At 39.7% G+C, this 144,179-nt stretch overlaps 1 protein-coding gene across 1 annotated transcript; it reads left to right on the top strand.

Annotated features, from left to right (window-relative positions):
- Positions 1 to 31,058: 31,058 nt before the first annotated feature.
- LOC309799133 (uncharacterized protein C1orf87) lies at positions 31,059 to 119,923 on the top strand (the record flags this gene model as incomplete). The annotated part of the gene is given in 15 exon segments (XM_082612139.1): positions 31,059 to 31,165; positions 58,370 to 58,557; positions 58,560 to 58,603; positions 72,387 to 72,518; positions 72,522 to 72,527; positions 73,110 to 73,146; positions 73,149 to 73,223; positions 73,226 to 73,359; positions 75,083 to 75,129; positions 79,108 to 79,297; positions 87,163 to 87,260; positions 107,595 to 107,638; positions 108,297 to 108,361; positions 111,607 to 111,814; positions 119,763 to 119,923. Coding segments are annotated over 15 exon segments (1,536 nt in total).
- Between the last annotated feature and the right edge of the window lie 24,256 nt (positions 119,924 to 144,179).

Below are 144,179 nucleotides of genomic sequence, written 5' to 3'. Positions count from 1 at the left end.
ATAGGTGATTAACACCATCCCCACAACATTCTCATCCTGATTGACCATTTATGACATTTCTGCTAAGATCTGGAAAGGCAGGGTGAAGAAAATGGTGATATCTACCTCAATTTGTATGTGTGAACATCTTATAGCGGCGGTTATAAAAAAATAAGGAAACTTCTATCCTTGTCAGAAGACTGCAAGGCATTAAAAAGAACACAGAGGGGCTTCCCTGGGGGCACACATTGGCTTCCCTGTCCAATGCAGGGGACACGGGTTCAAACCCTGGTCTGGGAAGATCCCACATGCCACAGAGCAATTAAGTCCATGCACCACAACTACTGAGCCTGTGCTCCAGAGGCTGCAAGCCACAACTACTGAGCCCATGTGTCACAACAACTGAAGCCCGTGTGCCTAGAGCCCATGCTCTGCAACAAGAGAAGTCACCGCAATAAGAAGCCTGTGCACCATAACGAAGAGTAGCCCCCGCTCACTGCAACTAGAGAAAGCCTGTGTGCAGCAAAGACCCAATGCAGCCAAAAATAAATAAATTAATTAATTTATTTTTTAAAAAAAGGAACACAGAATCTGGAATCAGATGATATTTATTTTAATAGAGACTCTGACACCAAATAACTGACCTTGTGCTAGGTATTCAAACTCTGCAAATCACAGAATTTTCATAATTAAAACTGGATCATATATACGGAATTAAAAAAAAAAAAATGTCATGAAAAACCTAGGGGTAAAACGGGAATAAAGACACAGACCTACTTGAGAATGGACTTGAGGATATGGGGAGGGGGAAGGGTAAGCTGTGACAAAGCGAAAGAGAGGCATGGACATATATACACTACCAAACGTAAGGTAGATAGATAGTGGGAAGCAGCCACAGAGCACAGGGAGATCAGCTCGGTGCTTTGTGACCGCCTGGAGGGGTGGGATGGGGAGGGTGGGAGGGAGGGAGATGCATGAGGGAAGGGATGTGGGAACAGATGTATATGTATGACTGATTCACTTTGTTATAAAGCAGAAACTAAAAAAAAAAAAAAAAAAAAAAAACTGGATCAACAACAATAATATGCTTCTCATAGGATTGCTGTATGAGACCCAGCTATCTCTCCAAGTGACAGATACATATTATTTCCTTCTTCTTTGTTAATCAGGTCCCAGTTTTGCTTACATGTTCACACTCCCCTTGGCTATATACTCAGAGAAAGGACCCCTCCCCAGGCCTAAGTGGTTAATCTTGACTAGTCTAAGTCAAACATGGCCCTTCCATTGCCCCTGACAAAATCTGGTTTAGGCATAGGCATGTGACAAAATTCTTGCCAAAGAGACATGAAGGGAAGACTCTGGGGAAAGGAGGCCTCCAGAAGATGGATTATTCACTCTTACACAGAGCCCCATAAAGACAACTTCACTTTCCTACCTCAAGATAGTGTTAGCTACATATGAGACCCATAACTGCAGCAACCATAAAACCATGAGAACAAAGCCAAGAGAATTTTAAAGAACCCAAGCTAGATCCAGGATGCATGTACGAATTAGCAGCCAAAGAACCAGCCTATCTCTGGATTTCTTGTTATGTAAGATGATAAATTTATTCTGTTTAAGCTACTTTCTGTTTTACTTGCAGCATCCCAGGGAATCCTACTTGATATAAGAATCAAATAAATAATGTTTATGGGGGTCTACCGTACAGATATGGGATGGACCAGATGCAAATGGAACCTTACCAAAGTTGCAACCCAGCTTCAATGCATCTCAGTCTCAGACTGTATTTGTGTGACCTGCCCTCTATTGACGATCTTGAGCATATGGCAAACTCACTCTAGAGGCAAATGACATCACCAAGAGCTTCCACAAATTCCCATAAATTATGTCTGTCATTCAATTAAACATAACAGACATATCAACAAACAAGAATAACAGGAAGAACACAGACAATGGAAAAAGAACAGGAGATGACCTGGTTTGGGAACCCATCAGACATGAACTTTAAAATAACTGTCAGTAGAGGCTTCCCTGGTGGCACAGTGGTTGAGGATCCACCTGCTAATGCAGGGGACACAGGTTCGAGCCCTGGTCTGGGAAGATTTCACATGCCAAGGAGCAACTAAGCCTGTGTGCCACAGCTGCTGAGCCTGTGCTCTAGAGCCCACGAGCCACAACTACTGAGCCCACGTGCCACAACTACTGGGACCCACACGCCTAGAGCCCATGCTCTGCAATGGGAGAGGCCACCACACTGAGACGCCCGCGCACCACAAGAGTGGTCCCCACTTGCTGCAACCAGAGAAAGCCTGCATGCAGCAACGAAGACCCAACACAGCCAAAAATTTTAAAAAATAATAAAATTAAATAAATTAAATAAATAAATTTTTTAAAAAGCCTTTGTCCAACTTAATAAAAATAAATAAATGTCAGTAAAATATGGAGATGACAAGATGGAGAATGTAATCAGAGAACTGGCACTTACAAAAATCAAATTAAAAATTTAGAACTAAAAAATATAATAATCAAAATTAAGAATTCTATATGGACATAACAGCAAACCAGGAGTTAGGTCAATAGAAACTATTCAAGCTAACACTGGGAGAGCAAGAAAAGATAAAAATTTTAGAAAGTACCAAGAAAGACACATGAGAGAGGATATAAAGCTTTATCATGTATATAATGGAATTGCGTAAAGGAAGAAGAAAAAGAAAGGATCAAAGGCAATATTTGAAAGTTGACAGTTGAAAATTATCAAAAATTGACAAAAGATATTAAGTCACAGATTAAAGCAGGATATATAAAAAGAAAACCACACCTAGGAATATCATAATAAGACTACTAAAAACCAAAAACAAAATCATTTTAAAAGCAGCCAGAGGAAAAAGCACACTTATCCTCAAAGGAACAATAGTAAAACTTAATGCCTGACTTTTCAATAGAAATTTTAGAGGCTATAAAACTATAAAAATGTTTTTTAAAGTTCTTAAAGGAAATAACTATTATCTCCCAAAACTAAAACCAATGAAAAATGGTACATACCCAACAGAAATAAGTATTTATCTCCTACCAAAAGGAAGCCTGTACAATAATATTCATCACAGCTTTATTATTAATAGCCCAAAATGAAAAACAACCCAAGTGTCCATCAATAATAGAGTGGATAAATAAATTGTAATATAGTCAGTGGGATACTACATGGCAATAAAAAACAAACCCAATATTACACATAAAAGATGATTCCACAGACCTAATGTTGAGTCAAAGAAGCCAGAAACAAAAGTACATGTTGTATGGTACCACTTGTATGAAGTTCAAGAACAGGCAAAACTAACGTATTGTTGGAGAACACAGAATTGCAGTTACTTCTATAGCAAAAGTGTTGTCTGTAGGGAAGGATGGGAAAACTTCTTGGAGCGCTCTACATGCTCAAAACCTTGATTTGGATGGTATACATAAAACTTCATCAAGCTGAATGCTGAGATTTTGTGCTTTGAATGTATGTAAGTTGTTCCTAAATAAAAATAATGTCACATATAAAGAAGAAAAAAGCAAAGAGTAAATAAAAATGTTTCTATACAAGCAAACAAAAAACCCGGAGAAAATTCATTGTCAACAGAATCCCACTAAAGTAGTTAGCTCTTCAGACAGTAGGAAAATGATTCTAAGCAATAAAATCAAAATGCAGGAAAGAATTAAGGACAATTGGTAGAGGTACATCAAGTATATAAACCTAAATGAATATTATCTATACAAACAATGATAATAATGTCTTGCAAACTCTAAAATGTATGTGTTACTTTGCTTGACATTAATAACCAAAAATCTGGAAAAGAATAAAAGGAGTATAAATGTTCTCAATCAGCAATATCTGGGAAGTGGTAAAAGATCTAATTTATATTAGACTGTAATTAGTTACATGTGCTTGTAATTTCTAGGATACTCACTAAAAGTATGGTAAAAGAATATATAACTAACAGGTTAATAGAGGAGAAATGAAGCTAGACATGAGAGAAAACACACATTAAGTGTAAGTGGATTAATATTTTGATTAAAAACAAAAACTAACAGACTGAATAAAACAAAACACAACAATATGCTCCATCTTTAAATATAAAGATATTAGACAAACTGTAAGTAAAAGATAGCTTCCTAGGCTGGATTTCTTCAGAAGCAGACCCTGACACAAGTATTTGAGTGCAAATAGTTTACTATTAAGTGATGACAGGATCATATGTAAGGGAATAGGAAAATAAGACAGGGAAAGGAAGGATACTGGATGCATTAATGAACAGTTTAATTCTTGGGGCAATTATAACTGAATTCTGCTATGGACTGATGCGGGATGGTATAAAATATATATCACAGTTGTCTCAACTGAGGGGTTAGAAAACTGAGATACTTATCCCTAAACTCCCACACCTTATTGGCAGAGGGCTCTGCCTGGAGAACTACTAACTCCCCCTACTTCCTGCCTGCCACAGGAGTCAATTAAAAATGTCAGGCAGAGAGTTGAAGGTGCTTATGGGACTCAGGAGGATGATTTAGCACTTCCTGAAAGACTGAGTGCTGAGGAGATACCAGCAGGGCATCCATAGCTTCAGCCACAAATGAAAATATATATACCATGCAAACACTAATTTTAAAAAAAGAAAAACAACTATATCAGACAATGTAGGTAAGACACATTTAAAAAAAAATTTTGGGCGGCACTGCACAGCATGTGTTATCTTACTTCCCTGACCAGGGATTGAACCCGTGCCCCCTGCATTGGAAGAGCAGAGTCCTAACCACTGGACCACCAGGGGAGTCCCAAGACATATTTTTAGAAATTAAAAAAAATTTTTCATAGGAGAAAAGGATGATTTAACACTTATTATTATGAACTCAATTGCATAGATTCACAATACATGAAATATAAACTGACATAAGAAAAAAGAAAGAATAAATATATAATCATAGAAATATTAGCATGCCTCTCTCAATAAACAGTATATACACTGACAAAAATATCAGTAAAAACAAACAAGAAAAGATCTGAATAGCACAAATAATACACCGGAACTAATTGATAGCTATAGAGCACTGCAACTGAGAGCAACAGTAGCAGTACACACAGTATTTTCAAGTGTACATAGAACATTTATCAAAATTGACACCTGACTATAAAGCAAGTCTCAACGATAATTTAAGTCACACATAACATGTCCTCTGAACATGGTGGTTTAGAGCTAGAAAACAATAACAAAAATCTAAACAGAAAATCCCTAAAACTAATGATTATGCAAAATAATTCCAAATGAACCTTGGGTTAAAGAATAAACCACAATGAAAATTAGAAAATATTTTGTACTAAATTATTAAAAAACATATCAAAACTTGCAGATGCTGCTGAAATACAGACTTAAAGGAAAATGTGTAGCATTAAAAGCATATGTTAGAAAAGAAATTTTAAAAGGCCCAAAGCCAATGTTTTAAGTGATTAATTGAAATAGTAGAAGGAGGGAAATCAAAAAGAGCAGAAATAATAAAATGGAAAAAAATACAGTAGAGGAAATAAACAAAGAAAAGTGCCTATTAGAATAACAAAAAGAATAAATGCTTAGCAAGATTGATCAAGAAGAGAGGGACAGAGACAGAGAAAGGAGGACAGGGGAGTGGGGAGAGAGATTTGATAACCAGGTATGAAAAAGAACATATCACAACATATCCTACAAACACTTTTTTCAAAAAAAGGAAGAATAAGGAGAGGATATTATAAATAATTTTATGCCAGTAAATTTTAAGAGTTAAGTGAAATTGCCAAATTCCTAAAAGAAGGAAATTTGCCTAAACTGACACAAGAATAGAAAACTTGATCTATAGCTATTTAAAAAGTTAAATTTCCAATTAAAACATTCCACCGAATGGAGAAGTCTCTAGGCTCAGACAGCCTCATTAGTTAATTCTTCCAGATATTTAAGGAGAAAATATCATCAATCTTGCACAAGTTTTTCCAGATAATAAAAAAGAATAGCTAACTTTATGAGATCAACATAACCTTGATGCAACAACCTGACAAGGATATTGAAAAAAAGGAAAATGTCAGAGAAATTTCTCTCAAGAACATGTAAAAATCCTAAATAAGACATCAACAAGTCCAATCCAGCAGTATACAAAAATGATAGTACCCAAGGCCAACTAGGGTTTACTCCAGAAATAAAAATTCCTGGTTGGTTTAGCACTCAAAGTGCAATCCATGTAATTTAGCACATTAATGGGATAAAGAATAAAACAATATGATAATCTAAATACATAAAAGCATTTGATAAAATCCAATACCCTTCTTCTAAAAATTCCTAGCAAACTTGGAATGGAATGAACTTTCTTAATTGGATAAATACTATTCTTTAAAACCTTATATCAAATATCATACTTAATAGTGAAATATTGAAAACTTTTTCCCTGAAATGGAGAATGTGACAAGAATGCTTGATACTACCATTTCTCTTCAACATTGTACTGAGGACTGGGCTAGCACAATAAGGGAAGAAAAAATAAATAAAACCATAGAACTGGTATGGAAGAAATTAAAAGGTCCTTACAGATGACATGATTGCATGCAATAGACAATCTGAAAGAATACACAATTAGAACTAATAAGTGAAAATAGCAAGGTTGATATTTAAAAAGTATTTTTATATAGCACTAACAAATAGAAAATATTTTAAATCACACCATTTACAGTAGCATCATAGACATGAAATACTTCAAAAAATTTAACAAAAGATGTGCAAGATTTCTGAACTCACAACTATGAGACATTACTGAGAGAAATTAACACCAATATAAATGGAGGGATATACCATCCTTATTTACTGGAAAACTCATACTGTTGATTCAATACTATTCAATACTATCCCATTCCACATCTGTAGCAGGACTAGTTATTATTGTAAAAAGTGACCAGCTGATTCTAAATTTTATGTGGAAATGCAAAAAGCTAATAGCAAGACAATCTTGAAAAAGGCAATACTGCAAGATTTACCTACCAAATATCAAAACTTGTTTAAATGTACATTGATTAAGACATTGTAGTACTGGTACACAGATAGACAAATATATCAATAGGAGACAAGAGAGTGTTCAAAATTAAACCTATTCATATACGGTCACTTGGTTCGGACAAATATTCTCTGCAGTGCAGTCAGGAAATAATGGACTTTGCAATAAATGGAAAGTGAATTGGAAATTATTATGGGAAAAGTGAACCCTGATTCCTTCCTAACAACAAACAAAAACTAATTCCCGATTAAAAGTAGATCTAAATCTGGAAAGTAAAGCATTAAATCTTCTAGAAAAAAAAAGAAAAAGAAAATACCTTTATGGAAAATAAGTGAAAGTTTATTAAACAGGACACAAAAATCAACATTATAAATCAGACTATATAAAAATTAAGAAATTTTATATGCCAAAAGACAACACTTCAAGAGTGAAAAGTTAGAGGGGAGGGATAAATTAGGAGTTTGGGATTAAAGTATACACACTACTATATATAAAATAGATAATCAACAAGGGCCTACTATATAGCACAGGGAACTGTACAAAATATCTTGTAATAACCTATAATGAAAGAGGATGTAAAGTGTGTGTGTATGTATATATACATATATATATATATAAAACTGAGTCACTTTGCTGTAGACCTGAAACTAAGACAACATTGTAAATCAACTATATTTCAATAAAAACTAAAAATATAAATATATAAATACATATATAAACAGAGTGAAAAGGTAAACCACAAATTGGGAGAATATATTTGCCATATATATACAGCAAAGAACCCATATCCAGAATTTTAGAAAAGAAAAGAAAAGCCTACAAATCAAGAAGAAAAAAGACAGAAAACCTGAATAGGCACTTCCCAAAAGGAGATATTCAAATAGCCAATAAACATATGCAAAGGCAATCGACTTCATTAGGTGTTAGAGAAATGCAAATTGAAATAAAAATAATACCACTACACACCCAACAGAAAGGGTATAAATAAAAATTCTGACAATACCAATTGTTGGTAAGTATATGGAGCTACCAGAACTCTCATTCTCCGCTGGTGAGGGAATAAACTGAATTACTCTGAGTAACCTTTAAGCAGTACCTAATCAAGCTGAAGATTTACACTCTACAACCCAGCAATTTATCTCTTAGGTATACAACCAGCAGAAATGTGTTTCTGATTTACCTGTATATCAAAAGACAAACACAAGAATTCATAACAACCCAAATGTCCATTAATAGTAGAATGAATTTTAAAAAATACTATACAGCAGCAAGAAAGAATTATTGCTACAAGTAACAACATGGATGAATCTCACACACTAATTGAAAGGAATAAACCACACATAAGAGTATATAATTCCATTTACTAAAGTTCAAAAACAGGCAAAATTAATCTAAGTTGTTGGAAAGCAGAACAGTGGTTACCTTTGGTTAGGAAGAGGCACAGGGGAGATTTTGGGGGGGGGGGGTGTATAGGAAATCTTCACTTTTTTATCTCAGTACTGGTTACATAGGTACACGTACTTTGTAAAAATTACTTGACCACTTGTGATTCGTGCATTTTTCTGAATATATATTATAGGTAAATAAAATGTATTGAAATTAAACAACACACATTATATAAATGTACTTTGTAAAATGAAAAACATGTAAAAGCAAAATGAATGTCCACAAAAGTACTTTGTAAAGAAGTTTGATTGCTCCGTTGTAGGAACAAAGTAAACGATCAAGACATGTTTGACTTTAAAAATATGTGTATCACTGAGTCACTTCGCTGTATAGCAGAGATTGGCACAGCACTGCAAATCAACTATACTGCAAAAAAACTTCTTTTTAAAGAGATGTTTGACAAAGACAGGAAGAAAGAAATATACAAAGGACTGAAAAAAAACAGTAGAAAGGAAAGGAGAGAGGGAGGGAAAGTCCAACAATGGAGTACAGCCAGGGATGTTCCACCTTGAGCAAACTCTGTCCTGCTAGCTCTCGGATTCACTGATATAACTTGTACAAAAATCCAAGCAACTGCGACAGTCAGTTAACTGCTAAGTACCAAGCTCTGGGCTCTTCTTCAATCATTCCAAGGACGTACTTTATACCTATTTTATGGGTGAGTGTAATGAGGCTTGGAGAGGTTAGATACCTGTGCAAAGTCACAAAACCGGTAAAGACAAAAGCAAGGATGTGAATCCCTGTCGATGTGACTTCCAGACCATATTCTCAACAGCCACCCTCTCCTGCTAACACAGGAATCAATAGTTATCTATTTAGATATGTTTTGAAAGGTTAAGTAAATAGCAAGGTCTAAGGATCTCCTGCATCCCAAACTGCTTTCCTAATACTTACCTTCCTTTATCTTTTTTAAAAATGTTCCTTTATCTTTGATGAACAGAGATGATGTTCCTCAGGAAAGAAAAAAGTGATGACATAGCAACAGCTTGATGTCCCACAAAGCTGTCTGGAGTTGGTCGCTGGAAGTGTTTGTGGTTTGCACACGCAGGGGACGGCAATGGGGATCTAAAGCAATGGGACTCATGTACACTGACTTCATCACTTACTAAAGAAAAGAGTCCTTTGCTCTGAAAATAAATGTGTTCCTTCCATTGCTCAGAAAGACCTCTTTATTCATAACCTGATCTTGGCCTCAGGCTGATCTGGCACTTGCAGTATCAAAACCACACTGGAAACCCTCTGAGTGATACCTTCATTCCCCTGTGCACTTCCTCCATCCAGGCAGCACTGTCCCTCGCCTCATTTTAATACTTTGGCATTCAGTGTCCTACTCTTCTGGAACTCTCATTAAAACATGTTTGTGGTTCACCTACTGGGTGACTTCAGAGCCTTATCACAGTTTATCCTTATCACACATCTTTGGGGTAGCTCATTGGATTCCCATTTTGCATTGGAGGAGAGTGAAGGTCAGAGATGTTAAGGGGTGTGTTCAAGGACACACAAATATTGAAGGACAGAGCCAGGACCTTTCAGATACTAGAGACTGGTCATTCCTTTCTACACACACCTATATAACACCCACGGTTGTAGACCCATATGAACAGCAAAACATCCTGGAAAAGAGGGAGGAATGTGAAAAAAAAGCAGACAAAACCTTAGTGATCTGGGGCTAAATGAAGAACCAATCTTGCATATTTCAGTAGCCTCTTAAACATTTGTAATTGAATTGCATTAGAACTATTCAGCTTCATTTTACAATTATGCCTGTGGTGCATGCATTCATGACTCAGGCCTTTAGTTAACAGTAGATACCAGGACTGGGCTAAGAACTGGGTTGATGATGATGGCGATGATGATGATAGTGACAATGACAGCATACTGTCTACCCACGTGGACCTTACCATCTAATTGGAAAGTTAAACAATCACATTAACAACAAAGAGTGTTGTCTGTTATGACAGGGGAAATTATGACCCTGATCATCAAGTAAAAAGTACAATCATGATTACAGTTCTGTTGTCAAAAAGGCACCAAAGTGTCAAATGTATTTAAAACAAGATATTATTAAAAGAAGTCTGGGGCATTTACTTGCCTTAATAACTAGAAAAACGTTTGTTAACTTCTTGGGGATAATCAGAAAAAATAAGAGATTATTGGGCTTCCCTGGTGGCGCAGTGGTTAAGAATATGCCTGCCAATACAAGGGACACGAGTTCGAGCCCTGGTCCGGGAAGATCCCACATGCCGCGGAACAACTAAGACTGTGCGCCACAACTACTGAGCCTGAATTCTAGAGCCCGCAAGCCACAACTACTGAGCCCACGTGCCACAACTACTGAAGTCTGCGGGCGCCTAACGCCTGTGCTCCACAACAAGAGAAGCCACCGCAAAGAGAAGCCCGTGCACCGCAACGAAGAGTAGCCCCCGCTCACTGCAACTAGAGAAAGCCCACGTACAGCAACGAAGACCCAACACAGCCAAAAATAAATAAATTAATTAATTATTTTTAAAAAGAGACTGTTCTAATATGACAGATTATCTGCCTTTGTTTTACTAAAATCAAAGCTCATTAGCATGTCTGGTTCTACCTTCTGTGTCTAACAGGGCAGTATGGAAAGAGCAAGGTCTTTGGAGGCACAAACACTGAGTATAAATATCAAGTGTGTCATTAGTTTTTTTCTGATTCTTCTTATTTCTATTAGAAAAAGCCGCTCATAAGAATACAGGGAACAGAGCTGTTGGAAGAACCAAGGAAGACAATGTGTATAAACAAACGTTGTTACCTATTATATTACTCAGAAATTTTTTTGGTTGCAAATGCCAAAAATCTAATTCAATTAGTTTTAAAATTGTATTTGTTAAAACCTTTTGTCCACACAAAAACCTTCACACAGATGTTTATAGAAACTTTATTCATAATTGCCAAAACCTGGGAGCAACCAAGATGTTCTTCAGTAGGTGAATGGATCAATAAACTGTGGTACCTCCAGACAATGGAGTATTATTCAGCTTTAAAAAGAAATGAACTATCCAGCCATGAAAAGACATGGAAGAAACGTAAATGCATATTACTAGGTGAGAGAAGCCAATCTGGAAAAGTATGATTCAAACTATATGACATCTGAAAAAGGCAAAACTATGGAGACAGTGAAAGAGTCAGTGGTTGCCAGGGATGGAGGAGAGGGAGGTCAGGGTAAATAGGCAGAGCACAGAGGAGTTTTAGGGCTTCCCTGATGGCACAGTGGTTAAGAATCCGCCTGCCAATGCAGGCGACACGGGTTTGAGCCCTGCTCCGTGAGCACCTAAGCCCGTGCACCACAACTACTGAGCCTGCGTGCCACAACTACTGAGCCCGTGTGCCACAACTACTGAAGCCTGTGAGCCTAGAGCCTGTACTCCACAACAAGAGAAGCCACTGCAATGAGAAGCCTGCGCACCACAGTGAAGAGTAGCCCCCGCTCGCTGCAACTAGAGAAAGCCCACGAGCAGCACCAAAGACCCAACGCAGCCAAAATTAAATAAATAAAAAGAAATTTTATTTAGTATCATACAGAAACTACTCTGTATGATACTACAGTGGTGGAAACATGTCATCATAAATTTGTCTAAACCCATAGAATGTACAACGCCAAGAGTGAACCTTAATGTGAACTATGGACTTTGGGTGATTATGATGGGTCAGTGTAAGTTTGTCAATTGTCACAAATGTACAGCTCTGGTGGGTGACGATGGGGGAGCCTAAGCATGTGTGGAGGCAGGAGGATATGGGAAATCTCTGTACCTTCCTCTCAACCTTGCTGTGAACCTAAAACAGCTCTAAAAAATGTGTCTTTTTTTTTTTTTAATGGTATTTACTGACTCCCATGACTGAAAAGCGTGGGGTGGATCTCACCTCAAGCACTGCTGGGCCCAGGGGCTTAAAGGATGTAGCCAGAACGCTCTCCATCTCTTGCCTCAGTTATTCTGTTGGCTTCGTTCTTTCCTATTGTAAACAGTCTTCATGAGTCTTCTTACCTCATCCTGGCTGGCAATCCTACAGGAGAGACAGTCTCTCTCCCCACTTTTATATATATAAATCCTAGGGATCCTGGTTGGCCAGGCCTTCATCCTGTACCCAGCCCTTGAGTCAGTTAATGGGGCTAGAGTGAGAGTATTATTATGACCAGCTAGGCCTGGTCACACTATTACCCTGTGGTGACATGGACAGGCACGGAATACTATGGACTATGGCCTGGAGGAGGGGTGACTGCCCAAAGAAGAAGAGGGGATAGAGAAAAGCGTGTTGGAGTGTCAGATCTGCACAATCCACCACACACACTGACTAAGTTAAGATCTGTGGATTTCTACACACTTCACGATACTCCAGCTGTGCGATCTAGGCCTATATATTTCACTGCCCTATGCTTCATTTTCCTCATCTATAAAATAAGGCATTTCCTTTGTAAGCATTAAATGAAATAATAAACCCCAGATGCTTGGTACCTGGCACACAGAATTGCTCTGTAGAAGGCAGCCATTACTAATAAAATTAATCCCCATCTCACAGACCTGGGAAGAAAGGCTCAGAGAGGTTCTAATTTGCCCTGGGCCACATCCATGGAACACCCTATGGAGAGATCATAACAACAAGTATAAGAGCCTGGAGCCCTGCAGACATCCTTTGCACTTAGGGAATTATACAAATGATTTCTCATTGATGACATCTGGTCCTGAGGGAGATGAGGCTCACTTTTAGCTGTGCTTAAGGACAATCGTATAGTCATCATAATGTCTTGTGCTGCATGCTGCTTTTATTTTTCAAAGTGTTTCCCATCAATTACATCATTTTACTCTTAAATATCCCTATGAGTCAGGGAAGACATTATCACCATTAGTTGTTGTTCTTATTATTGATTTTTTTTAATGCTCTGCTTGTTATAGAGCAAATACAGCCATTCCCATTTTTAAACTGTTCCTAATATATTTTTTCATGAATTCTGGTGCTTAGTTTTCTCTGACTTGAATTATCCTCTCCAAATTGAAAATGGCAAATGTCCTTGACAAATGCACAGCAAGATGGCTTAGGACGAGACTAAGGAGTGGGAGAGCTGGAAAATTGATTTTTACATACAAGCAAATGAATGACAAAATCTTTATTTCCCAATCCTAAACTTCTGCAGAAGCTGGAGTCAGGAAGACCAGGGAATCTGTGAACTAGCTAACACCACAAGTTAGCAGCTGTTCACATGGGGCCCAGACAATTGCCAAATGAATGCATTTCTCAGTGTAAACAGAGCTGATGGAAAGTCTGGGCCTTGTGAAATCTTGTAAAGGTCGGGAGTCCCAGATTCTACTACTCAGCTCTGTCACTGACTAGCTGTCTGACAGTAGGAAAGGGACACCTGCTCTCTGAGCCCCATTCACTTCTGGAGAGTGGAATACCAGGAACTTCTGAGGAAGGTAGGTCTGGGTGTGAACCCAGCTTCCTTATATTCTGAGTGCGTGGCAAGCCATATAATTATCTGAGCTTTAATTTAGTCACTCAAACTGCTTATATTTGAAAATTAAATAGCATCAATATGTACAGGACCTAATACAGTGCCTGCTGCATAGCAAGGATCAATAATTATTAGTCTCTCTTTCCCTAGAGCAAAACAAACAAGTCTATATATATCTGATAGATAAATTGATATATATATATATATAGGAGCATAGTATAATTATATGTATATATAATTACTGTGATAAAATTAAAACTTTCAGTAATTTTAAATGATTACAATACATTTAATATGCAATATACATTAAACATTTCATACTCTGTATTATTTCAAATTCTCAAATAAATATTCCATCTTCAAAAAGAGTATCATTGTGTAAAAGCCAGGATTAGGATCACTCTATTCTCTCATAGAGTAATTATTCAAGGACCTCCTATGTGTCAAGCACTTCCATGCATATAATGACAAGCAAAACAGATAAGGTCTCCACCTTGCATCTAATGGAAGTTCAGGCAATGATGACAAAGAACTGTTCCTCCCTGGAGAAAGTACCTAGGAAGGATATCTGGGGAACACATCAAAGGGCCACCAAGTTCATTTTCAACAGAATTTATCCAGGTGAAAACAGAAGCAGAGGATTCTAGATAGAGCAAAGTGAACATAAGCATTAGCTCTGAGAAGGAAGCCAAAGAGATGTTCCCTAAGGCAGAATCTATCACAAATGATTGGCCAGAGACAAGATCCTTATCTAAGTATATAAAATAAGCAGTGACCATATGATGAAGGTCTACCTTTTCAAGGAATTTCACCATTTTCTCTAAAACAATCCATGTGCATATCTGCAAAAAACAGAAAGAAGCTTAGCTACTCAACTTGCTTTGGTATCCAAAAATTCTTGAACAGGTCTCTAAAGGTAATCAGTTTCACAGCCCTCCCATTGCCTTAAGGGAAATCTAGTTTCACAGTATGGTTAGATCACTCATCAGTCACATGTCACTTAACAGCTAGGCCTCAGTTTCCCCATTATCAAATGCTGATAGTCATAAACCAATTCACTTTTCTTTTCAACCACCCACAAGACCAACACTTTAATGAAAAAGGATATTTTGATGTCACCCCGTTCGCTATGATTCTATCAATTTATCTTAAAGCCTGACTTTATCATCAGCTGGTTACCATTTATTTAAAAAAAAGAGGAAACATCTCTGCATAATAAGACTCTAGTGGGAATGATAAGGGAATTGGACTCACTTATAAAAATCAAGTAGCAAAACGATTTAGCTGTTGGTTCACTCCAGCCTGGGCTGTGCTTTGCATGAAAAATGAGCTCATCTTTGAATGTAGCAAATTGTGCTTGTTTGGGTAGTGCTTCTAATCGAGGCATATATATTTTCCCTCAATCAGAGGAAAACAAATTGTCAGTGGCATATTGCTTTGATATTTCAACCATTTGCGGGATTCCCAGCCTCCAAAATGTCTTAAACAGAAGCATGAAGCATGAATAGGCCAAACTAGAGAAACCAGTATTTATGAGCCTATTCGAACCTTGTAAAGATTTGATCAGCAAATATGCCAATTGATACACCATAATGTTTTACAACTGCAGTTGTCTTGGTCTATAAAACTTATTATAATTCTGAAGGGATTTCTGCTTTCTTTGCAGACATTTCTGTTTTACTGCCACCTAGTGGTGAATATTAGAACTGGCAGTATTGCTGCTGGAATTTTAGGAGGCAGAAAGTGAAAGAAAAAAATAATAATAAAATAAAAAGACACAAACAAATGATCCTAAAAGGCATCTTTCTCTCTGTCTCACGCGTCTCACCTTCCCTATCCAAGTAATCCCCTCCGCTTACATACATAAACACAATATTCCAGGCAGATTCTATAAGGCTCTTGTATAGCTTATGGACTATGCGGTAGAAAAAGTCCCAAAACCACTTTTGACAAAGAGCCCCGATCTTCCTGATCTTTAATATCTACCAGACTATAAATAAAGCTGATGTTTTTACTCTCATTTGACTCCTCTTTCAAAAATCTCCACCAGTTGGAATGCAGTACTTAGAAGCTTCTAGACCTCTGACGACAGAGACCAAGACGGTGGTGGTGTTGAGGGGGCCAGGATTGGCTCCTCAGGATGATACTGGGATGGCCTTGGCAGATTCACTGCTCAGGAAAAGCACATGGGGATGTCAAGCGGAGCTCCTTTCTAGGACATTCCTAGGGCACCAACCAAAGGAAGCAGGAGAAAATCCCAGTCACCAATGTCCTGAGCATACAGAGAAAAAGGTCCCACTCTAGAGAAGCTCTATGGCTTCCCACAGAAATATTGGTTCTAAGCCTGCATAGCAGTCTTGGGTCCCATTAGATCAATGATTTTCAACCTGAGGGAGTAGCATCCCCACAATAAGCGTGGGGTGGTGGATATTTTGATTGCTACCATGAATGGAAAATGCTCTTGGAAACTAGTGCTAAATGTTCTTCCCAGTCCTGCACAATGAAGAATGTTCCATCCAGAATGCCACTACTGTCCCCACAGAGAAACACAGCATTCACTTGAGGATGGGGATGATTCTTCATTCCTTCTTTTATTCTTTGATAAAGCATTTTCTGAGTTCCTTTGTGTCAGACCTTGAGTTAGAATCTATGGATCGGCTATTAAAGACACAGCCTCCCTAAAATTTCAAAGGATCCCAGTGGGTATTCCATTCATTCTCAACAACATGGTACTTTTGTTGATTTTCTTTTTCTCCCTTGAGGATATGGTAACTGATCAGGAAGCCACTTGAGAATAGCGCAGCCTTGTCACAGTCACAGATGAGGATGCCCACCAGGTGGATATTGATTACCTCCCAAGGGTGCTGTGGTCCAGTGCACTCAAAGTATCACACTCTCAGGAGACTCTAGCAGAGCCACATTCTGATTCTTATGGTGTTCATGCCAAGGTGGAGGGAAATAGCCTTCCTTTCTCTTGTGTGTTACACTTTGTCACCTACTTACCAAACAAGTGCTGCTTCTGTCTCTGTGTCTCAGAGTCTCTCCACATCATCTCCTTTACCATCTACTTCTAGCTATGTACAGTCTTGGGTATGTGGTGGGATACCTAAATCTCAACAAACAGCATATGTCCATCCTATTTCAAGCTAATTCCTAGATACCCACATGAAACCACTTTATCATATTCCTTCAGTAGCTCCTCTCTATCCCTGGAAAAATCCCTCATGCAAACCCACTACCTGAGGCCTTATTCACCAGGTCAGTACATCAGATACATTAAATCCCAGTTTAGACTCAAGCTGGAACACTCCCTCCCATTGCATAAGAGCTGAATCAATGTCCTTACATATGTTAATGAGAAAGATAGAGAGAGATGGATAGAGGATAGATGATAGATATGATGTGATAAAACATCACATGTAAAAAGTTTGACACATACCAGGCTCTTAATTAAATTTAGCTGTTATTCTTAATACATTTTTGGAGAATTCTGTTGTTATCAATGCCATTTTAAAGATGAGAAACTGAGGCTCGAAGTCACAGAGCAATTAGTTCATAAAGTTAGGATTCTAGCTTATTGATCTCTGACTCCAAAGCTCAGACACTTTGGACTAGGCCATACTAGCTCTACATTCCATTCTCAAAATATCTTCCTTTTATGTAGATCGTGTAACATGTTCACACCACATACAGGCGACTGTGTGTATACACATTTCATCAGTGTTCTTCTTTCCTTAAGCATGGCTTTCTCTCTCATCACATTCTGATGAGGAGGCATCCTTTGGAAGATGTGGTCTATAATGGCTAGACTGCAGCTTGCAGCTGAAGCCAAGTAAGGTGTCAGCTGTGTGTCGGCAGAGCTTATGCCCCATACAACATACACCAATTTATGCTGCCCTAGAGATAATCACAGGCAGACTACAGAAATAAGTAGCTATCTTCTTCTCATTATGTGTTGTGGGTAGATAAACCGTAAACAATATTTCCTTCATTTGAAAGTTGTAAATGCAACAGATGGGGAAATTTCTGTTAATAGAGTATTAGAAACCTTACATATCTCTATTTTGTTTGTAAATACAATCTTGTTCTGAATCACAGTGATTTTCTGCAAGTCTGGGTGTGGTGGACATTACTAGGGCTCCTCAGTATCCATGTCCTCCCCATTTCCAGACACACAGAGACCATACTTCCCAGGCCCCACTTGCATTAGGAAGGGCCACGGTACTCGTCTGGCCAATGAGCTGTAAGCAGAAGCAGTGCGTGTGTGGCTTCTAGAACAAAGTAACTTAGTTCCAGATGGGTAACCTTTCAGAACTTTATTCTTGCAACAGCCACTGTGGAAGCCTGTGTTAACATGGAGGTGCCACAGGGTCCACAGAGACCAGACTGCGGAGCCAACCAACACACAGAGGATAATTGTCCTGGAGAATTGCCCAAATCCACGGCAGAATTTGCATAAATAAAAATAAACTTTTGAGTTTTGTTTTCTTAAGCCACTGAAATTTAAATGTCATCTCTTAACAACGTAAGAGACATAATTTGGACCCTCCTGACTAACGCTGTGGGTGAGGTCATTTCACTCATACCATAAAATAGCATACACATCCTTCCGTCCTAATCCAAGGTAATATATGCATTTTAATCTCATACTCAACGTCTTCTACAAACTGGCCCAAACCTACCTTCCGAAATTACCTTCTACCATCCTCCAAGTGAAACTAACCACCATTCTTTGACCACATCTCACAATTCTTTGCTCTTTTTTTAAATCTATGTTGTTCCCTTGCCTAGCATACTGTCTCTTCCCTTCACACATATCAAACTGCTATCTTTAAAAGGCCCAACTCATATGCTACCTCTTCCAATGAAACCTTCCCTAATCCCACTATTCTGAAGTAATTTCTCCTTCCTTCAGATTTTCATATTTCTTGCTGTTCCTTCTAACTGTATATTTTGTATTATGCTTATTTTACATGTAACATTATATTAGTTTCAGGTGCACAGCATAAAGATTTGAAATATGTATGTATAGTAAAATGATTACCCCAGGCTACTTAATTTCTATCACTGCACATAGTTACATTTTTTTCTTCTGATGAGAACTTTTAAGATCTACTCTCTTAGCAACTTTCAAACATACAACACAGTATTATTAACTATAGTCACCATTCTGTACATTATATCCTCATGACTTATTTTATAACTGGAAGTTTGTACTTTTTGACCCCCTTCACCCATTTCACCCACCCCCGCCCACCTCCCACCTCTGGCAACCACCAATCTGTTCTCTGTATCTATGAGTTCAGGGTTTGGTTTTTTTTTTAATTTTTTATTTCTATTTTTAGATTCCACAAATAAGTGAGATCCTATAGGACTTGTCTTTCTTTGTCTGATTTTTTTCACTGAACGTAATGCCGTCAAGGTCCAGCCATGTTGTAGCAAATGGCAAGATTCCCTTCTTTTTTATGATTGAGTAATACTCATACATATGTCAAATCCTTTGCCTGTTTTTTCCTTGAATTAATTATATTTTTATTGTTTAATTATATACTGTAAGGTTTTAATGTGTCTTGCCGGAACTCTTTTTCTATTACTAGAGTATGTTATTTTTACTATATGTTTTTAAATGGCATTTATGACACATACAATTTTGTAATTTGGTTTTAAAATTTAATATATTGTGATCATCTTTACATGTCTATGTCTAATTACGTCACTTCCAATGACTGCTCTGTGGTTCATTATATGAATGTTCCATAATCTAAAATCTAATGCTTTTTTTTAACATCTTTATTGGAGTATAAAATCTAATACTTTAAATTAGATTTAAAGTCCATGGGACTTTCCTGGTGGTCCAGTGGCTAAGATTCTGCACTCCCAATGCAGGGGGCCTGGATTCTATCCCTAGTCAGGGAACTAGATCCCACATGCCTCAACTAAGAGTTAGCATGCCACAACTAAAGTTCCCACATGCCACAACGAAGGTTGCACACATAGCAACGAAGATCCCACATGCCACAACTAAGACCCAGCGCAGCCAAATAAGTAAATAAATAAATATATTTTTAAAAAAGTTTAGGGCTTCCTTGGTGGCACAGTGGTTAAGAATCCGCCTGCCAATGCAGGGGACAGGAGTTCGAGCCCTAGTCTGGGGAGATTCCACATGCCGCAGAGCAACAAAGCCCATGTGCCACAACTACTGAGCCTGTGCTCTACAGCCCGCAAGCCACAACTACTGAGACTGCGAGCCACAACTACTGAGCCCATGCACCACAACTACTGAAGCCCACATGCCTAGAGCCCATGCTCTGCAACGAGAGAAGCCACCGCAATGAGAAGCCCACTCATTGCAATGAAGAGCAGCCCCGCTCACCGCAACTAGGGAAAGCCCGCACAGCAACACACCCAGCACAGCCAAAAAAAAGATTTAGATTTAAATACAGGATTTATTTTAAAGGAAAAGAAAAAAATGCCACACTGCATCTATATCTTTGAACACTTATACAATCATTTCTTTTTTTAATTGAGGTATAATTGACATATAACATATTAGTCTCAGGTGTACAACATAATGATTCCATGTTTGTATACATTGAGAAATGATCATCGGGAGTCTAGTTAACATCCATCACCACACAGAGTTACAAAATTTTTTTTCTTGGGATGAGAACTTTTAAGATCTACTTACTCAGTAACTGTCAAATCTACAGTATGGTATTATAAACTATAGTCACCATGTTGTATATTATATTCCCATGACTTGTTTATTTTATAACAGGAAGTTTGTACCTTTTGACCCCCTTAACCTGTTTCACCCACCCCACCCCGCCTCTGGTAGGCACCAATCTGTTCTCTGTACCTATGAGTTTGCTTTGCTTTGGTTTTTTGTTTGTTTGCTTATTTGTTGTTTATATTCCACATATAATACAGTATTTTTCTCTTTTTTCACTTAGCATAATATCCTCAAAGTACATCCATTTTGTTACAAATGACAAGATTTCCTTCTTTTATATGGCTGAATAATATTCCTATATCTATATAGAGAGATACAGCAATCACGTTTTCTTTTTCTATCCATCCATCAGTGGATACAGGTTGTTTCCCTGTCTTGGCTATTGCAACTAATGCTGCAGTGAACATGGAGTGCATACATCTTTTTAAATTAGGATTTTCATTTTCTTCAGATAAATATCCAGAAATGGAATTGCTGGAAACATATGTTAGTTCCATTTTTAAGTTTTTGAGGAATCTCCATACTGCTTTCCATAGTGGCTGCACCAATTTATATTCCCATTAACAGTGCATAAGGGTTCCCTTTTCTCCACATCGTCACCAATACTTGTTATTTCTTGTCTTTTTGAAAATAGCCATTCTAACACATATGATGTGATATCTCAATGAGGTTTTGACTTGCATTTTCCTGATGATCAGTGATGCTGAGCATCATTTCATGTACCTGGCCATGTATATCTTCTTGGAAAAATGTCTAATCAGATCCTCTGCCCATTTATAATTAGATTGTTTGTTTTAGTTGCTATTGAGTTGTATGAATTATTTATATATTTTGGCTATTAACCCCTTATCAAATATATGATTTGCACATGTTTTTTCTCATTTAGTAGGTATTCTTTTCATTTTGTTGTTGGTTTCCTTTGCTGTACAGAGCTTTTTAATTCAATGTAGTCCCACTTGTTTATCTTTGCTTTTGTTGCCTTTACTTTCAGGGTCGAATTCAAAAAATTACTACCAAGACCAACATTAAGGAGCTTACTGCCTATATTTTATTCTAGGAGTCTTATGGTTTCAGGAGGTATGCTAAAGTCTAAACCATTCTGAGTTGATTTTTGTGTATGATGTAAGATAATACTCCAGCTTCATTCTTTTGCATGTGGCTGTCCAGTTTTCCCAACACCATTTACTGAAGATTCTGGTTTTTACCATTGTATATCTTGGCTCCTTTGCTGTAAATTAACTGACCATCTATGCATGAGTTTACTTCTGGGTTCTGTATTCTATTCCATTGATCTAGACATTCATGTGCCTGTTCTTATGCTAAGACCATGCTGTTTTGATTACAACAGCTTCATAACAGTTTGAAATCAGGAAACATGAGGCTTTCAGTTTTGTTCTTCTATCTCAAGATTGCTTTGGCTATTGAGATTTCTTTGTGATTCCATACAAATTTTAGAATCGTTTGTTCTATTTCTGTGGAAAATGCCGTTGGGATTTTGAAAGGGATTGCACTGAATCTCTGATTGCTTCGTGTAGTATGGACATTTCAAGAATATTAATCATTCCAGTCCTGTATTATGAATATTTATGAGCATATTTTACCTCTCCAATTGGTAATCTTGAGAGGGGCATTCAAATCTGATTCATCATCGTAACTTCAACAACTCAGTGTGGTACCTTAAAATTATGCCCAATAAATATTTAATAGATATAGATACCAGTGATACTAATATAGTAATCTTTATCATAAAATCAACTTAGACCATTTGGGGGCTCTATCGAGAAGTGTTCCTTCTCTCAACCACTCTCTTACTTCCCACCAAAAAGAGGGAGCATTATCCCAATCAGGCCATTTTAGAAGTGGGTGGGGATACTGGGCATTGAAAAGTCCTACATCTACACAAGGTCCCTCTTCTAGGCCATGAAGCAGTATTAGGAAGTGAAGCAGGCTTCCTTCTTTCCCCACAAGCATTCAGGAATAGAGTTTATGGCACTTGGGTTTCATAGCTGGCAGTAAGAAGATTAGAACTGGGAGGAGAGTCATGGCTGCAGCACTGACATTTATTGAGAATGTAGGGTGTGTCAGGACCTGTGCTAAGCTCTTTATGTATACTCTGTCACTTGTTCTTCCCAAGAGCAGCAGGGAGCTGTAGAACATGGTGGTGGTGCATAAGCACTGAAGCTGGACTGCATGTGTTTGAATCCCAGCCCTACCACTAAGTAACTGTATAATCTAGGACAAGGTATTGAATTTCCCTCTGTCTCGGTTTCCTGAATTGAAAATAATATTCCCTACTTCACAGAATTATTATGATAATAAATGTGTTGGCAAATAGAAAACACTTAGAAGAGGGTCTGCACATAAGTGCGTAACAAATATTGCTTTGAAAAAAAAGAATAATGTAGTTATTGTTATGATCTTCCTTTTACAGATTAGGATACCAAGGCATAAATGTTAAACCCATTGCCCAAGGACATGCAACAGTAAGTGGTGGAATTGATATTTGAACCCAACTTTCTGGTCTCAGAGTCAGTGTTCTTAATTCTACCATACAGCCTCTTTGAGACCTTCAGAATCATTGGGCATAACTTATGAGATTCCTTTCAACCTTGAAATTCTGTGATTTACAGCTGTTAATGCTTAAAATCAGGTAATGTTCTTAACAATCCAGGGCAGAGGTGACCAGAATGGTCTTTCTGTGATTTAGAACTTCTAGTCTGCAGTCATTCTCTAGGACCTTTTGTTAAGACCACATTTTTCTAGGACTCTTTTTGTACTCTAGAGATGAAAAATGTATCCTCTAAGGAGAAGATGCAATACTTTAGAGTCAGACAGATGTGAATTTGAATCACTGTTCTACCACTAATTTTCTGTAAGACCTTGGGCAAATTATTCAACCTCCTATCAGACTAACCTCTACCAGGTTCCTATACCTTGTAACTTACTGGATACTCTCTCTTCCTCAAGGCTAAGGGCTCCTCCAACAATTTTGTTTATCTTTCTGCTTTTATCTCCTTTCTCTCAGTGCAACAATTCATTGGTTCAGATGAATTGGCCTAACCCAAACTAGGCCAACCCTAGTAAATGGAACTAAGAAATTCTAGGTTTACTGGTCTCTTGAATGGAAATAATATAAACTCATGAATTGTGGGGATAACTTTTTCCCATGGTCTGGGATCAGAAAACACCAACTTATAGCAGAAAAGAGAATAAATGAAGCCGATGTACACAGAGAAGCAGAGACAAAGGTTAAGAAAAAAAAAAATTTCCATGTCCCTGACTGTGCCAGAGACCTGAGTTCATTTCTGTACTCGAGTTTCATGAGAAATGCCCCTTTTGCTATCATTGGCTTTAGTGGAATTTCTCCTATTTACCATCAAAAGTCCTGTCTGATCCGGCATTCTGAGACCAGATTCCTCAACAGAACAAAAAAATAAATAATATATCCCTTATAGGAACATTACTGAAATTAAATGAGATACCACACCTAAGTGACTCACTCAGTGACTGACATATTGTAAATCTTAAATAGAAGATGCTATCCTTTGTTAAATGGTCTTTACTTATCATAATTCATATTATGCTATTACAAATTATTCAACATATGTTTTTTTCCTTTCATATATTTAAAATATACTTATGATCACATACTATGTGCCAGCACTGTGCTTAGAACTGGCCATACGATGAATAAGACATAATATTTACCATCAACAAGAGAAACCGGGTAGGGAAAAAAGATAATAAATCAGTAATTACAATTGAGAGCAATAAGTGTTAATATTACAAACCAGGTTCATTTTGCGGGATGAACAGCAAGTCAAAATGCTGAGACTCTGAAGTTTGCAGCAAAGAGGGTTTGTTCACAAGGCAGCCAAGCAAGGAGACAGAAAAACAAATCTCAAATCTACCTCCTTCCCAGAAGGCAAGGGGCTTGGGGTATTTATGGGATAACGAATAATGAAGTGGTAGGCCTGAGGCATGGGAGCGGAGAAAGGTGATTGGGAAAAGGTGCAACAATGGTTGTTCTGCGCAGGCGTAACTAAGAGCTATAGGCCTATGCACGTTCAAAAGATCATTGAGTGGACATTCGCGCATGCCCAGTTAAAGGGTCAGTGGTCTTATCAAGTCTTAACTGGCTCAGCTCAAACTAGACACAGCTGACTCCAAGTCCTAGAAAACAGCTCAGGCAAACATCTTATTGTTCAGGCTACATGCTGCTTGGAGGACATGCTGCTTGGAGAGCAAGCAAATCTTAAAATAACCTTGATTAGTGAAGGCAGGTGAATTGGATTTAACCCATGGGTTCATTTAGACTGCTAGTTTACTGAAGAGAGCAGACCTACCTGCCTAGGGACACTGAGAATAGATAACTTCACAGAATTGGTAACATTCGATCTTATCTTGAAAGAAACAGGGTCATGAGGAAAACATTTCAAGCAAAAACAACAACTTCTGCAAAGGCATGAGGGATAAAACTCCATGGGAGGTTTTTAAGGAACTGCAGGTAACTTGGTGAAGCTTCAGCTGGGGAGAAAGAGAGGGAGATGGGGTTGGAGAAGTGAGTAACAGCCAAACCAAGGAGGCCATAATAAAGAACATGTGGGACTTCCCTGTTGGTGCAGTGGTTAAGAATCCACCTGCCAATGCAGGGGGCTCGGGTTCAAGCCCTGATCCGGGAAGATCCCTCATGCCAGGGAGCAACTAAGCCCGTGTGCCACAACTACTGAGCTTGTGCTCCAGAGCCCGCAAGCCACAACTACTGAGCCCTTGTGCCACAACTACTGAAGCTTGTGGGCGCCTAGAGCCTATGCTCCACAACAAGAGAAGCCGCCACAATGAGAAGCCCACACATGGCAATGAAGAGTAGCCCCTGCTCTCCACAACTAGAGAAAGCCCACGTGCAGCAATGAAGACCCAACACAGTCAAAAATAAATAATAAGTAAATACATTTATAAAGAAAGAAAGAAAGAACATGTATATCATCCTAAGGAGGAAGGCTAAAGACAAACCCTTACCATATACCAAATACTATCCTAAATGTTTGTTAATTCCTTTCAACCTTACATGATTGTAGGCATTGGTACTACTCATGAAGATATAAAGTTACGGAAAGGCAAAGTACCTTGCCTGAAGTAACACCATACTAAGTGAAGAGCCAGATTTTGTATCCAAGCAGTTAGGCCTTCTTATGGATTGAATTATGCCTTAGTTAGTTGAAGTTACTATAACAAAAATACCATAGATTGACTGGTTTAAACAACAACCATTTACTTCTCAAGTTCTGAAGTCTGGGAAGTCCAAAATCAAGGTGCCAGCCATTTCAGTTCCCGGAAAGAACCCTCTTCCTGGTTTGCAGAGGTACACTTGCCTGCTGTATCCTCACGGGATGAAGAGAAAGAGCTCTGGTCCCTGCTTTCCTCATAAGTGCACCAATCCCATGACCTCATCTGAACCTAATTACCTCCCAAAGGCCTCTCCTCAAATACCATCATATTGGGGGTTAGGGATTCAACATATAGATGGGGGAGGAGCGTGAATATTCAGTCAATAGTGAATTGTATGCCCCCCAAATTCACACATTGAAATCCTAACCCCCAATACCTCAGAATATGACCTTATATGGAAATAGAATGACTGCAGAGGTAAGATGAGGTTATACTGGAGTAGAGTGAGCACAAATGTGCACACAGGGAAATGCCATGTGAACAAGAAGGCAGAAATTACAAGCCAAGGGAACACCAAATATTGTCCATAAACCACTAGGAACAAGGACGCAGGCATGGAAGAGATTCTGCCTCACCACCCTCAGAAGCCACCAATTCTCCTGACACCTTCTTGGACTTCTAGCCTCCAGAACTGTGAAACAATAAATTTCTGTTTTTAATCCACCCACTGTGTAGTACTTGTTATGGCAACACTGGTAAACTAATATAGGGCCCAAAGTCAACCCATCTACCCAAACTAATATAGGGCCCAAAGTCAACCCATGTAGTATGCTACATGACCTTGTTTTTCCAGAGCCATGAGAGCATTTTAAAGAGGAAAGAAACTTGGCCATATTTGCATTCTGTTCCAAAATCCGCCTGCCCTCATTCATCTTTTTACTTGACATCCTCCATTAGTCATAAAGATCATTGGCTTGGGTCCTGTATGTTTCTTTGGCCAAAAAAAAAAAAAGTATAATACCCCATATTCTTTGCAACACAGCTCAGCTTACATTTGTATTTGTCCCTTCTCTTTTTGGACAGGGACTTCAATGTAAAATGCCTCAGTTTTATAGATCTTTGAATAAACTGTTCAAAAGAGTAGTGTTTTATCGCTTCCTATTTATAAACTCATTCTGTTCTGACTTATATGGGCAAAAACAAAACACTGGAGACAATTTTTTCCTCTTCCTTAGTCTGTTTGATGGTAAATGTAAAATCATGAAGTTTTAGGTGGGGGCATTCTTTGGTCCCCTTATTACAGCTATTCATCTTTATGGGGGGTGAAGGGGAGAGAGCTGACTCTATTGGATGGAGATGTTTCTCTGGAATCTTTCTCTGGTGACTCGTAATCTAAAGCTGTTGAATTCAAGGAAGGCAGTTTTAACTGCAGTATTTAATCTTATGGAGACGTTTATTGCATAGCTTTTTGTTTTGTCTTGTTTAATATAAACCACCGGAGAGATGTTTCCTGGTTATGTCATTTCATAAAGCAGAGTGTGAAGTAAAAAAAAAAAAAATCCCAGATAAGAAAAGGCCATTCCTTCTTAAGAATTCTGTCACAGAAGCTGCTTCGCTAAGGGACTTAGAGCCTTAAAGCAATGCCAATAAAAACATTAACATTAATAGTAACAATAATAACAACAACAATGGCTAACTAACATCCACAGAGGAGGTGTGGAGTTGTGGTTATAAAGGCTACTTCTAGAGTCAAACACACCTAGATTTTCTTTGCAGCTCTGACTGTAGTTATTGCTTGTCTCTACCTTAAAGATAAAAGAGTTAAATTGTTTGTTCAAGGTCGCTTGGCTAGGAAATGACAAATCAAAGGCTCCCTGGGGTCTGAAAAAATATATCAAATTTCATTTAAATACCTCCAAACTGATAGAACAGCTGCATTATGGAAAGCCTCCCTCCAATGCCATTATGTTTCTAGTTAGCATTTATAAAACCTCTAAGTCAAGATAAGGTCAAAGGATAGTCTTTAGTAGAATATCAGATATGATCAAGATCAATTTACTCCGTCAAGCTTTATCACAGAATTTATAGTGAAACTTAAAATGTCATTCAATCTTTTAACTGTGCCCCACATATAAACCTTAGCAACATGAAGTTTAAGAGTCTCTGTATTAGTCAGAACTCTCTGGGTAAAGATTAATGAGGCCCATCTCAAAATATCCTAAGTAAAAGGGAAATTTATCTCTCCTCTGTTTGGGAATTCTAGACTCTAGCTTCAGGTATAGCTTGATCTAGGCTCTTTGTCTTGTCACTTTTAACACACTGGCTCTATTTTCAGTTCTGATCTGGCTTCCTCCTCTTCTACTGAAAAAAAGGTAGTATGTATTGATATAGATCTCTGCCAGCAGCCTCAACACCTTATCCTCACAGGTTACTAAACTGTGGGCAGATAGAAGACTTCTTTATCTTCTGACATCTGTGTACTAGCCATTGATAAGAACTGTTCAGCCTACTCAAGCCATAGAGTATGATCAGTTCTATAAAGAAGAAGATCCTTCAGTGGCATTGCATTAATTTCTTATGGCTGTTATAATAAATACATTATCACAAACTTGGTGGTTTATAACAACACAAATTGGAGGCCAGATGCCCAAAAGCAGTCTCACTAAAGTGAGACTAAAGTCAAGGGATCAGCAGCCTGTGGTCCCTTCTGGAGGCCCTAGAGGAGAATCTGTTTCCTTGCCTTTCCTAGCTTCTGGAGACCACCTGCATTCTTTGGCTCAGGACCTCTTCTTGAAATCACTCTAACCCTTTTCTTTCAAGGTCATATCTCCTACTTCCTCTTCTGTAGTCAAATCTCCTACTGCCTGCCTCTTTTAAGGACATTTGTGATTATATTTGGATCCACTTGGATAATCCAGTATAATCTCCTCTTCTCAAGATCCTTAACTTAATCACATCCGCAGTCCCTTTTGCCACAGGAGGTAACATTAATAGCTCCCATGGATTAGGATGTGAACATCTTGGGGGCCATTATTCAGCCTACCACAAGCATAGTCCTGGAAGGTATGATAACTGATGCAAACAGGCAAAGAAAGACACGTTTTATAAAAGAGAAACCAAATTATACAGAGAATGGAGAAATCCTTTTCAGCTTCTGGGATCTGGTTTGGCTTCTTGACAGATAATTATAATAATGATGAAAGCCAACATTTATATTGCTCCTTATGTGTCAGGCATTGTTCTAAATGCCTTATTTATATAACTCAATTAATCTTTACAAAACATCACCCTCATTTTATAGAAGATGAAACTAAGGTATAAAGACATTAAGTGACTTGAGTAAGATCACATTGCAACAGTAGAGCCAGGACTTGAACCCAAGGTATCTGATTCCCAGGCACATACTTTTGGCCATTTGAGATGGAACTTAAAGAATGGAGAGCAGGCTGACACAATGAGGAAACAGAAGGGTATTGTAGACAGAGGGAAGAGAATGAACCACAGGGGCAGAGAAATGAAAGGTAGATTCAGGCCAGTGAGTGGACCAGGTTGAATGGAGTTTAGCAAGTCTGGGAGAAGTAGTGGGATAGCGAGTTAGGTCTAGCTTGAGGCCAGGGCACAGAAGACTTTGAAACCATGGACATTCTCCATGGCTGATGGGAGGCCTTTGAGACATTGGACTAGAGGAGGGGGCTTATCAGAGTTGTACCTTGGGAGGACTGATCTGGTGACAACGTGAAAGCTGGACTCGGGGAGGGAGAAGGGAGCTGCCCCCTCTTCTCTACTCCCCTGGTACTTTGTATATCATAGAATATGCCCGTATGTCTTGCCCACTAGAGAGTGAGCCCTAGAGGGGAGCCCAGTATATTATCCATCTCTGGCAGCATGTGCCAGTAGATGATACAGTAAAGCACAAAACACAATACAGTTAGAGGGCAGGAGTCAGGGGTTGTGGATGCTGGGACTGCTGCTGCTGCTTATGGAAATAACACCATTCTGGAGTCAGTTTAAAGTGCCTTTACCCACATTTGCTGAAGACTTTTAGCATAATAAAGAATGCCTAGAAATTTTGGATATATGTAGGTTTATATTCAAATCTTGCCTCTGTCAATTACCTCTGTAATTGACACGCACCCCTGAGCCGCCCGAGTGGTAAGGTTGCCCCCACTGAGCTCTCCAGGGAAAGGATTGACACGCAGCTGTTGGGTAGAGAGGACCCCCATAATCACAAATTCTGGTCCTTGAAGTTTCCAGATAGCTTCAAAGAAGTTGTAGGGATGAGGCTACCCTCGCAGAGCAGGTCCTATTGCTCACCACACACTAAGTGAAGCTAGGGTTTTGGGAAGAACCCTGGTCTACTTATCAGACCAGAGTACTGGAAACAAGTATGCTCTCACTCGCTGTGTGACCTTGGTCAAATAACACCCTCTCTGGGCCTTGGTTTCCCAATCTGTAGAGGGAGCATTTGGATTAGAATGATTTCTAAAAGCCTTTCAATCTCTGAGAGCCTCTGATAGGGAATGGTTAGCCTGGGACCAGGTTTATAGAACTTCTAAGTTTCCCCTGGCATCACACCTATTTAAACATGCAATGAATATCTAGTGCTGGATCTTAACTTTAGATCCACTGCATTGTTGCAGAAACAGATCAGTGATAATGAGAAAAATCCCCTTTTCTATGCACAGTGTTCCTTCAGGTGCATGATCTCATTGGCTTTTCCCTAAATCCAGAGAGCAGAACTGGAATTATTCTGGTTTCATAAATGGGGAAACTGAGCTTCAAAACTGAATTTGAGTTCTTCACATGTCCCTCTAGAGCTCTGGTTTCCTCTCTGACCTCACAAGAATCCTGTCACCTGACTTATAGTACAGGAAGGCAGAGTCACTGAATGGCTGTCAACCAGTTTTGCAGACCTCTTAGGTGGAATTCCCAACTCTGCTAATTTCTGTTATGTGATATTGGATAAGTTACTTAGCTACATTATGCCTGTTCCCTCAACTGTAAGACAAGAATGATAGTAGTAATTAAGAGTATCTTTCTCATGATTTTATTAGAAATACTGAAATAATAAAATAGGTAAAGCACTTGGTCTCGCTATTATTATTGTTGCTGTTATTATTGACAAGGATGCTACATTTGCCTAGTGGAAAATCCAGAGAAAGAGTTTTACTTATTTTCCACCCCCAAGGATTTGAAGAGGTTTTGAGAATTATGTCTTCAGTTTGGAAGACTGCCCGTGGATCAAATGCAATGCCTGAGATGATGGTGAAAATCATTGGAAGTAAACATTTTCGATACCTTGTGGAGAAGCCAAAGATGTAAGTTTACTATTTGAAAAATACCTGTTTTGCTTGGATGATAATGAAGTTTTTTCTTTAATCCAGAAATTTACATTTTAAAAATGCTGTCCGTGGAAAATTAAGTCATTAAGATGAAACAGTAAAAGTAAAATAGTGTTGATAATTTCTATGCACAGTGTTTTCATAAAGCTTTTATCTTTGTAATTCCCCACACTCCTTAATTACTTGGGCTGATTTTCCAAATAGATGGGAAATATAAGCATTGAGACATTTATAAATATTAATGGAGTATTGCTGCTTCTTCTCATCAGGTTTGTAATCTACCACATTAGTAATTTTTGGGGGGTGGGGAGGGAGAGGGGAAGGTTGTTAATCAAACTGTTATGAATTAAAGGAGTGGGCTTGGTAATGAGTCATAAATTGTAAGAGTTTCACTTACTTTTCTTCATAATCCATATTCCTCCAATAGGGGCTTCTCAGAACATAACTAAGAGGGCTTTCTTCCTCTAAACTCATCACAGTCACACTTGAAGGGGGACACTCATGTATCGCTAAAATTCTCTAGATGTTTGGCACAGACAAGTATGACCAGTTCTTCCTTCAAGAGTTTTGGTGGTTTGCATAAGAAAAAGAAGATACTATCCCTGCCTTTCATCTAGTAGACATTCCATAAATAGCAGTTAATAATTACTTTCCCTCCTAAAATGATTTCGTTAGTTCTTTCCTCTATTTCAGAAACCCACAGACCAAAAAAATAGAGAAACACAAAGATCTAACCTCATTGAACATAGGTTCAGAAAGCAGTGGACACCAAACCTGGCTATCATCAGAATCACCTGGAGAGTCCTTAAAAATAAAGATGTAGGGTTCAACCCAAGACCCATTAAATCAGAATCCCTGAAGATGAGGCCATGAGGACTACTGTTATGTAGTATAGGCTTTAGAAGGGCAAATGGGCTTTACCTCCCCACCAATCAGTATGGTTGCCCCAAGGGATTCCAAAATGAGTACTGTAATCAATTAGTAATGTCTGTCATGGTACAGGAAGTGAGCTTTGCAACACGTGAGTCATACATTTGAGATCCCTACAGACCTGAGAGATGTGAGTTTGAATCCTGGCTCTGTGCCTTCCTAGACTTTTGACATTGAGAAAGTGAATGAACATCTCTGGCCTCAGATTCTATCAAGTGGGGATAAAATCCATCTATCTAGTAGGGTTGTTGTGAGGATCAAATGAGAAAAAGTATGCAAAACATCTTTCCAGTGCCTAGAAGTATATTCAATGTGCTTAATAAATGGTTCTGCTATTATTATTGAGGCAAATCTTTCCATGGATACAAGACATTAAGTAAAAAATCAAATCTCTTTCTATGAAACACTTGGCATCCCTTTTATATTCTATGCCAGGTTATCTCTGTTTTGTAGATGAAGAAACTAAGATACTGTGATAAGTGATTATTTCAAGATCTGCTGATCTTGACAAATCCCAGTTATTGTCCAGAAAAGTAAATAAGATCAGTTGGAATGCCTTGCTCAATTCTCCTTCTACCTGGAAGACTGCTATTCTACTAATTTCCATTCCTCTTTGAGGTTGTTTGTTTAACCCCTTCATCCTCAACCCCTTCCTTTTTCCAGGGGTATCAGAGTCTAATACGTTCCTAATGGGGGTGGGAGGTAGGGGAAGCATCCTTGTCCTTTTAAAGTAGAGAAAAATTCCATCTGTCTTATAAGAAGGTACCTGTATTTATTTCTCTTTATTCTTTAAACTTTAGATTCAGGAAATAAGAGTACATTACATCAACTACATTAATTGGAAATAAAAGACACAGTTCTCTTTCTTCTATGACACAGACAATAAAACAATTGGTTTTTTTAATATTAAGATAAGTTTTCTGTTTCTGTTTCTGTTTCTATGGACTTGATATTACTGTTGCTGGAATGACATAGGACAGTTAACAAGCTTTCCTAAAATATTCTTGTATGGTTCAAAAATAAATAACTCTCAAGAGGCTGAGTTAAAGACAGACCCACCACTACCATGCCTTCGCATGTTCCAAAGTCTGACTCTAAAAAACATTTTAGTCATGCTACATCTACACCTTTCAGCCAGGGCCTCAAGAAGGTGTTTTCTTTGGGGTAAATCAGTTGAGCCCATAAGTAAAAAATGTACATAAGAAACATAAGTAAAAGCCAAAAGAGGAAGAAGTCTCTATAAGGAAAATCTGGATTAAAAAAACATTACAAATTAATAATGGATGGAAAAATAGAACTATTCTCATGTAACCACATTTAGTTCAGATTTCTTATAGGATGTGTGGAAAAGATGGATAGTATATCAGTCAGAGAAGTGACCTTCAAGGTACAAGTCAGTCTATTAGTTTGCTAGGGCTGCTGAATGAAAATGCCATAAACTGGGTAGTTTAGACCAACAGAAATGTATTGTCTCACAGTTCTGGAGATGTGTCAGCCAAAACCAAGGTGTCGGCAGAGCCCTGCTCCTTCTGAGGTTCCCAGGAAGGATCCTTCTGTTCCAGGTCTCTCTCCTTGTCTCTCCCTATATATGTGTCTGTGTACAGATTTCCTCTTTTCATAAGGGCACCAGTCAGTTGGCTTATAACTCTACTACTCTAGCATGGCCTCATCTTAACTAATTACATCTGCAGTCACCCTATTTCCAAATAAGGTCACATTCTGAGATACTGGGGTTAGGACTTCAACATATGAATTGGGGGGGAGGCACATAACCCATAACAACCAGTCTCCCATTTTACAGATGAGGTGAGACAACTGAGGCCTCAGTGAACTTAAAGTCAGGCCACTTATTAAGAATTAAGACTGGAATAGCACTCCCTCCATCTGTTTTTAGTTTAGCCTGGACAGTTACTAACAGGAGATGAACGGAAAATACTCAATGCCTACTTAGAATATATATTTTTCACAAAAAAGATCAAGGTACAGGCTTAAAGAGTAAAACAGGTGTCCCTCAGTTTGTGCCACCATCGTTTTCCTCATATATCCCTACACCAGCCTTCCAACCCTGCTTCCCGCCTCTAATCTCATTCTCTCATTCACTCTCTGAATCCTTGTTCCTCAAAGGGTAGTCTATGGACCATCAATGTCAACCTCACCCGGGATTCTGTTAGAAATGCAGACTCTGAGGCCCCTCTCCAGCCATACTGAGTCAGAATCTGCACTGTTGTCAATTCCCAGGTGAGGCCTATGCAACATTCGTGTTTGAGAAGCCCAGTTCTCAAGTATAGCCAGCACCATCTTTTTAAAACGCAAATCTAATGAAGTGCCACCATCACCAGCCTCAGATTTGCCTGCCTCCCTCCCCCTGTGGGCTCCCATAGCATTCGTAGGGATTATTGCACTCTGACAATTTCCTATGCATTTCTGTGTTCCCCTCATTTACCTGTAAATTCTATGTGTACAACTGTACCCTCAGCACTGAGTGCAAAGTCTTGTACGTATTGAAAGCCTAATAAATGAATTAGAGTACAATAGATGCCAAGAAAAGGAAAGATCTAGAAAGACAATTCTTAGCGCTTTAAATATAAGTCTAAAGGCCCATGATGCTAAAATAACACGAAGATATTACTATGGAACCCTGATGAGTTATCTGATAGCTGATCCAGAAGAACATATGCCAGTTGACTTGAGACAAATATCTTATTTTCTAAAAAGAGATAAAAGTTGGTAATGAAATCACAGAACTTGAGGCTTGTGGACAATCCCTGGCAAAATTACAGACCAAAGAATTAAGTATATTAGATGTGAGAACAAAACACAAAGGTGATGGTCACTAAGGGTTGGTGTATGTTGACTAAAAAACAGAGCATGTTAAACTGACCGCATTCTCTTTATTGATGAGGTTACTGCAGTGCAGATGAAGGGAATCATAAAGCACAGTTAATTGGTTAATTTCAGTGAGTCATTAGGCACATTTTTCTCACAAAGACTTGAAATAAGGCAGAGAATTCTGGACTGAATAATATTAAGACAGGCGACATACCAACTTGGTAGTGACTGAACAATGGATGTAAACACAATGTGTTGGAGGTGGAGAGGTTGAGAGGATTTATGTGTGACCCTGTTCTTAGTCAACATTTTTTGAAATCCTCAACTGAAGGAAGATAGACAAATCACTTTAGTAAACAGGTAGGTAGTAGAATGCTGGGAAGACTTGGCAGGAAAATGAGTGAAAACCAGCAAGGTAAAATCAAGAGAAATATATGTAAAGTATGTTTTTAGATAAGGGTACATGTAAGAGATTATATAGAATAAATGTTTGGTTTTACTTGCTGTGAAGTAGTAGAATACATACTGGTCTCTGAGAATTCCCTGGCGGTCCACTGGTTAGGACTCTGTGCCTTCACTGCCAAGGGCCCGGGTTCGATTCCTGGTTGGGGAACTAAGATCCCAAAAGCTGTGCGGTGCAGCCAAAAAAATTAAAAATGAAAAAAAAATTTAAATTAAAAAAAAGAATACATACTGGTCTCTGCTCCCACCCAGCTCCTGGTATGGAGCCCCTAAAACTCTCACAATTTCCTAAGAGATAAGAGCACTAGGAGTATCATTTGTTCTACTATTTAATCTTTGACCCTAGTTCCTGACACAAAGCTCCTAAAGCCCTAAGAATTTCCTGAGTGATAAGGTGTCTTTTGTTCTAATGAGGATACTCTTGGTGGGATCCTGGGTGGCTCCAGGATGGAGGTTGGTCACAAGAAAGACCAAGCCATGATTAAAAGCTTGGAACTTTCAGCCCCTGACACCACCCTATCCTCCTAGAGGGAAGTGAAGCTGGAAACAGAGTGAATGATTGATCATAACTACATGAGCAAGCCTCCTAAAAATCCCAAAAGTATGGGGTTCAGAGAGCATCTAGGCTGCTGAACACATCTATGTGCTGGGAGGGTGTTATGTCTGTAGAATGCATGGAAGTCCCATGCCCTTCCTCACATACTTTGCCCTCTGCATCTCTTCCATCTGGCTCTCCCTGAGTTGTATCCTTTTACAGTAAACCAGTCATCTAGCGAGTAAATGGTTTTCCTGAGCTCTGTGAGACACACTAGCAAATTCATCAAACCTGAGGAGGGAATTATGGGAACCCTAATTTATAGCCACCCTGTCAGAAATATAGGTAACAACCTGGACTTGTGACTGACACCTGAAGGGGGCAGGGCAGTCTTGTGTGACTGAGCCCTTAACCTGTGGCATCAGTGCTAATTCCAGGTAGATAGTGTCAGAACGGAATTGAAATGTAGGACCCTCAGCTGATGTCAAAGAACTGCTTGGAGTGGGGAAAACCCACACATATTTGATGACCAGTAGTGTGTGGTAGTAGTAGAGAGTAGAGTGGAGGACAAAATGGAGGGTTTTCCCCTGTACACTTGGGTTTGAGCTCAGCATGAGCCAAAGGTGTCCAGATAGAGGAATGGTGGGTGGGGCAGGAGGCAGGCATCATACTCAGAACTAGACCTGTCACCTGGGAGTACTATGCTTCATCCTGGATGCAACATTTTAGGAGGGATCCTGGCACACTAAAGGTGCAAGCACTAAAGGGATGGCATTATGGAAGCTCCAGGGTGTGACATGTGGCCTAGGGGAACATTTAAAGAATCTGGGAATTGAGTTGTTAAATAAAAGAGGAATTGGGTCCCTTTCAAGAAACTCCTGTGAGTAGAGATGCTTCTGGTGAATAAAGTTGGACTCTATAGTTCCTTCCCATGCCAAGAATCAATGACCCAAAGCATTTTATTCCATAGTTACATTGCTGTTGGTATAGAACTTCTAAGCACAGGGGAAGTTGACTCTGAGATTTTATGGGAAAGAATAGCAAATATTTGTAATAATGTACATTGATGTTTAGAGCCAATAAATATAAAATTCTTTATTTTTCCACATGACTCTCATGGAGCCCATATTCTGTCACTTTTTAATCCCTCAAAGCCCTTCACATTAATACAATATTTTTGAGTTTCTTGAACTCTTTTAAAGTGTTAATGTTAACAGTTTTAGAAATTAATACATATATGGAATTGACATCTTTTCAGTTAACAAACAGTAATTTAGTACTTGCTGAGTGTCAAGCCTTAGGGACACAACAGGTTACCTAAAATTCTAGTGATGGGAGACATACAACAAACAGGTAAACAATGACCATTCGAGTGAGGATAGTGCAATGAGGAAAAATAGAGGAGGGTCATAAGGGTATATGGAATCACAAGGAATGTTCCCAGAAGGTGTCTCTAAGCAAATGGCATTTAACTGAGACTATGTAGAGATGAGTCAGAACCACCCAATGAGACTTATCCATGGTTAGCTGTCAGTGGGCTGGCTAAGACTAGCCCAACTCTATCCCAGTGGGTGTGGCTCACCAGATTCCAACTTTCCATAAAACTAGTAGTTTCTTCTTCCCTCTCCTGCCCCAGAAGAAGAGGCTGCAACTTCCCACAGACCCCAAGTTCTCCAGATATTGGACATTTGGCTTTCCCCAACAACTGCTACAAATAGCACCTAAGTTGTGCATCTGGAGTCTAAGCAGATTTTTTTGGTACTAGGTCGCCTTACGCCTGCTTCATACAAAAGTGCCAAAGTGTCACTTCCCAGGAGCACAACACCCAGAGATCAGGGCAGCTGCGTAGCTGCTGATTTTCCACCCATGAGAGTCAGTCTGTACCAAGTGACACCACAGGTGTTCATCACCATCCTCGTGCCTTCACAGTTCTACACAGAGTGTAAACTATGCATATAGCTGAGAAAAGAGCATTCTGGGCAGAGGGAACAGCCAATAGGAATCCTCTTGGTGTGTTTAAGGAGGAGCAAGGAAGCTAGAGTTGGTGGAGCTAGTGAACAAGGGGAGGGGCGTAGGAAATGAGATCAGGGAGGCCCTAGGGGCTCAGATCATGGGCCATGTGGTCCCTGGTAGGAACTCTGGATTTGTTCTATGTAGAATGGGAAGACATTGGAAAATTGAGAGCAGTGGAGGACACAATCGAATTTATGCTTTCTAAAGGATGGTTCTGGCTGCTGAGTGGAGTATAAACTGGAAGAAGCATGAGTAAAATGAGAGAGACCATTTAGGGAGTCATTATGGTAATCCAGGCAGGAGATGGTAGCAATAATCAATTATAGTCCCTACATAAAGCCTGGATAAACTTTGTGATTTAAAAATTCAAATACCTACTTATTCTTTTTTTTAAAGAAATAACTAATTGTAATACTTTATCTTTGTTTATTGTATTTCTTGCTATATAATCTACATATTACCTTACTATCCATGAACTCAATCTGTCCCTAAAACAGAACGATATCAGGGCACAAACAATTGTCTATGTTTTCACAAGTTCAAAGAAAGGAATATGCTAAAATCATACTCCTCCTATGCCCTTTCCACTGTTTTTTTTTTCTTTTTTATTAACCTCCTACAATAGGTTTTAAGTTATTATTATTATTCTAGACACTGTGAGAAGTAAAAAGGATCATGAGATACTGTTTGGGACATATGCCTCCAGCCCAAGACATAGACATAGAGCTTTAAATTAGAGTATAGCGCTTTATGTGAGTAAATGTCAAATCAATGGTATAAAAAACAGGTGGCCATTGATCTTAAATCTTGAGACTGTGAGGTAAAAGTTGTTACTTTACCATTTGAAATCCTACACTTCCAAAAATATAATAGATAGTAAAAGGCAAAAACAAAACACTATTTACAACATATATGACAGGAAAAAATTAATCCTCTTAATGTATAAAGAGCCCTTTCAAATCAATAGGGAAAAGATGATCACCCCTGTTTCAAAAACTCGCAAAAGATCTAGACAGGCAATTCACAAAAGAAGAAATAAAAATGAACACTAGATATATATGTATGGTTGGGGCAGTGGGGGGGGGAATTAACCTGAGTGGTAATGAAAGAAGTTTAAACAACAGTGAGATATTATTTTCTACCAATCAAATTGGAAATATTTTTATAATGGAAATACCCAGGTTGACAAGAGTTTAGGGAAAAGAGTACTCATATGCTATTGTTTTTTAGGTATACTTATAAAAAGCCTTAAAAGTGTATGTATTTTGGCATCAAATCACCACCTGTGGATCGATTCTGAGGAAATAATTATGGGTGGATATAATGGTTTGGTTTCAAAAATGTACACAAGCATATACAAGTCTGGGTCCAGTAGGAAACAGATTGCATAACTCAAATTAGGATGATTCAAGGAGGATTTGTTTACAAGAGTAAAAGAATTCCAAGATATAGTACAGGAATCATGAGCTAGCAGCTGCAAGGTCTGCAGAGATAGGAAAAGGGGAATGTTATTGAGATGGAAGCATTCTGTAACTCAGGCCACCTGGAGAAAAGTAGTGACCTTTGGGCAGAAGACACAAGTAGCTTGAGACACTCTTGCAGGGAGAACGAATTTCCTGCCAGGGCCAGAATCAGAAGACATGGGAGCTGACCAGCTGATCGGTCCACAAAGGTCAGCTTCTCAGAGTGGATGAGGATGCAAGGAAGTCGGAGAAAAGGAAAATGTCCAGGAGAGAAGCAAGATTTAAACGAGTAAAAATTTGAGAACAGTAAATGTTCCCAAATAATAGAGGACTAGTTAAATAAACTCTTGTATATCTATACAATGAAATACTATCTAGACACTTTAAATGTTCTTGTGGATACATAAACATTGATGCGTAAGGTATCCACATTATATTGTCAACTGGAAAAATTTTAAAAGATCACAAAACTGTATAATCCTAGTTTGGTTTAAGAGCAAAACAAAACATAAGTTCTTGTATACGTACAGGGAAACTTTCTATAAAGAGATAACATAATACCTTGCCACATATAGTTTAACCACTTATAATTTTGAGAAAGCACAGATTTATTTTTATGCAGTACACTTTTTTTAGGACTTTATTTTTTACAGCAGTTTTAAGTTCACAGCAAAATTGAAAGGAAGGTATAGAGACATCCCATATACCTCCTGCCTCCACACATGCATAGTTTTCCCCATTATCAACATCCCTCACCACAGTGGTGCATTGGTTATAATTGATGAACCTACACTGACACATAATAATCATCGAAAGTCCATGGTTTACCTTAAAGTTCACTCTTGGTGTTGTACATTCTATGGGTTTGGATAAATGTATAATGGCATGCATTCACCATTATAGTATCAGACAGAGTATTATTGCCCTAAAAATCCTGTGCTCTGCCTATTCATTCCTCCCCTCCTTTCCTATAATACACTTTTCAAATCCATGGTCTCTTTACATACCACTGATTTAGTTCAATCTAATTAAACAAAACCCCTATAGCAATCATTATTGCTCCTTGTTCCCATAGACCCTGCGGATGTATCCAGAACATGTTACAGAGAGAGAAGAACTGTAGGAGCCGTTCGAGGATCTCAGAGCACGGATGGAAAACCTGGCTCAGAGCTGTACCTTAAAGCACGGAGATAATTGATGAAGAGGCCAGGCAGTTGCACAATTATCTTGCTTAGAAACAGGGGAGAATGCAAGTACAAAGAACATTCAATTTCAAGCCTATAGTTGAAATTGTTGGCTCAAAGATTTAAAAACAGCACAGTCTGCACAGCTCCTGGGTATAATTCACCTGAGGACACTTTGATACAACAATGTTTGGGGGTTTTTTTTCTGTTAAATTAAGGAATGTGATTCCAAAGAATTGTGCTTTATCAGAGCAGATTTTAAATATGAATTAATCTTTTTTTTTAAGTGGGTGATTTCTATAACTTATATTTACTATTATTAGTAAATAACAAGGTGGTGGGAGAGATTACATGAACTCTGTCTTTTTATCTGTTTAAATAGATTTTCCTCAGTTCCTATGAACTGTGAAATGTTGATCCTTCAAACTTTAGTTTTACCTATCAAAAAAAGAAAGTTTGGGGACCCAAAGGAAAGAGCACCCCTTCTGTACCTGGGTGATGAGAAAGGTGTTGATAAAGGAGATAGCACTTTAACTTAGGACTAAAATAAAATTACCATTTGTCATGGGCTGACTGGGAACCCAGGTTCGGTGCTAAATATTTTATACATCTTATCTTGATAAGTATTATTTTTCTAATCTCACAGATGAGAAACTGAAAATTAGAGATGTGAAATAACATCAAAATCACACAAGTTATATTTGGGGTTAGGACTCAAAACCAGGTTTCTTGGACATATAGCTCACGTCCTTAGCCACTGCCTGAAATTATTTGTACATTTTGCACAACTATGGAAAAGACCTTCCTTTTTCATTGTCTATGCCATTGTTTCTCAAACTTCAGTGTACATCTGAGGTGTTTGATAAGAATATAAGTTTTCTTGTACCGCTTTCAGAAATTCTGATTTAATAAGTTCAGAGTGACCCAAGCTTCTATCTTATTATCCAGCACCCTACACAATTCTTACCCGCCTCAGGTGGTCTGAAGTTCAATCACTGTCTTTTTCTCCAAGAACAAGCCCTTCATTCTATCTGGAATATTCTCCCACCTCTTACTTTCTCTTTCACCTGCTATGTCATAAATCAATTCCTTCATGGAGTCATTTCCACTCCTCTTAAGCAGATTTGGTTTGACAACCCTCTGTGATTCTATATCTCTTTTTTACTTACTCTATTTTTTCAATTATCACATTGTATTATAATTTTCTGTTTAAATGTCTGCTTTTCTCGCTTAACTGTGAGATCTTTGAAGACAACACAGCCTGAAGACAGTGAGTGGATTGGATGCTCACTGCAACCCTGACTAAGAAGGTAATAATGCATAGCTAAAAAACAAGTAAAATAGAAGAAAACACCCATGGTGTAAATGTGCCTAATGCTGTAGAATTGGATTTACATGTAAAAAGAAGGTTTCAGAAGAGTAGGTATGTTGGGATATCATCTTCTGTGAGTTAATTTATCTGAAGAAAATGAAAACACTAATTTGAAAAGATATGTGCATACCAATGTTCATAGCAGCATTATTTATAGTAACCAAGATATGGAAGCAACCTAAGTGTTCATCAACAGATGAATGGATAAAGAACATTATATATGCAATGGAATATTACTTAGCTGTAAAAAAGAATGAAATTTTGCCATTTATGACAACATGGATGGGCCTGGATGCTTAGTGAAATAAGTCAGACAGAGAAAAACAAATACTGTATGTTTTCACTTATATGAGGAAGCTAAAGAATAAAACAAATGAATATAACAAGACAGAAAGGGACTCGCAGTTACAGAGAATAGACCCGGTGGTTGCCAGAGGGGAGGGGGGTTGGGGGAGGAGCAAATGGGTGAAGGGGACTAAGAGGTACAAACAACTAGGTATAAAACATGTATAAGATGTACAGCACAGGGAATATAGCCAACATTTTATAATAATTTTATATGGAGTAAAATCTATAATGATAGTGAATTATTGCACTGTACACCAGAAACTCATATAACATTGTGAGTCAACTATACCTCAATTAAAAAAGAAAAGAAAACATTGGGGGGGGGAGTAAATCATACCAAAGAACAATTGGTGATTGAGCTGGTTACTAATTTTGCAGCCAAAATGACCCCAATTTGAGAAACTATTCTCATTCTGTAAAGTAGTATAGTGCAAAATGCCATGAAAAATACACTTTGGTTATTTTCATTGTTGTCAGAATGTGGTTCAATGCTATGAAGAGAGATGTGGGATACTTTGGAAATAACTTTGGGGATGTTATGAATCCCTTGTCCCTGGAAAGGTACAAACCAAAGCTGAAGGATGGCCACTTGGGTGTTCTGAGAGGGACTTTATAAACCTAGGTTGGAAGATGGACTAGGTACTTCTATATACATTATTTTTTATTAACATTTTAAAAGAGAATCAAAATCCTCTTGTTTAACAGTAGCCAGTTTGTTTATTATGGGTATGAAGTTGAGGAGAAATGTGGAGGAAGGAGTACACACTTTGGAGCCATACAGACCTGGGTCTGAGCCCTAGATCTCTACTTATTATCAGTTTATCAATGAGCAATTTACTTAATCTCTCTGATGATTTTTTTTCTCATCTGTACAATGATGATCATAATGCCTACTTTTCAGGATTATTAGAATAACATGAAATAATTTATGTGAACTTATACACAGTGGCTGACACATAGAAATAAGCATTTAGGACATGTTAGCTAGCATAATTACAATGACAAAGAAATAATTTGGGCATGGGCTTGGGAATTAATATACTTTAAAAATATTTCTGAAGACTAAACATCAATGATAATAGTATATGGATGGCTCCAGGGAGTAAACAAAAAAAAAAAAAAAAGAAGAGGAAAAAACCCTCACACTTCATCACAACATCATTTGCTACATTAGCACAGGCTTTACGTTTCAGCTTCCCCATGGAGTTTGGTGAGATTTTCAGCTGCAGTCCCCTCCGAGTCCCACTTTATTTTTTATTTTGTTGTTGTCTTTTTAAAAGAGAAAAGTCTGGTTGTGCCGATTATCTGTTATTACTTCCAAACAAGAACATGCTTTCATTTACTGAAATTAGATCCCCATTCACTGTGTTGGCACACTCCGGGCTGTCTTCTCCAGAGGGTTTGAGGCCTGTTAGATGGTACGCAGTTGGAAATTGGCAGCACTGAGCCTCTGCCAAGGCTGGCAGACCTTTAAGATGGCATCTGGTGACCTTTCTGCTGAGCCCCCTGGGTCCTCCATTTGCAAGTTGATGTTCTCACGAGGGGTGTAATCCAAATCAAATGTGAGATCTGGTGAGATGGAGTTTCATGGGAGGTGGGGCCAGTGTGGGATCTGTACATTGCTTTGGGCAGACGATGCTACTAGACACCCTTGCAATGTTTCTTTCTAATCCTGAGACTCTGAGTTCTACAAAAGGGTGGCACTAAAGGGCTGATTTGCAGGAAGAGCCTAGTGTGAGAAAGGGAACAATTGGACAGTTTTCTCCTCATTTATTTATCATCCAGCATTACTGTCATCCTTCCTAATTGCCATAGTTCCCAGATGACACTAAACCCTTCACAGCATCCCTGAGAGCAGCAGCTGAGGTTAGCAGTACATATGAGGAAGCTAGCTGTGTCTTGCTTCCTAGACAGTATTGATGACATTTTTTTCCTTCCTTTGAAATGGCAAATTTCTATTTTCAATACTGCAGGTAGATAGCACACAACCCTAGAAGAAAGAAATGTGGGTTTGTGAACAACATAACTGCAAACGCCTGTTGACGAATTGTGCTAATAGAAGACACATGCCATTTCTCAGCTAGGGAGTCTTTCTCATAATTTTAAAGTGCTATGTATATTGTTTGATTAAAAAAAAGAAAAACAGCTTTTACTTCAAACAGAGTTAACAGGTCATTTTTGATTTTACATCTACTGTGGCTGTTTTAACAGGCAGTTACACTTCACATTTCTCAGACAATTCTGTCCTGAGACTGCCCACAAAATGATTTTGAAGGTGATTAAAGCAAAGATGATTCATCCCCCTTGCCTTCATCCAGAAGAGTTAACTGTCTGCCCCATGACCATTTTGCTTTTTAATCCTGCACTTCCTGCATGCCTCATCCTCTAATTTCTGTTCCTCACATATTCCCTAACTTCCATGGATCCTTTCCTGACTCGGAACAATCAAGGTGCAATCAAGAAGACTTAGACCCGAGTTTACAGGCTCTTTGGTGGAGCTAATACCAGACTCCAGGAGGGCTCATGCCAAGGAGTACTTCCCAGAACTTCTGCTGCCAGTGTCCTTGTCCCAGCAGTAAGCCACAGTCACATCCACCTCTACAGGAGACCCTCCAACACTAGCAGGAGAGGGGATTAAGAGAGCTGCTTAAAGGAGCTCCAGAGGTGGGCGCGAGCCGTGGCTAACAGCGCGGACCTCAGAGACGGGCATGAGATGCTAAGACTGCTGCTGCCGCCACCAAGAAGGCTGTGTGCGAGCACAGGTCACTATCCACACCTCCCTTCTGGGGAGTCTGTGCAGCCCACCATTGCAAGGGTCCCGGGATCCAGGGACAACTTCCTCAGGAGAACGCACGGTGTGCCTCTGGCTAGTGCAACATAACATGGCCTCTGCCACCGCAGGCTCGCCCCGCATCATGCGCCTCCCTGCCACGGGTCTGAGTGAGCCAGAGCCCCCGAATCAGTGGCTCCTTTAACCCCATCCTGTCTGAGAGAAGAACAGATGCCCTCAGGCGACCTACACGCAGAGGCGGGGCCAAATCCAAAGCTGAGCCCCGGGAGCTGTGCGAAAAAAGAAGAGAAAGTAAAATCTCTCCCAGCAGCCTCAGGAGCAGCAAATTAAATCTCCACAATCAACTTGATGAACCCTGCATCTGGGGAATACCTGAATACACAACGAATCATCCCAAATTGAGGAGGTGGATTTTGAGAGCAAGATTTATTATTTTTTCCTCTTTTCCTCTTTTTGTGAGTGTGTATGTGTATGCTTCTGTGTGAGATTTTGTCTATATAGCTTTGCTTTCACCATTTGTCCTAGGGTTCTACCCATCCGTTTTGTTTTTTTTTTTACGCTTTAAAAATTTTTTTTCTTAAGAATTATTTTTATTATAATAACTTTATTTTATCTTACTTTACTTTATTTTATCCTCCTTCTTTCTTTCTACTTTTTCCCCCTTTTATTCTGAGCCGTGTGGATGAAAGGCTCTTGGTGCTGCAGCCAGGAGCCAGTGCAGTACCTCTCAGGTGGGAGAGCCAACTTCAGGACACTGGTCCACAAGAGACATCCCAGCTCCACATAATATCGAACGGTGAAAATCTCCCAGAGATCTCCATCTCAACACCTACTCCCAGCTTCACTCAACAACGAGCAAGCTACAGTGCTGGACACCCTATGCCAAACAACTAGCATGACAGGAACACAACCCCACCCATTAGCAGAGAGGCTGCCTAAAATCATAATAACTCCACAGACAACCCAAAACACACCACCAGACGTGGGCCCACCAGAAAGACAAGACCCAGCCTCATCCACCAGAACACAGGCACTAGTCCCCTCCACCAGGAAGCCTAAACAACCCACTGAACCAACTTTAGCTACTGGGGACAGACACCAAAAACAACAGGAACTACGAATCTGTAGCCTGCAAAAAGGGGACCCCAAACACAGTAAGATAAGCAAAATGAGAAGACAGAAAAACACACAGCAGGAGAAGGAGCAAGATAAAAACCCACCAGATGTAACAAATGAAGAGGAAATAGGCACTCTCCCTGAAAAAGAATTCAGAATAATGAGAGTAAAGATGATCCACAATCTTGGAAATAGAATAGAGAAAATGCAAGAAACTTTTAACAAGGTCCTAAAAGAACTAAAGAGGAAACAAGCAATGATGAACACCACAATAAATGAAATTAAAAATACTCTAGAAGGGATCAATAGCAGAATAACTGAGGCAGAAGAACGGATAAGTGACCTGGAAGATAAAATAGTGGAAATAACTACTGCAGAGCAGAATAAAGAAAAAAGAATGAAAAGAACTGAGGACAGTCTCAGAGACCTCTGGGACAACATTAAATGCACCAACATTCAAACCATAGTGGTTCCAGAAGAAGAAGAGAAAAAGAAAAGGAATGAGAAAATATTTGAAGAGATTATAGTTGCAAACTCCCCTAATATGGGAAAGGAAATAGTTAATCAAGTCCAGGAAGCACAGAGAGTCCCATGCAGGGTAAATCCAAGGAGAAACATGCCAAGACATATATGAATCAGACTATCAAAAATTAAATACAAAGAAAACATATTAAAAGCAGCAAGGGAAAAACAACAAATAACACACAAGAGAATCCCCATAAGGTGAACAGCTGATCTATCAGCAGAAACTCTGCAAGCCAGAAGGGACTGACAGGACATATTTAAATTGATGAAGGAGAAAAACCTACAACCAAGATTACTCTATCCAGAAAGGATCTTATTCAGATTTGATGGAGAAATTAAAACCTTTACAGACAAGCAAAAGCTGAGAGAGTTCAGCACCACCAAACCAGCTTTACAACAGCTGCTAAAGGACCTTCTCTAGGCAAAAAAACACATGAGAAGGAAAAGACCTACAATAACAAACCCAAAACAATTAAGAAAATGGGAATAGGAACATACATATTGATAATTACCTGAAATGTAAATGGATTAAATACTCTGACCAAAAGACACAGACTGCTGAAGGATACAAAAACAAGACCCATATATATGCTGTCTACAAGAGACCCACTTCAGACCTAGGGAAACATACAGACTGAAAGTGAGGGCATGGAAAAAGATATTCCATGCAAATGGAAACCAAAAGAAAGCTGGAGTAGTAATTCTCATATCAGAAAAAATAGACTTTAAAATAAAGACTATTAGAAGAGACAAAGAAGGACACTACATAATGATCAAGGGATCGATCCAAAAAGAATATATAAAAATTGTAAATATTTATGAACCCAACATAGGAACACCTCAATACATAAGGCAAATATTAATAGCTGTAAAATGGGAAATCGACAGTAACACATTCATAGTAGGGGACTTTAACACCCCACTTTCACCAATGGACAGATCATCCAAAATGAAAATAAATAAGGAAACACAAGCTTTAAATGATACATTAAACAAGATGGACTTAATTGATATTTATAGGACATTCCATCCAAAAACAACAGAATACACATTTTTCTCAAGTGCTCATGGAATATTCTCCAGGATAGATTATATCTTGGGTCACAAATCAAGCCTTGGTAAATTTAAGAAAATTGAAATTGTATCAAGTATCTTTTCCGACCACAACGCTATGAGACTAGATACCAATTACAGGAAAAGATATGTAAAAAATACAAACACATGGAGGCTAAACAATACACTACTTAATAACAAAATGATCACTGAAGAAATCAAAGAGGAAATCAAAAAACACCTAGAAACACATAAGAATGGAGACATGATGACCAAAACCTATGAGATGCAGCAAAAGCAGTTCTAAGAGGGAAGTTTATAGCAATACAATCCTACTTTAAGAAACAGGAAATATCTCGAATAAACAATCTAACCTTGCACCTAAAGCAATTAGAGAAAGAAGAACAACAAAAAAAAAACCCAAAGATAGCAGAGGGAAAGAAATCATAAAGATCACATCAGAAATAAATGAAAAGGAAATGAAGGAAATGATAGCAAAGATCAGTAAAACTAAAAACTGGTTCTTTGAGAAGATAAACAAAATTGATAAAACATTATCCAGACTCATCAAGAAAAAAAGGGAGAAGACTCAAATCAATACAATTAGAAATGAAAAAGTAGAAGTAACAAGTGACACTGCAGAAATACAAAAGATCATGAGAGATAACTACAAGCAACTCTATGCCAATGAAATGAACAACCTGGAAGAAACGGACAAATTCTTAGAAATGCACAACCTGCCAAGACTGAATCAGGAAGAAATAGAAAATATGAACAGACCAATCACAAGCACTGAAATTGAAACTGTGATTAAAAATCTTCCAACAAACAAAAGCCCAGGACCAGATGGCTTCACAGGCGAATTCTATCAAACATTTAGAGAAGAGCTAAGACCTATCCTTCTCAAACTCTTCCAAAATATAGCAGAGGGAGGAACACTCCCAAACTCATTCTACGAGGCCACCATCACCTTGATACCAAAACCAGACAAGGATGTCACAAAGAAAGAAAACTACAGGCCAATATCACTGATGGACATAGATGCAAAAATCCTCACCAAAATACTAGCAAACAGAATCCAACAGCACATTAAGAGGATCATACACCATGATCAGGTGGGGTTTATTCCAGGAATGCAAGGATTCTTCAATATATGCAAATCAATCAACGTGATACACCATATTAACAAATTGAAGGAGAAAAACCATATGATCATCTCAATAGATGCAGAGAAAGCTTTCGACAAAATTCAACACCCATTTATGGTAAAAACCCTCCAGAGAGTACGCATAGACGGAACATTCCTCAACATAATAAAGGCCATATATGACAAACCCATAGCCAACATTGTCCTCAATGGTGAAAAACTGAAAGCATGTCCACTGAGTTCAGGAACAAGACAAGGTTGCCCACTCTCACCACTTTTATTCAACATAGTTTTGGAAGTTTTAGCCACAGAAATCAGAGAAGAAAAGGAAATAAAAGGAATCCAAACCAGAAAAGAAAAAGTAAAGCTGTCACTGTTTACAGATGACATGGTACTATACAAAGAGAATCCTAAAGATGCTACCAGAAAACTACTAGAGCTAATCAATGAATTTGGTAAAGTAGCAGGATACAAAATTAATGCACAGAAATCTCTGGCATTCTTGTACACTAATGATGAAAAATCTGAACGTGAAATCAAGAAAACACTCCCATTTACCATTGCAACAAAAAGAATAAAATATCTAGGAATAAACCTACCTAAGGAGACAAAAGACCTGTATGTAGAAAATTATAAGACACTGATGAAAGAAATTAAGATGATACAAATAGATGGAGAGATATACCATGTTCTTGGATTTGAAGAAACAACATTGTGAAAATGACTATACTACCCAAAGCAATCTACAGATTCAATGCAATCCCTATCAAACTACCACTGGCATTTTTCACAGAACTAGAACAAAGAATTTCACAATTTGTATGGAAACACAAAAGACCCTGAATAGCCAAAGCAATCTTGAGAAGCAAAAACGGAGCTGGAAGAATCAGGCTCCCTGACTTCAGACTATACTACAAAGCTACAGTAATCAAGACAGTATGGTACTGGCACAAAAACAGAAATATAGTTAAATGGAACAGGATAGAAAGCCCAGAGATAAACCCATGCACATATGGTCACCTTATCTTTGATAAAGGAGGCAGGAATGTACAATGGAGGAGGACAGCCTCTTCAATAAGTGGTGCTAGGAAAACTAGACAGATACATGTAAAACTATGAGATTAGAACACAAAAATAAGCTCAAAATGGATTAAAGACCTAAATGTAAGGCCAGAAACTATCAAACTCTTAGAGAAAAATATAGGCAGAACACTCTATGACATAACTCACAGCAAGATCCTTTTTGACCCACCTCCTAGAGAAATGGAAATAAAAACAAAAATAAACAAATGGATCTAATGAAACTTCAAAGTTTTTGCACAGCAAAGGAAACCATAAACAAGATGAAAAGACAACCCTCAGAATGGGAGAAAATATTTGCACATGAAGCAACTGACAAAGGATTAATTTCCAAAATATACAAGAAGCTCATGCAGCTCAATAATAAAAAAACAAACAACCCAATCCAAAAATGGGCAGAAGACCTAAATAGACATTTCTCCACAGAAGATATACAGACTGCCAACAAACACATGAAAGAATGCTCAACGTCATTAATTATTAGAGAAATGCAAATCAAAACTACAATGAGATATCATCTCACACCAGTCAGAATGGCCATCATCAAAAAATCTAGAAACAAATGCTGGAGAGGGTGTGGAGAAAAGGGAACACTCTTGCACTGCTGGTGGGAATGTGAATTGGTACAGCCACTTTGGAGAACAGTATGGAAGTTCCTTAAAAAACTATAAATAGAACTACCATATGACCCAGCAATCCCACTACTGGGTATATACCCTGAGAAAACCATAATTCAAAAAGGTTCATGTACCAAAATGTTCATTGCAGCTCTATTTACAGTAGCCAGAAGATGGAAACAACCTAAGTGTCCATAATCAGATGAATGGATAAAGAAGATGTGGCACATATATACGGTGGAATATTACTCAACCATAAAAAGAAAAGAAATTGAGTTATTTGTAGTGAGGTGAATGGACCTAGAGTCTGTCATACAGAGTGAAGTATGTCAGAAAGCGAAAGACAAATATTGTACACTAACACATATGTGTGGAATCTATGAAAAAAAAATGTCATGAAGAACCTAGGGGTAAGACGGCAATAAAGACACAGACCTGGGCCTCCCTGGTGGCGCAGTGGTTGAGAGTCCGCCTGCCGATGCAGGGGATACGGGTTCGTGCCCCGGTCTGGGAGGATCCCATATGCCGCGGAGCGGCTGGGCCCGTGAGCCATGGCCACTGAGCCTGTGCGTCCGGAGCCTGTGCTCCGCAACGGGAGAGGCCACAACAGTGAGAGGCCCGCGTACAGCAAAAAAAAAAAAAAAAAAAAAAAAAAAAGACACAGACCTACTAGAGAATGGACTTGAGGATATGGGGAGGGGGAAGGGTAAGTTGTGACGAAGTGAGAGTGTGGCATGGACATATATACACTAGCAAACGTAAAATAGATAGCTAGTGGGAAGCAGCCGCATAGCACAGGGAGATCCACTCGGTGCTTTGTGACCACCTAGAGGGGTGGGATAGGGAGGGTGGGAGGGAGGGAGACGCAAGAGGGAAGAGATATGGGGACATATGTATATGTATAACTGATTCACTTTGTTATAAAGCAGAAACTAACACACCATTGTTAAGCAATTATACTCCAATAAAGATGTAAAAAAAAAAAAAAAAAACTTAGTCCCTTGGGATGTATCTATGTAGAATTGGACAAATCGCGTGAACTGTCGGAACCTTCATTTCTTCATCCTAAAATGAAAGTAATACGAGCACCTACCCATAGGGTTGATCTAAAGATTAAACAAAAGAATGTTTGTAAATTGCTATAATGTGGCTGTCATGTAGCTAAATAGTCAGTGATACTATTATTTTTGCAACCATTGCAAACCATAGCTACTTATCTTTCTTAGGAACTTCAAATAGCACTGATTCTTTGTAACATTCACTTGACATTTATTTATATACCAATTAGGTAGATTTCATATTATTTATGTAAATTTTATGCCAACTTCTTTTAACACTTTATAGAAATATACTTATGTAATACATAAAAGTGCACGTTATAAGTATACCACTCACTGAATTTTCACAAACCTGATTTACCCTTGCGGCAGACATTCAGATTCAGAAACAGAAGGTACCAACATCCTAGAAGGCCCCTTGATGTTCCCTTCTCGACTTTATACCTCCCCCCAAAGATAACCACTATCCTGACTTCTAGAAGCAAGTTTATACCAGTTGTTAACCTTATTATTTCTGTTATTTTTGGACAGCAAAATGAAATGAAATTTCTTGAGGTCAGGGACCATATGTTATACGTCTTCTCTCATTACAAGAACTATGTGTTATATATACACTCTTCTTCTATCAATCCCATCTTGCTGTATTGCCATTTGATTGCACCTGTCTGGCAAAGCCCCAGCCCTGGACGAGCCCCGCTGTCTGTCTTCCTTGCATCTCCACGAGGATTACTGGGCATGTGCCCTCTCCAACTGGTGCTGCAAAATCCGTGGTCACCAACCTTCAGTGGCTGCTCAGTTGTGCCCAGCCAACCTTCCTTATTTTTCTGATCAGCTACCTTCCACTCTTTATAGAAGCTATGTCAGGCCGTGTGTCCTTAATTCAGACTTCCTATCCCAGCATTTCCTTTCTTGAGACCCAACAGGTAACCATACCTTGTATGTCAAAGAGAAAATTCAAGCTGTCAGCAATTTGGTCAGTCTCCTATCGCCAAATGTTAAAATTTGCCTACATCCTCAGCCATCTTCCTATTTCCCCACTCTGAAGTTTCATTTCTATCTCTGTTCTCTCAGAGATCTTACTTTGTCAGGGTTCACCTTATTTAATCAATGATATCCTCTCCTTTGGTCAGTTGGCTCTTCATTTATTTTTTGCTTGTTTATTTATTTATTTATTTTTATTTATGGCTGTGTTGGGTCTTCGTTGCTGCACGTGGGCTTTCTCTAGTTGTGGTGGGGGGGAACTGGTCTTCATTGCTATGAGCAGGCTTCTCATTGCCCTGGCTTCTCTTGTTGTGGAGCACAGGCTCCAGGCATGCGGGCTTCAGAGGTTTTGGCTCACGGGCTCTAGAGCACAGGCTCAGTAGTTGTGGCGCACAGGCTTAGTTGCTCTGCAGCATGTGGGGTCTTCCCAGACTAGGGATCGAACCCATGTCCCCTGCATTGGCAGGCGGGTTCCTAACTACTGTGCCACCAGGGAAGTCCTGGCTCTTCATTTAAATATGTTAAAGTCCCTACTGTCTTTAGTTTCTTTTTTATAATTTTGTTTTTTTAATTGAAGTATAGTTGATTTATAGTGTTGAGCCAATCTCTGCTGTGCAGCAAAGTGACTCAATGATACACATAGAGACATGTTGTTTTTTATATTCCTTTCCCTTATGGTTTAGCACAGGATACTGAATATAGTTCCCTGTGCTATACAGTAGTAGGATCTTGTTGTTTATTCATTCTATATACAATAGCTTACATCTGCTAATCCCAAACTCCGGTCCTTCCCTCCTTCATGCCTCTCCCCCTTGGCAACCACAAGTCTCTTCTCTATGTCTGTGAGTCTGTTTCTGTTTTGTAGATATGTTCACTGGTGCCATATTTTAGATTCCAAATATAAGTGATATCATATGCTATTTGTCTTTCTGTTTCTGACTTACTTCACTTAGTATGATAATCTCTATTTGCATTCATGTTGCTGCAAATGGCATTATTTCATTCTTTTTTAAGAATGAGTAGTATTCCATTGTATATATTTACCACATCTTCTTTATCCATTCTTCTATTGATGGACATTTAGGTTGTTTCCATGTTTTGGCTGTTGTGAATAGTGCTTCTATGAACATAGGGGTGCATGTATCAACGTTTTCTGAAGAACTTCCACATTTTTTTCCATAGTTGTTGCACCAACTTACATTCCCACCAACAGTGTAGAAGGCTTCCCTTTTCTCCACACCCTCTCCAGCATTTGTTATTTGTAGACTTTTTAATGATAGCCATTCTGACCAGTGTGAGGTGGTATCTCATTGTAGTTTTGATTTGCATTTCTCTAATAATTAGCAATGTTGAGCATCTTTTCAAGTGCTACTGGCCATCTATATGTCTTCTTTGGAGAAATGTCTATTAAGGTCTTCTGCCCGTTTTTTGATTGAGTTGTTTTCTTGTTGTTGAGTTGTACAAGCTGTTTGTATATTTTGGAGATAAACATAATAATAACAAAGCCTTATCTGAAATAAACATTGCACTCCAGTCACCACCCCATCGCTCTCTTCTCTTGCAGCCAAAATTCTTCACAGAAGTCTTTATACTTCCTACCTTTAGCTTTTTGTCTCCCCTCTTACCTCAACCCACTTCACTCTAGCGTCCACCTCTGTTACCTCAGGAAACTCCCCTTATCAAGATTCCTGATGACGTACTTATGGCTTAACTCAATGGACACTTTTCAGGACCCATCTTTCTCAGCAGCACATGACACTGTTGACTATGACCGCTTTCTGGAAACATTCTCTTCACTTTCCTGCCAGACCACACTCTCCTGGTTTCCCTTCCACCTTACTTAGATTTCTTCTAAATCTCCTTTTAGAGCTCTTCCCTCTGTAAAAGTAGGTGTTCCTCAGAGTTCTTTCTTAAGCCTTCTTTGCTTCTCATGCTGCCATGACTAAGAGAATTAATTTAAAAATATACATACACAAAATCTTGGCCTTATTCAAATAAACAAGTATTGTAGCAATTGTTTTATGCTCACATAACATGACATGCTTTAAAATGGGTCCTTTCCACTATGTCAATAACAATAGCTAAAATTTATACAACTTTCTAGGCATAAGGCATAGCTATTTTTTTAACAACTTTATTGGAATACAGTTGCTTTACAATGGTGTGTTAGTTTCTGCTATGTAACAAAGCGAAACAGCTGTACATATACATATACCCCCATATCCCCTCCCTCTTGTGTCTCCCTCCCATCCTCCATATCCTATCCCTCTAGGTGGACAAAAAGCACCGAGCTGATCTCCCTGTGCTATGCAGCTGCTTCCCACTAGGTATCTATTTTACATTTGGTAGTGTATATATGTCCATGCCACTCTCTCACTTCATCCCAGCTTACCCTTCCCCCTCCCCATGTCCTCAAGTCCATTCTCTATGTCTGCATCTTTATTCCTGTCCTGCCCTTAGGTTCTTCAGAACCTTTCTTTTCTTTTTTTTAGATTCCATATATATGTGTCAGCATAAGGTATTTGTTTTTCTCTTTCTGACTTAACTTCACTCTGTATGACAGACTCTAGATCCACCTACCTCACTACAAATAACTCAATTTCGTTTCTTTTTATGGCTGAGTAATATTTCATTGTATATATGTGCCACATCTTCTTTATCCATTCATCTGTTGATGGACACTTAGGTTGCTTCCATGTCCTGGCTATTGTAAATAGAGCTGCAATGAACATTGTGGTATGTGCCTCTTTTTGAATTATAGTTTTCTCCGGGTAAATGCCCAGTAGTGGGATTGCTGGGTCGTATGGTAGTTCTATTTTTAGTTTTTTAAGGAACCTCCATTCTGTTCTCCATAGTGGCTGTATCAATTTACATTCCCACCAACAGTGCAAGAGGTTTCCCTTTTCTCCACACCCTCTCCAGCATTTATTGTTTCTAGATTTTTTTTATTATTATTATTTTATTAGTTTCTGCTTTATAACAAAGTGAATCAGTCATACATATACATCTGTTCCCACATCCCTTCCCTCATGCATCTCCCTCCCTCCCACCCTCCCCATCCCACCCCTCCAGGCAGTCACAAAGCACCGAGCTCATCTCCCTGTGCTCCGCGGCTGCTTCCCACTATCTATCTACCTTACGTTTGGTAGTGTATATATGTCCATGCCTCTCTTTCGCTTTGTCACAGCTTACCCTTCCCCCTCCCCATATCCTCAAGTCCATTCTCAAATAGGTCTGTGTCTTTATTCCCGTTTTACCCCTAGGTTCTTCATGACATTTTTTTAAATTCCATATATATGTGTTAGCATATGGTATTTGTCTTTCTCCTTCTGACTTATTTCACTCTGTATGACAGACTCTAGGTCTATCCACCTCATTACAAATAGCTCAGTTTTGTTTCTTTTTATGGCTGAGTAATATTCCATTGTATATATGTGCCACATCTTCTTTATCCATTCATCCGATGATGGACACTTAGGTTGTTTCCAGCTCTGGGCTATTGTGAATAGAGTTGCAATGAACATTTTGGTACATGTCTCTTTTTGAATTATGGTTTTCTCAGGGTATATGCCTAGTAGTGGGATTGCTGGGTCATATGGTAGTTCTATTTTTAGTTTTTTTAAGGAACCTCCATACTGTTCTCCATAGTGGCTGTACCAATTCACATTCCCACCAGCAGTGCAAGAGTGTTCCCTTTTCTCCACACCATCTCCAGCATTTATTGTTTCTAGATTTTTTGATGATTACCATTCTGACTGGTGTGAGGTGATACCTCACTGTAGTTTTGATTTGCATTTCTCTAATGATTAGTGATGTTGAGCATCCTATCATGTGTTTGTTGGCAGTCTGTATATCTTCTGTGGAGAAATGTCTATTTAGGTCTTCTGCCCATTTTTGGATCGGGTTGTTTGGTTTTTTGATATTGAGCTGCATGAGCTGCTTTTAAATTTTGGAGATTAATCCTTTGTCAGTTGCTTCATTTGCAAATATTTTCTCCCATTCTGAGGGTTGTCTTTTCATCTTGTTTATGGTTTCCTTTGCTGTGCAAAAGCTTCTAAGTTTCATTAGGTCCCATTTGTTTATTTTTGTTTTTATTTCCATTACTCTAGGAGGTGGGTCAAAAAGGATCTTGCTGTGATTTATGTCATAGAGTGTTCTGCCTAAGGCATAGCTATTTTAAAATTTATTTTTCCTGATAATAAAATAACATTTCCTCATGTAGGAAATTTAGAATACTAGTTTTATAAGATATAATATGATATAATATAGCATAATGCAATATCCTAACTTCTATTAGGAGATACTTACTGTTTACTTCTGACATTTCCTTCTAGATATATTATGTACTCTAACACATGAACACATATATATCTATACATGAATTTATAGTTAAGATAATTATATGTTTTCATTTATTTGTATAACTAGACATTTTCTTTTGTCATTAAAATTATTCATAACTATTTTATTGGCTCCATACATTCTCTCATATGAAAATAGAATGAAATCCTCAATACATCCATCTATTAAAAAATACTTAGAGTTTTAAATTGTCCTTTTTCTGCATTTTTTTCCTTAATATACATTCTTAAAAATTGATTTACTAGGTTAAAAATTTCAAGTTCCTGACTCTTAACATGTTTAGTCTGGTCATCCACTATAAGAATTATATCTATTTAAGTGACCATGAGCATTTGTTTTTCTTATTTCCAAAGAAGTTGTCTATATTTAAAACAATGCCTTGGGCTTCCCTGGTGGTGCAGTGGTTAAGAATCCACCCGCCAATGCAAGGGACAGGGGACACAGGTTCAAGCCCTGGTCTGGGAAGATCCCACATGCCGCAGAGCAACTAAGCCCATGTGCCACAACTACTGAGACCGCATGTCACAACTCCTGAAGCCTGCACACCTAGAGCCCGTGCTCCACAACAAGAGAAGCCACCACAATGAGAAGCCCATGCACAACAATGAAAAGTAGCCCCCACTCACCGCAACCAGAAAAAAGCCCACTCAAGGCAACAAAGACCAAATGCAGCCAAATTTTTAAAAAATAAATAATAATAAAAAATAAAATAAATTTAAAAAATAAAACAATACCTTGTAATTGTTTTGACTTATGTCTTTAGTTATTTAAAAAAGTTGAATAATTTTTAGATTTTTGTTTTTTATTTAAATTTCTTTGAATCATTCCTACAGGTTTTTTTCTTTTTTTCCCCTCTTTATTTAATATTAAAATTAAATGGAAGACTACTGAGAGAAAAAGAAGCCTCATGGTGAGGCAATTAAGGAGAGACATAGAGCAGAACTGGAGCTGACAAACTGCCTTGACTTTCTTCCTTTTCTAGTTGCAAACACTGAAAATATCTGTTAGACTTGTAAGTACAAAAGATATGTGATAACCTTTACAGTTCATCTTTGACACTGCCATTTCTTACAGTAAGGGTTTGGAGCAGATGGACAGATTATGAGTATATGGAAGATAAAGCCTGAGAAGAGAATAACATGGTCTCTCTATGGTAAATGATCCCTAGACAAATAACCAACATTTACTTCTTCATTACGCCATGGTAATTTACCAATGTTCCCAACACCATGCTAATACCTTCCCTTTCTTATGCCAGCCTAGTGCAGATGGAGTCTGCTCTGAGTAACAAAGTGCAAAACTGTTTCTTCTCAGCAAGGAGAATGAGAACTTGAAGGCAGAAACTCAAACAGTACTCCAGAAATCAGTGACTGGTACTGCAAAGCAGATTAGCAGAGACCCCCCAGCTTCTACTAATCCCACAGATCATCAAATCAATCATGACCCAGATGATGTGGAAAAGAGCAAGCACCCAGAGAAAAACCAGAAACCAGAGGACAACCAGTAACTCCTAACAGGAGCACTAATTGCAGATTTCTAGATGGCAAAGTGAGTAACAAATACCTGAACTTTTCTTGGTAATTGGATAGGAAAATTCAGAGTTAGGTCGGAAACATAGACTCACACCAACACACATTTCTACTAATGGTAATTAACACATCTTGCATCAGATAGAATTAGAATCATTTTTTTATCTGAAAATGAATTTTAAGGCCATTTTGTGTATTGCATCTTTGTTGACCACTAACTGAATTGGTTAGCCTATTCTATCTATGACTAACTCAGCGATAGTTATACAGTGATGTCACCATACATGCAAATTTGGGGTGTGCTAGAGGGGGAGGGTTCGTTTGCTTTAACATTACAGGAAAAGATCATTTATGTTCAAAATCCAATGAAATATGTCTAGGTATCAAAAAATTATCAGCCTTAAACTATCTTGATATAAATATATTATCACTGCACTCTGTTAAGAATCAACCAAACAATCCACAACAAACTAACTTGGTAATGATGAATCTAAATGATTATTACTTTGTAATTAAAAAGCAAGAGTAGCAGCAATTGAAAACTGGACCCAAATCAAGACAAACTAATGATTCATTGGTAACAAAGTACCATTTCCAAAAATTTCTGAAGTTGCAATTAAACAGACATATAGAGGAGTTTTGCAGTGCTGCCAAGCATGAAGTAACAGCCAGATATTTTAGTAGAATACTGAATTAGAGTCTTCAGTAAACACTAACATAACTATTTTTAGTTTATAATTTTAATAGCCCTTACTAAATCACTCAGATGCTTGCTAGTTTCCAGTCATGAGAATATAAAAGCCTGTGGATTTGGGATCTTTTGCTCATGAGAACTCTGCAAAGATTAAACTTTGGAGTGGTTACCAGTCCACCAATGGACCTCAGACCATGTTCTGCAAGGTCTCAAACACTGTGGACTTCTCTTTTTCCTTCCTAAAATTTTTATTGATCCTTCTAATTGTAAAATATTATATATTCATGTAGAAATTTTGTAAAATGGAAGAATATAAATAAGAAGAAATTAAAATTCAATCAAATAGTGGTATATTTCTTTCTCTTCTTTCTTCCATACATGGACACTGAATATGAACCATTATGTATATACTCTTTATTATCCTGGTCTATTCACTCCATATCAAGAATTCTCCCCTGGCTTCAAAAAATTCATCCTAAGTATCATGTTTAATGTCTCTATGAGAGTCATAATCAGAACTAACACTTATATAACATTTACTATGTGACAGGCACTATTCTAAGCTCTTTACATATATTAACTAACTTACTACTCCCCAAGCACCCAATGAGGTAGGAACTCTTATTATCTTCAGATCATAGACGAAGGAACTGAAGAACAAAGAGGTCAAGTGTGTTGCCTAGGTCATAAGGCTGAGAAGTGGCAGAGCCACAGTTGAGGCCCAGGTTCTAGATTCTTAATCCCCAAACTGTATTCATTCTTTTATGTGGATATAATATAGCTCATTTAACTAATCCCTTATTGATGGGCATTTAAGTCACTTCCAGTTTTTCTCTTATAAATGAAATTTTGTTTCTTGGCACTCCCCCTATCACATCAAGTTACCCATTTGGGGTACAGTTTCTGGATTAGCCATTGTAAAAGGCAGAATGTTCATTGGGTATGCTGTTCTTGGACCCCCACAATCTGATTCTTTGCTAGCTCTGTAGTGCCAGAGGGAGATGATTTGTCCCTCCTCTCCCAGTATTCAAGGAAGTTTCTGATGGGAGGCTCAGCAGGGCTAACACCCAGCCACCAAACACAGCAATACCTCATAGGAAGTGGGGGCCTAATGGGTTCTGTCTGCCGAGTGTATGGTCCTTGATGGCCAGGTGGCAGCCACAGTTGCCTGGTACAGAGACCCTCATTACCACCTTGACTAAGTGGTAAAGGGAATCCTGCCACAGTGAAAGAAGTAAACCAATCAGAACTCCTTCTAGATCCTTATTCCTCATACACAGATGAAAATAAGCCTTCCTCCCTGGGATGTAACAGGCAATCTGGACCAGCTGAATTTGCTTTAAAAGAAAAGTAGCTGATAGAGACTTGAGCCAACATGGGTGAGGACAGGCAAGTATGAAACTCTATTGTAAATTACAGATAAATTTGAAGACTATCGTTAGTAGGAGGTAAGTAAAGCTGAAAATGTTAAGAGAATCAATAGTTTCATGTATCCAAGAACAGTAAGGTAGCTTAGAAATCAACAAATACAAACTTTCATTTCACAAATGAAGAATAAGAGGCCAAGAGAGCTTAAATGATGGTTCAAGGTCTCACAGTTAGAGCCTGGCTCTTCTCACTGCCAGCCCTAGGACCTTTTGTCTCTAAATTCTCTCCTTCCATGTCTTTGAAAATACATATATGTTGTTTACACTGTTTCTCAGAAGCATCAGCTCTGCCTTCTCTCAAAAAAAAAATGTATGACTAGAAACAGACTCAGTACCACAGTTTCAAAAATAAAATTAAAGTGTGCTTTTTGCATCTGGCAGCATGAAAATGAAAGTGTTCATGTTTTAATTTTAATAATTATCACAGTTGATTGGTAGTATGTTCTTTTCAGAGTCCTTTTGCATGTTTTATCTTGTTTGTTCTCCACAACAGCCGTTGAGGTAGGTAGAGACACATGATGTTATCCTCATTTTATAGATGAATAGACAGATGTCAGGGACATTTCCACTTGACTGTGCATTGGCAGCTGAGATTCAACAAGTTCAAAGCCAAACCTTTGATCCTGCTCTTCTTCCGTTGGTCTGTGTCTCACAGAAAGTTCCCACAACTCTCCCAGTTGCATAAGCAAGAAATCCGGACATGCTTTCCTCTTCTCCATCCCTAACTCTGATATCCAACTAATCACTGAGCCCTTTAAATTCCATCCTTTTTATGTCTCTCAAAGTGTCCTCTTACTTATGTTTCTTCTGCCATCATCCTAGTCAGACCACTATTACACATCAGTAGGAAGATTTTAATTATCTTAAAACAGGACTTATTTTTCTATGTTTTCTTCTCTTTATTGGTCAGCTGTGATAACAACAATGCTGTGGGACAAGCAAGCCCAATACTCAGTGGTTTATAACAATAGTCGTTTTTGTTCACACCACATATCTGAGTAAGACAGCTTTTACTTATTACAGTAGGACTTTCGAGGCTTGGCTCCAGACTGCAGATTTGGTTCAGGTCTGCGCTGTTTTTCTTATTGTTCTGAATCCAATGGGCTCCTCAAGGCAAGCTCTTCCCATGGTAATGGAAACATTTCAAGAGGACAAACACAACTGCATTACTCAACCACAAGTACATTTTAAGTCTTTGCTTATGTCATATCCACTAACATCCCACTGGCCAAAGCAAGCCACATGGCAAAACACAACACCAATGGGGCAGGGATATATATATGCTACCTCTTTTAGGAGGAATTTCAAAACCACTGATCAAGTGTATCCCCTACTTAAAACACCTGAACACCACTGTTTAATCATCACTGCCCTAGTAGAAAATTCAAACTCCTTGACTTACTGTACCAACTCAATTCTGTTCACTGTCTACTTCCCTTCAATCCCCACCTTTCACTAAACTGAACTTCTATGTCCCAAATAGAGTTCTGCTTCTTTTTATCTCCTATCCTTTGACCATGCAATTACTTTTATGTGAAATTTTCTTCCCTCCTTCTCTATTTAACTCCTAATTACATCGGGGTCTCAACACAGATATCAAGTCTATCAAGAAACATCATTGTGGGCTTCCCTGGTGGCACAGTGGTTGAGAGTCCACCTGCCGATGCAGGGGACATGGGTTAGTGCCCCGGACCGGGAAGATTCCACATGCCACAGAGCGGCTGGGCCTGTGAGCCATGGCTGCTGAGCCTGTGCGTCTGGATCCTGTGCTCCGTAATGGGAGAGGCCACAACAGTGAGAGGCCAATGTACCGCAAAAAAAAAAAAAAAAAGAGAGAGAGAGAGAAACATCATTGTCTCACCACCAAAACTTCCTTTTCTAAGGTACATCTACATCAATCTGTGCATATGGTAGATGTTATTATACTATTAAAATAGTTTGTTTCCTTGTCAATGTCCTTCCATGAGTCTGTAAATTCCTTGAGAATATTCATTTTTGTTTCCAAAGTGCGTCTCTCTATATATTAACCCAAAGCCAACATATTATTTAATGGAGAAACACTAGAGTCTTTCACATCAGAGTCAGGAGAAGTCAAAGTACCCAATATCTCTGCTGGGTTTTAATATTATGTTGGAGGTATTAGCTAATATAATTAAACAAGCGAAAGCAATCCAGGCATAATAATTAAAAAGGAGGAAAATCTCTTTTCAGATGGTAAGATTATATATATAAACTGTCACAATTTCTAATGAAGAAACTATTAAAACAGTAAGAGGGACTTCCCTGATGGCCCAATAGTTAAGAATCTGCCTGCCAATGCAGGAGACATGGGTTTGATCCCCAGTCCGGGAAGATCCCACATGCCACGGAGCAACTCAACCTGTGCACCACAACTACTGAGCCTGTGCTCTAGAGCCCGTGAGCCACAACTACTGAAGCCCACGTGCCTAGAGCTCATGCTCTGCAACAAGAGAAGCCACCATGATGAGAAGCCCTTGCACTGCAACGAAGAGTATCCCCTGCTCACTGCAACTAGAGAAAGCCCACGTGCAGCAACAAAGACCCAATGCAGCCATAAATAAATAAATAAATAAATAAATTTATTATAAAAAATAACAGTAAGAGAATTTGGCAAAATAGAGTTATAGCATCAATATCCACAAATCAATGGTTTTCATATATATACACACACACACACACACACACACGTACGTACAAAACCTAGTTAGAAAATAAAATGGAAAACACCATTTACAATAGCAAATAGATACTTAACTAAATTAACTAAATAAATAAATCAGATACATAGGTATAAACTGAACAAGAAATAATGTCCAAACATTTATGAGGAAAAATATAAAATACTCTTGAAAAACATGAGTATATTTGAATGATGGAAAGGTATGCTATTATATTCTTGTACAGAAAAAATTAACATCATCAATTTCTATCCAAATCCCAATGACCTTTTTTGTATAAATGTAAAAACTCATCCTAAAATTCATATGGAATCTCAAGGGACCTTGAATATCCAAAACAATCCTGAAAAAGACCAAAGCTGGAGGACTTATACTTTCTGATTTCAAAACTAACTGTAAAGATACAATAATCAAAGTGGTATAGTACTGGCATAAAGAGAGACATATGGACCAATGGAATAGAATAGGGAGTCCAAAACTACACCTTCACATATATGCTGAAATGATTTTTTTTTAGATTTATTTATTTATTTTTGGCTGTGTTGGGTCTTCATTGCTGTGCGTGGGCTTTTTCTAGCTGCGGGGAGCAGGGGCTACTCTTCGTTGTGGTGCATGGGCTTCTCATTGCGGTGGCTTCTCTTGTTGCAGAGCATGAGCTCTAGGGCGTGCAGGCTTTAGTAGTTGCGGTGTGTGGGTTCAGTAGTTGTGGATCACAGGCTCTAGAGCGCAGGCTCAGTAGTTGTGGCTCATGGGCTTAGTTGCTCCATGGCATGTGGGATCTTCCCGGACCAGGGCTCAAACCCATGTCTCCTGCATTGGCAGGCGGATTCGTAACCACTGTGCCACCAGGGAAGCCTGAAATGATTTTTTGACAAGGATGCCAAGATGATTCAATTGGAAAAAGACTTTTTTTTCAACAAATGGTACTGGGAAAACTGGATATCTGTATACAAAAGTATGATCAAAACGAATCTATGACTTAAATTTAAGATCTAAACCTATAAAACTCTTGAAAGGAAAAATAGGGAAAAACCTTCACATTAGATCTGGCAATGATTTCTTGGATCTGACCCCAAAGGCACAGGCACCAGAATAAAAAATTGACAAACTGGATTTCATGAAAATTTTAAAATGCTGTGCATCAAAAGACACTATCAAGAGAGTAGAAAGGCAGCCCACAGAATGGGAGAAACTATGTGCAAAACATAAATCTGATAAGGGAATTAATGTCCAGGATATATAGACAACTCCTAAAGCACAACAACAACAAAACAACCTGATTCAAAAATGGGCAAAGGACTTGCATAGACATTTCTCCAAAGAAGATACACAATGACCAATAAGCACATGAAAAGATATTCAACATCACTATCACATTAGTGAAATGCAAATCAAAACTATAATGAGGTACCACCTCACACGCATTAGGACAGCTACTAAAAAAAAAAATGAAAGAAAGGAAAAAAAAACAGAAAATAACAAATGTTGGCAAGGATGTAGAGAAATTGGAACCCTTGTGCACTGTTGGTGAGAATGTAATATGGTACAGCCGCTGTGCAGCAGTTTCTCAAAAAGTTAAAAATAGAATTACCATTAGGTCCAGCTAGTCTACTTCTGGTAATACACAAAAGAGTTGAAAGGAAGGTCTCAAGGAGATATTTGTACAGCCATGTTCATAGCAGCATTATTCACAATAGCTAAAATGGAGAAGAAACCCAAATGTCCATCAACAGATGAATGGATAAGCAAAATGTGGTGTATGCCTACAATGGAATATTATTCAGCCTTAAAAATGTAGGAAAGTCCAGGGGCTTCCCTGGTGGCGCGGTGGTTGAGAGTCCGCCTGCCGATGCGGGGGACGCGGGTTCGTGCCCCGATCCCGGAGGATCCCACGTGCCACGGAGCGGCTGGGCCCGCGAGCCATGGCCGCGGAGCCTGTGTGTCCGGAGCCTGTGCTCCGCAACGGGAGAGGCCACAGCAGTGAGAGGCCCGCGTACAGCAAAAAAAAAAAAAAAAAAAAAAAAAAAAAAAAAAAAAAAAATGTAGGAAAGTCTGATACAGGCTACAACACGGATAATTTTCACATTTGTTAAGTAAAATAAGCCTGTTACAAAAAGGCAAATACTGTATGGTTCCACTTATACAAGATACTCAGAGTAGTCAAAACATAGGGACAGAAAGTAGAATGGTGGTGCCAGGGCCTGAGGGGAGGAGGGAATAGGCAGTTGTTTAATAGGTATAGAGTTTCAGTTTTGTATGATAAAAAGAGTTCTGTGGATGCATGGTGGTGATGGTTACACAATAACATGAGTAGACTTAATACCACTGAACTGTGCACTTAAAAATGGTGAAGATAATGAATTTTATGTCATGTGTATTTTACCACAATTCCAAAGAATGGGAAAAAACATGAACAAAATCAAGATGTCAATCCTCCCTGAGGTAATTTATAAACTTAATGTGATTCCAGTAAAAATAGTATAAGATTTTTGTTTTGTAAATCATCAAATTGGTTATAAAGTTAATTTGAAATAATAAACAAGCAAGAATAGTCAGTAAAACCCTGAATAGAAAAGCAGTGGGTACATGGCTAGCGTTACCAGATATAAAATGTAAAAGCTCTGTCTCTAAAATAGTGTTACTTTGGCACATAAATAGATGAGACTAATAGACTTGAAAAAAAAAGTGAAGAAATAAACCCAATGGCATATTGCAATTTTGTGTATAATAAAGATGACATCACAAATTAGTAGGGAAAACATAGACTTTTTAATAAGCAATATAGGATTATCTAGCCATAGAGAAAATTTTAAATCGTGTATATTCCTCACATATTATACATGTAACAATGTATACCAGGATGTATTCCAAATGGATCAGGGATTTAATATAAAAAATAACTGCATGGTAGTACAAGAAAATGGGCAATTTCCTCTATAATCTGAGATAAGGGAAAATTTTCTCAACTGTGACTCAACATGCAGATACAATAAGAAAAAATGTGATAATTTTGATTACACATATGTGGCCAGAACCACCATCAGCAAAGCACATAGATACTTAACAAACTGGGGAAAATATCTGCAACCTATATCATAAATATATCCCTAACAGATAGAATCTTCTATCTAAAAATTAAGAAGAAAAAAGACAGTAAACTATTAGAAAAAATGAGCAAAATATAGGAACAGGCAGGTCACAGAATGATAAATATAAATGACCCTTAAACATATCAAAAGATATAGCCTTGCTCTTAATAAAAGGAATGAGAGTTAAAACCACCTTGAGATATAATTTCTCACCTATTACACTGGCAAAAGTCCAGAAAATTGACAACATACTTTGTTAGAAGGTAGAGGAAATTTTAAATGGAACAACCACTTTGGAAGGAAATTAGGCAATAATCAGCAAAACTACTTATGTATGAATTTTTTGACATGAAAATCTCACTTTCAGAAATCTATCCCAAAGGTATACTGGAAATATGTTTAACAATTTATGTAGAAGGTATTCGCTGCAGCATTACTTATTATATCAAAAACTGTAAACAACCTAAATTTCTTTTTTTTTTTTACATCTTTATTGGAGTAAAATTGCTTAACAATGGTGTGTTAGTTTCTGCTTTATAACAAAGTGAATCAGTTATACATATACATACATTCCCATATCTCTTCCCTCTTGTGTCTCCCTCCCTCCCACCCTCCCTATCCCACCCCTCTAGGTGGTCACAAAGCACCGAGTGGATCTCCCTGTGCTATGCGGCTGCTTCCCACTAGCTATCTATTTTACGTTTGCTAGTGTATATATGTCCATGCCACACTCTCACTTCGTCACAACTTACCCTTCCCCCTCCCCATATCCTCAAGTCCATTCTCTAGTAGGTCTGTGTCTTTATTCCCATCTTACCCCTAGGTTCTTCATGACATTTTTTTTCATAGATTCCACATATATGTGTTAGCGTACAGTATTTGTCTTTTGCTTTCTGACTTACTTCACTCTGTATGACATACTCTAGGTCCATTCACCTCACTACAAATAACTCAATTTCTTTTCTTTTTATGGCTGAGTAATATTCCACCGTATATATGTGCCACATCTTTATCCATGCATCCAATGATGGACACTTAGGTTGTTTCCATCTTCTGGCTACTGTAAATAGAGCTGCAATGAACATTTTGGTACATGAACCTTTTTGAATTATGGTTTTCTCAGGGTATATACCCAGTAGTGGGATTGCTGGGTCATATGGTAGTTCTATTTGTAGTTTTTTAAGGAACTTCCATACTGTTCTCCAAAGTGGCTGTACCAATTCACATTCCCACCAGCAGTGCAAGAGTGTTCCCTTTTCTCCACACCCTCTCCAGCATTTGTTTCTAGATTTTTTGATGATGGCCATTCTGACTGGTGTGAGATGATATCTCATTGTAGTTTTGATTTGCATTTCTCTAATGATTAATGATGTTGAGCATTCTTTCATGTGTTCGTTGGCAATCTGTATATCTTCTTTGGAGAAATGTCTACTTAGGTCTTCTGCCCATTTTTGGATTGAGTTGTTTGTTTTTCTGTTATTGAGCTGCATGAGCTGCTTGTAAATTTTGGAGATTAATCCTTTGTCAGTTGCTTCATTTGCAAATATTTTCTCCCATTCTGAAGGTAAACAACCTAAATTTCCATCAATAAGGGACAGGTTGAAAAAACTAAGGTACATCCATACAAGGAGTATTATAAAAACTTTAATAAAACTGTAGAAAGTAATGAAGAATATCACTATATATATGAATCATATATATACACATATATATACACACACAGACATACATATAATTGTATGGTTATATCCATACTTTATATCACTGTATGGAATAATATAGCTAGATGTACTATTAATTAAACAAAAGCAAAGTGAAGAAAAGTATGTAGATTATGCTTCCAAATATCTATTATTGCTTATGTTTTTAAAAATGAAGGAATTAATAAAAAGTTTTTTTAAAAAAAACATGGTTACCTATTGGGACTAGAGGGACTATAATGGAGGGATCAAGAATAGAAACCACAAATCTCTGACTAAATCTTGTTCTGTAGATTTGGCTTTGGAACTATTTAAATATTTTACATAAATATAAAACTAAATTAAATGTTTAAAAAAATCAAGCCCTAAAAATTGAAAACAAAATAAAGTAAGTCTGTTTTAGTTATCTATTGCTGCATAACAAATTGTCTGAAAAGGTGGCCACTTAAACCAATAACCATATATTATCTCTCACTGTTTCTGAGGGACAAGAATCCAGGAATGGCTTAGATGAGTAGTTCTTGCTCAAGGTCTCCCATGAAATTTCATGCCAAATGTCAGCAGGAATGCAGTCACCTGAAGGCTTACCCAGGGCTAGAAGATCCACTTCTAGGCCCCTTTGAGTGGCTATTGACAGAGATCTCAGTTACTTGCTGGCTGTGGCCAGAGATATTGTCTCTTTTCAATTTGGGCCTCTCCATAGGGCTGCTTGTGACATGGTATCTGGCTTTCCCAAGATAAGTTATCCCAGAAAGAGAGAGAGAGAGTGAGTGTGTGTGCACAACCAAAACTGAAGCCCCAATGTCTTAATAACCTAATCTCAGAAGTGGCATACCATCACTTGTACAGTGTTCTTCTATTGGTTATCCAGACTAATTCTAATTAAGTGTGGAGGGGAAGGCCTGCACAAGAACCTGAGTACTAGGAGGCAGGGATCACTGGGGCCGCCTTGGAGACTAGCTACCACATGAACCTATGTATTAATTGACAGCAAAACCAAAGAGCGTGGAACTATTGTAAATAACTTTAAAACAGAATAACTTCACTGTATGTCTCTAGTGGGGTATATATTCTAAGGAAAAATTTTTTGAAAAAATACCTTTAAAGGTTTTCAGTAACCATTATGTTGATATTGTTCTTCTGTCCACCCCTCATAGATCTTTTGGAAGGAGACACACAGAAAATAGCAAACATATTCATAATATAGTTGTACAATATACAAAATATTTAAAATACATATGGCATTCATTCTTCACAGCATTCCTGGGAGCACAATATATTTTCCCCTTTCCATAGGCAAGGCCATAAAATTTAGTCTGTAATGTCTAGGCCAAAAGATCTATGAGGGGCTGTCAGCAATCATACCTGTCTTGTTCACCTGTATCTCTAGTGCCAAAGATAAAGGCACTGAATAAATTTTCTGTATAAATGGGAATAAAAGGACTAAAGAACACCTTGACTCCATGAGAATGATAAGTGTTGATAAATGTGTCTTTAGAATACTGTAATATAGAAGTGTATCAATTCTCAGAGGCAGAAAATATTTATATGTGCTTGAAAATATAAATATTTTATATTACAAGGAATTTATAAAGAAACGTATTGTTCTGAGAACACTATGTCTGAAATACCTAACTAAATACCTTGCAGAATGAAACTGTTCTGTGGACAGACTGTGGAATAGTTCTTATCCCAGAGGAAAGGTGAAAAGCAGGGTCCAAATCTTATCTGCACAATTTACTAGGAAGTAAATTTTGGGCAAGTCTAGCCTAGTGCTAGATCTACGAAAAACATTACCATGACTCCCCACTGCCCTCAGGATAAAGCACAAATACTAACAAGAGTTAAGGCTATTCATCTCCTTTCTCCTGCCTCCCTCTCCAGCCTTGCCTTTTGTCTTTCCAAAAACTTAAGTGATGCTCTGAGAGCATCCATTACTCTCTTTTAGGCACATGCACCTTTGAGGTTTTCTACATCCAGTTTCCTTTTCCTGTACTCTTCCTTCTTCTCTTCTCCTCTTTATTCCCCTTTATTCCCATTCCGTCTATTATGGAAGTCTCCACTCCTTAGCCTATCCAAATCTACCTCATCTTTCAAGCCTAGACTTATATGTCATTGCTTCCAGACCTGGACCACCAAGTCCAGGTTAGATGGACCTATGGGCTGTTCTAATAGTGTCCCTTACCATCCCATGGTGTACTGTCACAGTCGCTTGTCATACCTCTCATCATCTGCAAGCTCTGTGAGAGCAGAGGCCATATCTGTTTTATTCACTGTAGGGCCTATCACAGTGCCTGGCCTAGCCTAGGCAAGCCATAAGTATTTCTTAAATGAAGGAATACAGTTACTTAACTTCTGTAAGCCTCAGCATTCCAAATATAAAATGGTACAAATACTACCTACCTTATAGGGTTGTTGTACGGATTAAATTGAATGATATAAACAAAGTACTCATAATGGTACCTTGTAGAGAGTATGTGCCCAATATATGTCGTGTTATTATTATGCTTATTTTAGAATGCTCTGCCATTGCTGCTCACTCTGCCCACTCTAGAGACCCTCTTGATTTTTCTTTAAAATGTTTTATGACTATACAGCATCTGTAGGTTGCTATTCATACTGATAGGTTATTCAATATAACTATCAATTGAGTACAGACACTCAGTTTTCAGTGAATCCTTCTGATAATGTCTCCTTTCAATTACTTGACATTAAAAATAGCCATGTGATTCAATTTGTACCCAGGATTTTAATTTAATCAAGTATGGCAAGGTGACACATATAGAGGCAACTGCCTTTGAAAGAATGTATTATTTACATTTCCCAGTGAAAAGGGGGCATGCCACACCATGCAGGGCCACATGTGGAAGCACCAAAGTCAGTCAGGAGGCAGAGGAGTGAGGGGAGAGCACAGGCCACAGCCTTTACTGGGGTTTCCATGGGAAAGGTAATGCAGATCAGAACTGGCTGGTTTGAACAATTCCAGTGGGCTTTGGGCCCACTGGAGGCCCAAAGAGGGGCTGTCCCCAGTCTTATATCTGGACCTGGGTAGATTTAGGGCAAGGGAAATATTGGCTTGGTGTGTGAGAGTTAGATAAAGGAGGTGGTTAGAGATATGGACTTAGGATTGGTTGGTTCACATATTAAAGATGTATTAGCAGGCAAGCTGCTTACTATCTCTAGGAATTACTTAGCACTTGAAGGGGCAGTCTCCTCCAGCCAGCAAGGCCCCCAAGATGTCAAACCATCATAAAATACAGAAAATAAAAAACATTATTACTACATCATGCACCATGGCATGAGGGAATGGGATTTTATCATTGACCCTTGTTCCATCGTTTATTCTGTTGTAACCTTTAATAACATTGCTCTTGGGGTGTAATATTCTAGGTGTTTTAATCTCTTCTATTCCATTCTTGACAAAGCTCACAATTGCCTTTGCTGCTCTTCTTGAATCTGCTAATTGAAACAGCCCAAGGTTAGCCCTATCTCTAATAATAGCCCTCCATTTGCCTATAAACATCTTATGGTCTACCTATTTTTTCTTTGTCACCGAGACCTTCTTTATTGCACAAAAGAAAAAGTGTCTAATTGTCCATTTATTTATCAAACTTGTGTTAACTGCATAATGATGAAGTTAATGTTGAGGTAACCTTTCTCTTCTGTGGGGATTCAATGACTCAATGACCACATGGGCTGAAGTCATTTGGAACTGTGAATGTGTTTTAAGTATTTGTTGACTCGGACTTCCCTGGTGGTGCAGTGGTTAAGAATCCACCTGCCAGTGCAGGGGACATGGGTTCGAGCCCTGGTCCAGGGAGATTCCACATGCTGCAGAGCAACTAAGCTTGTGTGCCACAACTACTGAGCCTGCGCTCTAGAGCCCATGAGCCACAACTACTGAGCCCACGTACCACAACTACTGAAACCTGCACGCCTAGAGCCTGTGATCCACAACAAGAGGAGCCACCACAATGAGAAGCCCAAGCACTGCAACGAAGAGTAACCCCCACTCGACACAACTAGAGAAAAGCCCAGGCGCAGCAACAAAGACCCAGTGCAGCCATAAATAAATAAATAAATAAATTTATTTTTAAAAAAAGAATTTGTTGACTCACTCATATTCTCCCTTTTTTCTTTCTCTTCACCCATCCCTTCTGATCCTTACTACTATTTGTCTTTGTTTCTTTAAGATTCCCAACCAGGAAAATGTCTACTGCAGCTCTATACCAACTGGAGACCAGTCCCTGTCCTATATCCATGGCCTCCCCAGGAGAAACCTTAGAGACTGGTCCTTAGAACAGATGGCAAGGGGCAGCGCTGACTAACCCAATGTGTGTATCCTAAGAGTTGTTGGGCTGTTTTCTATTGTGGTTGAAGGGGTATTATTTGTTAACTGTACATTTTGATGTGAAACAGATAATAAGAAGGTCTGAGCATGGACTGGTGGACACCACACTCCATATGTCCCATCAGCTTTCAAGGAAGCTTCCCTGAGGAGTTCACTGGCAAACCTCAAATGATTCCCCTGAACATTGCATCTTACTTCCCCCTTACTCCTCCCAGATCCAATGAGTCTCTAAGATTTGTTATTCTAAATTCCCATATAATCAAAAATTGTTTTGTAAAAGACAGATGATACATGTTAAGGAGGCTTCTAACAGAGCATGTACTCTGAAATGATTTCCTTCTTTTCTTCTCCTAAAGAAAAAGGTCCTGAGACATTGTAAACTAATGAATATACCCAGACTGAATACTTACTCTGAAGTGTAAGTGTTCTTCCCTGTTCCTTTTAGGACAAGGCTTAAAAGTGGATGCTTTGATACCAGCCAAACTAGGCTTCTTCTTCCTTGCATTAGTGTTTAGTCATTTTGTTTTAGAGCCCTGTTAATTTGTTATTACTGTTGTTGTTTCAGGATATTGGCCAGAGGCCAAGTGGAACAACAAAAGAAGACACTTCTTGCTGGTCAGAAGAGAACTCAAGTCATGCCTTTTGAGTTCTGGCTTATTAGACAAGCTTCAGAAAGAGCTGAAGATCCTGTCTCTTCAAGATTTCTTCTCCAATCTCGGCTGAGCTGCCTCTTCTTGAGGCTTGAGGTCCCTCTGCAGTTACCAACAGTCAAGATCCTTTGCCAGCGATTTTCTGGGAGGGGATCTCCTGAAATGGTATGACCATCTTTTTATTTTAAGTGTGGGTTCCTTTTGTTTACTTCACTTGTACCCACCAGAGTAATAGAATTAAAAGATAAGTTTCTTTCTTGAAAATAACCTTTACTATTGACCCATAAGATACAAAGCATATTTATATTCATATGTGGAAACCTCTAGTCAGATAAGACCCAAATAGAAAACAGATTTAGGTCTCAGCCTTGTTTAATTTCTCTTTAAAGGGTGTCCTGTCCAAACTTTCATTCTCTGCTCTTAACAGCATTGGGATACTTACAGAAGCAAGATAATGGGTCCACCTGAGTCTATTTACAAGCTGATCAGTCTATAGGCTCTGAGGTTAGAATGGAGAACTTATTGAAGATGTATCATGACAGTTCCTAGAGAGTTAAGAGGTGGGAGGTATCTTTGAAATATAATTCACCACCATCATTTCACTGAGTAGGAAACTGAAACCCAGAGGGGTTAAGGAACTTGCTCAGGGCACCCAGAGAATTAATAGTAGACCCAGGACAGAGATAAAGGCTCCCCAAAGATGAGACCAGGGTTCTTGCTCTGAGCACTGCACTTCCCAAGCTCACATTGTGAGTGAATACAAAGCATAATCCAAGTGTAACCAAATTCTGGGAGCTAAAGGAAAATATCCTAAAATAGGAAGAAATAATACCAATGGATAAATCACTTGTGAGCATGTGTTGATGGAAAATCAGGCCAAAACCAATCTCATAGGGCTAATCTGAGGATTTAGTAGTATAATAAATGCAAATTACCTGGCCTCATGTTTAGCATTTAGTAGGTACTCAAATAAATGTTAGTTCTATCTCTTGCCCATCCCTTATCTGTGAAAATAGAATCAGTTGTATATTTATGAGACATATTTAGCAATACAATATCAACCTATTAGTACAAACTCTCTGAATCTTCACTTCAAGCCAATTCACCAGCCTGAGATCTAGTTTCTATCAGGACCTTATCTGGCTCCCCATCCCCACTGCTATGCCCTCTACTGCCCTGGAGTTGTCTGCCCACCAGACCAAAGTCCCTAGCATATCATCCAGCCCAGCAATGGAAATGATGACATTCTTTTAGTCCTTTACTATGTAAAAAAAAAAGTCTTGAGTTTTTCACCTAGGTAAATAAGGCCTTGCCCCTAAGTAATCTGACTATCTATATCTGTTGAATATATCTATGTAAGAGATGTGTGTGAGAGAGAGAAGCTAGACGCTAGGTTATGCTATTGTAACAAATTGCCCCAAAGTTTCAGTGGTTCAAAACAATAAAAGTTTATTTTTCATAATGAGTCCACCCCAGGCTCTTCTCAGTACCATCATCATCTTAGCTCCAAACCCATGCTGATGAAGCATCCACTCTGTAGGACTTTTGGATGTGATGGCAGAGGGGAAAAAGAGAGACCTGGAGGGTGTCATGTCAGCAGTTTAATCATCAGCCCAGAAGTAGCACGTGTCACTTCTGCTCACTGGCCAGAACTGGTCATCACCCTACTCAACCACAAGACAACCAGGAAGTATTATTTTACCATATGTCCAGAGGGGAAAATAAAAGGAATCGTTGACAAAAAGCACTAATCATTATTATATTTTAAAACCTGTTTTTAACAGTTTTAATGCTAAAACTTTTCCAAATACATTTTATCTCAGCAGGCATCTTCTTTCCCCTACATGTAAATTAAATGAGGCTGTTCTGTTTGATATTTAATTTTCAGGTGAATTATGAAAAGCTACTCTGGTTTTTTAAAGTTGCAGCTTCAGGGTTTCCCTGGTGGCGCAGTGGTTCAGAGTCCACCTGCCGATGCAGGGGACACGGGTTCGTGCCCCGGTCTGGGAAGATCCCACATGCCACGGAGCGGCTAAGCCTGTGAGCCAGGGCCACTGAGCCTGCGCGTCCGGAACCTGTGCTCCGCAACGGGAGAGGCCACAACAGTGAGAGACCTGCGTTCCGCAAAAAAAAAAAATAAATAAAATAAAATAAAAAATAAAGTTGCAGCTTCAGATGATCCACAGCAAAACAAAAGAGTTGAGGACAGCAAGGTGAAAGAAACTCAGGGTGATAGGCATCAAACGTACTTTTCTCCCTTTTTGTGGGCATAGTATTTGTAGACTTCAAGAACTGGCAGGGATTGTGGAGGTCGTACACTCAAAAACTTCACCTAATGCAGAATCACTTTGCTCTTCACCAACAGTTGGCTTCTGCTTATAGATATTTTTTTTTCTCTCTTGTACACAGGCCAGCATAGAAAGTTATTTGCAGCAATTACCAGCTTCTTAACGTCAAGCATGTGGCTTTTTTATGAAGTTGCCATGTGAAAATGAAAAACCTCATTATGAAATAAGAAATGAGTGTATACCTGGGCAGAGCTCCAGTTCATACAGTATGATTCCAGAAATACGTTCTGTCAGTGAACTCCTGGGTTACAGGCACTAGCAGAGAAAGGTTTGGGGTACAGAAATCAAAAATTCCTTCACATAATCTCAAAGGAAAGAAATGACTCAACGTAAAAGTAAGATGTGAGGAATAGCATTAGAAATGAGGCACAGTAAAACATGACAGTCTCTGTGTTCTCCACAAAAAATGACAAAGTGCAGTGGTTAGGAGCATAACTTCCATTGACAGAAGCCTGGACTCAATTCCTGTTTCTGCCCATTAGTGGCTCTGAAACATTTGGCTGGTCATTTACCCTCTCTGTGCTTCCATTCTCCAACTGTAAAATGGGAACAATGATAGATTTCCCTTCACTTCATAGATTTGTAAGAGGAACTGAGTTAGTCAATGCAAAGTTCTTAAAAATAGTACCTGATAGATAGTAAGTGCTATATAAGTGTTTTTTACTATTTTAAACTATCCTACCAGAAGACACTCTTTCCTCTTACAAATAATGTGACATAGTGGTTAAGAGCCATGGCATTGAAGTGTATCACTTCACTCTAGGAAAAAGGCACCGTGTCCTATAAAAATATCCCTGGGCCAAGTAATAGACTTGATTCCTTTCTATGATGTGCCCTTTTTGACTGCAGTACTTCATTCAACACACATTCATTGAATGCCAGCTGCTTGCCAGGCACACTTTGCTGAGCACAGTGAATTCAGAGGTTGGCAAGGCCCAGTATCTCCCTCAGGGGCTCACAGTCCAAAGAAAATGATGCTGCCATGTGGGTACACCAGTCAACTATCACTTGGCGCAACTGCCCTGCTGAGAGCTGTAAAGCCCTGGCAATATTTAATAATCAGCAACCACACTTCACATAGAACAAATAGTGAGATTTGAGCCCTGAAGGGTAGTAGACGATGAACCAGAACATATTGCCACTTATTGGCAGATATGGGTCTTACAAATCCTAGACAGAAAACTTTTCTTGAGCCCTAGACTAGGTTATATCTCTTTGCTATATGATCCCATAGCCCTTTCCCTTTATAACAGTCATTGTACTTGTAATTACTTCTTTGACATTTGAGGTGAGGAATGGTATCTTTCCTGGCCAACTCAGTGTCCAGCATACTTCTAGCATAGTTCCTGGCACATGGGAGATGCTCAATAAATATCTGTGGAATGTCATTAGCACTCCAGTTATCCAGAGAGCTTGCATCACTTCACTCGCAGGGACATTCGGAAATCTACTGTATAGAAAAGGTGCATAAAGACATCATTTTGAATTCATCAGAGAAGGTGCTGCTCTATATAAACCAGACAGTGTGTTTATGGAAGAGCAGGACTGATGACCTGTAATTAATCCAGGCTCTTTGTTAATTAATGTACAGCTCAGAAAAAGGCCCTCCCCGGTTCCATCAGGTAGAGCCTTATATGGGGCACTCTGTGATGTTTAAAAAGCCTCCAGCATCACCAGTGGCAGCAGGAGTGGCAACGGCTCTCATCACCTAAGTTGGACCAGATGAAGTAAACTCCTGCAGCATGTTTTTCTATGAAATCCACCAGCTGCAGTAAATGGGTTCCATATAACACCTGCCCATTCAGTACTCTGTGTGCTGAGCCGAAGGCCAAAACCTTACGAATTCCTACCCACAGGAACTGGTTTTGCAAGAAAAGGAAAGAGGAAGGAAAACTTCTGATTCAAATCTGGGACACATACATCAGATTGGTAAGGCCAATCTGTACAAGATCCACATGATATAGGAGCAAAACAGACTCAGCCCACATCTTATGGAGCAGTCTACTAGGGAGGAGGTCAGGCAGGAAACAACAGCTAAAAGAATAAGGAAGCAGTTGCAACTTGAGGGAGACTTATTAAGGAAAAGAACAAAGAACTATGAAAGAGTCTCTCAAGCAGGGGGTTATGGAGCAACAGGAGGGCTGCTGGTGAGCCTCAATTTCCAGTTCCTCATTCAGGGACATCACATTGGCAGCTTGAAATCAGCCATGGTGGGAGTACTGGCACCATGAAAATTAGTAATGCTACAGGTTAGGGCTTTATCTTGGAGAGCTAGTCGTTAAAGATTTACTGGCACACCACTGAAAGGAAACTGATTTACATGAGTGGAGGTTGGGGGATGTCATGGAATGGCCCTCTAGGGAAGTGGCACTTAAGTGGGAGTGGAAATAAGGAAAAGCTTCACTGTGGAGAAGATAGTGCAGCTTGGATCTGGGAGGACACATACATTTGAATGTTAAATGAGTAAACCTCTCAAACTAGTTTCACAAAATAAATGACTATAACATTTCATCACCCTGTTGTTTTTTGCCAATTATTTAAAGTAACAATAGTCAGTTAGATACACTATTTTAATAACTACTTACATTTGCATGCCAGACGGTAAGTAAATAATTGTACCCAAACGTTTTCTGGGTTTTCCAGATACAAAGAGCAGAGTCGAGGATAATGCAGGAAGTTCACCTGCTTCAAGATTTCCTTCTATATAGATCCCTGGTTACAGGGATCTGGTAGGATCTGCTGTGGCAATGGACAGTTTGGAAATTTGATTTGCTATCAGTAATTATCTGGGCTTAAGAAAAGTAAGATAAAGCAGGAAAAGTAAACTACTATGGTCACTTCTAAGTTTTTCTAACCTGGAAAAAAAGAGTTAGTGGATTACAAGTTTTGGTCTATGTTCTAGTTCAGCTGGTTGGTACCTCTGGGAGAACAGACTGTGGGACTCACTAGAGTGGAACAGACTTTAGTTAATCTATGCAATCTCCACATGTAGTCCCATGACGAGGTTACCCAGATTTAGAAGGCCTTACTAGGTAGGTGCTCTCATTCTACAGTATATATTGGGGTGAGAGGTGTGGTGTGAAAACACACAGCAGCTTTTTTGTTGTTGTTGTTAACATCTTTATTGGGGTATAATTGCTTTACAATGGTGTGTTAGTTGCTGCTGTAGAACAAAGTGAATCAGCTATACATATACGTATATCCCCATATCCCCTCCCTCTTGTATCTCCCTCCCACCCTCCCTATCCCATCCCTCTAGGTGGTCACAAAGCACGGAGCTGATCTCCCTGTGCTATGTGGCTGCTTCCCACTAGTATCTATTTTACATTTGGGAGTGTATATATGTCCAAGCCACTCTGTCACTTCATCCCAGCTTACCCTTCCCCCTCCCCATGTCCTCAAGTCCATTCTCTATGTCTGCGTCTTTATTCCTGTCCTGCCCCTAGGTTCTTCAGAACCATTTTTTTTTCCACATCTTCATTGGAGTATAATTGCTTAACAGTGTTGTGTTAGTTGCTGCTGTAGAGCAAAGTGAATCAGCTTTGAGTGGATCATCTTTTCACAGCCTTTCTCCTGCTTCTCCAAGCAGTACTGCCCCTCAAGACTCCAACTGCCAGTCAGAAGTGAACCACCACCTGTTGGAGATCTTGAAGATGGCACTAAGGGCAGCCAAGGGCAAACTCAACATGGAGAATCTCAACCTGAGTTTTCGAAAAGAAGATCGTTCGTTCTCTGGCTACCTGCCCCAACCCAAGGTAACCAAAATTAGATTTCAGATTCAGTCATCTCTAGAAGGCTACCTTGGGGCACTAGGTTTATAGTAAGAAGGCACAGTTATATTATTCACTAAGAATAACACATACTGAGATACATAACTGGCTAGCTTTGAAAGTAGGAATGCATATATACTATGTAGGTTCTAGGAGCATTTATATAATGTAAGTTCAATATTTATAGTGTAAGTCTAATAATCATTTCCCAAATTTCAATCAACCGGGAGGAAAGTGATGTGCTAAAGAAAACAGAATGTTTACAGTAAAAGATTTCCTCTTCCTGTTTTTACAACTAATCCCTTATATGATAAATCGGCCATCCCTTTGGAAATCAAGCAATATCTTGTTTAATAGAAATTTAAAAGTGATTAGAAGACACTAAAATAAAAATTCAAATTAAAAATATAGAAGGCACAGTTATGATCTGTGTTCTGCCTGTGGATTACATTTTATAACTGTTTTTTTTCTGTGCCCAAGAGGAGAAAAACAAGAGAGAAAAGGAATTGTGAAATGTGCAGAATTGGTCCAGGAATTACTTACACTGGGCTATGTTTTATGCTAACAATAGACAATATGACAATACCAAATAATCTTTCACAATGGAAAAGAAATATTTTTCTAAGGCCAAGTGTTCATTTCTCACACCCTCTACCAGCTTCCAGTGAGGTCAGCAGGTGGTACTCTGTTCCTTAGGGACACCAGATTGTAGGGACTGATGGGATTTATTGCTGACAGAGATTGGCATGCTGTTTGGGAGCATTAATTAACATTGCAGATATGTTTCCTGAAAGAGGATCCAGACCCATATAACTCATGTGCTGTCTTTAGCCAGACAAACTCCAGTCATGAGGTTACCTTGGATAATGACCACTGTTACTGCAATTCCATTCACAACAACTTTCACCGCCAAGCTTTACTGAGTTCTTCCTACAGTGCCAAACACTGCACTAAATGCTCTACTTACATTAACTCATTTAACGCTTACAAATAAGTACAAGATCTAGGTAGATGTTATAATACCCATTTAATAAATGAAAAACAACAACAATGGAGTCTCAGAGAAGCCAACTGAATCTCTCAAGGACCACAGCCAACAAGAGGCAGAGCCAGGATTCAAAATACAGATGAATACTGGAAATTGAGACACAATTGGAACTCCAATAGGCAGAATATATCTGGAAGGATATATTTGGAAGGAGTCCAGGATACAGGAGTTAGAATTCCAGAGGAATAGAAGGAATTGGAATTTACAGACCCCCAAAACAAAAAATTCCTATAGGAAAGATTGAAAAATGCCTTTCATCCAGGTAAACAGGAATTAAGAATTGAGAGAGTCAGAGAATTCAGAAGAACAAGTGATGTTTACTAAGGAAGCAAGGACACAACATACTGAAAGTGGATTCTTATTCTAGGACAGAAGTAGCTTTCTCTGTGCTTACATTTATACAGTCAACTAACCATGCAAAGGCAAAGCACATGATACTGTGTACATGTGTGTGTGCATGTAGATTGTATACATGAATATTAAACATGCAAGCCTGTTTCACTAGAAGAGGGAGACAACACTACAGGAGATTGCACACACCATAAATGGCCTTCATTATGTTATTGAGAAGACCAGTGGAAATTGACTAAGAAGGAACCATTTCTTGTTAGATTGGAAAATACATAACAGCATCAGTGAAGCTTGAATGTTCTCAGATGCCCTGGTGGAATGGTACATAAATGACTTGAAAATCAAAATAAATTTACTGAAACTCTTTTTAGCCTCAGATTTTCCATCTGGAAAAACTGGGTTCCAAATATCTTACCTCCCGTGTCTATTGTGAGGATTAAGCAAGATAAGTATGTAAAGGTACTTAGTATACTGTCTGATATATGAGGCACTCAGTAAATAGGTTTCCCTTATATTAAAAAAAAAAATCTGTGGTGAAATTATCACTGCAAAATAGCCTAAGGAAGGAGGACCTTTCCCAGGGTCAAGCGATAGCCACATTGAATGCTGGTTATCAGAGCGGGCCCTGAATGTCCTCCACCCTGAGCTGGCCCTGAAAGTTTAAATTTGTGGTTCATATCCAAGGAAATAGGGCACATTTTCCTTGAAGCTGGTCTGCCTCTCATGAGCCATCTGGCATCTCTTAAGACATCTGGAACTCATTCAAAGTATATTACAGTCTGGGAGGCATGGCAAATAGAATTCTGTTTCCCCAGAACGTGAGACAAATTGAGGCCCAACAGACACTGGACATGGCAAGCAGCAGTGATTGCACCCCAACATACTTGTTCCTGGACGCAGGACTTCCGAGGAGACTGGGAAAGGCCATCTGAGTTGGAAGGGTTTCACAGACCTCCTTAAGTTTCTCACGAAATTTATGCACCCCGTGCTGAGGGGAAAAAGAGCACATCCTCACAGCCAATATTTCAGATGGCTCAGAGGTCATCTGCCTCTACTCAGATAAATAAATGCAGTTTTGAAGGGTGATCTATGGGTCTTGTCACTTGAATCAATGGCACTGTCGCCATTCTCAAAGAAGAGTATAAAAACGTATCTAATAACTGTCGTCCTCATTCTGTGGACTCACTCATTCTGTTCCTCTATCACATTTTTGACTCAATGATGGCTCAGGAAGAATTCCTGAGGCAACATGGATCCACATACATTTATTTATTAACTTCCCTGACCATTATTCAAATCAAGTGTAGAGTGAATAGTCTGTAGAACCTAAGAAGTTTCCAAGCATGCAGGCTCAGTTTAACACTTTTATACATAATCCATATTCTTTCATCTTCTTTCTGCTCTACATCACAAAGACCTCCCGAACTACTTGCAGACCTTCCTGCCAGGAGGAGCTGCTAGAACACAGGTTGCTCTACCTCTAGTTACTCTTGCTTCATTTTCATGCAACTCCCTCATTATCATCAAGAGGGAGTCCCTTTACTTAGGGAACTGGGACTTGTGAATGTGAGGTTCACGCCTATGGCAAGACTACAGCTATGACACTAGTTTACCAAGTGACCAGAACTGTAAGACTTTCTTCTGCAATTTGCCAGACTCCTTTTTTGTACTTAGTTGTTTCTATATCAGTACACTCTGCCCTAAAATGATAAATGGTTTCTACTAGCTTCAAATCATTCCCTTCTTCCAAAGCAATAGCCAGATTTCTGAACAATATGGCATGTTTATTCTTACATTCAACATATTAATCACTCAATGTGTTCTGTGTGATAAGACACTAAGGACAGCAAACTATTAAGATTTCAGTTCCAGAGTTCTCCAGGAGCTCAGGGAAAAGGTAGTGTTTTAAACATGATACAATTCTATATGTAAAAGGCAGTGATGGCAGTAAATTTGAACAAAGAGAAGGAACACCAACCTAGCCTCACCCAAAAACTCAAGAGGAGATGATGCAAATACTGAATCTTAGAGGACGTGTGAATTTGGCAAAGAACTGGGGGAGAGCAGAGGAAGGGACAGGAAAGGTATTCTAGGTAAAAGGTGCAATGTGAAATGTCACTGAAGTAATAGAGAACATGGCTAATTCAGGGAACTGTAAGCCATTTCATATAGGCAGAGCACAGTAAATATATGGTGGCTGGGGATGGTGGGAGATGCTGCTCAAGTTGATGTTAAAATGGAAAGGAGGAACTTGTTTTTGAAGGGTCTTTCTAAGAAGTGTGAACTTTATCCTAAAGCCCCAGTGGAATCATTGAAGGATATTAAACAAATGAGTGATATGGTCAAATTTGAAATTTGAAAAGAGCGCTCTAATAGAATGTGGAGAGTTAGAGGCAGAGAGAACCTTTAAAAGACTGTTCCAGTCATTCAAGCAAGAAATTATGAGGGTTTAGACCAGGGTAGTAGCAAGAGGGATGGCAATATTAAGGAGATAGAAAAGTAGGTCTTGGTGATTTAATTAGACGTAGGTCCTGAATTCAGAGGAATCAAAAATGACTCCCAAGATTCTGGCTTTGGCAGCTTGGCAGGTGGTGATACCGTTCTCTGAGATAGGAAACAAAAAATCAGTAGTTGGGGAGGTAAAGGAAAGGATGATGAGTTCAGTTTTGAATGTGTTGATGTAGGTTGAGAGCTTAAAGCTAAATGATTTAAGGGTCTTCAGTATGGAGTTGAACCCTTGGGAGTAATTAGGATTACTCAAGGACATAATGGAAAGTGAGAAGGGAAGGTTGAGGAGGACGCCCATTGTTAAGGAGTAGGTAGAGGAAGACAAGCCAAGAAAGGAGACTAAAAATAATCAAAAGAAATATAGCAGTGGTCAAGAAAGCTTAGAGAATAGATTTATGGAAGTATGGCATGATCAGCCATGTCACATGCTGCAAAGCGATCATCTGTAATCAGGACTCAAAAGTATTCATTAAATTTGAAACTGTGGAGGTTACTAATGACTTGGTAAACACAATTTAAGTAGAGTGATGGGGTAAAATGCAAATGGAACCATAAATGGGAAGGGAGGAAGTTGAGAGAGCATCTGTGCATCACTCTCTCGAGGAGCATTTTGAGGAAATGAATATTTATTTTACATGTCATTTCCTAAATAACATAAATATTTTATTTACATTTGATTTTTAAAATGTCGTTATTGAACAGAAGAAACTATACATAGCCAAATATTTTCTTATTGAACAAGGGACATCCTAATGAATATGGATTTTTAAAATAATCCTAGATAACATTAAATTGCCAGGATTTTCTGGTAGATGTTTCTATTGCTCTTCCACAACTGTCAGCAGTCAGTTCCTAGCTATCAATCAATCTGCTTCTAGGAACCCTGATGTACTATTTCTAATCTGCTGTTCATTTAGCCTGGAGCAAAATTCAACGTTGCCAGAAGTAAATAAACTGTTTTTAGAATAACCTCTTAATATTGATGCTTAAAAATACACTAATATGGGCTTCCCTGGTAGCGCAGTGGTTGAGAGTCTGCCTGGCGATGCAGGGGAAACGGGTTCGTGCCCCAGTCTAGGAAGATTCCACATGCCGCAGAGCGGCTGGGCCCATGAGCCATGGCTGCGAGTCCAGAGCCTGCACTCCGGCCACAACAGTGAGAGGGCCACGTACCGAAAAAACAAACAAACAAAAACAAACAAACAAAAAAACCGCTAATATGCTCTAATCATGAGGATAAGTCTGTTTTTATTTATTGAGTAAAATGGCATAATGTGACTAATTTCTACCTCTCTCAATTTATTTATTTATTTATTTATTTTTTTTTTTTTTTTTTTTTTTTTTTTGCGGTATGCGGGCCTCTCACTGTTGTGGCCTCCCCCGTTGCGGAGCACAGGCTCCGGATGCACAGGCCCAGCGGCCATGGCTCCGGATGCACAGGCCCAGCGGCCATGGCTCACGGGCCCAGCCGCTCCGCGGCATATGGGATCCTCCCAGACCGGGGCACGAACCCGTATCCCCTGCATCGGCAGGCGGACTCTCAACCACTGCGCCACCAGGGAGGCCCTCTCAATTTATTTTTTTCCAACCTATGCCCATACACATTCCACTCTTCAGGACCTTCAACTCATTCATTCATTCCTAATTCATCCATGTATTCATTTATTCAATAACTATTTTTCAACACTGTGCTAGGAATGGTGATAGGAAAATGAAGGAGACACAATTCCAGCCCTCAGTAAACCACTGTCTTTTAGAGAAGCTCTCATGAACAGATATTTACTGCCCAATGAAAAGGGGTATAAAACTATAGTAGGGTGAATTATGCCAAAATACATGCAGTTTATAAAAAGCACCATGCTCTTTCTCACCCATCATTTATACATGCTTTTCTTCTGCCTGGAATTATACTCAACCCCTTTTTCTTCTGACAAACTATTATTCATTTTCTTCATGTTTTAAATAGATCTTTTTTTTTTTTTTTTTTTTTTTTTGCGGTACGCGGGCCTCTCACTGTTGTGGCCTCTCCCGTTGCAGAGTACAGACTCCGGATGCGCAGGCTCAGCGACCATGGCTCATGGGCCCAGCCGCTCCGCGGCATGTGGGATCTTCCCAGACCGGGGCACGAACCCGTGTCCCCTGTATCGGCAGGCGGACTCTCAACCATTGAGCCACCAGGGAAGCCCTAAATAGATCTTTTTCCTTCCTTGACATACTCTTCTACAGCTAGTAAGTAACATGTGCAAGTTTCTAACCCAGATTGGCTGTTTCCTTGCATAAAGACAAATGAAAATTAGCTTTTTGTCACTGTATTAAAATCTAGGTTATATTATTCAAGTACGGTCAGACCAACAAATCAGGAGGTGATTGCCATTGAAAAGACAGTTTGTTACTCAGCTCCCAAAAGGAGAGGAATGGAACACTGCACAGGCCACATGCGGAAGCACCAGGAGGTTAGGAGGCAGAGAGGATGAGGGAAAATGTGGGCAAGAGCCTTTATTGTGGGATGGGTGAGACAAGAGTAAGAAGGCTTAGGATTGGCTAGTTTGAATAATTTCAGTGGGCTCTGGGACATAAGGGCCATTCCTAGTTGCCTAGCACTTGGCCCTTGAGTAATTAGGACATGGAAATAGTGGCCCAAGTGTGAGAGCCTCAATAAAAGAAGTAGTTTGTTTGCAGATGAAAGACACACTTGCAAGCCATTCCTTCACTATCTCTAGGAATTGGCTAGCCCTGTGAGAGAGGCAGTCTCTCCAGGATCAGCAAGGCCCCATGATGTCAAAGCATCAGAATAAAAAGACATGCTTAATACAGTCAGTGTATGGAAACTCCTCTAAAAATAATAATAGTAGCTACAATTTTTCCAAACACTGAATTAGACATTTCTTTTCTTTCCTTTGCCCCTTTCTTCCTTCCTTTACTCCTTCCTTCCTTCTTTTTTCTCTCTTCCTCTCTCTCTTTCTAGTTCTCTTGCTCCCCTTTCTCTCCTTTCCTTCCCTCTCTTCTCTTCTCTCTTTCTTCTATATCCCTTCTTCTTCCTTTTCCCTGCCTTCCTTTTCTTCATTTCTACAAATATTAATCAAATTCCTACTAAAATCCAAGCATTATTCTAACTGCTTATTTTCTCTTGAGGAGTAGAAAATACTGGTCTTACTTAGTAGATGAAGTAGTTGGGAATAAAAAGGTTCAGTAACTTACTGAGGTCACACAAATCACAGGCAGCATATCCAGTATTCAAAATTAGTCATGTTTTATTCTTAAGTCTCTATGTTTAAACATTATGCTAAACACAGAACACATACTATGACAACCCTAAAAGTTTGATGTGTTTGAATCTAAGTATCACACACCCACCAACTTCAGAGATGAACTGGTTTGTCAGCTGGACTCAGAAAATATTAAATACTTGGGAAACTGCAATGACCCTTCATTCATCCATCCCACAAATATTAATTGAGCACCTGGTTTCTAGACTAAGTTTCATCATTTATTAACTATGTGACATTGAGAAGGTCACTTAATCTCTCTAAGCCTTGGTTTCCTCATATATAAAATGCAGATAGTGATAGTAACCTTACTAATACAACAAGCTCCTTTGGTAAATCAAAGTAGTTGTACAAAAATAGTTTGTAATTTACTTATATAATAAGTGTGTATAATTTCTAGGTCTGGACCGCCCATTCCATGGCTGACAAAAATGTAAGATCAGCATTTCAAAGTTCAGTGGCTTCTGAGTAATGAACTATACCTTTGTGTCAAGCCACTAAAAATTTGCTGGTGATGCACATTCAGGTGGACATTCTTGTCCTAAATGGTATCTTAATGGTATAATGCACTCCTGGTTATTAAATCTTTGTCCAAATTATATAAGTTCTAATTATAGGAGGGAAATTCAAATCTTAATTTTATTATATTGAAATTTCAAATCTTTTCTTATTTGCAGATCAGGGCTATATGTAGGAAACATGGATTATATTTGACTTTGAGCCTTCTGGAAACATTACTTAACCATCAAGATTTGGGTTACCAGGACAAAATAAAGTAAGTTGATTTTTTATTCACACGGTCTTTTATTAGAATACCAAACACATAGATCTGTCTTTAGGCTAGAAGTTTTATGTATAAAGCAATCAATTTTATCACCTAAAGACAAAGTTAAGGAATGTTTGCTTATATTAAGAACAGAGGATCTTCTTGGTCATAGAAAAACAAAAGCAGTAAACTTCCACTTCCAGTTTACTGGTAAATGGTAAATCAGATGTACCATTTCACCCTAAATAACTAAAAAATAGGACAAAATATATGAAGCAATATTTTTCAGACTTTGGACATCAGGCAGCATAGAACAGTGATTCCTGAGAGAAGGAAATGAGGTAAGCTCAGTTTACTGAACAAGAAGAGGGATTCCAAACTGAGCCCAGCATTCTCCTTGAGCTAAAGGGACAGAGTATGAAGTTCAGGAAGGCCAAGAAGGCTAGAATGTCCAGTACAAAGTAGCAGCAAGGAGAGATCTCCTAGGGGTACTTTCTGGAGATTTCCAAAGAGTTGCCCTCATGTCTTCATGTGAAGACTTGGCTAATGTATGCATTTGAGGAAACCCAAGGCCAGAGAAAGAAACACCAAAAGAAAAAGGTGGGGAAATTTTTAGATCTCACACAGATTTGGGAATAGTTCATATTTCCACCAATCAGAGAGAAACACATGTGGCATTGATTAGCATCCCCAGAAGGGTATTGTGCTGTAGTGAAGCCTAATACATGAGAAATTTGAGTCTCAGAAGGAGAGAAGACAAATAGGGGGAAAGAAAAGAATGTTGAAAAAACAATGGCTGTAAGTTTTCCGAGTTTGAAGAAAACTATAAAGACATGGACCTAAGAAGTGTAATGAAATTCAAATATTAGAAATTTGAAGTAAGCCATACCAAGGCTCAACATAATCAGATTGCTTAAACTAGCAGTAAATAAAAAACCTTAAATGCACAAGAGAAAATGACAAATTACATATAGAGCAGCAAAGATAAGAATTACAACAGATTTATCATTAGAAAAGATGTAAGCAATAAGACAGTGGAAAAACAACCTTAAAGTATTGAAGGAAGAAACTATCAATCTGCAATTCTACATCCAGCAAAACTATCTTTCAAAAACTAATGGAAATTAAGACTTTTTTCACGCATACAAAGTTGAGAGAAGTCATAACTGTCAGAGCAGCACTACAAGAAATATTAAAAGAAGCCCTCAGGCAGAAGGAAAATAATCATTTTTAATCTACACAAAGAAATGAATAGTACAGGAAAAAATAAATGCCAATGAATAAAAATACATTTTCCTTAATTAAAAAAACCTCTTTAAATAATAATTGACTATTTAAGGCAAAAACAATAACAATGTACTGTGGAGTTTATAACATAATAAAGTGCAACATTTGACAATGGCATACAAGACTGGGAGGGGGAAATAAAATTTTACTGTAAAAAGCTCCTTATACTATTAGCTAAGTAGTAAAATTTTGGTTGAAGGAAGAATGTATTGAGTTAAAAATACTAATAGAGAAGATTAAATGGAATAATCACACGTAAATACTAAGAATAGATCAAAAAAAAGAGGGAAAGAAAACTAACAGGACAAATAGAAAATAAATACAAATAAAACTAACAGATTTAAATCCAGCCATATCAATAATTACAATAAGTATTAATGATTCAAATGCATCAATTAAAAGGAGGCAATTTTCAGGGACTTCCCTGGTGGTGCAGTGGTTAAGACTCTGTGCTCCCAATGCAGGGGGCCCGGGTTCGATCCCTGGCCAGGGACCTAGATCCCATATGTATGCCACAACTAAGAGTGTGCATGCCACAACTAAGGAGCCGGTGAGCTGCAACTAAGAAGCCACCCTGCCACAACTCAGGAACCCACCTGCTGCAACTAAGACCTGGTGTAAACAAATAAATAAATTAAATTAAATTAAAAGGCAGCAATTTTCAGATTTCATTTAAAAATCAAGACCCAACTAAATGCTATCTGAAATGAACCCCTTTAGAATATAAAGCAGACACACAGAAAGTAAAAGGATGGAAAGTGATATACCTTATTAATTCTAATGAAAAGAAAGCTGGGATGGTTACACTAAAGTCAGACAAAGTGGTTTCTAAATCAAGAGGTATTGCCAGAAATTCAATTCATCAAGAGGACATACAAACCTAAATGATCATGCCCTTAATAATATAGCTTCAATTTACATGAAGTAAAAACAAAACTGGAAGAAGGAATAGGTTCACAATTATAGTTGGAGAACTGAACATCTTTCTGTCAGTAATTGATAAAACAATTAGACATAAAATCAGTAAGAATATAGAAGACTTGGACCATATTATCAACTAAATTGATGTAACTGGCAATTACTCCACACAACAGCAGAATACAGATTCCTTTTAAGTGTTCATGAAATATTTAAGGGATAAACCCTATCTACCCTGATCCATAAAACAAGTCTCAGTAAATTTAGAAGGATTAAATCATATAAAATATGTTTTCTGACCCCCAAAATTTAAATTAGAAATCAAAAAACAAAAACAAAATAAAATCTTGGAATTCTCCAAACATTATGAAACTAAACAATACACTTATAAATAACCACTGATCAAAGAAGAAATCACAAGGGAAATTAGACAATATTTTGAACTGAATTAAAATGAAAACACAATACACCAATAATCTTTGTCTTTTTTTCCTTTTCTTTTTCTTTTTTTTCCCAAACCCACTATATAATACTTTAAGGGAAGGGTTAGAAAGTGGTATACTTAACAAGAGCCTCAGGTCATTCTTTTTTTTTTAATTTTTAAATTTTATTTTATTTATCTATTTATATCTTTTTTTTTTTTTTTTTTTTTTTTTTTTTTGCGGTACGCGGGCCTTTCACTGTTGTGGCCTCTCCCATTGCAGGGCACAGTCTCCAGACGTGCAGGCTCAGTGGCCATGGCCCACAAGCCCAGCTGCTCCATGGGTTTATTTCTATTTATTTTTATTTATTTCTTTATACAGCAGGTCCTTATTAGTCATCAATTTTATACACATCGGTGTATATATGTCAATCCCAATTGCGCAATTCAACACGCCCCCACCCCCACAACCCCGCCGCTTTCCCCCTTGGTGTCCATATGTTTGTTCTCTACATCTGTGTCTCAATTTCTCCCCTGCAAACCAGTTCATCTGTACCATTTTTCTAGGTTCCACATATATGCATTAATATATGATATTTTTCTCTTTCTGACTTACTTCACTCTGTATGACAGTCTCTACATCCATCCAGGTCTCAACAAATGACCCAATTTCATTCTTTTTTATGTCTGAGTAATATTCCATTGTATATATGTACCACATCTTCTTTATCCATTCGTCTGTCCATGGGTATTTAGGTTGCTTCCATGACCTGGCTATTGTAAATAGTGCTACAATGAACATTGGGTGCATGTGTCTTTTTGAATTATGGTTTCCTCTGGGTATATGCCCAGTAGTGGGATTGCTGGGTCATATGGTAATTCTATTTTTAGTTTTTTAAGGAACCTCCATACCGTTCTCCACATTGGCTGTATCAAGTTACATTCCGAGCAACAGTGCAAGAGGGTTCCCTTTTCTCCACACCCTCTCCAGCATTTGTTCTTTGTAGATTTTCTGATGATGCCCATTCTAACTGGTGTGAGGTGTTACCTCATTGTACTTTTGATTTGCATTTCTCTAATAATTAGTGATGTTGAGCAGCTTTTCATGTGCTTCTTGTCCATCTATATGTCTTCTTTGGAGAAATGTCTATTTAGGTCTTCTGCCTATTTTTGGATTGGGTTGTTTGTTTTTTTAATATTGAACTGCATGAGCTGTTTATATATTTTGGAGATTAATCCTTTGTCCATTGATTCATTTGCAAATATTTTCTCCCATGCTGAGGGTTGTCTTTTCATCTTGTTTATGGTTTCCTTTGCTGTGCAAAAGGTTTTAAATTTCATTAGGTCCCATTTGTTTATTTTTTATTTATTTCCATTACTCTAGGAGGTGGATCAAAAAAGATCTTGTTGTGATTTATGTCAAAGAGTGTTCTTCCTATGTTTTCCTCTAAGAGTTTTGTAGTGTCCATCTTACATTTAGGTCTCTAATCCATTTTGAGTTTATTTTTCTGTATGGTGTTAGGGAGTGTTCTAATTTCATTCTTTTACATGTAGCTGTCCAGTTTTCCCAGCACCACTTATTGAAGAGAGTGTCTTTTCTCCATTGTATATCCTTGCCTCCTTTGTCATATATTAGTTGACCAGAGGTGTGTAGGTGTGTCTCTGGGCTTTCTATCCTGTTCCATTGATCTATGTTTCTGGTTTTGTGCCAGCACCATATTATCTTGATTACTGTAGCTTTGTAGTACACTCTGAAGTCAGGGAGTCTATTCCTCTGCCTTCGTTTTTTTTCCATCAAGACTGCTTTGGCTATTCGGGGTCTTTAGTGTCTCCATACAAATATTAAGATTTTTTGTTCTAGTTCTGTATAAAATGCCATTGGTAATTTGATAGGGATTGCATTGAATCTGTAGATTGCTTTGGGAAGTATAGTCATTTTCACAATATTGATTATTCAAGTCCAAGAACATGGTATATCTCTCCAACTGTTTGTGTCATCTTTAATTTCTTTCATCAGTGGCTTATAGTTTTCTGCATACAGGTCTTTGTCTCCCTAGGTAGGTTTTTCCTAGGTATTTTATTCTTTTTGTTGCAATGGTAAATGGGAGTGTTTCCTTAATTTCTCTTTCACATTTTTCATCATTAATTTATAGGCATGCAAGAGATTTTTGTGCATTAATTTTGTGTCCTGCCACTTTACCAAATTCATTGATTAGCTCTAGTAGTTTTCTGGTGGGATCTTTAGGATTCTCTATGTATAGTATCATGTCATCTGCAGACAGTGAGAGTTTTACTTCTTCTTTTCCAATTTGTATTCTTTGTATTTCTTTTTCTTCTCTGATTGCCATGGCTAGGACTTCCAAAACTATGTTGAATAATAGTGGTGAGAGTGGACATCCTTATCTTGTTCCTGATCTTAGAGGAAATGCTTTCAGTTTTTCACCATTGAGAATGATGTTTACTGTGGGTTTGTTGTATATGGGCTTTATTATGTTGAGGTAGGTTCCATCTTTGCCCACTTTCTGGAGAGTTTTTATCATAAATAGGTGTTGAATTTTGTCAAAAGCTTTTTCTGCATCTATTGAGATGATCATATGGTTTTTATTCTTCAATTTGTTAATATGGTATATCATATTGTTTGATTTGTGTATATTGAAGAATCCTTGCATCCCTGGGATAAATCCCACTTGATCATGGTGTATGATCCTTTTAATGTGTTGTTGAATTCTCTTTGCTAGTATTTGTTGAGGGTTTTTGCATCTATATTCATCAGTGATATTGGTCTGTAGTTTTCTTTTTTTGTAATATCTTTGTCTGGTTTTGGTATCAGTGTGATGGTGGCCTCGTAGAATGAGTTTGGGAGTGTTCTTCCCTCTGCAATTTTTTGGAAGACTTTGAGAAGGATGTGTGTTAGCTCTTCTCTAAATATTTGATAGAATTCACCTGTGAAGCCATATGGTCCTGGACTTTTGTTTGTTGGAAGATTTTTAATCACAGTTTCAATTTCATTACTTGTGATTGGTCTGTTCATATTTTCTATTTCTTCCTGGTTCAGTCTTGGAAGGTTATACCTTTCTAAGAATTTTTCCATTTCTTCCAGGTTGTCCATTTTATTGGCATAGAGTTGCTTGTACTAGTCACGTAGGATGCTTTGTATTTCTGTGGTGTCTGTTGTAACTTCTCCTTTTTCATTTCTAATTTTATTGATTTCATTCCTCTCCCTCTTTTTCTTGATTAGTCTGCCTAATGGTTTATCAATTTTCTTTATCTTCTCAAAGAACCAGCTTTTAGGTTTTTTTATGTTTGCTATTGTTTTCATTGTTTCTATTTCATTTATTTCTGCTCTGATTTTATGATTTCTTTCCTTCTGCTAACTTTGGGTTTTGTTTGTTTTTCTTTCATTAGTTCCTTTAGGTATATGGTTAGATTGTTTATTTGGGATTTTTCTTGTTTCTTGCGGTAGGCTTGTGTAGCTATAAACTTCCCTCTGAGAACTGCTTTTGCTGCATCCCATAAGTTTTGGATTGTCGTGTTTTCATTGTCATTAGTCTCCAGGTATATTTTGATTTCCCCTTTGATTTCTTCAGCGATTTCTTGGTTATTTAGTAACGTATTGTTTAGCCTCCGTGTTTTTGTGTTTTTTACACTTTTTCCCCTGTAATTCACTTCTAATCTCATAGCATTGTATTCGGAAAAGATGCTTGATATGATTTCAATTGTCTTAAATTTATTGTGTGTAAATTTACTGCAGGTGGTGGAAGGGGGAAGCATAGGAGCCACGGAGGAGAGCACAGCCACAGGGGTGCAGAGGGCAAAGTGGAGAGATTCCCGCACACAGGATCAGTGCCGACTGGCACTCACCAACCCAAGAGGCTTGTCTGCTCACCCGCTGGGGCAGGCGTGGCTGGGAGCTGAGGCTCGGGCTTCGGTCGGAATGCAGGGAGAGGACTGGCGGCGTGAACACAACCTGCAGAGGGTTACTGCACCATGGCTAGCCTGGAGGGAGTACAGGGAAAAGTCTGGACCTGGTGAAGAGACAAGAGACTTTTTCTTGCCTCTTTGTTTCCTGGTGCATGAGGAGAGGGGATTAAGAGCGCTGCTTAAAGGAGCTGCAGAGACAGGTGTGAGCCACGGCTATCAGCGTGGACCCCAGAGATGGGCACTAGATGCTAAGGCTGCTGCTGCTGCCACCAAGAATCCTGTGAGCAAGCACAGGTCACTATCCACACTGGCCCTCTCGGGACTCTGTGCAGCCTGCCACTGCCAGGGTCCCGTGATCGAGGGACAACTTCCCCGGAAGAAGGAACAGCACGCCTCAGGCTGATGCAATGTCACACTGGCCTCTGCCACCGCAGGCTCACCCCGTATCCGCACCCCTCCCTCCCCCTGGCCTGAGTGTGCCAAAACCCCTGAATCAACGGCTTCTTTAACCCCGTCCTGTCTGATCAAACAACAGACGCCCTCAGGTGACCTACATGTAGAGGCGAGGCCAAATGCAAAGCTGAACCCCCGGAGCTGTCCGAACAAAGAAGAGAAAGGGAAATTTCTCCCAGCAGCCTCAGAAGCAGCAGATTAAAGCTCGACAATCAAATCCATGTACCCTGCTTGTGTGGAATACAGGAATAGACAACAAATAATCCCAAATTGAGAAAGTGGACTTTGGGAGCAAGATAGATCATTTTTTCCCCTTTTCATCTTTTTGTGAGTATGTATGTGTATGCTTCTGTGTGAGAGTTTGTCTGTATACCTTTGCTTTCACAATTTGTCCAAGGGTTCTGTCCATCTGGTTTTTTTTTTTTTACTTTAAAAATTTTTTTCTTAAAATTATTTTTTATTTTAATAACTTTATTTTATTTTATCTTACCTTATTTTATTCTATCCCCTTTCTTTCTTTCTTTTTTCTTTCTTTCTTTCATTTTTTCTGCCTTTTATTCTGAGCCGTGTGGAGGACACAGTCTGGGTGCTCCAGCCAGGCATCAGGGCTGTGTCACTGAGGTGAAGAGCCAACTTCAGGACACTGGTCCATAAGAGACCCTCCAGCTCCACGTAATATCAAATGGTGAATATCTCCCAGAGATCTCCATCCCCATGCCAAGACCAAGTTTCACTCAACAACCAGCAAGCTACAGTGCTGAACACCCTATGCCAAACAACTAGCAAGACAGGAACACATCCCCATCCATTAGCAGAGAGGCTGCCTAAAATAATAATAAGGCCACAGACACCCCAAAACACACCACCAGACGTGGACCTGCCCACCAGAAAGACAAGATCTAGCCTCATCCACCAGAACACAGGCACTAGTCCCCTCCACCAGGAAACCTATACAGCCCACTGAACCAACCTTAGCCACTGGGGACAGACACCAAAAACAATGGGAACTACGAAGCTGCAGCCTGCGAAAAGGATACCCCAAACACAGTATGATAAGCAAAATGAAAAGACAGAAAAACACAGAGCAGATGAAGGAGCAAGGTAAAAACCCACCAGAACTAACAAATGAAGAGGAAATAGGCAGTGTACCTGAAAAAGAATTCCGAATAATGAAAGTAAAGGTGATCCAAAATCTTGGAAATAGAATAGAGAAAATGCAAGAAACATTTTAAAAAGACCTAGAAGAACTAAAGAGGAAACAAGCAATGATGAACAACACAATAAATTAAATTAAAAATACTCCAGAAGGGATCAATAGCAGAATAACTGAGGCAGAAGAACGGATAAGTGACCTGGAAGATAAAATAGTGGAAATAACTACTGCAGAGCAGAATACAGAAAAAAGAATGAAAAGAACTGAGGACAGTCTCAGAGACCTCTGGGACAACATTAAAGGCACCAATATTCAAATTATAGGGGTCCCAGAAGAAGAAGAGAAAAAGAAAGGGACTGAGAAAATATTTGAAGAGATTATAGTTGAAAACTTCCCTAATATGGGAAAGGAAATAGTTAATCAAGTCCAGGAAAAACAGAGAGTCCCATACATGATAAATCCAAGGAGAAATATGCCAAGACACATATTACTCAAACTATCAAAAATTAAATACAAAGAAAACATATTAAAAGAGCCAAGGGAAAAACAACAAATAACACACAAGGGAATCCCCATAAGGTGAACAGCTGATCTTTCAGCAGAAACTCTGCAAGCGAGAAGGGAGTGGCAGGACATATTTAAAGTGATGAAGGAGAAAAACCTACAACCAAGATTACTCTATGCAGCAAGGATCTCATTCAGATTTGATGGAGAAATTAAAACCTTTACAGACAAGCAAAAGCTGAGAGAGATCAGCACCACCAAACCAGATTTACAACAAATGCTAAAGGAACTTCTATAGGAAAGAAACACAAGAGAAGGAAAAGACCTACAATAACAACCCAAAACACTTAAGAAAATGGGAATAGGAACATACATATCGATAATTACCTGAAATGTAAATGGATTAAATTCTCCCACCAAAGACACAGACTGGCTGAATGGATACAAAAACAAGACCCGTATATATGTTGTCTACAAAAGACCCACTTCAGACCTAGAGACACATACAGACTGAGGTGAGGGGATGGAAAAAGATATTCCATGCAAATGGAAATCAGAAGAAAGCTGGAGTAGCAATTCCCATATCAGAAAAAATGGACTTTAAAATAAAGACTATTACAAGGGACAAAGAAGGACACTACATAATGATCAAGGGAGCAATCCAAGAAGAAGATATAACAATTGTAAATATTTATGCACCCAACATAGAAGCACCTCAATACATAAGGCAAATACTAACAGCCATAAAAGGAGAAATTGACAGTAACACAATCATAGTAGGGGCTTTAACACCCCACTTCCACCAATGGACGGATCATCAAAAATGAAAATAAATAAGGAAACACAAGCTTTAAATGATACATTAAACAACATGGACTTAATGGATATTTACAGTACATTCCATCCAAAAACAACAGAATACACATTTTTCTCAAGTGCTCATGGAACATTCTCAAGGATAGGTCATACCTTGGCTCACAAATCTAGCCTTGGTAAATTTAATAAAATTGAAATCATATCAAGTATCTTTTCTGACCACAACGCTATGAGACTAGATATCAATTACAGGAAAAGATCTGTAAAAAATACAAACACATGGAGGATAAACAATATACTACTTAATAAAGAAGTGATCACTGAAGAAATCAAAGAGGAAATTAAAAAATACCTAGAAACAAATGACAATGGAGACACAATGACCCAAAACTGATGGGATGTAGCAAAAGCAGTTCTAAGAGGGAAGGTTATAGCAATACAACCCTACATTAAGAAACATGAAACATCCCGAATAAACAACCTAACCTTGCACCTAAAGCAATTAGAGAAAGAAGAACAAAAAAAAAAAACCCAAAGTTAGCAGAAGGAAAGGAATCATAAAGATCAGATCAGAAATCAATGAAAAAGAAATGAAGGAAATGATAGCAAAGATCAATAAAACGAAAAGTTGGTTCTTTGAGAAGATAAATAAAATTGGTAAACAATTAGCCAGACTCATCAAGAAAAAAAGGGAGAAGACTCAAATCAATAGAATTAGAAATGAAAAAGGAGAAGTAACAACTGACACTGCAGAAACACAAAAGATCATGAGAGATTACTACAAGCAACTCTATGGCAATAAAATGGACAACCTGGAAGAAATGGAAAAATTCTTAGAAATGCACAACCTTCCAAGACTGAACCAGGAAGAAATAGAAAATATGAACAGACCAATCACAAGCACTGGAATTGAAAATGTGATTAAAAATCTTCCAACAAACAAAAGCCCAGGACCAGATGGCTTCACAGGCGAATTCTGTCAAACATTTAGCGAAGAGCTAACACCTATCCTTCTCAAACTCTTCCAAAATATAGCAGAGGGAGGAACACTCCCAAACTCATTCTACGAGGCCACCATCACCCTGATACCAAAACCAGACAAAGATGTCACAAAGAAAGAAAACTACAGGCCAATATCACTGATGAACATAGATGCAAAAATCCTCAACAAAATACTAACAAACAGAATCCAACAGCACATTAAAAGGATCATACACCATGATCGAGTGAGGTTTATTCCAGGAATTCAAGGATTATTCAATATATGCAAATCAATCAACGTGATATACCATATTAACAAACTGAAGGAAAAAAAACATATGATCATCTCAATAGATGCAGAGAAATCTTTCGACAAAATTCAACACCCATTTATGGTAAAAACCCTGTAGAAAGTAGGCATAGAGAGAACTTTCCTCAACATAATAAAGGCCATATATGACAAACCCACAGCCAACATCATCCTCAATGGTGAAAAACTGAAACCATTTCCACTAAGATCAGGAAAAAGACAAGGTTGCCCACTCTCACCACTATTATTCAACATAGTTTTGGAAGTTTTAGCCACAGCAATCAGAGAAGAAAAAGAAATAAAAGGAATCCAAATCGGAAAAGAAGAAGTAAAGCTGTCACTGTTTGCAGATGACATGATACTATCCATAGAAAACCCTAAAGATGCTACCAGAAAACTACTAGAGCTAATCAATGAATTTGGTAAAGTAACAGGATACAAAATTAATGCACAGAAATCTCTTGCATTCCTATACACGAATGATGAAATATCTCAAAGAGAAATTAAGGAAACACTCCCATTTACCATTACAACAAAAAAGAATAAAATACCTAGGAATAAACCTACCTACAGAGACAAAAGACCTATATGTTGAAAACTATAAGCCACTGATGAAAGAAATTAAAGATGACACAAACAGATGGACAGATATACCATATTCTTGGATTGGAAGAATCAACATTGTGAAAACGACTATACTACCCAAAGCAATCTACAGATTTAGTGCAATCCCTATCACACTACCAATGGAGTTTTTCACAGAACTAGAAAAAATTTTTTTCACAATTTGTATGGAAACACAAAAGACCCTGAATAGCCAAAGCAATCTTGTGAAAGAAAAATGGAGCTGGAGGAATCAGGCTCCCTGACTTCAGACTATACTACAAAGCTTAAGTAATCAAGACAGTATGGTACTGGCACACAAACAGAAATATAGATCAATGGAACAGGATAGAAAGCCCAGAGATAAACCCACACACATATGGTCACCTTATCTTTGATAAGGGAGGCAAGAATATACAGTGGAGAAAAGACATCCTTTTCAATAAGTGGTGCTGGGGAAACTGGACAGATACATGTAAAAGAATGAAATTAGAACACTCCCTAACACCATACACAAAAATAAGCTCAAAATGCATTAAAGACCTAAATGTAATGCCAGACACTATCAAACTATTAGAGGAAAACATAGGCAGAACATTCTATGATGACCTAAATCATGGCAAGATCATTTTTGACCCACCTCCTAGAGAAATGGAAATAAACCCAAAAATAAACAAATGGAACCTAATGAAACTTAAAAGCTTTTGCACAGTAAAGGAAACCATAAACAGGATGAAAAGACAACCCCCAGAATGTGAGAATATATTTGCAAATGAAGCAACTGACAAAGGATTAATCTCCAAAATTTACAAGCAGCTCATGTAGCTCAATATCAAAAAAACAAAAAAACCCAATCCAAAAATGGACAGAAAACCTAAATACACATTTCTCCAAAGAAGATACACAGATTGCCAACAAACACATGATAGGATGCTCAACATCACTAATCATTAGAGAAATGCAAAGCAAAACTACAATGAGATATCATCTCACACTGCTCAGAATGGCCAGCATCAAAAATGTACAAACAATAAATGCTGGAGAGGGTGTGGAGAAATGGGAACCCTCTTGCACTGTCGGTGGGAATGTAAATTGATACAGCCACTATGGAGAACAGTATGGAGGTTCCTTAAAAAACTACAAATAGAACTACCATATGACCCAGCAATCCCACTACTGGGCATATACCCTGAGAAAACCATAATTCAAAAACCGTCATGTACCATCATGTTCATTGCAGGTCTATTTACAATAGCCAGGACATGGAAACATCCTAAGTGTCCATTGACAGGTGAATGAATAAAGAAGATGTGACACATATATACAATGGAATATTACTCAGCCATAAAAATAAAAGAAATTGAGTTATTTGTAGTGAGGTGGATGGACCTAGAGTCTGTCATAGAGAGTGAAGTAAGTCAGAAGGAGAAAAAAATACAGTATGCTAACACATATATATGGAATCTAAAAAAAAAAATGGTCATGAAGAACCTGGGTGCAAGACAGGAATAAAGACACAGACCTTCTAGATAATGGACTTGAGGACACGGGTGGGGGAAGGGTAAGCTGGGACAAAGTGAGAGAGTGGCATGGACATATATACACTACCAAATGTAAAATAGATAGCTTGTGGGAAGTAGCTGCATAGCACAGGGAGATTGGCTCGGTGCTTGGTGACCACCTAGAGGAGTGGGATAGAGAGGATTGGAGGGAGGGAAATGCAAGACGAAGAGGTATGGGGATATATGTATATGTGTAACTGATTCATTTTGTTATAAAGCAGAAACTAACACACCATTCTAAAGCAATTATGCTCCAATAAAGATGTTATAATAAATAAATATATATATATAAATAAATAAAATAAAAAATCTCAAAATTAATTAAAGACCTAAATATAAGGCCAGACAGTATAAAACTTTTAGAGGAAAGCAGAGGCAGAACACTCTTTGACATAAATTGCAGCAAGATCTTTTTTGACTCACCTCCTAGAGTCATGAAAATAAAAACAAAAATAAGCAAATGGGATCTAAGTAAACTTAAAAGCTTTTGCACAGCAAGGAAACCATAAACAGCATGAAAAGACAACCCTCATAATGGGAGAAAATATTTGCAAACGAAGCAACAAACAAGGGATCCATGTCCAAAATATACAAACAGCTCATGCAGTTCAATATCAAAATAAATAAATAAAATAACAATCAAATAATGGAAGAACCTCTATATTGACATTTCTCCAAAGAAGATGTATGGGTGGCCAAAAAGCACATGAAAAGATGCTCAGCGTCACTAATTATTGAGAAATGCAAATCAAAACTACAGTGAGGTATCATCTCACACCAGTCAGAATGGCCATCATCAAAAAATCTACAAAAAATAAATGCTGGAGAGGGTGTGGAGAAAAGGGAATGCTCTTACAGTGTTGGTGGGAACGTAAACTGATACAGCCACTATGGAGAACAGTACGGAGGTTCCTTAAGAAACTGAAAAGAGAATTAACATATGACCCAGCAATCCCACTACTGGATATACCCCCAGAAAACCATAATTCAAAAGGATACATGTGGGAGTTCCCTGGTGCAGAGTGGTTAAGAATCTGCCTGCCAGTGCAGGGGACACAGGTTCAAGCCCTGGTCTGAGAAGATCCCACATGCTATGGAGCAACTAAGCCCATGCGCCACAACTATTGAGCCTGCACTCTAGAGCCCACAAGCCACAACTACTGAGCACGCGTGCCACAACTACTGAAGCCCGCACACCTAGAGCCCATGCTCCACAACAAGAGAAGTCACCACAATGAGAAACCCACACACCGCAACAAAGAGTAGCCCCCTCTCAATGCAACAAGAACAAGCCTGCATGCAGCAATGAAGACCCAATGCAGCCAAAAATAAATAAATAAATAGATACATTTCAAAAGAGATACATGCACCCCAATGTTCATTGCAACACTATTTACAATAGCCAGGACATGGAAGCAACCTAAATGTCTATCAACAGAGGAATGGATAAAGAAGATGTGGTACATATACACAATGGAATATTACTCAGCCATAAAAAAGAGCAAACTAATGCCATTTGCAACAACATGGATGGACCTAGAGATTATCATACTGAGTGAAGTAAGTCAGACATAGAAGGACAAATATCATATGATACTGCTTATATGTGGGATCTAAAAAAGGGGTACAAATGGGGCTTCCCTGGTGGTGTAGTGGTTGAGAGTCCGCCTGCCGATGCAGGGGACACGGGTTTGTGCCCTGGTCCAGGAAGATCCCACATGTCACAGAGCAGCTAGGCCTGTGAGCCATGGCTGCTGAGCCTATGCATCTGGAGCCTGTGCTCTGCAATGGGAGAGGCCAGAACAGTAAGAGGCCCACGTACCGCAAAAAAAAAAAAAAAGAAAGAAAAAAAAAGAAAGGGGTACAAATGAATTTATTTACAAAACAGAAGTAGAGTCATAAATGTGGAAAACAAACTTATGGGGACTTCCCTGGTGGCGCAGCAGTTAAGAATCTGCCTGCCAATGGAGGGGACATGGGTTCAATCCCTGGTCCAGGATGATCTCACATGCCGCAGAGCAACTAAGCCCATGTGCCTCAACTACTGAGCCTGTGCTCTAGAGCCTGTGAGCCAGAACTACTGAGCCTGTACATCACAACTACTGAAGCCTGCATGCCCTAGAGCCCACATGCCACAACTACTGAGCCCATGCACTGCAAGTACTGAAGCCTGTGCACCTAGAGCCCTGTGCTCCACAACAAGAGAAGCCATCACAATGAGAAACTCACACACCACAATGAAGAGTAGCCCCCGCTTACCCCAACTAGAGAAAGCCAATGTGCAGCAACGAAGACCCAAGGCAGCCAAAAAAAAAAATTGAAAGAAAACAAACTTATGGTCATCAGGGGATAAGTGGGGTGAAGGATAAATTGGGAGATTGGGATTGACTTATACACACTACTATATATAAAATAGATAACTAATAAGAACCTGCTGTATAGCATAGGGAAGTCTACTCAATACTCTGCAATGGCCTATGTGGGAAAAGAATCTAAAAAAAAAAAAGTGGATATATCTATATGTGTAACTGATTCACTTTGCTGTACACCTGAAACTAACACAACATTGTAAATCAACTATACTCCAATAAAAATTTTTAAAAATACAAAACAATATTTCTTTGAAAGCTATTGTTTGAAATTCCAATTGAACAACCAACAGAAAGAAGGAAAAACCCCTCCGTGGAAGACATTAACATCTCATAAAATCTCTAGAATTATCCATACAAAATGTTCAGTTAGAAATGGTCATGAATGATACAAAACAGAACATGGATTTTCAAATAACTCTAATTAATACGTTTAAGAAAATGAATAAGATGAAGAATTTTCAGCCATTAATTTGAATCTATAAAAGGAATCAAATGGAATATCTAGAACTAAAAAATACAAAAACTAAATTTAAAAACTCAACAGATGGGTTTAATAGAAGATAGCTGAAGAGAGGATTAGTGAACTGGAATATCATTCAATAGGAAATATCCAGGTTGAAGCATAAATGAGAAAAGATGATGGGATATACAAAACAGAATGTATAAGAGACATATAGGAAATGGTGACACTATCCAAGATATGTGTAATTAAGTCGCAGAAGGAGAGGAGGAAGAGAGTATAGATGAAGCAATATCTGAAGAAATTATGACTGAAAAATTTCCAAAACTGATAAAAATATCTCAAACCACAGATCCAAGAAATGATACAAACTCCCATGAAGACAAGCACAAAAGAGCTTAGACTCCTCCAAACATGGTTTGTTCTAAGATTTAAAGTAGTATTTTACAAAAATGAAATATGACCCCAACTTTGAATCTCTTCACAGTGGAGCCTGTGAAGTGAGGGAAAGAAAGAAGGAGAGCAGGAAGCATGGAGCAGGGCTGTAGCATGACTACTGATGGGAGAAAATTAGGAGGGAATGATGGTAGCCTCAGAGGTTCATTGATCCCCTCAAACATTTTCTGATGGCCCGTCACTCAAGATAGCACAGAAAAATGGCTAAGAGCTTAACCTCCCTTTTATTAAGAAAAAAAATCCATAGTAATTCCTAGTTAGAACTACTTATACTGAAGGGACAGAAAATCCAACTCAGTTTGTTTAGACATTAAAGAGATTTCGTTTATGTAACTTAAAAGTCTTGCAGCAGCAAGAGCTATAGACATGGTTTGATCTAGCCATTCAAGTGTCAGATCAAAGATCTGCTCTCTTTCTGGCTCCCTGATTGCTTTACCTGGTGTTGGCATCATCTTCAGCCTCTAAATGTTGGTGTCCCAACTGCTCTGGGCACTCCTGCAATAGCAAAATAGCTCTGGCAGCTATGTTCATCATATATTCACAGCACTCTCTTTTGGGAGGTCCTGCCAAGAAGGAGAGAACTTTACTAGCTAAGAAACTATAACAGATATCTCCTCTCATCTCAGAGACTCAGACTGAGTTTCATGTCCGTCTTTGAAACAAGACTGTGTTTGGGATGCCAAAATAGTCTTCAACGAATCAGAAACCAAGATTGGAGTTGGAACTAAGGATATTCCCACCAAACCACAGCACTGGGATGAGGGAGGGGTGGCCCCTACAAAGCAAGATATCACTAGATGGGCATAATGAAGGGTCTCATGCATGGCCCATAAGGCCCTTTAGTTCTGCAAATATCTAACCCACTTCTCTTCTCTTTTCATCCCGTGTCAGCTAGGCTCTTCTCTCAGCTATTGCTTGAATGCACCAAATACTCCCTTCCTTGAGGCCTTTGCCTTTGTTATAGCTTCTTCCTGGAATGATCTTTCCCCAGACATTTGCATGGCTTTCTCCCTTGTTTCTCCACTCAGGACTCTATTTAAGTGTCACTTCATAGAGGCCTTTGTTGAATTATCTATCTAAAAATAGCAACTGCAATTACTTTCTACCCCCATCATTGGCTTTAGTTGTGTTTCTAGCACTTATCACTACTTGACGTTATTTTTTGTACCTACTTGTTTGCCCTCACCACTGGAATGTACACTCCATGAGAAGATTCTGCCTTGTTCATTGTTGTATCATAATAAGCATTTAGCAAATGTTTGTTGAGTGAATGAATGGGTTAGAATCCCAACCTAACCCTACCTCTGTCATCTCAAGCAGATAACTGAAACTTTCATTGCTCAGTCTCCTCACCTGTCAAATGGAGATATTTCTACCTCACAGAGTTATTCTTCAGATTAAGAAAACACGTGGGAAATGTCTGACATATATAGATATTCAAGATATATACGTCTTCTTCTCACAAAAGCTTCATCCAGTAGATCCAATGAGGCCATATTCTTTCTTTCCTTCTTTCTTTCTTTCTTTCTTCCTTTTTCTTCATTTCTTTCTCTTTCTTTCTTCTTTCTTTCTTCCTTTTTCTTCATTTCTTTCTTTCTTTCTTTCTTCCTTTTTCTTCATTTCTTTCTTTCTTTCTTCTTTCTTTCTTCCTTCCTTTCTTTCTTTCTTAGAAAGTATAGTTGATTTACAATGTTTCAGGTATACAGAAAAGTGATTCAGTTATTCATATATATATATATATAATGTTTTTCAGATTCCTTTACACTATAGGTTGTTACAAGATATTGAATATAGTTCCCGTGCTATATAGTAGATCTTTGTTTATCTATTTTATATATAGTAGTGTATATCTGTTAATCCCAAATTACCAATTTATTCCTCCCTTTCCCATTGCCCCTTCCCCCCCCCTTTTTTTGTGGTACATGGGCCTCTCACTGTCGTGGCCTCTCCCGTTGTGGAGCACAGGCTCTGGACGTGCAGGCCCAGCGGCCATGGCTCACAGGCCCAGCCGCTCCGTGGCATGTGGGATCCTCCCGGACCAGGGCATGAACCCGTGTCCCCTGCATCGGCAGGTGGACTCCCAACCATTGCACCACCAGGAAAGCCCCAACCCCTTTCCCCTTTGGTAACCATAAGTTTGTTTTCTATGTCTGTGAGTCTATTTCTGTTTTATAAAGAAATTCATTTGTATCATTTTTTTAGATTCCACATATAAGTGATATCATATTATATTTGTCTTTTTCTACCTGACTTACTTCGCTTAGTATGATAATCTCTGGGTCCATCCATGTTGCTGCAAATGACATTATTTCATTTTTTAAGTCAGTTGTTATCTATTATGGCTTTACTTTAGTATAACCTGGGAATTTTTTAGAATTCCCAAAGGGTTCTCACCCCTAGAGATTCTGATATAATTGGTCTGCGTGACACTTAGGCATTGGTAATTTTTAAAGCTCCCCAGGTGGGAGCATTTTAGCAGCCAGTGTTGAAGACCATTGATTTCAAGTCATTAGTTGGGGTGGGGGAGAGAGGGTAGGGCTGGCTGTGTAACTCAGAAACCATTGGAAGCCCTGTAAAACCTGGTTCTTCCAATACCTGGAAATCTCTAGAAGCCAGCTTGGCCTATTTCTTCCAGCACAAATCTTCAACTGGCAGTCTAGACAGATGGTTATTATTTATCCTTCCTGCTGTGTTAGAAAGAAAAAAAAATCAGCTCTGCCTCAGGTTTCTCAATTTTCACATGTGCAAACCATTACCTTTTAAAATATGCTTATAGGCATTAGGAGGGAGAAAGGGAAGCTTAAAAGAGACCAGGGAGACAAGCATCCATCTTCTTCTAATAGAACTTTTAGAAGTGCAGACAGTAGAGAAACTGGACCAGGACAAACTCTAGGTTCTAGATCTTATACTAAAAGGGATAATGCATGTGAACAGTGCCCACAAAAATGCCTGGCACATCATAATTAATGTAAAGTCCTCTTTTCTGGAGAAACTAGATTGCTTAAGATCACATAAAATAACACAGTAACAAATAATACTACCTGGTATTGGGCATCTTTCCTGTGTTACGCATTTTATTAGGTAAGTTTTTTTAATCTTCACAATATTACTGCAGAAAGCTATTATCATTCCCTTTTCACAACTGACAAAATTAGGATCTGAAAGCTTGTGGCTGGTAAAGGGAAGCAGCCAGATTATAGCATTCAGATCTGACACCAAAGTTCATCTATAGCATCTGGGTTACGTATAGAAGGATAAAGAGAGAAATCCTTCCTCCCATAGGGCCTGAAAAAGAATGGGAGACACAGAATTATATATTCAGTGACTGTATTTTCCAAACTTCAGATTAGGGCACATGATCATCCATTTAGTCAACCAACATGCAATGAGTATTTATTCTAATGCTGGGTGCTGGGACTTCAGAGAAGATTATGAAATCGCATTGCCTTCTCCATCAAGAAACTGTGGGAGAAGATTCATAATGAGTTGTAGGTGCAATGTTAAAAGCCTAACAAAAGGCTTTTTAATCCAATTGTGAATTTATTTATATAAACATCCTTACATAGATAACACTATTAGTTAACATTTATTGAGTACTTGCTATGCTCCAAGTATTTGCTTTACATTTTCTAGTTCATTTAATCCTCACAATAACCTATAGATGGCATTATCCCCATTTTACATAAATGGAAACTGAGACACAAAGAGGACAAGTCCCTTGCCCTAGGTCATGCAGCTAATAGAGAAAAGAGCCAAGACTCAAACCCAAGTCATCTGACTTCAGAGCCTCTATTCTCCACCACTGTGTTATACTGTCACCCTCTACCTTTTGTTTAAAATTCATTGATTGAACCATTTTATTGAAAATAGCAACACCCAACTCAGAAACAATATGTATTTGTTAATGGAATATTTGAATTACACATTAAATATTGAAGCTGAAGCTCCCAGAAGTCTATGCTGTGTAGTTGTCATACTGATTTATACAGTAAATGAATGTTGCCAAGTCTGATGGCAGGTGCTGAGTGATGAGTGAATGATGCCCACAATAAGCCTTAGAGGATTTAAACTGAAGGTCTTTATGTCTCTTTCCTGCATCCTAAGGAAATTTCTTCTATTCATGAAGGCAGCAGCCTGAGCAGCTAGCACCTGGACAGGAAAATCTCCTGGGTTAGGGATGCCATTCAAACCTCTTCCCATAGAGGACTTCTGACCATTGAAAGGAACAAGGAAGGGAGAATACAAAGGTTTTACATGATCCTTCAAGTGCAAACTTGGGTGGAAAGGGAGGCAGAAGTGCTTGCTTCTCTAAGAGGCAGGACCACAGGAAGAGGTCCCTTGCCACTTCCCAAACTGTAAAAGCCCTCCTTATACAGGACATTTCTACAGGCTGATGTCTCTGCTTATCTGGAACTCTCTGCTCTATGCACATGCCCACCATCACCTTTGCCTGGAAACTCCTATTCATCCTTCAGGTCCCCACTTTAAGTGTCACTTCCTCCAAGAAGCCTTCTCTGATCCTTCGCCACTCCTACCCCTAGCCCAAAAGGAATTTATTTTCACATATTCCTGTGTTGTCTTTATGGTAGTTTGTAATTAAATAATAATCTTGAGTGATTATTTAACATTTACCTCCCCTTTGTGAGCTTCATCAGGGCAGGAACTAGATCTTTCTTATCCACCAGTGTATCCCATCACCATTTACAATGCCAATCGTATAGCAGAGCCTCAACATTTTCTTTGCCTGGATGTATATGTGTATGTGTTAAAATGAAGAGACCAAACTAAAACCATTTTTTTCTTTCTCATCCAGGAAAGAAATGAAAAGAAACCTCTGCTACTCCAGTGCATCCTGAAGTTAATGAGATATCTCAAGGAAAAACTGAACATATGGTATGCAGCTGGGTATACAGACCTCGACGAAGGGCTTCATCAATCCTTCGCCTTCTATTCACTGATGCTGGGTGAGACCCTCCTTTCTGAGGTTTTGATTTCCACCCAGTGCATTGATATCAGACTATCTTTGACTTCAAGATTCTACTCCAGCAGAGAAGGAATAGAGACAAACTCCTAAAGTGTGGTTGGTTTCTCTCCTAGCTGGTATGCATGCAGAAACCACTATCACCACTCAGTGATGGGTTTGCCATTGGCCCCTGAAAGTTGAACTTGTAGCATGTGGACAGGTGTCCTTCTAGAGCCTGTGACCAGTCCACTAACTGCCAAAAGGATGGTTGTGAGACTTATTTTAACATCTTAAGTCCAGCTTCCAGAAATTTAGGGTGACCTTTTCCCCAGACATCACATTTTAAAATGTAATGGGCTCTTTGATTTAAAAAAAAGAAAATCTGGCAAGCAGTTGAAATTCATTTTAATATTCCCAGCACTTAACCAGGAGAAGATGCAGACAGAATTGATAAACAGCCTGAGTTTCTCTGTTGTTCTTGTTTTTAAATGCCCGGATTAGAACACAATTCATCTTCAGATGATGGGAGGCCTCTTCATGCACTTCACACTTCGAAATATTTTAGAAAATAGTATCCATTTTGGCAAGCCTCTTGCCATGCAAGAAACAACAGCAAATGCTTTTCTCCTTGAGTGTTAAGTGTGCTGTGAATAAGATTATAAAAAATATATACTTTGCTCTTTTATTTTGCCTCTTGTTTGAGGATTTTACTGCCTCTCTGCAATAATCGATTCTTCTCATATTCCTGTATAAGCAGCATTCGTTGTCCCACTTTTTAGAAAGGGGATTTGAAGCAGAAGTTTGGTAAAGCAACTTTCCTATTGTTCCAGGAAAATCATTCATTTATTCATTCACTTATTCATTCCATAAACATATCTTGAGAACCAACTATGTGACAGTCACTAACCAGAACTTGAAGATACATAAATGATTATCTCACAGGCCCAGGCTCAAGATCTTTAGGGGATGGGAGAGATACTCTAACAGGCAATTACACTATCCCATAATAAGTGCTATGATGGATAAAGGGGCTACAAAGAATTGCCCCTCACCTAGGCTGGGGCTATCAGGGAAGGCTTCCCCCAAGAAGTGAAATATGAGTTGGGCCTTGGAGGATGAGTAGGAGCCCAACACATCAAGGCATAGGAAGCAAGAAGGACTTTTACAACAGAGGAAACAGCGTATATAAGGCATAAGGGCATCAAACAACTGTATTTTTTTTCTGGTTTTATGTGGCTGGAGAAAAAGATGTATACATTGAAAGAAGAGAAGGAAGAACAGGAACTTGAATGGTCTTATGGGCCAAGCAAGGAATTTAGACTTCATCCTGACACAGTGGGACCAAAACAGTATAGGGTGTGTTAGTTAGTTAGTTAGTTATCTACTTACGTACTTACTTCCTAGGTTTAGCTTAATTCAGGCCCATACAAATTCCCCCATTCCCTGTCTTTAGTGGTCAAAGAGAGTGTTGAACTATCTGAAGAAATATATAATTATTTAAAGTCAGTTTCTCAGCTCTAAGGACCTCTTTGAATTTTCTAAAATCATCCACCAAACTGTATGTAAATGTGCATTTATCTGGGTAGATTATCTAAAGTTTTCATTGGATTTCTAAAGTGGTCCAAAGCTCTAAAAAGTATAAGAATCACTATTTTATTTACTTTATAAAAACTTTCAGCTTCTCCCAAAATAGACTTTATCAAAGTAGAATTCTTATATATTAATCTCTCAAAATGTACTGATCACTAGTCATCCGTATGGGTACAGTTTTGTATAGCATTATATTATTTTAAACAAGACAATTCTTCACGTTCCCCAGTAGCAGCTGAATCCATGTTTGTTAACTTGGCCTCTTATTGAAATTACTATTCTTTAGAGAAAGGGGATCTCCACAGCTTATATGTGAGAGGTTTGAGACAAGGTACAAAATTGGAGAAATTCAGGTATTTGAAATTTGGGAGAAGCACAGATGGTATACAAATTGGAAAGCCTAATTCTATGACAAATTAGTTAAGAATATTTGAAATACAATTAATATAACCAACTCTACCAACTTAATTTATTAGAAGGATAAGGAAGGAGCATACTATTTATATATATATATATATCTGTATACATATATCTCCCCAAGGATAGAAACATAACAATAAAATCAAAGACTTGAACCTTGAACATCATCATGACTTCTTATATCTTTTCTCTTCTCTGCTGTTTCATATCCTCTCTGTCTCTCTCTTCTTACCTCTCATCCAGAATGATCTCTGTTTTCCTATCTCTGGCTTTAACTCTCACAAATGGTTCCAAAATCACTGGAAAATGTGTTTATTGAACATTTTGCATTAGGTGCCCAGTCCTGCACTATGTGCTTAGACACATGATGGTTCTCTCTACAGCCATATGGATTGAAAGGAGGGGCAATTCCTGGAAAACTGGGGTTGGGCAGATCAAACAATAGATGCTCACTCTCTCTACATGACAGGTGACAGAATGTCTGACATGGCTCTACTGACCTCATTTGTCTATTTGTTCTAAAATGATCTCTATTTTGTACTGGACATGGGGTTAGGATACAAAGATGAGCTAGATATAACCTCTATACCCTCGATCTAGTTTTGTGTCTATCATTCACTATATGATCTTAGTAAGTCACTTCCCCACTCTGGACTTCAGCTTCCTTTGTTAAATGAATAGGACAGACAGAACTAGTGGTGCCTTATGCTTCGTTATAGTGAGTCCACAAGCCAAAGATAACACCACTATTGTTTCAATCACTTTTTGTCAAGAATCTCACACTCACGATCCAGAGGTTTTTCCACCAAGAAATTATAAGCATTGCCTATGGATCCCACTAGTATAAAACAGAGTAGAACATCATGAAAATCTTAGTCAGTTACAAAAACCTCTGTTTGTGTAAATCAGAAATGCAAACTGAATAAAAGTCACAATTTTATCCTTCTCTTAAAGAAAAAAGAAAATATTCAACATAGTAGTCTATATCCAGAAAGACTTAGCAGATATGGTCCTATGGTACAGAGGACTTGAAACTCATCCTCCAGCTTTACAAAGCCAGGCCTACAATAAATCTTGCTAGTTGTGTAGCCTCATGTTGGCCAAGATACTGGGGGAGCTCTGGGTTATGAATATGTTGCCAGTGAAATGTTTGTTGTTTTGGTAGAAAACTCCAGAAAAGGATTTGCAGCCAGAAAACCCGCCTGCTGAGACTTCAGCCCCCAAAGATCTCCTGAGCGCTTTGAAGATCAGGCCACTCTCACAGCCTTTTGTCAATCCAGTGATGAAGAACACATCTGAAGAATGTGAGACATGGATCGACAGGCTCAGGCAGCTAGAAAATACCCTCTACCTCTGTGATCTGAGTAATACAGGTGACGTGTGCAGCTTACAGCTCATATGTCTTTTTCTTTTTTTCATTTTGTACTGGGCTCCACAAATGTTTTTAATTAATTTTTATTGGAGTATAGTTGCTTTACAATGTTGTATTAGTTTCTGCTGTACAGCAAAGTGAATCAGCCATATATATATATATATATATATATATATATATATATATATATATTCTTTTTTAGATTCCCTTCCCATTTAGGTCACCACAGAGCACCAAGTAGAATTCCCTGTGCTATACAGTAGGTTCTCATTAGTTATCTATTTTATATATAGTACTGTATACATGTCAATCCCAATCTCCCAATTCATCCCACCTCCTCTTCCCCCCTTGGTAACCATAAGTTTGTTTTCTACATCTGTTACTCTATTTCTGCCTTGCAAGTAAGTTCATCTGTGCCATTTTTCTAGATTCCATATATAAGCAATATTATATATTTGTCTTTCTCTTTCTGATGTACTTCACTCTGTATGACAATCTCTAGACCCATCCATGTCACTGCAAATGGCATTATTTCATCCCTTTTTATGGTTGAGTAATATTCCATTGTATATATGTACCACATCTTCTCTGTCCATTCAGGACGACCCTCAGAATGGGAGAAAATATTTGCAAACAAGCAATTGACTAGGGATTAATCTCCAAAATATACAAACAGCTCATGCAGCTCAATATCAAAAAACCCAAACAACTCAATCGAAAAATGGGCAGAAGATCTAAATAGACATTTCTCCAAAGAAGACATACAGATGGCCAAAAAACACATGAAAAGATGCTCGACATCACTAATTATTAGAGAAATGCAAACCAAAACTACAATGAGGTTCCACCTCACAGCAGTCAGAATGGCCATCATCAAAAAATCTACAAACAAAAAATGCTGGAGAGGGTATGGAGAAAAGGGAACCCTCTTACACTGTTGGTGGGAATGTAAATTGGTACAGCCGCTATGGAAAACAGTATGGAGGTTCCTTAAAAAATTAAAAATAGAGCTACTACTATATGATCCTGCAATCCCACTCCTGGACATATATCCAAAGAAAACCATAGTTTGAGAGGATGCATACACTCCGATGTTCATTGCAGCACTATTTACAATAAGGACATGTCCATTTGTGTTGCAGTCTAAGAGTGGACACCTCCCTTTCTTTCACTTCTTAACAAATACAATTTGTACATAAACCATGTGCCTGGCACTATGCTGAGCACAATCAGGAAACACAAAGATAAATCAGACATGAATCCCCCACCAGGTTGCTTACAGTTTCTCTTAGTCTCTAACCCACAATCCAACCTTGTAATTCTCCTGATTGAAATCATCAGCATGCCTGCTAACAGGCTGAACTCTAAACTGTTTGGCAAGGCAAAAGCTGGTCCCTATCCACCTGACCAGTATCTTCTCCTTCTATTGTAATTCTCTCAGCATATCCTACCCTATCATAATGAATAACTTGCCTTCCTCAAATGTGCCTTGCTTTCTCCTGTGGCTGTGCCTTTTCTTTTTTAAAAAAATAAATAAATTTGGGCTTCCCTGGTGGCGCAGTGGTTGAGAGTCTGCCTGCCGATGCAGGGGACGTGGGTTCGTGCCCCGGTCCGGGAGGATCCCACATGCCACAGAGCGGCTGGGCCCGTGAGCCATGGCTGCTGAGCCTGCGCGTCCGGAGCCTGTGCTCCGCAACGGGAGAGGCCACAACAGTGAGAGGCCCGCGTACCGCAAAAAATAAATAAATTTATTTATTTATTTATTTATTGGTTGCATTGGGTCTTTTTTTTTTTTTTTTTTTTTTGCGGTACGCGGGCCTCTCACTGTTGTGGCCTCTCCCGTTGCGGAGCACAGGCTCCGGATGCGCAGGCCCAGCGGCCATGGCTCACGGGCCCAGCCGCTCCGCGGCATATGGGATCCTCCCAGACCGGGGCACGAACCCGTATCCCCTGCATCGGCAGGCGGACTCTCAACCACTGCGCCACCAGGGAGGCCCCCTGCATTGGGTCTTTGTTGCTGCCATGGGCTTTCTCTAGTTGTGGCGAGCAGGGGATACTCTTCGTTGAGGTGTGCAGGCTTCTCATTACGGTGGCTTCTCTTGTTGTGGAGCACGGGCTCTAGGTGTGTAGGCTTCAGTAGTTGTAACACACAGGCTCAGTAGCTGTGGCGCACGGGCTTAGTTGCTCTACGGCATGTGGGATCTTCACAGGCCAGGGCTTGAACCTGTGTCCCCTGCATTGGCAGGTGGATTTTTAACCACTGCGCCACCAGAGAAGCCAATGGCTGTGCCTTTTCTAACCCTACGCCCTCTACCTGAGCTGTCTGCCTCTGCTCTATCCCTGCCAACTCCCCACACTCTCCACCTGGCTAAAAAATACCTAAACACATTTATGTCAGAACTCAAGCTCTACTCCTCTGAGACTCCCATGATTTCCCCAGACAGATTTAGGCCAACATTTATCTGGCCTCTTAAGAGTTCTTTAACACCCATTATCATGTTTGATATATTGTATTTTTCTATTTGGGACTTAGTACTATCTAAGTACTAAGATACTTTTTTATCCTGAGTACCTTGCACAATTCTGTTCAACCTTTTTTTTAGGAAACAACTAAATGAATGTACATAAATAACTAAACCCAAAATAGAAGGTGACAAATACCATTAGAGGGTGCTGTGTGGGCATTCAGACAAAGGAGAATTCATTCCTAGTGAGGTGATAAGGTTATGTTAGTGTGAAATTGATCATTAAGGGAAAGTGCAGTTTGTATACAAAGGACTGAAATAGAGGGTCCTTCCTGGCAAACATGCAAGTTAGCCAAGCAAAGCATTATGTATGAAGCTCAATACAAGGAATTTGGTTTGAATAGAATACAAGGGCTATTAAGAAGAATATTAAATGAAAAAGGTGAAAATATAGGATGGGATCAGATCTAGATGATGGACCAAGCAACTTGGATTTAATTCAAACTAGTGAGCACATTGTGTTTCTAAGCAGGAGAGTGGTATGATGAAGTTGTATTTCAGAAAGGTCCTTGATGGCTATGTGCAGAATGAAGGAGAAATTTAAAGCATAAAAAGGATAAAGGATGTTATTGCAATGCTTAAGTGAGATAATGAAATTCAGAACTAGGTCAGAGACCTGTGAAATGGATAAGAGGCAGCACATACAAAAACACATGCACTGAAATTGTTGTCCTTAACTACATACTGTTATTCATGAAGACTTAGCATTATATGTGGAGTCTAAAAATATGGAACACATAGAAATGGTGGTTGCCAGGAAATATGTGGAAATGTTGGTCAAAGGGTAGAAACTTTCAGTTATAAGATAAATTCCAAGGATTTAACATACAGAGTGGTGACTCTCATTAACAATATTGTGTTGTGTACTTGAAAGTTATTATGAGTAGAGCTTTAATGTATGCACCATAACAACGACAACAAAATGGTAATTATGGGAGGTAAAGGATTTGTTAACTAACCTTATTACAGTAAACATTTCATAATATATATGTGTATAAAATCATCACATTGTATATCTTAAACTTACACAATGTGATATATCAATTACATCTCAATAAAAAAAGTTAGTGTACACATTAGTACTTTCTAGAAGTAATCATATAACAGCACTAATGCCTTTCCATTCTCTGTATGTTTTTGTTTCATTTTGCTTTGAATTTCCAATGCAAGTTAATTCTAGACCACATGAAGTATGAATACCATATAATACCCAATGACTTCTAATAACTATACCAAAGAGAGGGGGGAATGAAAATTTTAGATAAAAAATGCATCTAGATGAATTAGAAACTCATTTATTAAACATTTGTTATGAGCCCAGCCCTGTGCTAGAGGCTGGACCAGGAGGGAAACCAGAAAGGATGAGACATGGTCTCTGGCCTCAGGGAACTTTTAGGTAAGACACAGAGGTTGCCAATAGTTCAAAGCCAGTAAAAGAAAAATTTTAAAGACAGAATAAAGTATTATAATTAAAGACACAAACTAGACTTAAAGAGTCCAAAGACAGAGGAGATGAAAAAAGCTCAGTGAGTACTCAGAGAGGGCTTCTTGGAAGAGAGAACTTGAGCTGAACCCAGAGGAGAGGTAGACTTTGAATAGCTGGGTAGGGCATTCTGAGTGTGAAACCATCTTCTGCAAAGGTTAGAAGGTGAGAATGAGTATGATGGGGAAGAGAGTGAGAAAGACAGGACTGACGGTCATGTTGGATTGCATAGTGAAGTTGAGACCCTATTGTGAATCCTGAAAGCTGGAATGAGGCTTAATTCTCTACCCAGTGTCCACCAAAGGTTCAACCAGAGAACACAGGGAAAGCTGAAATGGATCATTTAAGGAAGATACTGGGAAAAAGGGAGATCAAAAGTTTACTGAAATAACCTTTATTTCATGAGTCTGTGTATACATATCAAGACTGTGAGAGTGTTGATGGGGTTACAAACAAAAACAAAACAAAACAAAAAATCAGGTAGAGAGAAAAGACGTTTCCAAAGAAACAAATGCTGAGTTTTGATGGTGGATGATGGATCATAAATTTAGTTGCTAAGAGACTCCCAAAGACTGGGACCTTTCTCATACTTCTGAATGCTCTGGGGAAAAACGGAGTTTTGTTGACTTTGGGGCAGATTCTGGTAGATTTGAAATGACTTTCTCATGGCCTTTGCACTATTTATGCCTGTTTTCTCTGTTTCTATGAAATTCATTAGTTCCTCAATAGCCAAGGAATGTGTCAGCCAAATCTGGAAACATCTATAACTATCTTTAATGAGGAAAGAGGATTAACTGAGGTCATCTTGTTGGTTTATTAGCCACAGTATTTAGCAGACCACCATGGCCCTCCTCTAGACGCTGAGCAGATCATCCCTACTCTGCCCAATGATGAATCAGTGCTCTTTATTATGTGCAAGGAAATATGTAGGCCAGGGTGTTCCTCATCCAGGGTGAAGGCAGAACATCCATCATCAAATTAGCATTTCTGGGAACCTACTCTGAGCTTATTCTTTAATGGGTGTTGTCAAGAAAATATCCTTGAGGAGAAAGAATAAGGAATGACTATGAATAACTGGTCATGCTTTCTAAAGAAAGATGGGGGGTTGGGATAAATATTTGAGTGACTGGTAGATTAGGAATTTTCCCAGTGAACTGAAGGCTAGACAGAAAATATTTTAGAGTTCAAGGAGGCATAGTGCAATGAGAGCCCTCAAGGACATGGGTCTGGACTTAACATACGCTGCATCACTAACTCCTCACATCAACCACATGCTGAAGGGATTAATGTCCTTATTTACAGAGGAGAAAGCCAAACTCAAAGTGATAAAATATCAGCAGGTGGGAAGTTGAGGCATAATTCTAACCCAGTTCTATTGGACTTCCCGCTATACCAATCCCCCTGAAAGATCATGAGATTTTGTTTGTTACTTTGTTGGTTTGTTTCTTTGTGTGTTTTTAACCAGATTCAAGTCCAGACTTCACCAATTGCTGAGTCACTTATATTCGCCAAGCCTGTTTCCTCGTCTATAAAATAGGACTGATAATAATAAAACATACCTCCCAGATTTGAGAAAGGATCCACTGAAATTTAAAAATTCTTTGTAAACTGAACATGAAGTGGATAATAAAGAGGTTCTTATTTCATTCTGGTTCTGGTGGGACAAGGACAAGCTTCCCAACACTAAGATGGATTGTAAGGTTATTTTATGCAGCTGTCTTGGGCATCCCCTAATGACAGCAAATTAGACAGAGATAAATTTCAGTCAATGGACTTTTGTCTGAGGCGTGAATCCTCTACCAATGGTAAAACTTAGAAGATAGAAGAAAAGTCCCCCCACACACACCAGTGGTAATTCTTATATGCATTTTTTAACATTAATTCTAATTTTTAATTAAAATATAAACTAAATTATATATATAAATAATTTCTTCTAATTAAAATATTTTCTTATGTATTTTAAGTAATATTGATATAACTATTATAACTATCGATAAAAATACCTACATTAATGAGTGCTTAATAGTTCTGGGCACTGTGCTAAGCACTTACTATTTTATTAATTTTCAAACAAGTTAATTATCCCTATTTTAGAGTCAAGGAAACTGAGGCTCAAAAATTAAAGTAACTTACTCCAAAGTCCATGACTTATAGTTCCAGAGGTAGAATATGAGGAAATGTCTTGAGGGATCCAACCTAGACCAGGTCAAGAGCCTTCACCCAATCCAGAAAATTGCAAAGATGCAATTGGCCAACTCAAAGAAAGATATTTCTGCAGAGGAAAGGGCCAACATTCTAATAGGAGAAAGAGACAGTAAATAAACCTGAAGAGAATAGACAATTAAAAAACAGTGGATTGGATAGGACAGGATGGGGTGAGATGGGATAAGATGGTATGGAATGAGATGAGATGGGATGGGATGGGATGGGCTGGGCTGGGATGGGATGGGATGGGATGCGAAGGGACGGGACAGGACTGAACTGAATAGAACTGAATGGAATAAATCACATTAGGACCCCAGCTGTCTGTAGTCCACTGTTAAAAACACTCATTACAGAGCAGTTCAGAGAGGAGCATCATGCTCAGCTGTCCCTTGCACGTTTAAATCCAAACAGAGCTCAAACAGAGATGACAGGTATCCACTATAGCCCAAATCTAATAGACTGGTCGTGGCTTTCTGCAAAATGACCAGGGGACCACTCCTTCTGGATTCTTTGAGAAAGAATTTCACAATCATTATTATAGTCTGCACAAGTACAGGAGACTAGTAGAGCCACATGCAAGGGATGTATCTCACCCCTATAAAAGATATTTAAAAGCTTGACACCTGTAGCGTAGATCTTCACAATTCATGGAAAATATTTAGAAAACAATCTGAGCCCTGCTTGAAACAATCTCTTTCCCCTCATTCTATAATACAGTATGGTGGTTAAATGCATGGACCAGAACAACCTTGGGCAAGTGACTGCTCATCCCTATACCTCAGTTTTTCTCTCTGTAAAATGGGCTGTTGTGTTAAGTGAGTTAATATTGGTAAATTGTTTGGAGGGGTGCCTGAAACATGGTAAATGTTATATATGAGTATCAGTCGTTATTGTTGTTGCACTCTAGTTAATTTTCTGCGTCTCTTATCACCCCAACTGGTTGGTGATCTTCCTAAGGTAACAGACCACTTCTCAAAATCCTCTCTATTCCCAAGCACAGTATCTGACATATATAAGCTCACAATTAAGAGCTTATGAATGAGTCATTGACCTTTGCTGTTGTTGTGTTCTACACTTAAACTCCTCTCTGCAACTATCAAAATCTACTTACCCTTAGCATGGACAACACATTGGCATTGGTACAAATAACACGTGGGTACCAGAGTATGTCCTGTGATAAGCACCACCATCTCTATTATACAGATCTAGACTCTAAGCCACAAGAAGTTAGGTGATTTACCTGTGATCACACAGCAAGCTGGAGGGAGTCACAGTAAATATATTTCCAGAAATGCATAAAAATGAGCTGTTTAAATCCTGCATGTCTAGGAACATGTTTGGATATTTCAGTAAGATAAACATAAACTAGAGCAATTAGGAATTGTTTTTAGCCAGCACCCCACCATTTTCAAAACTTGGTCTTCTAAAATTTTATGGCTATGAAGAACAAGCTAAAATTGCTTTAGAGTCTACCTATGGATTATATTGGACCCCATCTCCTCCCCAAAATCACCCTCAGATTCCTCTCAACATCTATTATGCATAGCCAGGATTGTAAATATATTTTTAGGGTGTCACTTGGTTTTTAAGAAGCTTAAAATTTCAAAATATTAGCATTTAATTCTTGCTCAGAAGTCATTCAAGCTAATGCATTTTCCTCTTTCTTGGTTTTTCTTTTAAAAATACTCTAAAAAAATACTCTTTAAAAATCTCCCACCCACCCAACCCAATGGCAGGAATTCTGGAGAAGGAACGAGCCAGATGCCTCATTCACAACTACAATCTTATTTACAACCTGTCCCTGAGCCCTCGGAAAATTGACCAAGCCTTGCGGAGATTCCATGCTGGAGAAAATATGCTCTTGGAGCCAGCGCTTCAGTACTTAAAGGAGCTATGATAACAAGCCCATATTGTGAGAACAGATGTTCCTTTTGTCTCCCTTTTTACCCGGACACATGTTTCTCCTCAGCCCGAGTGCAGTGGTGGAGGCGCTGTCAGAGCTGAGGCCGATGCAGCTATTGTCGACACTTTGAACTTCGACTTGGTTTCTGGCTATGATGCTCGTTCATAAGCAGCTCAAAGTGATACAAGGAAACCAGGTTTTCTCTTCAGAGGTGGCCAAAACCCAATTTCTTAAAATCCCCTTCTATTCTTAAAAAGCTGATGATGAATATTCAATGATTTTTTTTTCTGTATTGCTGATCAAACTGTTTTTTTGCAAACCCTGCAATTCCATATAGTAAAAAACATGCTAGATATTGTCAACTCCCAAAATGCCTGTGAAATAATAGACCTAAATATATCTTTTTTGGATGAGTAAGTCAGCCTTTCCTCTAGTCACTATTCTAGGATTTCCACATTGTAAGAAAAATAAAAGTATTAACAATATATTATCTTAATACTAAGCAGCAGAAGCAGAATTTCAAGTGAAGTTTTCTGAACAAGTCCAATATTTTCTCTAGTACAAAACTAGATGATGTTACGCTGTCTCCAAGGATATTTTCCCAGAGTATTGAATACATGTTTTGAGGAGGGACTCCTGGAACAAAGGTTTGTGGAAATAGGTAACATCTTCTTTGCTTCCTCTGGCAGGAAAACCAAGTAAAACTTTCCACCAGCTCCCACAGTTCTTCTAGTCTTAACATCCACCCCCCTGCAATTTGCACCACCCTGGCCACAACATACACACTTACATTCACATCACACCACTCAGGCAGTATGAGCTCATTGAAGGAAGCCCAGGACTTCAGAGACAGAAGTATTCCCGGTACCATCATTAATGCTGAATGACCTGGATCCTGATTTTCCAATCTCTGTGCGTGGAAGACAGGATGAAGGAGTTAGGTCAAGGGAAAAAGCAAACAGAAAGGTCTCTGAGCATCCCCTTTAATACATTTTACATAGTGGGGTATCTCCTAAAATCTTATAAATTAAACCTTAAGAACAAAATAATCTGGATCCACTAACATAAATGATCTCTGAGGGCCTCCTAGTCTCTCCTGCTCTAGTTTTTATAATCCTTGAGTTGCCCAGAAAAATGCCCCTCTAACACTCTAGAGCCCTTGGGCTTCCTAGCTGCCTTTTAGAACAGAGAACTAAGCAGAAAAACATGGCTTTCTCATGCTACCAAAGTACCAAATGAGGGAAATTAGAATATTAGATCAGACAATGTAATATGCATTGGGCAACTACTGTGTGTCAGGAACTTGACGTATTCTGTTTCATCCAAATCTGACAACTCAATGTGGCAGCTTTCACAGCTCCTTACAGATGAGGAAACAGAGGCTCAGAGAAGTGAAGCAGAAGAAAGCTGCTGGGTTGTGCCTATGGATAATTGGCTGGAGGGATACACTGCAGCTCTATTTACAATAGCCAGGACATGGAAGCAACCTAAGTGTCCATCAACAGATGAATGGATAACGAAGATGTGGCACATATATACAATGGAATATTACTCAGCCATAAAAAGAAATGAAATTGAGTTATTAGTACTGAGGTGGATGGACCTAGAGACTGTCATACAGAGTGAAGTAAGTCAGAAAGAGAAAAACATATACCATATGCTAACACATATATATGGAATCTAAAAAAAAAAAAAAGATTCTGAAGAACTTAGGAGCAGGATAGGAATAAAGACGCAGACCTAGAGAATGGATTTGAGGACACGAGGAGGGGGAAGGGCAAGCTAGGATGAAGTGAGAGAGCGGCATGGACATATATACATTACCAAATGTAAAATAGATAGCTAGTGGGAAGCAGCCTCATAGCACAGGGAGATCAGCTTGGTGCTTTGTGTCCACCTAGAGGAGTGGGATAGGGAGGGTGAGAGGGAGACGCAAGAGGCAAGAGATATGGGAACATAGGTATATGTATAACTGATTCACTTTGTTATAAAGCAGAAACTAACACACCATTGTAAAGCAATTATACTCCAATAGAGATGTTAAAAAAATAAAATAAAATAGATTAATTAATTAATTTTAAAAACCAGCCAAAATCCAGTTCAGGCACTTATTAGGTGGCAGCCTTGGCAAATGTTAAATCTCCCTGAGCTTCAGTTCCTTCATCTGTAAAATGGGAGTAATTGTACTCTTCAGGGGAGTTTTATAAACACTGAAAGCCATGTCATGCAGACACATAGTAGAGATGGGCCTTTCTTATGTCCCTTCTCTTAGCTGCTGAGCCTCAGGAAGTTTGAACAATGGTCTGTGTGAAATGGCAGAGAGCAATAACACTACTGCTACAGCACAAACAAATTTTGAGATACATCTGCTTTCTAGAACCAAGTGCCAGTTGCTCTTAGATCATCTCCAGTCTGGAAGTCTCCACTGCTTTACCCCAGGATGTGTGTGGTATGTATGTGTAAGGGTGTGTATGTGTAAGACTTGTCCTTGTAAAAGTAAATACTCATTAGATTTTCTCAGAGTAAGTATTAAAAAAAAAAACACAAAAATTCGGGCTTCCCTGGTGGCGCAGTGGTTGAGAGTCCGCCTGCCGATGCAGGGGACACGGGTTCGTGCCCCAGTCCGGGAAGATCCTACATGCCGCGGAGTGGCTGGGCCCGTGAGCCATGGCCGTTGAGCCTGCGCATCTGGAGCCTGTGCTCCACAACGGGAGAGGCCACAAGAGTGAGAGGCCTGTGTGCCGCAAAAAAAAAAAAAAAAAATTCAACTTAAGTCATAGAGAACAGCTTAGATATCTAGGTGACAAAGTGACAGCAGAAGTTAAAAGAGGCCGGGCTGTGAAGCAAACCACTGGACACAAACAGCAAAATGCTATGAGGTCATTATGCTTCCGAATATTTTTTAGTGACCACTATGCTAAAACTTTTGCATGGTTTGCTTATGGAAAATCCATTACCCTTCTCTCTTTTTTTTTCTCAGATCAGAGTTGTTTCATATACTCCCTGTGACTGTGTCATTGTGAACTTCTAATAAACACTGGGTAGAGGGAGTCTGGTGTCTGTGATCTTGACCATCTTTCTCTAGCAGAATCTTTCTAAATGGGTGTCTGTGTGCAGTGGCTTGGTTAAGCTCCAGAATGCCCTGGAGAGACTTGGTGTCGACTGCATCTGCCCCAACTCTCTAAAAACCTCAGCCTCTAAAGATGGAAAGAGCACCGAAGACACAGCAGAGGCTGGATCTCACCACCTGGGCAGACTCTTTCCCAGATGTGTGACCCTGAGCAATCCACTACCTCCCCATAGAGTCATTCACATTGAAGGGGATAATGTATACAAATCGCCTGACACTGGCACAGAGATGTGCTCCACAAGGGGGAACTGGCTTTCTATTTTATTCTTATACAGTGTTTCTTTTTACACCATTCAACGGGCCAAATCATTATGCGCCCTTTCCAGATACAGACACCTTATAAGCCAATGGTTGGCTCACTGATCGTGTGGTCCTAGAGTGCAGAGACCATGTCCTCCACATTTCTATTCTTCATTCTCTCTCCTGTCCTTACTCCTCACCATAACCCAACCAGGTGGGCATTCCTATGCCCATTGTACAGATGAGACACTGAGGCTCGCATGGTAAATGGACTTGCCAAAGGAATAACAGCTAGTGAGTGATGAAGTCAGGACCAGAACCCAGTGCACAACTTCCAGTCCAGCGGTGCCCTGCAGGTCGCAGTTAGAGCAAATAACCCACAGAATTCCCATTAGTGTGTGTGGTCTGACTCCCCAGCAAGTCTAGTGGACATGCCAAGCCAGGACCAAGGTCTTCCTGGTCTTTGTCCCCAGCACAGAGCCCAGATTCACCACCCAATGGAAACACGTTTGTGGAATGACACCTCCACATGAACATTTGGAAAAGCCAGCAACGTTTGCCCTCTTCCAGTACCCCCAGCTCATCACCACCTTCTGGAGACAGGAATACAGGGTGTTTTCAAGACTCTGGACGTGATCGGTTCACACAAGCAGAAGCACAACTGTACAGATCGCGCCGTCCAAACAGTTTGCTAAGTGCCCACTAACTCTTCAGAGGAATTTTCCGAGATCATTAAGAGAAACAATAACGCGATTTTATATTCTAATTGGGATCAGAAACTGGACAGCTTTGGAGCTAGCTGGAGAACTGTGTGGCTCTGAAAATAAACACTCGCCTTTCTGCTCCCCCCTCCTCGCCCCCGACCCCTTGTGAGAGCCTTTCAGCTCTGCTTCCAAGTCTCCTTAGCAACAAAGGTAGGGGTTCCCAGAGCTGGTGCCTCTGGAATGCCAGCCATTCCCCTCATTAGCATTCAGGGCCACTCATCTGCCTGCACATTTGGCCATGGGGCTGTGCAAAAGGCAAAGTGGCTTGGGGGAGGCCCAGCATTTAGCGTGATTGGTTGGGACATGGGAAGCCTCCACAAAGAGTTTCCAAACAAAAGGCATCAATATTACTTGTGGAGCCATCAGTCTGCCTGGGGCACAATATGGCTCTGGCTCAGCCACATGCTCCCTCCCCAGGTCCTGTGTGAAGGCGTGGTGAGCTCTCTCCAGATATATCTTGGCCTTGAACACCAGTGTGTTGGATGGTCTCCCTCCTCCTCCCTCTCTGTGCTGCCAGGTCTCTCCTCAGACTCAGTTTTTCCAGGTTGGACAATGGGTGGACTCTAACTGGTGGTGGGAGTGCCCACGGGAGGGGGGTTGACAGAGGGTAAACAGTCAGATGGTAGGACAATCACAAGCAGATGGTGCTGCTGGGAATGGATTCCAGACAAATTCACGGGCATATTGAGCTCTGACAAAGACTTATCTGGTGGAGAGCAATTGGCGCCTTATACTAAGCCCTTGCTCAAAACACACATCCTGCTCTCCCACACAATCTTTGACAGTTCTGTGAGGTTCCATGTCACCAGAGTTCCAAAATATTGATCAATAGGCCAATCCCTGGGAGATTCCACCAGCAAAGCTATTTCTCAGCATTCTCATAGAACCAGTCCTTAGCAGAGTTTCCTTCAACCTCCCTGTGTTTGAACACCTTCAGAGATGTGGATCTCACTACTTGTCATCTTTTCCTCTCCACACAGCTCCAGTTTGTTCTTCTAAAATGTGTTATCCTTTTAATCCCTTTTCTACCCTCCCTTGGAGCCAAAGGAGGAGGAGGGGGAAGAGGAAGGGGATGAGGAGGAAAAAGGGGGGAGGGGAGGGGAGGGAAAAGGAGGAGGCGGGAGGGAAGGGGAGGAGAGGAGGAAGAGAGGAAGAGGAAGAAGAAGAAAGAAAGCTTCGTTTCTTTCCTCCAGAATGGACTCAAGTTGGGGAGGGTCTCAAGACTGGGAGGAAATTGGGGGAACAGATGTGTAAGCAAGTATATCAGCTTGCTAGAACTGCTGTGTCCAAGCACTACCAACTGGGTAGCTTCAACAACAGAAATGTGCTGCCTCACAGTTCTGGAGGCTAGAAGTCCAAAATCAAGGTGTCTGCAGGGTTGGTTCCTTGGACTGTGAGGGAGAATCTGTTTTGTGCTTCTTTCCTAGCTTCATGTGGTTTGCTGGCGATCTTTGGTGTCCCTCAGCTTATAGATGTAAATATGACCCAGATCTCTGCCTTTATCTTCACATGGTGTTCTCCTTGTAAGCATGTCAGTCTCTGTGCCCAAATTTCCCCCTTTTATAAGGACACATCATATTAAATTAGAGCCCACCATAATGCGCTTATTTTAAGGTCATTACCTTAAAATTGATTACCTCTGTAAAATCCCTAGTTCCAAGTAAAGTCACATTCTGAGGCACTAGGGGTTAGGACTCCAACCTGTCTTTAAGCAGGCATACAATTCAACCCATAATAACAAGAAAATAAATAATTGTATGTATGTGACAAGCACTTTGTTAGATTTCTCCTGGGAATGAGGAAGGCAAACAGAGGGTATAAATGCTCCACTTAAGCAGATCAGTGAGAGCTTCCTGTGATAAGACACTTGTGCTCACCCTGGGATGTTGAGTGGAAATTTTCCAGGTGAGTAAAGGGAGATTATCTTTCCAGGAAAGGGAAGAGCATACGCAAGCCACATCTAATCTCTTTTCCTCCTATTTTTCAGAATTCGCCATCCTCTCCTCCCCAACACATACACACACACACCAGGCTGTATACCTTCTTCCCTTAACTCCACAAGCCAGGACTTGGGGTCCTTCCCTCATCACGTGTGTTGAGGAGAGAGTATTGAACACAGGACTCCAGGGATGCTGAGAGCAGCCCAAGTGAGGAAGACATTCACAAGACTGGAAATCTAAATCCTCTTTTTAATGCTGAGTGACTGCCAATAACAGAAGGTGTGACTCTCCCCTGAAATTGGTGGACAATTCCACAGGAACTTCCAGTGCCCTAACTCCAAAGGGTGGGAATTCTGGGTCCCCCGTAGGGTGTATTATATTATTTTTCAAAATATCTAATGTTACAAACTTGTATCCTCTCCCTAGGGGGTGATACTTTCCCACCTCATTGATGTTAAGTTTAGCCTGTGACTCGTGACTCCCTTTCCAGCAAGAGAATTGTCAACCCACCCTGTTGATCCCAATCACTTACTTTGGTCAATAAAGATGGGTAGAAGAAACATGTCACTCCTAACAGTAGCTTTAAAAGACACTGTATGATTCTTCCACCTTCTCTTTTTCTTCTACCACAATTCAGAAAGCTCTCTGAGAGCAGCCTGGGACCAGGAGCAAAGGCCAATGTGGAACAGAGTGGAAATCAGTATTATAGACATATACATAAACAAAAGTCAACCTTGGAGCATGAACAAAAATTAAGCCACTAAGAATTTGGGATTGTTTGTTATCATGGCAAACCTTGGCTAAGCTTACTGATACACCTTTGAAAGTCAGAGAAAAGGGGACATAATTCCAGCAATAGCCCTTGGAACTCTGCAGTGTAAAGCTGAACATTCAGACTCTTTTGAGTTTTCTCTCTCTAACTCAGTCATGGAGTGTTTCTTTCAGACACTGTGGCAGAGATAGCTACCTGTCTACCAAAATTTTTACTCCCTCTTCCGTAATGGGGAGTTGAAGATGAAAAAAGTACCTGTCCAGCAGAGATTCCATTTCCCAGCACCCTCTGCATTGAGGCATGGCCTTGTGATTAGTTCTCATCAGTGGAATGTGAACTGAAGTCATATGTGTTCCTTCTCAGTCAGATATTTTAGGAAGTAGCTGGGTCTTCTCCACTTTGTCCTTCTACCATGCTCTTAATGATTAAAACCAGTCTGGGGACTTCCCTGGTGGCGCAGTGGTTGAGGTCCGCCTGCCGATGCAGGGGACACGGGTTCGTGCCCCGGTCTGGGAAGATCCCACATGCCGTGGAGCGGCTGGGCCCATGAGCCATGGCCGCTGAGCCTGCGTGTCCGGAGCCTGTGCTCTGCAACGGGAGAGGCCACAACAGTGAGAGGTCCACGTACCGCAAAAAAAAAAAAAAAAAAAAAAAAAAGTCTGCTTCTTAATCAAAACTACAATGAAGTATCACCTCACTGGTCAGAATGGCCATCATCAGAAAGTCTACAAATAATAAATGCTAGAGAGTGTGTGGATAGAAGGGAACCCTCCTACACTGTTGGTGGGGATGTAAATTGGTGCAGCCACTATGGAAAAACAGTACGGAGGTTCCCTAAAAAAATAAAAATAGAGTTACCATATGATCTAGCAATCCCACTCCTGGGCATATATCCCCAAAAGATGAAAACTCTAATTCAAAAAGATACATGCACCTCAATGATCATAGCAGCTCTATCTACAATAGCCAAGACATGGAAACAACCCAAGTGCCCATCAACAGATGAAACGATAAAGAAGATGTGGTATACACACACACACACACACACATATACACACAATGGAATATTACTCGGCCATAAAAAAGAATGAAATATTGCCAATTACAGCAATAAGGATGGACCTAGAGATTATCACACTAAGTGAAGTAAGTCAGACAGAGAAAGACAAATATTATATAATATCATTTATATGTGGAATCTAAAAAATAATAGAAATTAATCTATGTACAAAACAGAAACAGACTCACAGGCATAGAAAACAAACTTAGGGTTACCAAAGGGGAAAGTGTTGGGGGGAGGGATAAATAAGGAGTACAGGATTAACAGATGCAAACTACTATACATAAAATAGATAAGCAACAAGGATTTACTGTATAGCACAGGGAACTATATTCAGTATCTTATAATAACCTATAATGGAAAATATATATATATGACTGAATCACTTTGCTGTACACCTGAAACTAACACAGTAATGTAAATCAACTATACTTCAATAATAAAAAAATAACATTCTTATTCTTTACTTACTTTCTGATACTTATAGGTCTGTATTTATCAGACTGTGTTTCCTGGAACACTAAGACCGAGTGGTGCTCCTCCAGACAGGTGTTCCATGTTCCAGTAAGTTTGGGAAGCACCCTAGGCTATCTCTCTTCCCCCTTGGTGAGTCTAAATGCCTAATGCACATGCAACTGAGACAAAACAAAACAAGAGGGCTTCCCTGGTGGCGCAGTGGTTGAGAGTCCGCCTGCCAACGCAGGGGACACGGGTTCATGCCCCAGTCCTGGAGGATCCCACATGCTGCAGAGCGGCTGGGCCCATGAGCCATGGCTGCTGAGCCTGCACATCCGGAGCCTGTGCTCCACAACGGAAGAGGCCACAGCAGTGAGAGGTCCGCGTACCGCAAAAAAAAAAAAAAAAAGACAAATTCTCTTACCCTTATTTAATCCAAACTTATTTGACCAAAGTACTTTTTATTTTCAAATAATATTTTAACATTCCTCAGAACTAGTGTTCTATGCAAGATACTAAGAAATTCTGTCCTAAGTAAAGTTCCAGCACCTTACATCTTACAAGCCCACTGCCACGCTTATTTATTCAGAAAATACAGGTAAAGCATATACTATATCCTGGGCCCTGCGCTGCTGAAGTGTCAGGGCCCTGAATAGAGTCTGGCCTATAAGAGGCTATACTTCTGAATAAATAAAAAAGTGTCATAAAACTGCATACTAACTGAACAGCTGTCTATTACCTACCAAATAAGACCAACTACAGCTCAGCTAATATCTTGCTGGAAATAAGCATTGCACTGCGTTCCTGTGTCTCACCACTGCCTCTCTCTCCTGCCTCATTTGCCACTCTGTCCCCATTTTTATTTCAGCCACGTGGACCATCCCCTGCTTCCTAAAGATACTATGCATGTTTGTGATTTCTTACCTCTTGCAATACTCTTTTCACTTATTTTTAATTGTTGGATGCCTTTTTATCCTGCAAGATCAGAATCATATGTCCCTCACTATATAAAACTTTCCATAACTCAAACCCTGACCTACACCCTCCATTTTTAACCTCCATATGCGCACACCTCTGAATAATCAGCGCATCCCAAATAAGCCATCTCAAGCTCAGAATACTCCCACCAGGGCTGATCTTGGTTAATGACACTTCCGACTCCTTACTCAACCATGGCACCACCTGCCCTCATAGTCAGCAAGTGGGAGAGAGAGCAAAGGAACAAAAAGACAGGTGGGAGAGGTGTTCTGTTCCCTTTTGGGTCCAAGAGTGGGATGAGAAATGAGGAAAGTTATTAGGGAGACTAATAACTCTCAGGTTCCACCTGAGAGAAGAGACATACTAGCAATCAGAACTGGTGAACAGTGAAGTGGGCTGTTCTCTAAGGTAGGTAGTGTTCTGTCCTCAGAAGCATTCAAAAAGGATGGAAACCTGTCAGTAATGGGAAAGATGAGTGTGGTCCCTCCCAAGTATAGGACACTATGAATGACAGAATAGTTGGGTTATGAAGCATCTGAGAGGTTGCCAGGTCTTGACCACCTTATCCCAATGCCAGATAAAGAGAACAAAGGTACCACTACCCCTGGGCTTCCCTGGTGGCGCAGTGGTTGAGAGTCCGCCTGCCGATGCAGGGGACACGGGTTCATGCCCCGGTCCGGGAAGATCCCACATGCCACGGAGCGGCTGGGCCCGTGAGCCATGGCCTCTGAGCCTGCGCGTCCGGAGCCTGTGCTCCGCAACGGGAGAGGCCACAAGAGTGAGAGGCCCGCGTACCGCAAAAAAAAAAAAAAAAAAAAAAAGGTACCACTACCCCTAAACTAGATTCATCTTCTCTACTCTTTGTAACTATCACCACACTTGTAATCACATCCACATCTTACTCAGTTGACTTGAGGTCTAGAAGACCCCTGCTATTTCTCAGGCAGACCTAGAACAAAGTCCTGTGCACAGTGGCAGCTTCCAGAGCCTGAGCTCCAATCTACACCTGCCTCTGGAAGGAGCACTGGTGGCTGGTTATTCCCCCACCTCCTGGAGGGAGTGGTTTCTGACCAGGTCCACTGCAATGGCCTATGCATTGTCTAGGGCACATGTATGCCCTCTATCCTCAGAACAAAACACAAGGATGGGCCAGGGATGGAATGGAATGCAAGAAGAATGGCGAGCATTTTACATGAGGATGCTGAGACTCAGAGAAGTTCTGTGACTTTGCTAAAGGCGCAGGAGGAATTGGAGACAGAGATGGTGATCTGCTTTCCCTCAGCACGGTTCTTATTGGCCATTACTTGCCAGACCTGCCAGTCCTCCTCCATCCTGGCTTATTACCCAGCTGCCAGACGCTGGTCTGCCCCATTCCGAGAACCAGGCCTGCCAGGGTGCAAAGAACTGCGCTTCCACACACCAGGGTGGCTTGGAATTTGTCTCCTGCTGCCTCATGCCAAGGTTCCCTGACCCAAGAGAAGGAGAAGGAAACTCTCAGTATTGAATACATGCTGTGGCCAGGTACTATAATCTCACCTAATACCCATGACAACCTTCAGAGGTGGGAACCATTTATACTTTTTTTTTTTTTGCGGTATTTTCATTTTTTTGTTGTTTTTTTTATTTTTTTTATTTTTTGTGGTATATACTTTATGAATAAAGAGAGCTGAGGTTTAGAGGCTCAGCAGGAGAGTGGTAGAGTCATGATATATACACAGAATTTTCCAGCTCCAAGGCCTGTGTCAACCTCCATTCCGCGCTGCCTACGGGGGCCAGTTGCCTGGATGCTGCTTCCTCCTGGGGTTTCTAATTACCCTGGATCTCTTGTATCTAGGGAGGGAAAAGAAGAGCTCAGCCCTGTATAGTTCTCTCTGTTTTACTTAACAAGTATTTACTGAGCACCTACTGTGATCAGACCTCAGTAAACAGTGTGAATGGATTTCCCAACAGACAGAATGTTTTCCAGACATCCTAGGTAAGGCCTATCGCCAAATCCCACTGACTAACTTGGACTTCTTACCTTCCAATATTGACCCTTGCCTGAAATTGGTCTGTCGGTAGCTTCCCTCACTGGCACTTAACAGGTCAGGAAATGCATGTCCACTCCCATCTACCTGTCTCCCAGCTCAATCCTTCCCACTCAGAGAACAGCACTCAGGTGGCACTGTGATTTCCTTCAGTCCTCTCTGGGATCCCTATGAGGCATTAGTGACTTACTCCTATACAGATAACTTATTTATTGGTTGATCTGAGGCCATTATGAATACCACAGACATACTACATGGATGCTTTAGCAGGGAGCTTTCCTCATTCGCATCCATCCATCCATTCATTTATTTACTCATCAGTTCAAGAAACACTCCACTGTGCTTGGAGAGGTGCTGGGTACCAGGCATACAGAGACGAGTAAGGCAGGACTCACCTGTCAGTGAAGGCAGACACTAGAGATGCTAAGTCCCACAGAGTATAAGTGCCAGGTGAGAGGAAAGCCAGGAGTGCTCCACCACAACAGAGGGGCACTCAGCTCAGCCCAATGATAGGGGTGTCATTGTCATCAGGCAAGGCCTCCTAGACTATTTATGAGTGACCTGAGTCCTGGCAGAGGAGAAGTAATTGCCAGAACAGGGACAGAAGTGGGGTACTTGGGTGGCAGGGCTGAGTTTTCCAGGTAGGCCAAACAAAATGAGCAAACCTCTCGAGATATGAACCCTCTGTTCTAGGAACTGGGAACTGGGAACTGGAGCATGATGCTCCAGGTGAAAGTGAAGGAGGCAAAGCTGGAGAAGGTAGGATCAGATCTTGAAGACCCTTAGTGCCCAACTAAGACTCCATACAGAGGGCAAAGGGCTGTGTGTGTGAAGACTCCATACAGAGGGCAAAGGGCTGTGATGAGATGAGGTGAATGTTTTGATTGCTCAGGGGCCACTTAGGGGAGAGCTCTGACACACAAGAATAGAAGCAGGAAAAACTCTTCCAGTACTACTGTGTGACTTGGGTACATCACTTCATATCAGTGAATTTCAGTTTCTTCATCTGTAAAGTAGGCTTTAAAGTACCTACTTTGCAGGACCATCATAAGGGCTGGATATAAGGTATGGAAAAACCACATACAGTGCTTAACCTGACACAGGTCTCATAAAATGACAGCTATGTATTTATAATGTTCATGTTCTATAATAACCTGATCGCAAAGACAAAGGACCTTGCAGTGAGAACGGCCTTTCTTAGGAAGGGCGTGAGGGATAATGCCATCAGCAGAAGAGCTTCAGGGAGTCATTGACACTGATGCACACACAAGTAAATAATTTATGTGTTTGGACCATTTTTTAAAAGCCGCATTATTTTTCCTTCTCCCTGCCTCACAGTGATGCTGGGAGTTGCAGTGCATTAGTTAATTTCATGGCCCTGTTTTGAATCTTACAATATTTCATCCTCCTGATTCAAAATATTCATTCCAAGTGGTTCCAACTTCACAAATAAATAATTCCTGTTGGAAAATGGAGTTTTCCCATCTGCACAGCCCATTTTCCATCTGTTCCTACAAGCTCATGGTAGGATGGATCTGGGTCTTGAGGCCCTGTTGATTAGTCCTGATTTAAGAAGGAATGGCTTTCTCCCAGATGAACTGTGCATTAGTGATAAAGATTAGTTTCCACTGTTATTAGTTACTATGTTAGGAGACAGTTTTAGAGATCTGGAAGTGGATCAAAAAGTACATGCTAGACAGGAGGAAGGAGAGAAAAGTCACATTGACTTAGCTTCCACCATGCACTTAACATTCTTCTAGGCACTACACACACCGTACACAGGTAATTTGACCATTGCAGCAACCCAACAGGTAGATGTGATTATGTCCATCTGACAGATGAGGGAACAGAGGATCAAAGGGCCTTAAAAACTTGCCTAAAATAACATAATGTGTAATTAAGGGAGCTAGGATTGATTCCAAAGCTCAGGCTTTCTGTGTAACACCAGAGGTTCAAAAGAGCACTGTGCTTTTTGAATGGAAAGTATGTTGACCAAAGAATTGTGATTTTGTTTCTTTCAGTAACCATGTCATATTGTAATAAAAGAGCATCCCGTGAAGTAGAGGTAATTCAAGTCCTTAAAACGACATGGAACTTACGAGAAGAAGAGAGCCACTTATTGGTATGATCAGAATATAGTCCTGTCTTAGAAAGAACAGTAGACTCTGAGTTAGAAAACTTAGACTTATATTTTGGATCCCCAACTTATCATCTTAAGGACAAATCACTTAATTGCCTGAGTCTTGTTCTCTTCAACTGGAGAGTGACAGTCTATCTTTTTTTTTTTTTTTGGCTGCATTGGGTCTTCGTTGCTGTACGCGGGCTTTCTCTAGCTGCGGCAAGCGGAGGCTACTCTTCATTGCAGCGCGTGGGCTTCTCATGGCGGTGGATTCTCTTGTTGCGGAGCACGGGCTCTAGGCACGCGAATTTCAGTAGTTGTGGCACGAGGGCTCAGTAGTTGTGGCTCACGGGCTCTAGAGCGCAGGCTTAGTAGTTGCGGTGCACAGGCTTAGTTGCCCCATGGCATGTGGGATCTTCCCGGACCAGGGCTCGAACCCATGTCCCCTGCATTGGCAGGCGGATTCTTAACCACGGTGCCACCAGGGAAGTCCTGGAACTGGAGCATTATAACAAATTGTTCCCATCCAGCAATTACTTTGTAACATGACTGTTTTCAAGGTAAACTCATTTGTCTTGTTGAACAGATGGAAAAAAAAATAGCTCTCTGTCTTTGCATTTCTGACTCCCTTCAAAAGACTCTATCCCAGATTCAGAGGTGAGCAAACAGGCTTTATACCCAGATGGGTCCCACAGCCTGAGTAAAATAGGACGGGGTGTTCCTATTTCCTAGGAAGGAGGCTAGCGCTCATTGAAAACCTATCTTCGTACCAGTCTTGCGAGCTAAACTTTACCTTGCCCAGTTATAGATGCAGGTACCGAGGCTCTGAGAGGTTTAGGAATGTGGGTGGAAGGCTACATGACCGGTAAGTGCTAGAGCCAAGGATTTGAGCTTTTTCCACTATCCATGCTGTCTCCCAGAGGCTCCAAATCATTCTGGGAAAATTGGCCTACAAGTCGGTGACATAACACCAAAAATAACCATGGAAGAGGAACCCTCCATGTGTGGTTCGGAGAAAGTGTTTCCCCTATTCCTCTAACAGGCCTGAGGTGGGACACCCCTTCAAACCTTCCCCAGGAAAGACCCTCAGTTATCTGGGAGCTGCCTAGAATATGAAAAACCTTCAAAATGATGGAGTCTACTGGAAAACTTTACCAAACATTTAAGGGAGAAATAATATTTACACAAACTCTCCCAGAATATGGAAGAGGAGGGAACATCATCCAATTCAGTTGGGATACTCAGATACCAAAACCAAAGACATTACAAGCAAAGATATCAGCAGATCAATCTCCCTCTTGAGCATGGACTCAAAACTCCTTAACAAAATACTGGCCAATCAAATCCAACAATACATGAAAAGTTAAGCACTAAGTGAGGTTTATCCTGGGAATGCAAGTTTGAACAATCAAAAACTGATCAATACAATTCACTTTATCAACAGACTAAAGAAGAAAAACCATATGATCTCCTGAATAGACACAGAAAATGATGGAGTCCGACCCTGGTGTTTTCCAGGTGAGAAGCTTGAGGCCCAGAATGGAGAAAATACATTCTCAGTGTTACAAATTACTGACAAATCAAGATTTAGAATCCAGCTCTTCAGACCTGAAGGCTGTGTGGGGATGTCACCCAATGCCGGGGGCCAGCGCAATCTTTGAAGTATAGAGAGGCAATAACCCAGAGACTTCCTTCACAGCTCTCACATGGCAGCTGAAGTGAAGGAGTGGGAACAAGCTAACTTCAGCCCGTGCCATGCTAGAAAATACCTGAGCTCCAGTTCATAAGCATAGAATCAAGGGAGCACTGGGTTGGAGGGGAGGGATTATGTGTTTCCTGTAACTTTCCCAAGGAGGTGGAAATTGCAACTGTTGAAAACGTGATATAAAAAAATCCACTTCATAATTTGAAAACAATGAGCCACAGCTATAGTTCTTTTGAAATAGAGTTTTTGAAAATCACAGAATTTTCATTAAGATGGGGAAAAAAAGCTATGAACACTTTGGTGTAACTGAAATGACAGGGACCTCTCAATCCTACCACCCAGCTGGGGATCAGCTCAGTGACATTCACTAACATTCACTTTTGTCAATGCCCTACATCAAACCACTAGGTAAAAGATTTCTTATTCTTCTTTACTAATTTAAGGCCTTGGTCACAATCACAGAGCTGGTAGTTTCTTTACTCTTAGTTGTGATGATTGGAAAATAAAGTTAAACGAAAGTATCTCTTTCTTCTCCAGACAAATACTCAGTGGTTCTGTCTCTGGAAAACCCTCTCTCTGTCCTCCGTTTCCCTCCCCAAAACACACACACACACACACACACCACTCCCTTCTCTGACTCTTCGTTTACCTGGTTCAGAACTCGTGGGTGAGTTGAATACAAACCTCGTGTGTCACCAAGGCAATAATTGACTATAAACTAGCCCCAGCATCTTCAAAGTGAAGCAGAAGTTGGATGTGCCTTTGCTCCCTGTGTTTCCTCTCATCTGGTTCTTTTAAGTTGACTCAGGTTGTTTTTGAGCTTACAGTTTAAAAGGAACTCAAATAGTTATCTCTCCAGATTGTCTTGTAACCACAATTTACAGACAAGGAAAGCGGAGCTCAGCAAGGCGGGCAAGTTTCCTCCACTCACCGAGTTGTAGGTGGCAGATTTCATGGCACCAGACTTCAACGAGGGCACAGTCTCCTTGGGAGTGTCAGGCAAATATGTAATCAGTGACTTAATAATAGCAACCACTTAATGAGCTCTTACTGTTTCCACGTACTGAGCTACGTATTTTCTCTGCAGTATCTCATTCAATCCACATGGCTCCCCAGTGGAGTGGGTGTGATTATACCCATTCCAATAAATGGGCAAATGCAGCTGGGAGGTCATTTAATATGTCCAAAATTATACATAACAAGTAAATGGCAGACTTGGGACATGAACTTTGGCCTGAGGCCAAAGTCTGGGCTCTCCACTGCATTTGGCTGCTTCTTGGAAAGTCGAGGGTATCAAAAGAAATGCAAACAGTATGTTCTGGTGTTAAGTATGCAGTGGAAGTAGGGTGATGGGGAAGGGGTCCGTGGTTGAGAAGCAATCATATTTGCTTAGAAAAGGGGTATGTCAGGGAAGATTACATGGCTGTTGAAAGCTGTCTTGATTGATGGACAGGATTTGAAAAGGTAGACATGAATAAGGGAAACACTAGATTCCTAGATGGAGGCAATGCTGCAAACATAGGCTCAGAGGTACTTCATATGCAGATAATAATAATCCTGTTTAGAAAGAGGACATGGGCACTTGCTGTCATGACCAATTGTGAGGTGTTTTTGCAAGGAATGCAATACTAATGGTAAAGGATGGAAGTTTTATTTCATGTGATTTTTATATAAATTAGAGTGAAAATTATTCCTGTAAGCATCATGGTACCTGCACTCAAAAACCTTGCCTTCTACTGGGAAGATAAACAATTAAACAAGCAATTACTGCCCAGCAGTAAGTTCTATGAAAGGGTAGGCACAGGGTGACCCTGCCAACTCAGCCTTCAGGAGGGCATGTTTGAGAACCAAGTCCAGAACTGAGGGACAAATGGGCACGTGGGATGGGATTCTGGATGGAAGCAACAGCTTGTGAGACCCAGACAGGAGACAGACCATAGCTTATTTGGGAGGCTACAGGTGTTGAGCAGAAGAGAGGCGAGCAGGTGGGAATTGGTAACACGTGAGGCCAGAGGGGCCCACGAGAGGTCAGCTTATGATGAGGCTGCATGCTGTGTAAGAGAGAGGATGTGGGAAGGTGCCTGGGCCCAGCACGGCACGGGCTGGCTTCCCATCGCAGTCAGCAAATCAATTACTCCCTCCACCGCCTTTTGCCTTGTGTATTTAGAATGCATGGAGTTAGCCTGCCAAACATCTGCTCTCGCTATTAAGCATGCCATGGTAACCATTGCACTCCCGTGCGTCAACGCCACCAGGATTGGTAATAATCACAAGTGTCAAAAATGGGAAAGAATGGAGAAGGAAAGCTGTGCAAAACCCAGGGGCGGGATGATGGGGCTCCGCCAGCTGCACCTTCTGCTGCCCCTGTTAGAGTCAGGGGAGTTGATGTGATTCTGGCCTCCTCTTGCCCCTTCTGTGGGTCCCTCTCCCTGTATTATTCATCCGTTGCTTCAACCGACACTAGAAAAGGCGCCTTGCCTTTGCCAGAACAACATATGTGCCCCTGCATCATTGTGTATGATACATAAACCCGCCAACAGCTCCCAGACCCAGGGGCCCTCGGGGTGAAGACACCACATTGACACAGGCAGGCAGCATGGTGTCCTGGCAGGAGCACAGTTCTGCAGACAGACAGACCCGGCTTAGGATGTCAGCGTCGCAAAAGTTCACAGGCTTGAGACCTTGGGCAAATCTCTTACACCCTCTGAACCCACCTGCCTCTTTTGTAAAATACAAGTAGGAACGTTTACCTCATAGGGTTGTTTGGAGGCTTAGAGACAACGGATGGGAGATGGCACAGCGATTTCCACAGAATAAGGAATCAAGCTTAGCTACTATGATCTTTTTAATTGAGCTCCCCCCAAAAATGCTAGGCACGGTGCTGTGCACTTTATTCAAATTATTGACTCCCCACAACCAGCCTATAAAGTAGACAACATGATCCCCATTTTACAGGTAAGAGGACTGAGGTTAAGGGAGGTCAGGTGATGAGTCATAGAGCTGGTCAGGGCAGGTCAGAAGGTGAACTCTGGCTTCCTCCACAGCCCACGCCCTTCCTGCTTAAACCATGCTACCTTCCACACGTTCAAAATTCTTCATATGCTGAGCTGAAATCTCTTTCTTGATAAAGATTACTCATAGGTCCCCGTTCTGCAACTAGAGCCACATAAAATAAGCCTAGTCTCTCTTCCAAACAAAAGCTTTTTAGGACTAAAAATAGAACTACCCTATGACCCAGCAATCCCACTACTGGGCATATACCCTGAGAAAATCATAATTCAGAAAGAGTCATGTACCACAGAGTTCATGGCAGCTGTATTTACAATAGCCAGGACATGGAAGCAACCTAAGTGTCCATCAACAGATGAATGGATAAAGAAGATGTGGCACATATATACAATGGACTATTACTCAGCCATAAAAAGAAATGAAATTGAGTTATTTGTAGTGAGGTGGATGGACCTAGAGTCTGTCATACAGAGTGAAGTAAGTCACAAAGAGAAAAACAAATACCACATGCTAACACATGTATATGAAATCTAAAAATATGGTTCTGAAGAACCTAGGGGCAGAACAGGAATAAAGACACAAATGTAGAGAATGGACTTGAGGACACGGGGAGGGGGAAGGGTAAGCTGGGACGAAGTGAGAGAGTGGCATAGACTTATATACACTACCAAATGTAAAATAGATAGCTAGTGGGAAGCAGCCGCATAGCACAGGGAGATCAGCTCGGTGCTTTGTGACCACCTAGAGGGGTGGGATAGGGAGGGTGGGAAGGAGACACAAGAGGGAGAGGATATGGGGATATACATATGCATATAGCTGATTCACTTTGTTATACAGCAGAAACTAACAACATTGTAAAGCAATTACACTCCAATAAAGATGTTTAAAAAAAAGTTTTTTAGGACTGCAGAGGCAGCTCCCATACCCCGACCCCCACCTAACCATCAATCTTCTTTTCTCTGAACTAAAATGTCCCAAGCCTGGTTCACATGGTCACTTCCTGCAGGATACCCTCCAAGCTAGGCAACGCCTGTCTCAGAGGTGTGCCCAGAACCCCTTGCTCCCGGATGCCGGGCTGAGGTTTACATCCTCCCTCCCAGCGCTACGAGTCACTGCATCTCGGGGTACACACACAGTACCTGAACCTCCAGCTGGCAGAGCTAGTGCCATCACCTGGAACGCAGCCAGACGGCTTTTCCGCCTTTCCCTGGATCCTCTTCTTCAAGCCAAGAGTGCAGGACCGTGGGCTCCAGCGCCCTCTTGTGTAAAGGGAGAGAAATCTGCAGGAAATGGACACAGCATCAGGATGGAAGATCCACCTGAGGAGGAGAAATCTGATTGTCTCTGTTTAAAAAAAAAAAAAAAAAAAAAAAAGCCCAGCCAGCCTATCCTCGCAGCTGCTGTAAGTTTATGTCTCTGTCTTGAATGTCCCACCAAGTTGTTGTGAGCTGGTGGATTAGCCTGCAGCCAGTCATTAAGCCTAACTCCTCTGATGATGTCAGTCTATCAGGAAAGAGGCAGTTGTGTCCCCACATGTCCACCTTTAGTAAAATCTCATTCAAGCCGCCACCCCCAGAATTCTCTCAGCTTTGCTAAGGACACAAGGAGAAGGACATGTGGCCATACCTGAGCCCAAGCATCTGAAGTGGAGAGACCCTCCTACCTCTGCCCCATAGAGCCAGAGAGGTGACACCAGTAAGGGATATGGGAACAAGAAAGGACACAACCCGAGGCAGTCATTGGGGGATAATTAAGAGGAAACTGAGGTCAGATGGCTCCTTGCATTGGCTCTCAGGGTTGCTGAAACTCTCAGTGCTGCTCCCACTCTCCAGCTTTATGCAAATGTTATCTGGGAGGGTTTGCCCAGTAAAGCAAGCAACCCATTCCTTTCTCTACCAAAGATTCACTGGGGGTCGTTGGGCAAGTCACTTCACATCCTCTGGGCAAGGTGGTGTCAGAGGTCCCTTCCACTGTCATAATCAGTGAGCTCTAACACAGAGTCATCCCCAGGTCCATTTCAGCCATCTAGCAGACTCTGGAGGGACTGAGCCCCAGGATTGTTAGGATTTTATAATGAACTAAATAATACAGAACACATTTCCATGGAACACGAACTATCATCAAATCTTTGTTGAGCATCTAAAGTACTCAACAGATACGGTGTTGATGCCATGGTTTTCTTCCTTCATGGTAACAGGTCGGTCTCCAACAAGCCGAGAATGAACAAAAACATGAAGGTTTTTATTGCTTATGTGCAGAAATCAAACTCAGCAATTACAATTTTCTTATCCCTCATACAGAGAGTTATACAACATCAGCTTTTTCTGATTAAAACTCTGCAATAGTTTCAAAACTTTATGAACATAGCATGAGCCACCGAGTTACAACTTTGGACAGAGGAGCTGGGAGAGGCACAAGTCCATCACGAAGATGGCACAGAACTGCTGTTTTAGTCGTCTGCGTGCTCTGGTCCCCCCCCCACCCAGTGCCCACCAGCCCCACAGCTTCATCCTCTGACTGGTGTTGTCCCTGTCCCTGGAACCACACACACTGTTCTTGGCCATGCAGCCAGGGGCGATGAACAGAACTGGGGTGTCCCCTGGCTCTGCTGGACTCACTGTGGAGAAGACCTCTAGGGCAGTGGTCCCCAAACTTTTTGGTACCAGGGACTGGTTTCGTGGAAGACAATTTTTCCACGGATGGGGGTCGTGGGGGGATGGTTCAAGCAGTAAAGCAAGTGATGGGTCAGGCGGTCATGAGAGTGATGGGGAGCATTGGGGAGTGGCAGATGAAGTTTCACTCTCTTGCCCACCACTCACCTCCTGCTGTGCAACCCAGGTCCTAACAGGCAGCAGACAGGTAGCGGTCTGCAGCCTGGAGGTTGGGGACCCCTGCTCCAGAGTGAGCGCCAGCAGCCAGCTGCCCTGCTCCAACTGTGTCTCTCCCCCACCACCTCTCCTCTCTGGGACTTTGGTCTCTCCTAGAACCCCAGCAGCTAGCCTCTGCTAGGAGGGTCCAGTCACTTATTTGTGGGGGACAACTGAAACCAAGAGGGGAAAGGAGTGAAATGTAAGTGTCAAGACAAAAAAAAAAAAAAGACAAGAGAGGGATAAGTAACGAGGGAGAGAAGGAAGAGAATAATGAACCTGTGCTATAAAATAAATTCCAGATATTTTCATCTGACTCCACTCAATCCCATCTCTTGTTTGGTAACTTCGGAGATCTTTTTCAAACAAACATTTTTCGGGGGAAGGAGAGGCAGATACCACAAGGTTTTTATTGAGAGCTATAATATTGCTTTCAAATAAGCCATTTCTGATTCATCTCTGTTTCATTTAATGTTATCATCTACAGATGGAGATCCCAGAGACGGGAGAATTGCCTGCATCGCTTTCAGGTGACATTCCACTCCTTCAGGAGAGCAGAAAAGAATTATTCTAGCAATAGAAGCTCTGTGAACTGGGGGCTTACTGAGAATGTGAGACCCAGAGCCCTGACCAGGCTGGGAGACTACCCAGCAATCTGTCTTTTCACATGTGTTGAAAAGTTGTGTCTTTGATCTTGACCTCAAGAAGTAAATGATTCCGATTTCAGATTCATAAAAATACTAAGAAAACACTACTATACTACCCAAAAAGGCCAGTAGATCAGTCCTTAAAAATAGCACATTACAGCATAATCCTACCATGTCTGCGTCCAATGCAGTTCCATTTTTCTCACGCGATAGGAAGATGAAATGAACTTTGCCCCAAGACTTAGACACAGGAGGCAGTGGCTGTGCTGAGTGTGTTTTCCATCTCATTCAAAATTAAAGCCCAGAAAGCTGAGCCTTGCTCACAAATACACACTCAGAGATGGCACACACAAAGGCGAGTCTAGTCTGCAGGAGGCAGATAACAAGGCAGGTGCAGGCAAGCAGGGGCTGCTGCAGCCTGGAATGGAAATGCCAGCTCAGAGGACGCCTTGATAACAGAATAACAGAATCCCCATGCTTGCTGCTCCTGGTAGGCCATGTTAATGCAGCTTAAGGGTTATTTTCTTCTCTAAAGAATAGGTCGAGTTTTAAAACCGCATCTTCTTCTAGCCAACAGGCTCATGCTTTGCCAAGCTCTGTTAAACACTGACTCATTGGAAAGGAACAGCTCTTTCTAAAGGGGAAATAGGATGTATATTTGTAGAAACCTCCTTTAAGAGGTTTGCATAAACCCCTTGTGATTACATGGCCTGGAGATTTGTTCCTGGCTTTGTGGCTCCTCCAGCAAGAGCTTTCTTTCACAGTTATCTCAGCTCGTTCTTAAAATTTGTGTAAGCTTTTGTATCTGGAGTTTCCAACCTAAACCATAAAACTACATCTGTTCAAAGGCTGGCTGGTTCAGAGACAGAGGCCAAGGTCACATTTCAATGGGAGGAAAAAAAGGGGAAGCTCAGATGTACACTGTAAATGCAAAATGATTGGTTTGTGGCATAGAGTTGCCTGAAGTGCTTAGATTTCTTTGATCTTGTCCCTTTCCACCACCCTCCACCAACACTGAGACATAAATGTCATGACTTCACAATGCATAAACAACCACCCAGAAAGGAAAACATTCAATCAGAGGTGCTAGCTTTGGCGATATGGATGAAAATGTATACTGTTTACCTCTTTCCTCCAAAGTAAATTCAGCCAACCTAGTTAGGATGTGAAGACAGTCACAACTGAAGCCTTTGTCTGCTTTCCTTGCCACTCACCCTTTTGCAAAGATGTTTCTATAAAGAAATCCTGCTGTTTTTGTGTTATTTTTTTATCAGCCCCACCTGCATGTTTTTCCTGGGAAAACCTGCTTAGTCCTCACCAGCAACCATGAGAACTTCTGTTATGTGTTTGTGCTTCATGCATTAGATATGTCATTAGTGTGTAAAGCAGGAAGAACATGGCCTTGGGAGTCCAGCAGGCATGTGTTTGGTTCTCAGTTTTGCCATTTACCATCTGCGTGACCTACCTGAGCCTCAGTTTTCTCTTCTGTAAACTGGGAATGGTAGGAATAAAAAGATCTACATCATAAGGTTGCTGTGATGATTCAATCAAATGAAAATAAATATCTTTAAGGTATCCTGGATAAAGTAGGCCTTTCATAAATGTCTCCATGAAGGACTCTAAGTAAAGACTGCCCTGAAAGTCTCTGGACACAGGTAAAGATGATGAAGGAGAAGAGTGCTGTGGTGAAAGGTTAAGGCACTATCTTAAGAAGACTGGGCTAGGCTTACGTTACTACCTGGCCAAGGGTCAGGCTTAATCAATATTACTTCTATGTGCCACAGTCTTGCTTCTGGGCCAACTAATGACAGGACAGGTAAGGATCGACAATACATGTCAGAAAGTAGCATCAGATCTTGAACACCACAACTCTTCCAAAATACCCTACCACACACCAAAGGCATTGGAGGTTACCCATGAGTTTACAACTTATCCAACCAACACAAAATCTTAATACCTTGTGATCATCAGAGTAATACTGTAATATCATTCACCACAGCTCACTGTTATCATTCCACTGAGATGCTGATCCCAGGACAACCACACAGCAGACACAGGAAAAGGGTGTGTAGGAGTCCATGTGGCCACACAGACAGAAACTGGACCACTCTGACAGTGGGTGAACACTCATAGTATCTCTTACATTCTGTCTTTTCTCAAAAACATAATAAATTGTTTCTCGTGTTAGTGGCACAGTGTTGGACCAGCCCAGGTCTCAACCCTCTGGACTCTGTTCTTCTATATCCATACACACTCTCCAGTTGATTTCATCTAATCCATGGCTTATATATCACCTACATCCAATATTTCTAATTTATATCTCCAGCCTGGCCCTCTTCTCTGAACTACAGGCGTCTAACTCACTACTCATATCTTCACTTGGATATCTAAGTTATCTCAAATTTGACAGTTCCAAAAATGAACTCCTAACTCTCCACCACCATCACAACTCCAAACCTGCTCCAACCTCTTTCAGAAAATGGCAACTCAATTGATCAAACCAAAACCTTAGAATCATTCTTGACTCCTCTATTTT

The sequence above is a fragment of the Mesoplodon mirus genome (genome assembly GCF_964341445.2).
Source record: "Mesoplodon mirus genome assembly, chromosome: 3".
NCBI lineage: Eukaryota > Metazoa > Chordata > Mammalia > Artiodactyla > Ziphiidae > Mesoplodon > Mesoplodon mirus.
The sequence above is the reverse complement of the archived record's forward strand: the minus strand, read 5'-3'. Positions and strand labels throughout refer to the sequence as shown.